Below are 144,179 nucleotides of genomic sequence, written 5' to 3'. Positions count from 1 at the left end.
CGTCATCATTCATATATATATATATATATATATATATATATATATATATATATATATATATATATATATATATATATCATTCATATCGGAGATTATATTCTCTTTGCGGGATCTCATCAGCCTCCTCTGTCCCTTTCAAAATAATTATGTTCACTGTCCTTTTGTGGATTCAATTCCATCTATCTGGTTTGACAATATCATGCAGCGCGACCTTTGATCTCTCTCACTATGACAAAAGACGTGTCTGACTCACGTCGCAGGAGACATGCTGAAAGTCCTCGACAGACATGAGGGGGGCATTGTAGAGAGGAAAGATGCCTGACAGAATAATAATATTAAAAAATAGATGTTTGAATAAATCGTGTATTTTTAAAAAATATGAAGAAAACAACTATAATTGACCAGGAGACAAATCTGTGAAACATCAGTCTTTCGCCAGGCAATAGTCGACTTGTGAAAAATAGCAATTTTAAAAAGATGCGATTATGTGAAGAGAATATTAAAAGTCCTCCAATGCGGTCACAACTATATTCCTCCGGCTGGCTTCAGACCAACCAGGTGGCCATGAATATTTAATAAATACAAGTCAGCCACAACCCCTGGTGACATTTCAATTAGCTCATTGAGCTTTTATAATAGATGGATATGGACAGCTAGACAGACTTTATTTATCCCACTGGGGACATTGCAGCATTTTCTACTTTGTGGTCTGTTTGACTCTAAATGGATCCTCATTTTTGTGATAATTTTGCATAATTTTTGCACTTTCTTTGTTATTTTTATAATTTTTGCACTTTATTTATTTTATTATAGATTTAGTCTTGCTGTTTTGTTGAGCATCTTTCATTACTGTTATTTGTGTGTTTTGCTACTGTCAGAAACAAATTTCTCCTCTAGGATGAATAAAGTATCTATCTATCTATCTATCCATCCATCCATCCATCTGTCCATCTATCTATCCATCCATCCATCAATCCATTTATCCGTTTACTAAATGAACATCATGCTGTCAGGGCGACTGTGGCTCAGTGGTGAGCAGGACTGTCTTCCAATCAGTGGATCGGCGGTTTGATCCCGGCGCCGCTAGCCAATGTCGATGTGTTCTTCAGCAAGACACTTAACCCTAAAATTGCTCCCGTAGCTGCGCCTATGGAGTATGAATGGTTGTCGATACTGATGTGGCACCTTGCATAGTGGCTCCTCCCATCAGTGTGTGAATGGGAAGCAATGGCGAATGATGTCATGTAGTGTTAAAGCGCTTTGAGTGATCGGAAGACTAGAAAAGAGCTATACAAGTACAAGTCCATTTATTGAAGAAGACTTGAAACTAGAGATTGAGACATAAACTCATGTTTAGAATGTTTACTGGGGGAATATATCAAGAGAAAAGTAGACTTGTATACAACCAGAGAAGTCACCCCCTGGTGGTCAGGAGAGAGAATGCAGCTTTAACACATGAAGCATAGACTTCTATACAACCAGAGGAGCCACCCTCAAGTGGACAGTATAGACTAGAGCGTCTTCACCCACGTGACCACAACAAGCTTTGGCGGCCATGTTGGGGTCCATGCACGGCATTGTTTTGCTGTGTTTTATGCCGCTCTTTTAAAGAAATTACCATCATATCCTGAAGGAGACACAATTTCACTTCAAAATGGTGTGCTTTGTGATTATTGTACTGTGCCTGATTGTTGGATGTGGGACTAAAATTTCAGAATATGGGTTTATCAGCTCAATAAGACAGGCTTGTACTTCAACTTGTCCAGCTTCTCAAATAATGCATTTAACTTACTTCGGTTTCACTCGTGTATGAGCGTTCTCATGTGTTTCTGTTCATACATCGGGTTGTGAGCACGTTTCCATTGACATACTCTCGTCAATAATCTCCTTTAGCTTTTTCGCCGAGTGAAAATCAATGTCTTCACTTGCACAAAGGGAACTGTGGATGGAAACTTGGGAGAAAGCCATGAACATGGCAACTCCGTCGGGCGATGTCTGCCTTTACTCTGTGATTTACTTCATGGTAAAATAAAACACTGGCGACATGGGAACAGCGCTCAGCACGGCAGACAAACAGTCACTGCTGGTCCTGAATGAGCGCTGGAAGCAGCTTCATCCAGACACTCATCCTGGACCCGGAGACAGCTGTGCGACTACTGAGAATAGTATGAACCCAGACACGGGGGGCTTAATGTTCCGACATTTGTTTTATTTGTGGTATTTACACAACAAGCATAACGCAGAAATAGTTGGTAACAGGGCTCTGAAGTGTCACGCAGTGTGCGTGACTGTCACGCATTTCGGTCTTAAATCACGGCCTCCCGCCTCCAGGCTATTTAATGTGGTGCAGCGCGCAGACATGACCTGGTCGCGCGCTGCCCTCACAACGGAGGAATCAAGCGCCAATCAGAAAAACATAACTTTTGCATGTGTTGTATCCGGGTAAGATGTAATGACAGGCGGCACTGTAGCCGTCCAGCGGTGCATATTTGTCGTCGTCACCGTCGTCACCCCCCCACCCCCCACCCCAACATCTATGATGCTTGCAGATATTAACGCGAGCTAGCTGGCTATTAGCATGTTGTTTAACTATAGCATAGAGAAACAAAATTTAATTGGATGAGCTATACTTAACAAGCTATCCGGCAAGCCGTGCTGCTGAGCTGAGGAACAGACAAGACAAGAGCTTGTGCAATAAGAAAATAAGCTAATAGGTAAAAACAATACATGTAGTTTAATTGGGAAAAACAATTAAATTATAAAATAGCTATAACTTTGTGATTCTGTTTAGGCCAGCAGAGAAGGCCTGGCAGGCCCTGACGGCCCACTACTGACGTAGGCTCACTGACCTCAGGTAATGTCCCATGGTCGATAGCGGAAAGGAAAACTGTTTTACAGGAACGTGACCGGGCTATATGATGATGGTAACTAGGGGTAACGGGACTCAAGCCGCGCCGTCTTTCCGCCGCAACTGGTTGCGAAAAAGCGAAAAAAAACGAGTTAACCACATAACGTGTCGAGCGAGTAAAATCAGGGAAACAAGCGTTACGCTTTTGGTGTGAATTCGGCATAAGCCTGCAGACTTTTGTACGCCTTAAAACTTTCCTGTGTGTAAAACTTGTCTCCAGTACGCAAAATCCATAGCAAAATCTATTGCCTCCCACTAGCAGCAGGCTATCTAGGTGGACCCCAAGATGGCGCGATTGAGATGATGACGTCACGTAAATACGCTCAATAGAGAATGGAGCTTTAGGACTTATCAGCGTTGACTCCACCTGGCAGAATGGGAGGTTACTTCCTGGTACAGATACACAATATGTATCTGTACCATAATTATGTATAATTTTATTTTTCTTCGTGGCATTTGGAACAGCTTTTATTTTCCGGACAATGTTAAGAAAAAAAGAAAGAAAGAGAGAACGTTTTGGCAACAAAACCATGACTATAAAACCCTGGTGGACTTCTGGTTTCAAGTATATTTGTTGGACCCTTTCACCTCCCGCCCTGCCCTCCTATTGGCTATTATAAGGTACGTCACTTGCCCAGTCACGTGGATGCATTTAATCCATGCTGCATCAGACCACCACCAACAAGGCTACTATTTACTTTACACTGTGTGACCTTCGTGCTGAGTAACACACACACACACACACACACACACACACACACACACACAAAACGAACAATGTGTGTCCATGAACATGAAAACAGTAGAATAATACAGGACCAGTCGAAAACCATCTGACAACTTGTTGGACCGCCCATCCCGCCACACCTGCACGAATGCGCACTAGCTGCTGGCGGTGAGAACAACCATTCACTGACACGGGACTCCTGCAGGCGACCGCCGTCAGCCAACAGCCTCCACATCCACAGACACGCGGCGATACTTCGCGCCTCTCATCCAGTTTGGCCCCTCCGGGTTTTGTGCAGCTGGAGGAGGAGAAGAAGTAGAAGAAAGGGAGGGATGCGCGCGGGCAGTCCGTGAACGCCTCCAAGAAGTTCCCGAGGCGGACCAGAGAGAGGACCCTCCTGTTGCTTAAGCCCTGCGCACATTTCCGGGGGGAATATTTTTCCGCAGCTCACCTTCTAAATGGCAAAGTTCCTGGCTGAATTACTGGGATGCACACTTCCAGACAAGGGCACCCCGCCTTTCTTCGAGGTAAGGACGCTATAAAAAACTCCCCACTTCATATTAGTATTTTTGCATGAATGTATGACGTCAAATATAATCTATTCATGGTTTTTAAAAAAAAAAAACAGGCGCTGGCTGCCGGTTTTCTCCAGGATTTCTCTATGGCAACAGGGGGCTGATGCTTTGTTCATCACTGTGATTGACAGTTTGTGTGCTGTAAAGCACTTAATTAACAGTGAGGTGCAGGTTTTTAAAGCCGCCCTGCGCGCGCACGGTGTTTAAGCAGCGGTGTGGCCGCGAGCTGCGGATTATTACATTAATCATTATAACACATAATAATCATTCTTCACGTAAAATCACTGTAATTTTCCTAAATAATCCGCTTATGCTTCATCTCTAAATGCTCATGAACAATTTCTGTTTATTATTATGATATGTATCGCTGTGACGTCGCCATGGCGGATTTAATGATATCTGAAGTGTATCCGGCCAAAAAGTGGGTTTCCTGGAAAAGGTTCAAACACTCCTCATATTTGGGTCAGTGTGCCACACAGACACACATGCGCGCACGCACGCACACACGCATGCTCACGAGCGCGCGCGTACGCGCACACACACACACACAAACACAGCCGTTGCAATGAACTGAACAAAGTGATTGGATTCAGTGATTCTCATCCTTGAACTTGAAAGCCTTGTAGCTTTTTGACCATTGGAGAAATAAGTGACTGGTACACGGTTCGATCCCCGGTCTCCCCACAGACCATGCCTGTGGAAGTGTCCTTGAGCAAGACACTGAACCCCTGTCGTTGCTCCCCGGGCACTTTTCCTGCTGAGGATTTGTTAAATGCAGAAGACCTATTTAATGTATGTAAAAAGTATGTAATATGCCAAATAAAGTTTCTTTCTAAATGATTCATGAACTAAATAGTCAACAGTTTGGTTGCAAATGAATAGCCTGAACAGCTGCAGTACTGCAGGAAGTCCAGAGGGTCCTGCATGAATATAAGTTTTATTCTTGTTGATGAAGAAGAGTAAATGTCCTGCTGTAAAACTGATGCTTTTACCTTTCAGATTCTTGTGAATCACTGAAGAGTTGAAAAAGATGCAGCTGAAGGAAGTATTGTCTTATTTTGTTGCAAAAGTTGTCACCGAATGGATGTTTCTTCACAGCAAGACGTAAAATATTTGTGTCACCAGACCAGTTTATATTACTAAGGAGGGTTTGGTTCGTAGTTTTCCGGTAAAACCTGTGGCCTCCAGCTGTAAAACCTGAGGCTTCCAGCTGTACGGGTATACAGATGAAACCTGAGGACTCCAACTGCACAGGCGTATAGATGAAACCTAAAGCCTCCGGCTGCACGAGTCTAATAAATAAAACCTGAGGCCTCCAGCTGCACAGGTCTATAGATAAAACCTGAGGCCTCCAGCTGCACGGGTGTATAGATAAAAGCTGCCGTGCCGTGATCGCTCTTTTTCAAAGTAAACCTCCGCCTTCACAAAAAACTACTAGAAACCACAAGAACTACAGTGCGAGCCATGTCCTCAACCACAGACATTGGAAGTTCCTATGAAAAGAAGCAACGATAGGGATGATGTGAGGGGGAACAGAAACATATTCGGTCTGTTGCAGGATGTTGTGTATTGACGATGAAAACATTCCTTCTACCAATTTATCTTTGTGTCTGTGATTTAGTCCTTCATTGTGACTGAGTCTAGACATGCATTGCGTAACCAGCTCCCAAATGAAAAAATGGTTTGAGATTTATTCTCACACACACGCATACACACAAGCACACACACAAGCACACACACACGCGCCCCCACCGGCTGTAATCCACAATCACCACGGGATTGTTAATCCAGCGAGCATCATCCCAATCTGCCTAACGCGTACCGAGTATTAGAATCATCTCAGGAAACGTGTCAGAGGAATGATGGAGGATCACAGTGACTTCTGTGGAGATGAAGCGTTGACCTGCTGTGTTCGGCTTTCCGCTCTCCACTCTTATATAAATAAATCTCTTACAGGCCACCTGAAACGAGTCTCGTCTATAGATGCTAATATGTCTTTAAAGATGACACCAAGAGTTTCTGTTCGGTGGCGGTTGTGATGATTATTAAATATGGACACGGTACTGAATTCAGTTGTTTTGTTGCCTAAACCTAACTTGGTTGTTTTGTTGCCTAAACCGTACTCAGTTGTTTTGTTTCCTTAACTATGTTTTTTTGTTGCTTAAACCGAACTCTGTTGTTTTGTTGTCTAAACCTAACTCAGTTGTTTTGTTGCCTAAACCTAACTTGGTTCTTTTGTAACTCGCTGTCTGCACTTCAATTCAATTCAGTTTATTTTGTACAGCCCAAAATCACAAATACAAGACTTGCCCCGAAGGGCTTTACAATCTGTACACATAACATCCCTGTCCCGGGACCTCACACCAGATCAGGAAAAACTCTCCAAATAAAGATGGTAAAACCCCTTTAACAGGAAAAAAATGGAAGAAACCCAAGGTAGAGCAACAGAGAGATCCCTCTCAGAAGCAATAGATGTCATGTGAACAGAATGAACAACGTAACAGAGTTACAGCATATTACGTGGATATGACAAAAATGATTAATATAGCTCCCAGAAAGGGGAAAGGGGAAGAGAGATGAGAGAAAGAAGAAGAGAAGAGGAGAGAGAGGAGTTCAGTGTATCCTAAGATGTCCCCCAGCAGTCTATGCTTATAGCAGCATATCTAGGGGCTGGAGCAGGGCTAGCATGAGCCAGCCCTAACTATAAGCGCTGTCAATTAAAGTCTTAAGTCTACTCTTAAATTAGGTAACTGTGTATGCCCCTCGTACTGAAGGTAGAAGCTTATTCCACAGAAAAGGAGCTTGATAACTGAAGGCTCTAGCCCTCAACCTATTTTTTAACTTTGAGTACAAGGTCCAAAGGAGTCGGAGGAAAACCAAAGGCAGCTGATGAGTTACACTACAGTAATACTAAAAGTACAGATCTTTATTTCCTCTTGTTGTCCTCTTCTGTCCTCTTCTGTCTGTAGATATAATATTTCAGTTATTGAGGCTTTTTTACTGTTTTTTATTAGTGTTTTGTATTGCTTACTTACATATTTGTAATACTTGTTTTGATCTTGTTTATTTTTTATTATGTCTCTTGTTTGCACTTTACACCATGCTGCTGTAAATACTGTATATGTCCCCGCTGCATGAAGGACTAATAAAAAATCATCTTATCTTAATTTGAATTATCAGAAAACCACAAAGAAATGTTGGAAAATACCTGATTTTGTACACTCTAAACACATTTAAAAAAGAAAAACACATCCCATTTCACTTTGCGTCATTCGACATCAACAAACTGTCAAATGTAATCATAAGAGGGATGATGTGTTACATAACTGTCTGTCTGGGTCCATAGAGGGCATTGTGTGTGTGTGTGTGTGTGTGTGTGTGTGTGTGTGTGTGTGAGAGTGAGTGAGTGAGTGAGAGTGTAAGTGTATACAGGTCTTCAAAAGACAAGGACGTTGAGCGCAACAGGGCGTTGTGTTCCCTGTAATTGAAATAGAACGCTTCATTTGTTGAGATTAATTTGCGTGAACTTGTTTACGTCGTTTATGCTGCTATACGCGTCCCTGTATTTATTTGCGACACCTTTTGGCTTGTTGGGTGTGAATCAGGTGGTTGTGGCTTGAAATTAAGGGACAGTTCCCAGAATATCAATTGGACATTAAGATTTTCTTGTCAGTCTTATTAGTTTTTTTCTGTTCCTCTATGTATTCAGAGTTGATCTCATCTACTGGGATCTTCAACCAACACCGTAATTTCTGCAAAAAAACAACAACTTTATGATAAACACAAACGCAGACAGAGAAGTGATGAAAGCTACAACTTCTTCAATTTTTTTGATCGTGTTATTTGTTTGTGGCAATATTGTTTTAAGTCTGGATTTAGTTTTTATTAAAATGACCCAAATGCTTTACACTGATATTTACTTCTTCATCGTACAGTTTTAGTGGCATCAACTGAGCGAGAGATAAGCTCATATGAAAAAAAAGATTTGTGAGTCGCACTTCCTAATGAATTCAATGCCGTCTGTCGTCATCTGAGTGGAAGCTATATCTGTGGTTTAATGGTTGTCATAGAGATGGAAACTTAGATGATGCGCTAAATCAAGTGGAGCTACGAGGGAACACTGGCACACCCTGGCTGCTGCTCCTCTTGACACTTTCTTACCGCTTTTGTGATTTATGTGACTTTTTAAAGCTATTTTATTTGGCGGACTTTGGCCATTTAGAGTCAAACAGACCATGAACAGACCATAAATGTGTGATTTAGGGCGGGGCTACCAGGTAATTAACAGGTCTACCGGAGCCTTTAATGGCGTCTCTACGTCACTCCTCCACATCTGTTTATTGGTCGCAAAAAACAACAACATGGCGACGGCCGTAATCCAAGATAGTGACAGACATATCGCTGAACTTGAGGCTCTGCAATAATTTACAAACCAACGGGTAACTAAACGATGATCACGTCCACTTCTTATTCACAGTTTATGGTGTTCTCACAAAGAATTTGCTTTGCGTTTTTGTGTGAAAATAGAAATAATTGCCTCCAGGATTCTTATTTGTCATGTTTTTACTGGAACCGTGAAAATATCCTTCCATGTGAGCCTTGTTCATTGGGACCAAAGCGTCTGGTCTGAGCGTAACCCGTTGCAGCAGAGACTAATTCAGCAGAAGGTCCCTTTTCAGAGCAAGGTGTCCGTCAAAACCCAACCGCTCATCAGGGAGTTTTTTTTCTTTCTTTTTGGCAGAGGAACAACTGTGTTGATGAAGAACGTTATCCAAGCCTCCTTTCCCTTCTCAACAAACAGCTGTGCTCCCTCTGAATGTGCCAAAGCACGAGAGCGACCAGCTTTCCCATTATCCACAGTCATTTGTGATCAAGTGTCAACCCCCTCGGCTGAATCGTGAAGCCCATCCGGAATCTTTGAAGAAGCAGTTTCACTAAACGACCGCTAAATAACCAACTCTAAGAAATTGTTCAGAAGTCAACCAAAGTGAATCTCCAAAAACGTTGCTTTTTGTGGACTTTTCATACTAGGTCTTAGAGGCCATTTAAAAATGTGTTGTTCCAGTAAGAGGAAATTAAAGACTTGAAAAGAAGTATATTGTAGGAAATGATTGACTTGATTGGGGTGAGGCATCAATTAATGGTGTGTTCACACCGAACAAGTCAAGATTTGGACGCGCGTCGAGATTACATGCAAAGTCAATGCACAGCTGCGTAGAAGCTGCGTAGATGCGTATTTTTCAGCTGGCGGCATGTCAGACGTGTTGTCTATAACTATTTCTATAACTATAGCGTAGTCTACGACGGAAAAGATCGCTTTTTTAAGCGGCTGAGATAAGCCACGCCCCCTTTGTGGCATTGCGATTAGTCATGCTGCTTTTGGTATAAACACACTTTTCTCCGCATTACATAACATGTCATTTAGCTAACACTTTTATCCAAAGCGACTTATAATAAGTTCATTCAACCGTGAGTATGAACTCAAAACAACAAGAATCTAGAGAGTACAAGTTCTTCAATAAAGTTAAACTACAAAGTGCTATCAGTAAGAGCCATCGAAGTGCTGCTAAAGTGCCACTGCTCCTGGCTTTATTCAGTGTAGTCGAAAGGGATGAGTTTTTAGTTTGTGGTGGAAGTTGTAGACACTTTCTGCTGTCCTGATATTAATGAAGAGCTCATTCCACCATCGAGGAGCCAGGACAGCAAACAGTCGTGACTTTGTTGAGTATTTAGTTCACAGTGACGGAGCGACAAGCCAATTGGCTGTAGCTGAGCGGAGCGAACAAGCTGATGTGTACGATTTTACCATGTCCTGGATGTAGGTCGGACCCGATCTGTTCGTAGCACGGTACGCAGTCTTGTCAGGGTTGATTTTCAGGTGGTGTGTGGACATCCACTGAGAGATGTCAGTCAGTCAGACAGGAAACGAGAGGATCAGTTGGGTGTCATCAGCATCGCTATGGTAGGAGAAGCCATGCGAGCGAATGACAGAGCCGAGGGAGTTGGTGTACCAAGAGAAGAAGACCCAAGACAGAGCCCTGAGGGACCCCAGTAGCGAGAGGACAAAGTTTAGACACAGATCCTTTCCAGGTTACCCGGTAAGTGTGATAGTCGAGATCGCCTTTAAAGTAAAAGCTCCCAAATTTAAAAAAAATAAAATAAAAAAATGCAGTTAACACATGATCACATAATTAACGCAGTTAATTGCTTGAAAAGTTAACAAGATATTAACGCGTTAACTTGCCCACCCCTAAAATAAACGTAATTTAGAGTAAAACACACCATAAAGTTTGATTTAGGGTGGGGATTTCTGTGATTGACAGGGTGCTACCTTGGTCACATTCGAGCTGCTGATCTTTTAATCTTTCTGTGGACACTCTCCAGTAATCAGTCCCCATGTTTGTAACCCTCGGGTGGTTTACCACAGGGGGGCGGTGTGCAACATATAACAAGCCCACTGGCTGATGATGTCAGCAGGTGGTCCGAGAGTGAGAACGTGATGGACTAGGATTTCCTCCACTGACTGCATGTTGTCACTTTTTTTTTTTTACAAATATTATCATTTCCAAATATTGTTATTGACAAAAGGACAATTTAAGATGCTTTAAGAACATCAGCTGTTGTGTGAAACATACAGCTGTGATTTTGAAAACAAAAGCAAAGGACACATTGCTCATTGCTCATGTTTCTTTAGTTCAGGGTCGCTGCTTCCAATGAAAATGCATCACCCCGATTGCAACGCTGGCTCAAAACAGATAATGTGTCAAATGTTCTGATCCTTGTTGAAAATAAAAGCCTTTTCACAGCTGGCTTTCAAAACGCCTGTCTTTATCACACCGGAGTGAATGTGACAAGGGAGTGAATAAGGAGAGAAGGAAAGGAAGGCAAGGAAGCACTGGAAGTCGGTCGTGGCGGTGTTTCTGCAGGAAACGGCGTGACGGGGAGTTTCGGGTGGCGTCAGCGGTTTCGGTAATTGTGTGTGCCGCTGGTTCAGACAATACTTTGCTCAACAGCAGAAATGTTTTATTTATTTGACCTTGCTACAAAGTATTTGATTTTAGACTGTATGCAACGATATATATATTACCATATATGTGCTCTTTCACCTCTGTCTTTGGGAGGACTTCTAGACATTCAGAGTGAGGAAATTTCCTGCCTTCTAGAAAGGGTTGAGACTTGGTAACCAACAGAGAGCCGAATGTGACATTAAATGTCTCAATTTCCACACAATCTATGTTAAAAAAAACACTTTTTAACTATACAACTTTCAATCATCAGTGTCAAATTAATGCACTGATAGAACACAACAGTTCTATTTAAATTAAAATGATTGAAAGAGGTAATTTTAAAAGAGACCTCATCAGGCAAATTACTATTTAATTGTATAAATATTGTCCAATTCCCAAAGAAATCACTGGCAGACACTTACACTGCTTTAGTCCCAGTATGGCTTTCCTCTCGACCGATTAGTCGCAGAAACTTTGAATTTACAGACTGTGCAAAACAGAAGGAAGGGCTCATTACATGAGGAATAACGGTGTAAAAACCTTGCTTTTTTTTTTAATTGCGCTCTCGGCTTTCCCGACCTAACAGCAAAATGTCCTCTGTTGTCCCACGCCTGTTTGTATCACTGTGATCAAAGGCTAAAGTAAAGTGACTTAGATTAAGATTAGGGTTGTTGTTGGACGTAGTTGTAGTGAATGCTTTATGTTAACATGCACAATGTGACCGTTTGGATCCAGACACAACTGACAACTGACAGTTTAAATCTAGTCCTGTGCCCTTTTCACCCGCCACAGAACATTTCTCATATCTGGGACACTTAAAACTCTTTGAGTACTGAGAAAAAAAACATGTTAAACATAAAAAAAAACAGGGCTACAATAATATATAATCCTCATGTACAACCTCTAAACACAACTCAAACAATAAATAGGATTAGGGTTAGGCCTTAAAGGACTACAAGGGCGGAGATTTAAGGCAAAAGACAAGTTTATTTATATTGATGATTTCACCATCAATGCATTTCAAAAGCAATTTATATAAAACATCAAGAGACAAAAGACAAAGTGCAAAATAAGGTAATTATAAAAGGTAAATTAGAAGCCAAGAGAATATAATATAAAAACAAGCTAAAATGGAGACAAGAATCAAGTTACAGTGCTGTGTGAGAAATTAATGATTGGTGGAGAGTTTAAGTTTGCTTTGATGTTTTGCATCTGTTCTATTGCTCAACGAAAAATAAAAAAAGATTGGGGAAAAAGCCATTTGCTAAAAAAAATATACCACCTAAAGACGGAGGGAACATCCCTCAACTATTTAATAGTTGCACTATAAATATTAAGCGACCTGATGCAGTAAGGCAGATCTCATTCTGGAGGACACCCCGGTGGATTTACAGCGTGCATTTTAACTCTGAGCAAATATGCTTTTAGCTGCTAATTGATTCCAGGAGACACATTCACATGAATTGCAATGAGACGCTCTGGATGCCGTCAGCATTCAGCAAGAGGAGACCCCCTGCCATTCAAATGCACAGGCTCATTGCCACACAAACACACACACATGCACACACACACACAGCTGGTACGACTGCTGCATACATACACACAGCAGCGGGTGGTCCCCTGTCAATATGTGCATGTTAATGGCTGCTCCAGTGCAGACAATGCTTTCCATATTTTCCAGTTCAGTTTAGTTTTTCTTCCTCAATGAGACAAGTCCAGTCTGTGTTGTCTTGAACAAGTGCACTGAAGTCTGGTTGAATGAGGTGGAGATGTGAAGGACAGCTGACAGGTATCAGCAGCGGCTTTGCGCATGCGCGATTAATGTTCAATCCGGAGACGCTGAGCTTGCAGCGCGAGCTTGCCGGTAGACTGACCGCCTGTGTGTTTGCGTTATTCTTTTGTAGCGTGCAAAGTAATCACTAGAGCCGAGTGCAAATTGGCCATTCCCTGTTTTTAAGAGAAAAGTATTGTGCTTTTGTAGAAGTACCACTGCAGTGTGACCTACATCTGTCTCATGACAACACTGACGTTTATCCAAGTTGTCTCATTCCATCAATACACCCATGTGACCAGACTGCATGTGCGCCGATGTTAATGCTGTTAGTCAACACTGTTAGCAGGTTGCTGAATTGATCTTAACCCTAACCCTTCCCCCACCGACGCCTCATACCTCATTACTGCAGGACGGCCAGTGGCACTCTACTCTCGTGTGACCTGCAAACACACTCTCACTCTCTCTCTCACACACATCTCTGAATCTGACCTGCCACAGTGGGCGAACACATTTCCCTGATGAGTGTGTGACCCACTGAACCAGCGAGGGGGGTTAAGCACTGAGGGGTTGCAGAGGTTGGCAGCGTCTGTCGGTCTGTCTGAGGTGAACAGTTAGCCTTTAGGCTACTGGAATAGCATTTATTGAGTCTCCTCTGAGTGAATTATAGTTATCTCTGTTAAAACAGCTATGCATTGTTCTAGGGAATTTATTGTGAAAGGTAAGAACAGAAGCATGTGATCTGGTCTGTGTCGCTCGGTTAAATGCCAATGCAGTTGTTGTCCCCGTTTGTCCGACAGTTATCTTAAAACCCTGCCAAAAAAATAAATAAACATATGTTTATATAAATGTAAATATATGACACATACATAAATATATAAATGTATTTATTAGAATGGGCTTTCGGACCATTGGGCAGCTGTTCAGCTCTCCCCCATCTGATTTACCGTGAATCTCCACCGATAGATGTGAGATGAGATGTCTGAGACTAAAAATGTCAGAACTAAAAAAGCCCTGCTGTGCTTGTGATCAGATGGAGACACAATGTGACCCCCCCGACCCCACACACACTCCCTCCATCCTCACCTGCACTCATTTTCACCAGCGTGACGTCTCCTTGCCTTGTCCCTCGGCTCCCATCAACAAATTGTTCAGTTATAGCCACTGTGACTCTCCTCGTTGCGCTGTAATATTCCTCTAAAGGTCAAAGCGACTGACGGGGGAGGAAAAAGTAGAAAAACAGAAAACAAGAATAAGTGAACCAAGGAGAGAAAACACATTTCTGTCTTTCTTTTTGTTTCTCTTCCTTCCTTTCTCTCTTCTTCTATGTCTTTATCTCTTCCTTCCTGTCTTTCTGTCCCTCTTTCTTGCTGTCTTTCTGTCTTTTCCTTCCTGTCTTCTTTTTCGGTTTGTCTCTCTTCTTTTCTTCCTTCCTTCTTCCATGTCTCTTATTGCAGAAACCAATTTGTTGTGTAAAACATCTTCTCCTGACAGAAACTCTTCCATCATGATAATACAACCTGGTGAGGAACAGAACGGCAGCAGAAAAGCATATGACCACCTGCTCAACTGTCATCTTTACCCTACCCGTCCCATCTTTCCCCTCCTGGATACCTTCCGTCACCCCAATCTCACACCTAATCCCCCCCAAAAATCTCCAAATGGTGCAGCCCGTAAAATAAAAGGTTGACTACGGCTTCCTGTTTTTTCTCAATCTGGATCACAACATATCTTTGTACGGGAAGAAGAGGTGTGTGTGTGTGTGTGTGTGTGTGTGTGTGTGTGTGTGTGTGTGTGTGTGTGTGTGTGTGTGTGTGTGTGTGCGTGTGTGTGTGTGAGTGCGTGTGCATGTGAGAGAGCGAATGTGAGTGTGTGACATGATAAGTCCTTACATCAAGTCATCTGAGGTTTGTGTGTACTTCTGTGTGTGTGTGTGTGTGTGTGTGTGTGTGTGTGTGTGTGTGTGTGTGTGTTTAAGAGAAATAATCTCTACATCAAACAATATCTTTGCCCTTGGAGGACTTGTGTGTTTGAATGTGTGCAAGGAGCTGGTGGAGGGAGTGTGTGTGGTGAGTGGGGGTAAGGAGGTCGGAGTGGGGGGGGGGGTAGGGGGGAGCAGTAGTGTGTGTGAGTGTGAGTGTGTTGAATCTTTGAATTTTGTATATATCTCTCGATCAAATAAAGTCTTTCTTGAAAGTGTGTGTGTTGGTGTCTCCATGTGGGAGTTCAGTATTTATATTTCGTTCATGTCTTTGTAAATAACTCCCATGGGTTACAGAAGCATCAGAATGTGTTGTTTTGTCGTCTCCTCCGTGAACACGTTGGCCTTTAAACACATCTGATGGCACCATTCGTCTTAAACGCAGACATTAGCATTTTACATTTTGCATTTGCAGCGTTTATATGAAGTTAAACAGCATGAAGCTCAATTGAAGCTGCTGCATTGTGGGAAAAATACAAACTTCTCAGATGTTAATTTATGTTCTTGACATTTTCTTTTACACAATCAAAGTAATTCATCCATTAGATCCCTTTTCATGAGAGTGCGGCTCCCTTATTATTATTGTTATTGTTATTCTCGTTATGTTTTCTTTCTACTATTGTTATCATCACTATCACTATTGTTATGTTATTGTTATAATTATTATCAGTAATATTTGTATTCTTATTATCATAAATACTGTTATAATTTAGTTATTACTACTACCATTATTATCATGGTATGGCAACCAACATGGATGGAAGCTGAAGCCGGAAGTTGCTGGGTCAACAATATCCTCATAAATAATATTGATAATACCAGTAATAATAATAATACTAGTAATAATACCATGTACTAGAGCTACATCATTACCACAGAGGCTCAATTCCAACGCCTGTCTCTTTGCTACATGTTGCCCTCTTTTTTTTTATCTGTCCTCTGAAATAAAGGTAACATGGCCAAAAGATATCTTTAGAAATAGTCACATTAATAATAACTATGTTTATTCATATTGCAAATTATTATTAGTGTTGTAAATATCTGATAATGACCCTCTGCTTGATATTCCACCCTAATAGTTGTATCTCCATTCCCTCCCAGCAGTGCCGGAGCCAACCCCTCCTTGGGCTGAGGCCTTCCTCCAGACAGAGGGTAGGTCAACACTCGAAACAAGACCTGAAATGCTTTCCTGTTTCTGTTATTTGTCTCTTTGTCTTCGACACTGAAGGAACAGGACGTACGAACTGCTGATAACTCCAAACATCACATGATATCTTGAGGTCGAGCAGACTGGAAGTCTTTGCCGCGGCAACGTCAGAGAGGATTCACATGCAGCATTGAACATGCTGCATGTGAACAAAGAGCCTTGTGATTACAGTTAGACCACTGCTCACCTTGACTTGGGGCCTTACAGGGGCCAAAGGAATGTTTGAAGGTGGCAGACAGTTTACACCCAAAAGACAGATTCAACTGAGAATTTAGGATCAAATTCTCCACGTCAGAATTTGATTGACAGCCTGAATGAACCAAACTTTTAGGTGTAAAAGGCCTTTAAGCAAGGTTTTCTTCCTTAAAGTTGCAACTTATATTTGCATTTAATAAGTATATTTTAAGATAGCTCTTTTTCAACCTCTTTAAGAAATGACTTAAACAGGGTGTGTGTGTGTGTGTGTGTGTGTGTGTGCGTGCGTGTATGTGTAGAAGACCTCATGAGGTCAGCAGGGACAGTGGGCAACTGCTTGGATGTCTTTGAAGATGACATAACACTCACACACACATACACCCGCACACACACACACACACACACACACACACACACACACACACACTGGACGCCACTGCTTTAATCTCTCCTATGAGTTTGATCTTGTTTAATGTCTTCCCTTCCTATCTACAGGATCATAGAACTAGATTCACAATACTTTCATTAAAGTGTTCTCACACTTTTTGGAGACCATTTCTAAAACTAATGAGTCACGTGATGGAAACAATGATAATGATAATAATCCGTCTGGCTGTCTGAGAATGCAGCCAAACACACCTTTCATCTCGCTCTCTCTGCTTATCCCCCTGTCAGCCTGGCGAGTACTTCTTAAAGAAAACGTTGTTCTCATGCCTCTGCTCCAAAGCCAGTCGGGGTCTTCACCGGATGTCTTAAAATACGTTTTTGGCCATAACTCAAGGATTTATACTCTAATTATGACAATTTCACACTATTTGATTGGATGAGGAGAATGAGGAGGCATACAACCGTGAGGTGGTAATTTCTGTTCTTTCATGTCTCCAGGATATGACAAGATAATCCTTTATCAGTTAAGACCCAAGTAAATGGGTTTGAAAAAAAAAAAAACACAAGGTGAGTCATTCATGTCCTTTTCATTCATGAAGTTCTTCAAAATTCTATATTTTTTCTCATTGTCAACGAACCCATGAAATGACTAAAGCCAAATTAATTGAGCTCATCCTCTTCCAAACCCTATTAAAGAGGCATCATTGTGTCAGCTGGCTGAGGAACCTTTTTAAAAAGAAATATAAGTATATATTTGTGACACGTTTTAAAGAGTTTCAACATTCTTCCGCGTCGAAGCTGCGTGGACGCGTATTTTCCAGCGGGCAGCGCGTAGAAGCAGCTGGAACAGCCCGCTGGTCGCGGAGCGAACTCGGGTTGACGCGCGAGTTGAAATTATCCCAACTCTGGCTGCAAAAACGCGTGAGTCACAGTTGCGTTAGCCAATCAGCGTTGAGATAGTCTGCTCGTCACCGCCGTCCTGCCAATGCTGAATCAAACTGCTGCCGGTCACCCGGATGGAGCTGATAGCGGCTTCATTCAGGCTGTTGTGAGACTACGAATACTATTATGAACCCAGACACTATGGAGTTTATGTTCACACGTTTTTGTGACTTCCACAACAAGTATCAAGCAGATCTTGTGGTCATTTCATCTATAGTCTATAACGGAAAAGATCGCTCTTTTCAAGGAAAGAAGCGGCTAAGATAAGCCACGCCCCCTTTGTGGCGCCGCGAGAGTCTTGCTGTTTTTTTCGACGCGCGTCGAGACATTTTTTGACGCGTTCGGTGTGAACGCACCAACAGCTCAGTATTTCCAGACTGGTCAGCTGTGGCAGTTGTCAAAGACATAATGGAAGCACAGATCAGAGAAGATTGTATTATCCTGGCGTATGCATGAAATTGACTCTGCATTGCTTCAATGTCTGCATTTGCATTTGTTATACTGCTGGTCTTGGGTTTAGTGCACAAGCCATTCAGCTGATAATGGTACTGAAAGCAATAAGAGCTTCAAAAGAGACAAATGTGAGCTTTAGAGATGACGCAAAAAAACTGCAGTACTTCATTAAAAGGCCTCAGGCCGAGGTAGAGTGAAATAATAACATAACAGAAACCAAACTGCTTTCAGTTAAAATTTTTCCCATTTATTTATAGAGCGTCAAATTGTAACAGAAGTTATCTGAACAGACATTTCAAAAGTAGAGCAGGTCTAAACTATGTTGACAGAAACCCGGCCCTTTTAACAGGTAAAACATCTGGGTCTGGTTGGCCGCCATCCGCCTCGACCGGTCGTCTCAACGTGAATAGATGATAGATAGGTAGGTCGGTAGATAGATTGATATATAGATTGGTAGGTAGGGAGGTAGGTAGGTAGGTTCGTATGTGTAGAGAGAGAGAGAGAGAGAGAGAGAGAGAGAGAGAGAGAGAGAGAGAGAGGTAGGTTGGAAGGCAGATAGATAGCTTGATATATAGGTTGGTAGGTAGATAGAGTGATAGGTATTTAGGTAGGTTGGTAGACAGACAGACAGACAGACAGATAGACAGATTGCTTGATAGATAGATTGCTTGATAAATAAACAGATAGATTGATAGGTTAGGAGGTAGATAGATAGGTAGGTGGGTAGGTAGGTAGATGAAGGTGGTATGAACCCGCACACGATGGCGTTTCATGTTCTGACACTTTGTTTGGTGTGAACACCCTTTTTTCACTCGCGCGAGTAAACTGAATCAGAAGACGCAACGTGAAAATTCCCGTCACGTTGGTGTGAACACAGCATTACTGTTCTGAAGACAGATGGCTTCACAACGGCTGTTCCTCAGGCAGTGGACACGAACCCGCTCATGAAGACGAACAACGAGTCACTCAAAACATCACACCAATGTTCCTTTGTCGATATCACAAGACCCCTCTGGTTCATGCTGTAGTTGTTTTTCTCAGAACTGGAACATGTGTAATATCAAAGCTGCCAACTTTTTTTGCCATGAGATATTAGTTGTGTGGCAAATGAGCGTGTGAAAACATGAAAAAACGTGTGTCTCACGGTTTTGCCATGTGACACGCTTTTTCACACGGAGAAACCATGAGAGTTGGTAGCTCTGGTAATAAAAGTCATCATCAGGACAGCTGTAGTATGTCTTCGTAGGAACTTGTTTTTTCTTCAGAAATCAACAGCTGAAGTAGTTTAAAAAGCAAGAAATTCCTTGTTGGTGTGGTTAGACAAACGCTGGACTTTCATTAAGGAGATTGCTGTTCAAGTCTTGCGTGAAACTTAGTCATGTTGATTTATTTTACAGTAGTTTTGTCATGCGACAAGCATACTTATTATACCTAATAATCACACTTATTTTATACCCGGAATACAATTTTTTGTAGGTTTGTTGCGTAAATAAACCTTCGATGGAAGTTTTTTTAAAATAAGCCTGTATGTTTGGAAAGAGCGGAACCTGTATGTTTCCATTGGAGGCATTTTTTTTTTTTAAAAGACACTATGAAAGTAATTGGAAACGGAAACGTCTAAAACTGACTCTAGAGGGGAAACCAGCATCTGTATTTTTGTGAAATATGTTGATTTATACTAGCCCTGAAAGATGTGGGAAAATAATTTAATTGCGACTTTTTTCACCCCCAATATTGCAATTGCAATGTAGTATACTGTAGCGACCATGTACAGGTATCTGTTGGGGGGCAGAGGGGATGTTCGGGCAGGGATCTCTCTCTCTCTCTCTCCGGCCAATCACAGGAAATCAACGTCCGTTTGGTGGGGTTGTGGCCTGTGAAGCAAGGGGGGAGGCAGGTGTTTTCAGGGCTAGTACGTGTGTTGTGGGTTGCTTTTAGGTGTAGTGTGGGAAAAGCTTCGTTGAGCTAGCGTTAGCGAAGAGCATCATTACCGTATCAGTTTTGTGTGAATATTGGTCTAATAAACCAACAAGTGAATGAGACCAACGTCTGCGAGTCTTCCTGCCGTGGACGTTACAATATGATTTTTTTTTTTTAATTTAGCTTCCTGATTACTAATCAACACATCTCTCTCTCTATTTTGTGTCCTAAGGCACACGTGTAAAGTGATATTATGGCCCTCAAGCTAAAAAAATACAAATACTATTTTGGAATTTCTTCATATCTCTTGTGAAAACATACCTTTACTTATGTGGTTGAACTTTTTTGGTGCGAGAAATTGTTTTACTAAATGGTCTTAGGTTCACAAAAGCAGTGGAATATATGAATAAAAAAGTAGACACGTGAATAAATGTCTGAAACTAAATTTATTATTATATGTTGGGAAGGATGAGCCGTGGCCTGCGTGTGGCCTGGTGATCTGCAGAGACGGACTGGAGCCTGCTGCAAATGCTGTATCCTGTTGTAATGCGTATCCTCTCTGTAAAATACATCGCTAATAGTTAGTATAAGTTCACTGAAAGAGAGTAACGACTAAGCACCAACATGTAACGAATGCTACGTGCTAATGTTGCTAAGCTAACAGAGAGCCATCTATGGTCAGGGCACAAGCTAAAAATGCTTCTGCTAGCTCCGATTAGCAGAAGCTAATGTAACAGTAGTTACAGTCTTAAAAACTCATAACAGAGATTTAACACTACCAGATGTACCAAGTTCACTTCAAGAAAGTTAACGGTGATCGTGACAATATTTTATTATGCACTGTTCAGGCTCATAGACACCCTGAAGCCATCTACGTCGTGTTAGCTTGCTATCACTAGCTCTGTGTTAGCAGCAGCTCTAGCTGGCTTACTGTTCCGTTACTATTAATATGCTATTGCAAAGTTCAGTAAAATAAAAGCAACACTAGATGTGGGTCGGTGCCAGTCTTCGTTGCCTTCTTCAGCGCATGTTTTACAGTCTTTATGGCTCTTTCAGCCATTCCATTTGAAGAGGAAAAACCTGGGCTGGAGTGTGTGAGTTTGAATTCCCACGATGCTGCAAATGACTTCATCTCATAGATGGCAAATGGGACATGATCACTCACTATCTCCTTAGGAATCCCGTGTCTGGCAAAAACAGACTTCATCTTTTGGATCACTGTGTAGGCTGTTTTATCAGACAGATTAAAAGTACTTCAGGATATTTGGTCAAGTAATCAACGAACAACAGATAAGATTGACCATGTAGCTCGAAGATGTCGGCTCCGACTTTCATCCATGGCAGTTCTGGAATCTCATGTGGTATGAGTGGCTCAGCCTGATGTTTGGTCTGCAGCTGCTGACACTGCACGCATTTCTCCACCATTGCCTCGATGTCTCGTGCCATGCCAGGCCAGTAGAGGGATTTTCTTGCTTTGGCTTTTGTGTGCTGCACTCCTTGGTGAGCAAGATGTAGCTTCTCCAAAATCGTGCTCCTTAAACTCTGGGGTATGATGACTTTGTGTCCGACCATGACAATGTCGTTCTCCATGCTTATATTGTCTTTGACTGACCAGTAGCCGTGTAGTTTCCTGTCCAGACTTTCCTTTTTTTATGGGCCAACCATTCTTGTGTTTCTCACACACAGCTTGTAACACGCTATCTGCTGCCGTTGCCTTTTTCAGCTGGTTGAGTGTTTCTTCGCTCAAGGAATCCGTAGCCTCCAAGGCGTACACAACTCTCTCTTCACAGGGGTTCTCTTTAATGTTTTCACCTTCTCTGCTTGCAGTGGCGCGTGAGAGTGTGTCGGCAATGTACATGTGCTTGCTTGGTGTGTATGTTACATGTAGATCATACCTCTGCAGTTGTAGAAGCATCCCTTGCAGCCGTGCAGTTGCTTTGCTCAGCTGCTTGCGCACGATGACCTCAAGAGGCTTATGATTGGATTGCACAGTTACTAGTCTGCCGTAGACATACTGGTGGAATCTCTTATCAGCAAACACTATGGTCAGCAACTCTTTCTCTATTTGAGCGTACCTCTTTTCTGTGTCGGTGATCACTCGTGAAGCATAACACACTGGGCGGCCATCCTGCAGCAGACAGGCTCCCAGTCCGTCTTTTGAGGAATCAGCTTGTAGAGTCAGCGGCTGTTTGTGATCATAGTACCTCAGCACTGGGGCTTGTGTGAGAGTGGTCTTCAGTGTCTGTAGTGCTGAGCTGTGGTGTGGGCACCACTGCCACGCGACGTCTTTCTTAAGCAGCTGTCTGAGGGGTGCTGTGAGTGGGGCTTCATTTGGTATATACTGTGCCAGGAACTTTGTCATTCCCAGCAGACGTTGTAGACTTTGTTTGTCTTCTGGGGTTGGAATATCGACAATTGCCTTGATCTTTGTGTCGTCAGCCTTCTGTCCTGCTGCTGTGATGATGTGTCCCATATACTTTACTGTGTCAACTTTGAACTGGATCTTGTCTTTGTTAAACTTCACATGTGCAGTCTTTGTTCTCTCCAACACTTTCTGAAGGATGTCATCATGTTCTCGCTCTGATGACGCTGCAATGATCATGTCGTCTGCTATGACATACACACCTGGAATGTCGCCGAAGGTCTCACAGTTCTGTTGGAACACTTCGCTGGCAGACCTGATCCCGAATGGGAGTCTGAGGAAGCGGAACCGGCCCCACGGCGTATTGAAGGTGTATAGCTTAGACGATGGCTCATCTAGCTTGATCTGCCAGTATCCATCCTTCTCATCTAGGATGGAGAAGATGTATTTTCCTGCTAATCTGCTGCGCACGTCTTCCGGTGTAGGAATGGAATAGTGCTGACGCTTAACTGCTTCATTCAGGTTGCAAGAATCCAAACAGACACCATTCTTTTTCTTTGTGGCAACAAGACTATTCACCCATTCTGTTGGTTCATTGACTGGCTTTATGCTACTTGTATAGTCACTGTTGTAGTTATACTATTCGTGGGTTATCTAAATCACTGTTAGATACAAAATGCACGGAGACGAGGATGCAGCACAAGTTAGATTCTTTTACTGGCGGGCGAATCAACTGCAGACATGAACAATCTATCACAGTACTCTGTGGTAGTGACAGTCAAACACGATCAAGCACTGAGTGCTCGATCCAATATACCACAGAGTCCGTAGGGGGCATTGGGAGTCAAAGCAGAGAGACCAGCAGCACTTTTATATAATTAGATTAGATTAGAATAAAAAATGCCAGTATGACGCTTGGGTTTGTCCAATATATTGTATTTTTGCCATTGTTTTTAGATGTTGCATCCTTCTCTGGTCGTCTGGTTGTTTTTTTCTCATCCAGTCATCCGATCTTTTGTTTTAGACAATTGCTCATATAGTTTTAAACCATTCTCTTATCTTTGTTCATTTGCATTGAGAGCATTACATGTAGAATCACTGCTGATGTTAAATCAGTTAATTTCAATAATACAATGTTGATTTCCTGAGGATAATACCTTTTATTCTTTTTTTTTTTTTTACTAACAAATCAGTAAGTAAGTAAAGTGTATTTATATTTTTCACAGACAAAGGTCACTGAGTGCTCTACAGGAGTAGGAAAATAAATGAACACAAAGTGACCATAACAAGGTAAGATTAGGTAAGAGTTATTAACTGCCATTCCAAGCCTTGACAGAAATTACACTGAATAAGATGTACGGTAGTCAATCTCTAAACCAATATCACAAATAACACAACTGGCCATAAGTACACAATTACTCAGCGGCTGTGTGGCCTGATTTACTTGTGACCTGGTTCAAGCTGAATGACTGGCCGAGTCACATGTTCCATGAGTGTTTTACTGGAGCCGAAGCAATTGTTAAAAAATGACACGAACTTTCACAGAGTCCTGCAACAACTCTCTCAGGGCTCAACATGTTGGACAGGTAGCGCCAGACAAAATGTAATTAAAATCCTGACCTCAAAATGTTTTTCTGATAATCTGAAGAGTTCAAATTCGTTCAGCGGCAGCACACATTGAGCCTTTAGAGAAACGTAGTACATTTGGGGATTTAAAAAACTGATTTTCTTCCAGCGTATCCTCTTGACCTAATCCGTGCTGGCAAGAGCGGCCTGTTTCCCTCTGAGATGGTTGTGTTTATGTAAGCTGAAGTTCCTTTGTAGTGAAAAGGTCCTCCAGATTCTTGTCTAAATCTGTACTGAACAGCTTGGCCTCCAAACATTCTTACGTAACAGCCTTTTTCTTTTGTGTGTGTGTGTGTGTGTGTGTTTGGGGTGGGGTTGGGGGTTATGTGTCATGAAGATGTTGGAGCAGCTGATCACAGTGCAGCTCAGGTTTCAACATTTGACTAATAGTTAAATCAGAGAGTCAACAAATGGAATGATCATCATTGATTTATTTTCGAAAAACCTCATATTTCAATCACAACTCAAAAGGCTGTCTGTGGAAGGTTAGAAGACCTTTTAGATGCACCAATCCAACTGCTTCAGTCCCGATACCAACACTGGTACGTGTCGCAGAGACAACCAGAACATTTACCGTTTTCAACAAATGTGGCGACTTACTGCTCAGTCATTGGCTCTCCTGCTAACAAAGCGGTTTCTCCACCTCTGCAAACAACTCAATCACTACGCTTTATTCAAATGAATGCGGAATAATGTCACCAATATGCAAAAGAGTGTATGATCCTTTTAGAAACTTTAGTAGCTCGTGCTCACTACTAGTGTCTGCAGGGTTTTGCACGTTTGTGCACATTAGGGCTGCAACAACGAATCGATAAAATCAATAAAAATCGATTATTAAAAAAGTTGGCAACGAATTTCATTATCGATTCGTTGTGTCACGCGATTATTGTGTGTACGTCTGTGTGTGTGTCCGTGAGTTTGTGAGTGTGCGTCTCTGTGAATGTGTCTGTGTGTGTAAGTGTGTGTCTGTGAGTGTGGATGTCTGTGAGTGTGTGTGTGTGTCTGTATGTGTGTGAGTGTGTGTGTGTCTGTGAGTGTGCAGGTCTGAGTGTAGAGAACAAGTTCTGTCAAACAAGTTCTGACAAACTAGGATTTGTCAGAACTTGTTTGACAGAAGTTTTCTGATTTGTATTTCTTCATTTTGTAAAAATTCCTTATTGGTAAGATTTGTTGCACTGTGAGTTCTGTTTTTGCAATAAAAGGTTGCAAATTAATGCTTTAAAATTATTATTTTTTTATCCGATTAATTGATTATTAAAATAATCGTTAGTTGCAGGTCTAGTGCACATCTAACTTGTTCTCCATGGACGCGGTTGGCCGTAGAAAACAGCGAACATTGAGGACAGTTTGTCGTGATTATAAAAATCACGCCTTTTATCTCCTGTACACAGGAGATAAAAGGAAGTGTCTTAAAGCTACCTTCCCTCTACTGACCAGCAGGGGGCAACTCCCCTGGTTGGATAGAAGTCAATGCTTCATCTGTTAAAGCTGCCTTCCTCAACTGACCACCAGGGGTCGACTCCTCTGGTTGTATAGAAGTCTATGCTTCATGTGTTGAAGTTGCATTCTATCTCCTGACCACCAGGGGGCCACTCCTCTGGTTGTATAGAAGTCTATGTTTCATATGTTAAAGGCACATTCTCATTTCTGACCACCAGGGGGCCACTCCTCTGGTTGTATAGAAGTCTATGTTTCATGTGTTAAAGGTGCATTCACCCTTCTGATCACCAGGTGGCGACTCCTCTGGTAGTATAGAAGTCTATATAAATGACTCTACTCATCTCTTGATGTATTCCCTCAGTAAACATTGTGAACATGAGTTCATGTCTCAATCTCTAGTTTCCAGTCTTCTTCAACACAGCATGCTGTTCATTTAGTAAATGATGGTCATTAAGAGTTAAACTGGTCACTGCCTCTACCGGAGATGTATACTACGTCTTTACCTCACTCCTGTTCAGTCCAAATACGTTGAGTTTCTGTTCATTGCTTGCAAAAAAGCTAAGATGCCGACACACGTAATTCAAGAAAATGACTTAACCACAAACTCAAGGCTTTAAAACGTCAGTCAATAAACCGATAGTGTCATTATTCTTGAAACATTAAATGTGCAATAAACATTTAATTCAAAATGATCAGTTAATCCAAAAAAACATCTTTATTGCCACTTTAAGAAGAGTTTATTTTTTATATGCACTCCAGAGTTAGTGCAGATTTAACTGGGAAAAACTGATTTTTACCAATAAGACAGTGTTTGTGGACAACAGGACAAATGATTTAGTTAAAAGCCCACTGACAGGAGAGGTCAGTGGGCTCAAAGGTTGTGAGGTCTCCGCCTGGTCGTAAACAAGTAAATCCAACTTTAGAGGGTTGTGTACAGTTCAGCCTCTTTCATCAAGGTAATAACCCAGGCTCCATTTGATGCGTCAGATCAGAGGTCTCCCAGTGGTCATCGTCTATCAGCTGCTTTTATGGTCGTAAAATGTCACAGGTCAGAGGTCACAGGTAGTAGTGCTGCTTTTAGGTACCCAAAGCAATTATCTTATGGCCGGCAAGAAAAGTGCTGAGTGGTCAGAAGAGTATTTATTCCTTCCTTCCTCATGTCAACGTGTTCTTTCTCATTCTCAGATTTTTCTGTCTTTCTCTCTTTAACCCTTCAACCTCTGGCAGCTTTTGAACAGCTGTCTGCAGCAGCATTTCCATTAATCTGCGAATACTTTTTTTTCTATTAACCAACATTTTATTTGTCTGTTGAACTTCAACATTTTAAACGTATTTTTTTTGTTCAACCAAAAGACAAAATACTCAAAAAATATTTTTTTTTTACAATGATGTGTGACAAAGAAAAGCAGGAAATTCTCTCATTTAGGAGGCTGGAATCAGAGAATACTGGAAATGTTTTGAAAAATTATTAAACGATTAATGGATCATCAAAATACACACCGTTATTTTTTCTCTCAATCAATTGACTCATCAGTGGAGAGGATGACGCAGCTTTTTTTTTGTAGGTCGGCAACGACACCTGATTTGGCCTCGCAAACTCAAATTTGTTTTTTAATAGGTCAAAGTCTTTGTGACCTCATGTCCGTCCAATTCTGGTCTCAGAAACGTCTTGAGGGAATTCCTTCCAATTGACCACAATCTGATGGAATATTTTCTTTTTACGTCTTCTGTCAAACTCACACAAAATACAAGGACATATTTCGTAACGGTTTAAACATTTGCTAATTACTGCATGCCGCTCACTGTGACACATTGTTGGTGCCACGAAAACGCCACACTTTCTTCTATAATCGTGTTCATGGATTTGCTCTCCAATCAGAATTATTTGGTATTTAGGCTTTTTATAGATGCCCTGCCAGTATCTGCAGTCTAAAAATAATAATAATAATAAGAGGCACACTGAACCAATGAACTGCACAATCTGTTCTTTCTTTTCAATTAGTCTCTGCACTACCACATGAATGATTCATATAACTCAGCCCGAGCCTGTAATAATAACTAATAAGGATAAGTGATATTAGGGAACAGCTAACGCTCGGGGTCAGAAAAGGTCCCAGATTACACAAGACCAAACGTCCGGGAGGCCATCTGAACCAGAGCCCAAATGGACCAGTTCTGCTGGTGATTATCCAAGTGGCTCGTAAATCATATCGGCCATTCCAGACCTTCCTTTCATGCCAGTGTGCAACGGCTTGTGCAGTAAACGGAGGCTGTCCTCGGATGAATGGAAATATGAGTTTTGTTCTCTTGATCCTCTCTATATAGATAACGGCTCACAAACCTCCAGGATGTAATCGTTTGAAACCCTCTTTTTGTTTTACCCTAATGTGGTTTAAGAGGATTTTCTCGATACGTTATTATGGAATCAGGCAAGTCATTTCCTAAGAAGAGATAATCTCCTTTTTTTTATCTCAGCATCATATGTTTATGGTACACAATCACACACACATGCAGAGAAGAATCCATTGTCGGCATGAAAGTGGCCTTTCCTATTGATTTCCCCGTTCCCGTGTCCAGAGGAACAGGTTGGCTAATAGGGCCGAGTAATGCAACCGCATGCAGGCTTTTTCCCCATAAACCCCTGCCAGGGCTTGACTTGAGGAGATTAAAGTTGAGTCAACGGCCACCCTGATGGCGGCACATAGAAGCGGACACTCGCGGGTCGGCTTTCAGTTATTCCTCACTCTGACTGACGAGGAGATTTAATAATGTATTTCATCTCTTCTCTGGGAGATACTGAGTTGACATTTTTGGTTTGCAATATACCCCCAAAAAAGAAAATTTGCTGCAATTTGTTAGGTGATTCATTTGTAAAAGAGTGGTGGGTGCTAATCACACGAGAGCTGAATCACCAGTAAAATCCCTTCCGTTTGCTCTTCATAATTCATATTTGTTTGCGGTCTCAACTCGCCGCTTCTTGAACGTTGCGACGAACACTGTTAATGACGTGCTGGGCTTACAGAACTCAAGTGTTTCAGGGATCTTTATGACGATGACCACTTCTCTAGCTTTGACTCTCTTTGTAACAGATGTGACTTGCACCGTTCAAATCTTTCCAGATACTTTCAGGTCCGCCACTTTGTAATGAAACACTTTCAGTCATACCCTGACCTCCCATGCAAAACACTTTGGGAAAGCCTACTGGACACGTATCCAACTCAGAAGGGGCTGGTCTCTAAAGATTACAACCAGATCATAACAACAATGGATACCTTTTCTACAATCAAAATCAAATGGGAAAGTGAGTTGAATATGAACTTGACAGAGAATTTGTGGGTGGGTGTACTAAGGAGGGTCTATGTCTTGTGCGTCTTAATTTTATTCAGTTTAAGGTGGTCCACAGGATGTACTTTACTAAAAGCAGACTAGCTAAAATGTTCACAGACCATGACGCTGGATGTAAACGTTGTGACTATCCTCAAGCGGATTTGTTACACGTTTTGGGCATGTCCTAAACTTGGACAGTTCTGGTGCTATATTTTTAATGTCTCATCTATAGTTTTGGGGATCAAGCTGCAGTCGTGCCCTCTTTTGGCAATCTTTGGAGTCCCCTGCCAAACTCATCCTATATAATACCAAAGAGAAGGAGAGAATTGCCTTTGCCACTCTTCTGGCTTGTCGAAGAATATTGCTTGCCTTGAAGCCTAAAAATCCAGCATTTCAGTCTGCCTGGCTTAAGGATGTAATGTTTTTCCTGAGTCTGGAAAAAATAAACTATACACTAAGAGGCTGTAAGGACCTTTTCATGAGGAAGTGGCAGCCTTTCATTTCTTATTTTCAAGACCTGTTGGTGTTGCCCGATGATTGAGGCGCGTCTGGTTCTGTCCTTCATCTGTCTGATTAAATAAAAACTAAATTTGATAACTTCAAACTCTGTGAACAAATCTAAAGGCCATATGTGTGGGTGGGTTTGTGAGTGGGCGTGTTTTGATGTATTATTTTCCCTTATTTTCACATGTTCCCTTTGTTTTTGTTTTTTTGTTGTTCTTTTTTCTTCTTTTTTACGTTGTCTGTTTGCTCAAATTTCCTGTCTTTTTTTCTCCTTTTTTCACTATTATGGCAAACAAATTACCACACAAAAGAAAAAAAATGAAAATACCTGTTTGCTGATCTCTGTTGCCATATTGTGCATATTCTTTAATAAAATATATTATTAAAAAAAGAGAGCTTGAACCCCCTGAGGTCTGGCTTTGTTGTGTGTCGGGTCGCTGTCCAACTCGCGAATGGAAGCACATTATTTTTGCTCTGTCGGCACTTTCCGTGTCTAGAAAAAACGCAACTCTAATTCTACGTGTGGCTATGATTACTCTCTGCAACAGCACCTGCTCCAACCTCACGCAATAAATTAGAATATCTTTTTATTTATTTTTATTAGCGTCATTATTTTCGCCCCGTGCCGACTGTTTGTTCTCGCCTCAAAGCCCACAGCTCAGCAGGTTTCTTCTGTGGGCGCTGCTTCTCTCGCCAGAAAGATTTATTTGTTCCACCTCCGTTATATCAGGTGAGTCTGGAGCGACTGAATATATGGCTTTGTGCTGCCGAGGAGGTGTAGCTACCACAAAGAGAGGTCACACAGAGATCAGACGGTGTTCCCATTGTCACTCGCAGAATCATGTTTGAGCGTTTATTAAATGTCTTTGATCAGTTGAGTTACAGCCCAAAGGCCGGGTACCCAGCAGCAAGGACTTTTAGAAACACAGTGGTCACGAGTTGGAATTTTTTTTCCATTAAAATCAATTTGTACGTAATGAAGTTTATGTTGAAGCGATTTGCATAATTGCAACAAGCTAAAATCAATAAGTGTTGGTGGACATTTGTAGGAGAATGCTCAGAAAAAAACGAGCGTAATATAATTCTTTCTAATATCGATGATCAAAAGTGCTAAACCTCCTGTCTGCCAAATTATTCAGCAATGTTAAGGAAAAGCCTCTTATCTGCACTTCTATTTTGTATTATGTGTTGGGTATCCTTAACAAATTACATTCTGCTAGAAAATAACAGTATTCATCAAAAAACTAAGAAGCATTTTTTAGATCGAAGGTTTTGCTCTCTGGCCATCGATGTTTGAATCCTAAAAAAACAACCATACCCTCTAATATATACTTTTTATATTGTGTTATTTACTTGAAATGACATAATTATAACGTTCAGCTGCCATGTGGCCAAGTGTGGAAGTGTTTCTGGTTGCAAAGTGAAGTAGAAATGAGGAGTTATATATATGATAACTCCTCATTTCTACTTCACAATTCGGCTGTTCCTCATCCATTTGTAGGAGTTCAAAGCGAGTCTTGGGCATGAAGTGCAAAATATTCAAATAGCTCAAGAACAATTATTTAAAATGTCCGTTCTTGCCAATTTGGACAACTGTGTCGTCTGGGGTTGGACACCTGTCAATCAAAGCCTTCAACAACCTTCAGTGACAGGGTTCCAAGACTTTCCTCCACAAAGCATCCAGTCAAATCTTGTTTGTGTAATTTAAACGAGCTTGAGGACTTGCTGTGTTTTTTTTTCCCTCTCAACGACAAAACCTCATCACTTCTATGGCCTCATGGCGGATTTTTTCAGAATGCACAGTAAGCAGAAACCGTAGCAAGTCCTTTTAATACACCTAATGTGTTGTATATCAGTTTGACATCTATTAAAATGGCTGTGTTTAGGGTTAAAATGAAGCACGCTTATCTACTTGAAGAACCAATGACTGTGTGAATTCCCGCACTCATTTCATGAGATGAGCCGGTGTACTTGATGTGTAAGGGGTTGAAAATGTTGCTGATCAATACCAACGATTCATGATTTCCTTCCATGTTTTTGTGTTTATGGAAGTAACAGAACCTTCTCTTTTCACTTTAGCCGACCATCTTTCGGACATTAACCAATGAGAGAGCTTTGTTTGACAACAGACTGGTGAGTCACCTCAATATGAACTTTTTTTTTTACTGATTGATGGTATCGGATGTTTGGTGCTCAGGTGAAGTTAGGAATAATTGAAGAAAACAGAAAGTATTTGGAATTTAATTTAACCCGAAATTTCCTGAGGATTAAAATTCCCAGAAGCAGCAACAGACGTCTGTCTGTGTGTGTGTGTGTGTGTGTGTGTGTGTGTGTGTTTTCAGAGCTGACTTTGGCCTATTGTGGAATCTAAGTTTGTGTTCATATTAGAGCATTTCTTTTAGGTATTGTCCACCATTCACACATTTCCTCGCATGACAGACGACAAAGATATGAAATCATAGTCGACGATACCACGTTTTCTAACGGAACACAAAGACTTCCTCGTCTCTGTGTTGTTGTGCGAAGTGAGTGGCGATGGCAGACGCTGCAGAACGCCAATTAACCGGCAACAAAGGGGAAATTATTAAGCTGCCTGGTTGTTTGCTTGGCCAGATCTGTAGGAGGAGGATGAGGGGAGTCTGTGGTGGGTCCGTGCCAACTGGCACATGTCTTGTTTAATTACTTAGCCCTGCAGCACCGGATAAATCCAGCAGATTTATGGATTCGTCCATTTCCAATTTATCAGAAAAACATTAAAAAAGCGCCCCTTTGTGTCTCTGAATCACCGTCAGACCCTTCAGCAGGAAGCTGTGTCTCTCGGCCTCTGTCCTCAGGTGGGTGGGATGTGGAGCCACACTCCAGTGTGGCTTCACAGGCACAATAATGTACTTGGTAAGCCTCATCACGAAAAAAACAACAACTTTGAGAGTGTGTAGAACAAAAGCTGGTCCAAAGCCAGGCCGGATTGATAATGTTTGGTGGCGTTTGTTGGAACATGTCCACGTTTTTTCAGCCACCCTGAAGGGCAAAGTCTTGCACTTCATAACCCTGTGTGGGATACCCAAGTTCACAAAATAATGATTTACCAAACATAAATTAAGTTTGATGATTCATGGAGCAGGAATTACTTTTATTGTGTCAATTTGTATCAGTATTTGAGACAGATGATTTTATATCTGCCTGTCAGTGTTTACTATGGGTATTATGGGATGATCACCAGTTTATGTATAACATATGTGGTGAGACCATGTCTGTGTGTTTATGCTCATACGCATTTAAAAATACAACTTTAATAGCAACAGAACACATTAATTATGTGTATTTAGTTGTTTGATTCATGTAGACATAGAACGATCTTTCAACAAATCCGTTTTGTCTTGTTTCACATGAAAATACCTACTGGAAAGTCTAATCCCCCAAAAAGGAATAATATTGTGGTGTGAGTTCTGGACAAGGACAATACATTTTAAAATGATTTTACCAGTCATAAGGTCATTTAAAGTTATTTGATTTAGTGCCTAATCATTTAAAGGTTATCAGCCCGACATATCTGCATCCATTTGGGGAAAGGGGCACAAAATCAGACTTTTTAGGGTTCATGGGCTGAAGCAATAGAGAACACTAGTTAATACCAGACTTTCTTTGTAGCTTGTTTAAGTCTCGCAGATAATCCACTTAAGGTTCCTTTCCCCTTTTCTTTGAAAGAACTGCAAGCTTCGGTGAGGTTTTTTTCTCCGCTTCCTCTCTGACAGAAACCCCCTCTGGATTTCTTGCATTGGCCTCAAAAGTGTGAAGGCACAGGTGGAACGGCTGCAGACTCTGGCCGAGGATTATGCTAACGTCATGCATAAAGCGAACAATGGCGCTCCCAGAGGGATACGCAGCTAGATGAGGCGGCCACCACAATGTCATCGTGGACGGCTTAGCTCCCATGAATCGTGGAGGGGGGATTAATCTAATGATGAAGCCAGAATTACGCTTTAAATCTAATTGATTTTTTTTACCCGTATGTCATTGTATCACCGGTAAATCTTCCGTTCCGCGGCATTTGACTCTGAACCTCTCTCAATGAGCTAAGAGGTTTAACTGTGATGAACACTATGTAAAGAAGAAAAATCTTTAATTTCACAAGATTTCCTCTGAGTGGTTTTTCCTCGCATAGTACCGAGTCTCGTAAACACAACATCTAACGCAGCGAAGGCTTTACTGCAATTAACTTCACAACGGCTATAATTTAATGAAGGATAATTTACTGCAGTCGTTTGTGGACAAGTCGCTCTGCTTGTTGGTTTTAATTAAAGACAAATAAACAGATAAATAAAACAGCACCGAATGGTTTATAATGGATCAGGAGTCTCTGGCCGTTAATAAGGATGGGTTTCCTATGACAACGAAAGCAGGAGGCTGTCCGAATTTTAATGAAGGTGGGGTTTTGGTATTGCGTATTGAGTGTCTCCAATTAAGCCTGATAGGGGCTGTGTTTCCAGTCCTCTGATCATAAATTGGATACATTATTCAAAAATAATTTCACTTCTCATGCGGATCTACCAGCGCCTATGAAGGCTACTAATTAACACATCGCACCTTAATCTCTACACAAATGAAGATGTGTGTTTTATCAGGCAGAGTTACGTCCTGTAAACTACTTACGTATTGTCAACGCGAGGTTTGCACATTAGCACGGTTTGACATCTGGTTGTGTTTAGATTCAACAAATGAGAAACAACAACTTAATTTGTGAGCTCGAGAAGCACTGCTCGGTCTTTTATTTGACCTTTTTTTTAAAAAGGAAAAGTATTTCTACTAGTGCTGCTGAAACAAGTTGATCGGAATGTTTTCCGTTTAACTCTTAAAATCCGGGCCGTTTGAATCAGCCTGGTGGAAGGGCCACTAGTTATGTAAATGTGCTTTTCAAAGAAAGAAAAAGGTTGAAGTGCGTTCCTTCGAAGGCCTGATCTTCTTCAAATGACAGCAACATGCCGTTGACAAAAGATTAGGGAACAAAAAGCTGCGAACGTGGACATGGGCCAAAAGCAGAGTGCTGTATTATTCCTCATTGTCTGTTTGTGTGCGTGTAAATACCAAACTAAATTTTTAATTGGGTTGTTTTATTATTATCATGACCTCGGCAGGATTTGAGTCGTTCAACTGGACCCGAGAAAATTCCCTCTATTCTCTATCAAGAAAGATTTAACTGGTTTTTGGGCCAGCGTTTTGCATTTTTAGTGGATCTGTAAGCAAAAATGGAACGTCATTTTCATAATTAAGTTTTTATTGGTGTAAAAACACCTGAGACTAAGACTTGTTGTGTTTTCGTTATCTGAAAATGAGTCCTTTGTATCTGGGAGCGGGTCCTGTGCCTGTGACTCATCTGGTTGTATAGAGGTTTATGCGTGATGTGTTAAAGCTGCATTCTCTCTCCTGACCACCAGGGGGCGACTCCTCTGGTTGTATAGAAGTCTATGCTTCATGTATTAAAGCTGCATTCTCTCTACTGACCACCAGGGGATGACTCCAGTGATTGTCTAGAAGTCAACGCTTTATGTGTTAAAGCTGCATTCTCTCTCCTGACCACTATGGGGCGACTCCTCTGGTTGTATAGAAGTCTATGAGAAAATGACTACTTCTCTCTTGATGTATTCCCCCAACAAACATTGTAAACATGAGTTTTTGTCTCAATCTGTAGTTTCAAGTCTTCTTCAATACAGCATGATGTTCATTTAGTAAATTATCGTCCATTTAGAGTCAAACAGACTATAAAGCAGGGGATGCTTTAAGGCGGGGCTACAAGGTGATTGACAGGTCGCTACCAGAGCTGTATATGGTGTCACTAAGTCACTCATCCATAGTGGTCACTTCCGTTCGTTCACAAAAAATTGGCGACGGCCGTAATTCAAGAAGGCCACGGCCAAATCGCCAAATTCAAAGCCTCAAAACATCAGTCCACAAACCAACGGGTGATGTCACCATGACTACGTCCACTTCTTATGTACAGTCGAAGGTTGATGCCACCAAATCCTCCACACTGTCCCTTTAAGGGGACGCCCCAATGTGTTTGAGCTCCTACCATATTTATTTATTATGTGTACCGTATAGCATTTAAATAAATGCTATACTGTCGCCGGGTTGTTAATGAGTTTTTCCAACAGACCAAGTCTATGTCCATACATCCTGGGCAGCACAGACAATGACAATCCATCTATAAAACACTTCAGAGCGACAATCACTTTTTTTGACACACCACTGACATTTGGGTCCAGTTGAACATGTAATCCCGTCAGAGCCCACGTGTGATGAGTGCTATTTGGAGAACGGATTATTCCAAAGCACCATACTGCACCATGAGTGCTGACATTTTCACATGGGGTGGTCTCAGTGGGAATTAAACTCCCAATCCAGGACATGCACATCACATAGTCTCGTCAAATTGATTAATGGCAGATAAAAGTAAAAAAATTGTCATTTCATCCATCCAATAAACCTTTAAACCAACCACCGAAACACATTCATCCGCAACTAACCAAATTCGATGCTTCATTAGTAACCATATTATTTTCACAATCAGCCAATCAGAGCAGACTGTTTTTTTGTGGTATGCTGCCTTAAAGAGACAGGCGCAAAAACGAAGTGTTTGAGATGAAGGTGAATACAGGTATATTCTGCAAAATGGAAAATAAAGTGCCATCAGTGAAAGTGAAGACCAACCTCGGGCTGGTTGCGCAACCTCCTGCTGCTGCTGCCTCTGAGCTGTGTGTGTGTGTGTGTGTGTGCGCGTGTGCGAGCGAGAGTGCGTGCGAGCATGCGTATGCATGTATCTGGTAACCTTCTGTTGGCATCAGACTGGCCAGTGTCACTCACACACACACACATGCATGCATCCGGGACGGTGTTACGTAACCTCATCATTGCAAAGCTGCCCGTCTCCTCACACGGATTCACACATTGATGAACACTGGCTAGCAGCGGAGGTATGTGGTGGATGTGTTTGGACGTGTTTATAACGGTTATCCATTTGCTGGTCTTGTGATTATTAGGCATGCGCCAAAACGTCGGCCTCAAGCCTAGCCTGTACTTATTTTTTTATGGGCTTTGAACTGTGCGGAGGAACTATCTGTCCTAACTTTCATAGACACAACCTCACACACGCATGCACACACAAGCGATGTTCTAAGCTTCAAGTGCTGACTGTTCCCTCTCTAAAGGGAACGATGACACTAGTAAAATAGTAGTAATAGTAAATAGTATAAGAAATAGTAATAGAAAATAGTGTCGGCTCCTCCGTGATAAGTTTAGTTTGTGCAGCTGAATGTGTCGACAGGAAATGAGGGTAAAGAGATTGGGCATGACATACAACATCAACCCCGAGGCCAGCAGCAGGCATTATGATGAACACAGCAGCCAATGGGGCGTTCACTGCTGCATGTGGTTTGTAATGTTGTATGTTTGATGTCCTGTGTTTTTGGCAAAAACTAATAGTAGAGCAAAAATCCTTGGATTGCTTTCTAGGAGGTGGTTGTGGTGGAGGTGGGGGGTGGAAGGGGGGGGGGGGGGGCATGTGAGGTCCCAAGTTGAGGAGGATGTTGTATGCGTCCTCTGAGGCAAATTCATATTTTTTTGGGGCAATACAAAATGTAATGAATTGATTTGAAATTGAATTGTTGAGTTTCCTCTGGATGATTTTATTGTGAAAGGTCATGTATGCGATCTGAGGGCTAGGGTCTTCATGCATCCTGGGTGCATCCACACCCCCACCACCCTTCACCAAGGCCAGCTTACACACCTCCCACCCTCCACCAATACTCATCCACCTCCTCTTGACTCCCTGTGTGAGGGAGAGTCCATGAATGCCACGGCTAATATTCAGATTTTCACCCCTTCTCCAAATCCAGTAATCCTGGAGGAAATTAAATTGGCTTAGTGACTTTCCGACCTGTTTGGGGAGGGAGCGCCACACAGAGCTGCAGTAAGCTGATTAACCCCAATAAGAAGGGTTATCTTATTAAAGCTAGTAGAGGCTGTACACCGTGAATATGAGCGAATACAGGGAGTTAATTTATGAATATTGGCTGAACAAAAAAAATAATGATGTAATATGTGATTTCAACTCTCAGCCAAATTCTAGAAATATCTGACAGTGGATAAGTGGTCACCATATTGACAACTCCCATCAGTTATTAAGGCTGGACAGCTGGCCCAATTTAAACACATTCCTTCATACCTTTGTACATTGTTTTTGTAAGTAATAAAACAAAAAATTGCAAAGTCGATGCATTTAAAAAATAGTTTCAGATAGGTTGTGCGGTTGCCTTGCATCCGCGATGTCATGTTGCCATCCGAGATGTCATGTTTTGCAGAAATTAGCTTTGTTTGTCCACGTGAAATGAATCTGTGCAAAAAAAACAAAAAAAATCGTTGGGTAAAACTGTCCTCAGTAAAATAAAAAAGTTTTGCTCCTTTGGTCCAATTTGAGTGGTCTTGCTCACTTTATGTGACATTCTTTGATATGTTGTAGTTCAAATACATTGATTTATCAATGCATCAGTAAGGGCATGAACCCCACAGTCAGTACTGATCAGAATCCATTTTCAGTTCATCACATATGATCAGTTGCATCCACTTGCTTTGCCAGGACGTGTGATCGGCCTTCAAGGCAGCAAATAAAAATACAGACAAGTGGCTGTGAAGGACTACAACATGCTTCCAATTGAGGTCATATTAGACCTGGATCATCTCAAGCTCAGGATATTCATCTACTTTACACACTGTGACAAAACATAGGTACACTCGAGGAGACTACTTTACGGTTCATGAAGAAGATGGCGTCTGGTGCTGTTCCTCCAAAGTTATGATCCCCTGCCCCCCAACTGCTCATGTACTTACTTACATCTCAGAAGGAGATTTATTGGAAATTAAACAAATGCATGGTGAGTCAGGAGTCATGTGCTGGTTAAACGTTGGTATCAGTGTCACAAGCAACGAGCAAAACAATATAAAGTGCAGCTAATTGGATTCATTTGGAACCAATGGGGGTTTTGGGTGCATGGGTTTTATGAACCAGGGGGTGGGATTTCACTGTTCAATTACAAAAAGAAGAAAATATATAAATCCCCATTGTGACATATTAAAAGTCTTTATAGATTTATCTCCAAACAAAAAAAATGTGTTTACAGCGATATCATACTTTTATGCTTTGATAACCATTTGAAAAGGACGCCAGCACGAGACGCCTCTAATGAGCAGCAGTCACGGCAAAGTGGTAAAAACAGTGAGTCTAATGAGTTCAGGCAGTGATCCGCGAGCCCTTTGATTATTTATCATGCGAGGAAGCGCCAAGCTCCACCTGCCGCTTTCTCTGACTCAAATAAAAAAACAATCAAAGCAGCGCTATTAAATCTTTTTGTTTTATCTGAATCCTGACCGTATGTGATATTAATGTATGCAAAAAAAAGAAGAAAAGTATTTGACAACGGTCCTCTGCCTTTAAATGTGTTTTGTTTGATGTATTTCCTGCAGCGTTCTTCGAGAAGAAACCTGGCACAGGTGATAATTACACAGTGGACGCGTGAGAATAAAGGACACTGTTTTATTTTGGTTATAAGAGACTATTACAGGGTACTGCTGCCACCTTATTGAAACAACATTTTGTACTGCACACCCTTGTCAATCAATCAGCTCCGTGCAGTGTCTCCTGTACAGTACAGAATACGTTCGGTACAGAATACGTTCGGCTTAAAACTGACGTTCACATTCTGAGGTTTAACAGATGGTTTTGTAGACACTCAATAATATCAGGTGTCTCACCAACTGTGCCCGTGGATCAATGGTTTGCAACTCTGTCTTAGAAGCAAAGGGTCAGTGGTTCAAGCCCCACCTGAGGCTGACATTAATTTAAAACTGGACACCGTGGCGGGCCGGGTCATATGTTTGACACCCCTGATTTAGATGATGCAGTTTTCCTTTCAACTTTTCCAATTATACATTTAAATTGGAATTGGTTCAATCAAAAGATAAACACTTGAGTTGGTTTGTGTGTTAAACTGATTGGCTGATATGAAGCACCTGTGTGCTCTCGTCGTTATGGTGACCAAATGAGAGCCAGCAGACTGATTAGAGGCAGATTGGCCTGTGGACTTAAGGAAATAAACCACTGAACGTCCTGAACACACACGAACGTATATGAAAGTTTTACGCTGTTAATCCTGACGTCTGTAACCAAAGTGACCTGCACACACGCGCGCACACACACACGAACGTGCATGCAACCATGATAACACGTTAACGCGGCCGTTAAGGCTTATGCGCGCCCGTTCGCGTGCGTTTACACACGCGGCCGATTCACGTTAGTGGGCGTTCACGTGTGCTGCTGTTCATGCGCACGCGCACCCGTTCGCGTGTGCCTGCAGCCTGCAGATGCACAGACCAAAGGGGTTGCTGCTGAGGACGGACTTGCTCTCACATTCAGTCGGATTTCAACACTTCTGAATCTGTTGGATTCCTATTGACCGCAGTTCACGGCAGAAGACAAGATTTCCCACGTTTTGAGCTATAAATTATGCCCAAAGTGTATACGGTTTGGAGTAGAGAGCAAGTTTAAAATATCTGTATCGCCAGGTGCCCTCGCTATGAGCTGCCCAACACACAATAATGATAACGGCAGAAAAGGTGCGGAAAAAACATAAAACATAAACGCAGACAGTTAAAACACTATAAAAGATATTAAAAAAGCTGAGTAATACAGTAATAGCTGAACGTTTTGTCAACATTTTAAAGGTGAAATGGTGTCTCTAGCTGAAGGCATGACAGAGCCTTTACTTTTTAAAGTTGAAGAGTTGAAAGCGGATTTGAAGATGTTCTTCATTGGAAACCATTCATTTTTATTTTGATAAAAAGCTGCATAAGTTTAAAATTTGAGAAAATATGAAAAATTTAAAAGCGTAGATTAATAGCTAAAGGTTTTGTCAACATTTGAATTTTCAAATATTGTCTCTAGCTGAACATATGAAGAACCTGTAAACGTTTGAAGTTGAACATGAGTTGAAGATTTCCCCATTTGGTCCCATTGTAAAAAAGATGATAAAAAAATCATAAAAAGCTCAATAATTTGAAGATTTGAAAAGTGAGAAATATGAAAAGTCATACCATGTGTGTCCTTAAGTAGCTGAATATTTGAATAATTGAACTTTTTTCTGTAGCTGAAAATAAGGAGTAGTTAAGGTCCAAAATCAGCCGCATGGGGTCTATGACCCCATGCGGCTGAAGCCACACTTAAAAATAAAGCTGATTACTTCGCGGATTTCGTCTATCGCGGGTTATTTTTGGAACGTATCCCCCGCGATAAACAAGGGACCACTGTATATGATTCGTATCACAAAATATGTTTTTTATTGTTACACATTTGACAGATTCCCAAACAACAAACACCCCTTTACAGCAGGCGGAAACTTCCGTTTCTGAGAAGTGAAACTATTGCTAAAACTCCTCTGGTTGTATAGAAGATTATGCTTCATGTGCTAAAGCTGCATTTTCTCTCTTCAACACCAGGAGGCGACTCCTCTGGTTGTATAGAAGTCTATGAGAAAATGAATCTACTTTTTTCTACATTTATTTTCAATAGAGCATGATGTTAATTTAGTTAATTCTGGTCATTTAGAGTCAAACAGACCATAAAAGAGGGTATGCTTTAGGGCGGGGCTACAAGGTGATTGACAGGTTGTTGTCTGAGAGTTATCCATGTTTTGATCTTAGAACTTTAACACTTTCATACAGTGTGCTTTCGTTTGCCGCTAAAAAAAAAATCATCAAAACAAAGGAATGAAAACCAGTCAGAAAATGGTGCTAAAAAATAAGGATAAAGATATATTCACTAAAATGTATGTTTTTCAAATGGAGTCTGTGTGAAGTACCATTGATCATGAAATTATATGAGTCACAATTTCTGTACTGGTGCCAAATCACATTGAATATTGTCTGACAAAAAGGCATGTCAATACATATGTATATGGGAATAAATGCATTTCAGCAGTCAGAATGTCATCACTTCTCTCCGTCCACATTGTCCTTTGGTATCAGAATCAGTTAAAATCCTGTCTGAACCTCCGGGGCCTCCAACCCGCTCCTCTTATCGTATTTCCAACACAAAGCCGCAGAAATAAATGTTATGCATTAAAGACGCTTCAGGCTGCACCGTGCACACATCAGCTATGAACACAAACGGTATTTCAGATCAAACACTAAGCAGTTTGTCTTTGTTTTCCATCATACTGCACAGAGACACACGTCTTAATGTCGGGCATTTCCTCTTTTAATATTAAAGAGGCTGCTTTATGTTTTATTCATGATGAATCCTGGCCTGTGGCAAGCAAAGGCTTTTTTAAATTCCGTTAAGTAAGATTACATTTGTTAAGTCTTTTGTTAAATTGTACGACAGGATAAGGATGTAAGTCTGGCACAACATGGCACGTCTGTCACGGCGCTCAGGGGGAAAGACCGGCACTAACCAACTGTTTGGTCCTACAAATGTCAGAAAATAATGAAATATGCCTGTTTGTATTTCAGCAGATTCAAACCAGTTCAGTTAACTATAATTAATTTTTTATCTTTGACTAATTAATTAGTCCTGGTCCTCTATAGATCTCAGTGTAGTCCTGGTCCTCTATAGACCTCAGTGTAGTCCTGGTAGACCTTTGTGTAGTCCTGGTCCTCTATAGTCTCAGTGTGGTCCTGGTCCTCTGTAGATCTCAGTATAGTCCTGGTCCTCTATAGTCTCAGTGTAGTCCTGGTCCTCTATAGTCTCAATGAAGTCCTGGTCCTCTATAGTCTCAATGAAGTCCTGTTCCTCTATAGACCTCCATCAGTAAACCGACCATCAAAGAGAAGATGGTCTGGTTCTATAGAGTTCTTCTTAAAGCTCCTCATCAGAGCCACCGGGTCAGATTCTGGTGAAACCAGATGACATCATGCAGGTTTAGCAGAACCTCCTTCAGCTAAGGGGCACATTGTAACGCTGCCAGGTAAGTAATGAGTGAGTCATTAGCAGCTTAATTGTTTGTGTTCATCCATGATGTCACTGCAGGTTGACTGTTCCTCTTCTTTTTTTTATACTTGTTTACAAATGTAAAACCTGATTTTGACCAAAACACAGGACTTTGAAATTGATCTCTTTGCTTGTGTGTCAATAAATAACCAGTAAAGTCTTTCTAATAGCATCTTATATAGCAACAAATGGATACCGACACAAGTGGAATGTTTTGTTTTCAATTCAACGAAATACTTCAAAACAGGACAAATTACTTATTTTATAATGATCTATGGACTGATATGTATATGTATCTTTATAGACTACATTATAGTTTTTCTCCTGGGGGTGTCTCATAAGCAGTGGTGGAGGAAGTACTGAAGTTTAGCACTTAAGTAACAGTACAAGTACCCAGGAAAATAAAAGTACTACATCAACAATCCTACTTAAGTAAAAGTAAAAAGTACGTACTTTTAAATTTACTTTAAGTATTAAACGTTAAAGTCAAGCAATGGATTGTCTCTCAATGTCTGGCTGTACCATTTTAATAAAGAATGCAGATATAGCTACCGGTAATACTTATGCCTCTACAGAAGTTACTATTAGTGATAATTATAAGCAACAACATTTGTTTATTGGAAAGGTTGGTGTACTTGTGTGCTTACCCTGTGTAATACTTTTCACACTGTATCTTACAATTCTGCGGATGACAAGTTATCTACCAGGGATTATGTGCAAAGTTAATACCATTAAGCCAAACCAATGAAGAAAACATTTCATATTTTTAAATATTTCATTTAATTTGAAATCAAACATGTTTTTAAATAGGGCCAATGGTGGCTCATATCTGAGGGCTCAGATGAGGCTGACTAGATCCATTTCAAAAAGTTGTTTGTTAGTCAGACTGTCTGTCGAATGTTTAAGCAAAACAGGCGAGGCTACCGCTAGTGCTGCTGCAAAATGCAAAGTCTGCTGTCATTGGAGCTGATAGAGCTACCTGATTGGTTTGAACTTCCAAAACAACAAAGCAATCCATATTTTGTGTAGGCAACATTTTGGCAAAACTGTGTTCATAAAATGTAACGAATAACAGCACATATTGTAGAAATTGTGAGAAAAGTGAGTAAAAGTATAGATAATAACCTTTCGTTGCGTGTCCACGGGTTCACGTCCTGCTCTCGCTCCATCTCCCTCACGCAGCGTTGCGGGCCACTGAGTTTCCCTTTGATGAGGCTGCTTCTCTGTTTTGATCACCACCGTCACCTCTTGACCGCCGCTGGGCCTTTGCAGCTGGGCTTTCAGCTCCTCCACCTGCTCCGAGAGCCTTATTTTCCAGCTCACACTCTCTCAACTTCATCGTTAACCTGATCTGGTTAACCATAAAAAAAGAGTCAGCATTAAAGTCTGTTACAACATGTTAAATGCAGATGTTTTTACGACCCTCACATAGTACATCAACATTGGGGGTTTTTTTGCTCATAAAATGACCCATTTTTTTCTTGTGATCTGAACATTATGCCTCTCGGCTGCCACACGTCTGCTGTGTAATTCTCATCCCTGGGAGGTTGCCAGGCAACAAGTGGATCCCCCACCAAAAAAGTGGTTATTGATCTCGCCTCTTAAGAGAAACCTGCACGAGTTTAGGAGCTTAACCTTCCCAAAAATATATGACATGTGTGTTTGTTCTTTATGAAGTCCCAGCCTCAAAATATAGATTATATATTTTATAATATAATAAAAAAAATATAATTAAAAGTTGTATCTATTTTATAATGAAATTGTTTTTCACAAATACACTATATGTATTATAATGTTTTTGTCAAAATGTCAAAACCTAAAAGTTAGAATCTCAGGACTTACAGATGACCCCTTTCCCACAAAGGTTTATGTGCGTCTGGTGAGTGAAATGCTGATTATTACATTTGCAGTCGTATTTAATCATAAACTGGCCACGGCGCTCTTGTTACTGCTACACCGTCTGTCAATCAAAACTCAGTGAAAGCATTACAGTCAACTTGCAATGACATCGTGGATGAACACAACGAATCAACCTGCTAATTGTTGACTTGTTAATTATCCGGCAGCCTTACAGTGACTAATGAATAAATACATTTATTTTGCTGCTTTGGAGGAAATCGGATGAGTGATATAACAGTCCGGCGGCTCAACACCAGGAACGGACAGATATTTCTCCACTCAGAGGAGTTCGATGTTCGGGAGCCAAAAGAGTGAAAGCCACAGCGATGCAGCAGTCAAACCCGTCAAAGCAGCGTGAAAACACATGAAAGACAAACTTATGAAATGTCTGCGACGATTCCCACGTGTTTCATGATCAACTAAGTCGTTCTTTAAACATACTTTTGAAAAGAAGAAAAAAAAAACATGAACAGTAGCTGCAAAATGTATATATCGAGACTTAAGACATTAAAGTAAATTGGAAAAAGCTCCAGAGTTATAAAAAACTTGCCACTCTATTTCAAAAAATGAGTTAACAGATAAAGTGTGTTTTTTACAGACATGAAAATCCCTTACCTTTTGGCGGAATTCGCCGTTTTGAATCCAAAACCTACGTGAATCGTGTAGATTCAAAGAGGTTTTTTTTGGGGATGAAGGGGGAGGGGGGTACTTATATTCAGTGAACTGTGAACAGGTGTGCGTGCCAGAATGGAGCGCTATAGCATGGTAATATAATATTGGATGGTATATCTAAGTTAAGTTACCCAGGAGCTCTGTTGACATAGACTTAGGCCACATTTACACGCAGCCGGGTATTTACAAAAACGAATATTTCTGCCCCGCCGTTTTCAAAAATAACATCGTACACACATGATCGTTTTCCAAAAAGTTTCTATTTACATGAACCCGGATAAATACGCCACCAAGCGCCGTGATCAGTAAGCAAAATGTAAACAGAGGACGCTCATATATGACGTCATGCCTTTTTAGTCGCTTACGGTGACATTTGAGGACCTAAAACTCTGTTTGACCGAGTGCACATGCAAACACGAAAACAGAGTTTTCATAGATCTCGGCTTTGGCCAGAGTTTTTAGAAATGATTGTTTTCCGTGATAAAATCTCCGTTTCGTGTAAATGAAAGGCCAAACCGCATGAATATATATGCGTTTTCCCCTCGTGTAAACGGGGCCTTAGCTAACAGCTTGATGAATTGAGTCATTGAACACAGCAGGAGAGAACGCGACATTAGCCAGCTAGCTAACGGTGGAAAGTTATTAGCTAAAGCTTCCGTTAATGAGGAAGTAGATTACTGAGAGGCCGATCGCACTGGACGCGACTTTTTAAAGCGCAGCCGCTTAAAAAAAGTCCTTGACAAAAACGGACCAGGCTTTTTTTTTCAAAAAACTTGCTGGGGTTTTAAAAAAAAGATTTTTCAAAGACACTACGGCGAATACCTATCCGCGAATTGTGTCTGGATGACGAGAGCAGATGTCGTGCTCTTGCCCTTGCTGTGTTGTGGGTTGAGGAGGAGGTAAAAGTTTTTAAAAAAGCAGAGTTTTGGGGTTTGCGATATTTATTAATTTTTTTAAAGGAAAAGACTACAACGAATACCATCTATTCTGCGATTTGTGTCTCGATGACAAGTGCTTATAGCATGTACTTTCGTCTGAGCAGGAGGAATCAACTGTGAATATTCAATACTCCCAATTAAATATCCATAACCCCCCACGGATAATATCCTTCTTACCTTTTTCACCCCTGACCCGTTTTAATGCCTGTTTTTAGCTGCATCTTCACACGGTTTTTCATCACCTTATAATAATTAACAATATAACCAAAGTAGAACAGTTATGTTGTATCTTCATCTATGCATCTAGTAACACATTTATCTTGCTGTCTCATGTAGAATTTGTGAACACTTGATTCAAACTACAAGGGACAAAAGACACCAAAAAGCTAAACAAATGATCAAACAGGTATTTTTTGCTTAAGTATTTTATGTTGTAGAACAAGAAAGAAAAAATCTCTTAAACTTCTGTTAATTACAGACTTTTTAACAATTTTTTAAAAACCCTTTGGAAACCGAAGTGCAAAAATAATAATTTCCTAGTTTTAGGTCTCATTTTCTACTCCTGTATTTGCAGCTGGAAAATGTGATGAATTGTGGGATTGTTAGCAGAATTTAGCTCACATGCCACGGACTGTGTGCAATGGATAACCATTTAATCACACAAATGGACAAATATTATGATATACTATTGTATACAATAATAATAATAATAATAATAATAATAATAATAATATTAGACTGCTTTGGTGTGTAAAACAAACAAAATGATAAAAGTGGGGACCTGAATCTTAAATTTCATTAAAAGTTATTTGCTGCTGTATTTCACCAACCTGGATCAATCCTCTATGTTTTAAACAGTTAATATGTTTTGATTAACCGTGATTTATTTTGGAATCAGCAAATTAAACTTAAGTAATAACAGCTTGAAATTTAGACTTTAACTCGGGGCCCCTCTACAATGTAAGTGTTTATCCAGCACTTTATCTTCCAACTTCTCGAATATGAACACATTGTCATTGTTATACGATGCACATAGGAAACGTTGAGAGTCTGTTGGAGACGGCTTAAAACAAAACTCCAGTAAAAAGCCAGCCTCGTCATTATCGGACAGTCAACTTGCCGTCGTATAAAGAGCGAGAGTGTCCACGTGAGGCGAGTGGGTGGCTATGTTGGATGGATGGAGCATACACAGGATCTTTACCGGGACACCGGTGTTCGTGTTTTTGTAGGAAATCAACGGTGACCTATTTGACCCAGTCTGGGCCGTTCTTGCCTTCTTTGCCCTTTTGACCCATTGATAGTGTATGTTGGTCCATCGTACAACTTTCTGCACATTTCAGTGTGTGTGTTTGGACCTAATGTAGTTTTTGAAAAGACTTGAAAAGAAGTCTGATATCCAGCGATGTCGTCATCATGTTAATGCTCAGTGCATTCACAAAGGGAATGAGAAACCGATGATGTCTTTTTGAGAACACTTGAAAAGTCTTTGAAATTCCAATTTGATCAGCAGCCGAAGGACAGCCCAAAAATATGTTATCAAAATCTTTTTCCTCAAGGAGAAGAGAATATCTTGAGGTCTGTCTTTCCAGTTGGATATTACATAAACAACAGTTTATCATTTAGAAGTATGAAAACAACATTCCTCGCCCTCGTCCACAAGAATGTCCTCAAATAGAAGATAACCAAAGCACATTCTGTCTATGTTTGAATTAAGTAACTTCTTCAAAGGATTTTGCTGGTTGATTGACCAACTTATTATTGACTTATTTTGTTGATTACGTGAAGTAATTGAGGAACAGACGGATGAAAAGTTGTTTGCAGGTTTTATTCTTAATTTTTTTCTTCTGTAGAATAGGAATATTGTCTCTCCTGTCTGGTCTTGATGGATATCAGTGTACTGTACATATGTGTGTGAGATACATTGAGGGGGTCAACACAAAAAGAGCATGAAGGATTGAGTTGTTTCCCAAACCTCTAATAACTCCCTGAGGTGCGCTGTGGTGGGTGAACCGCCTGCCTCCACAGCAGAATGAATAATGCAAAAGGGGGTTTTGTATGTGTGTACGTCTGCAACCCACCTCACAGTTAATTATAATTGACCAATTAGGTGGCGGGGCTGGCAGCGGAAACACCTGGGGCTCATCCAGAAAAGGCGTTACAGGAACAAACGAGGGAAACGGGACGAGAATCCAATCAGCTGTGTTTTCCCTTTTTGTAGAAGTAGTCTTTACAACCTGAATGCAAATACTTAACCAGCCTGCAAGGGATTCATAGCATGCCATATGGTGCATTCCATGCAAGCGAACCTGTTGGCCTCGAATTGTATCAGATTTTGCCAGAAATAAATACCAACAATCCAAGCATGGGTTTCACAGGAGCAACCAATCATTTCTCACGGCCACCACTTACCTGTTTTGACTGGATCAGTTTACAGTGAGCACCGGTGCAGCACTAGTTAATGCCAAAGAAGGTACTGGTTATGATTCACTCTCTCTCTCTCTCTCGGTCCATAGCCGGTCGGGGATTTTAAGCGGTGACCTTCCTGGTTTCAGTGGTGACTGACGGCCTCTGAGCCCCGTGCTGACACCTCTATTGTCCGACTGCGCTTTGATCCCACAGTAATACATTCATGAATAAAGCAAAAATCTGCCTTCCTAAACCAGAAAATTCTCTGGCATTTCTGTCTTTTTTTAAAATTTTTATAGTCTAGTTGTACACACCATTTTTCTTTCTTTTACTCGGGCTCTACTTTCCTAGTCGTGTCTTGTACTTTGGAGACATTCAGCTTGTACATGTTTTAAAACCACTTCTTGTTTTCTGACGGTACAGTTTAAATGTTACGAAGTGCATTTTCTTTGTCAATATCTGCCGGAAAAACAGAGAGACCAGTCTGAGAGAATATGGAATAATTGCAGTGGGGCATTCATATTTATCCGCAATTATTCTACGACAAGGACGGATAAAATCCAATAGGATTAAACTAGGGCTGGGCAAAGTTGAAAAAAATAAACTGATTAATTGCATGATTTTTCTGTGATTAATCACGATTAATCGCATTATGCGCCAAATACAATGATGAAGTAAAAACTAGTGTATTGCAGCTTTTATTTTAAAGTAATGTTATTAGAACAATATAACAGCACTCTGGAGCAACAGAAAGTTAACATACATACATACATACATACATACATATATACACATATATATATATATACACATATATATATATACACATATACATATATACACACATATACATATATATACACGTATATATACATATATACACACGTATATATACATATATACATACATGTATATACACACATACATACATGTATACACACATACACACACAGTGATGTCTTGAGAGGCCGGGATCGTGAGGTGAGGCGTTGGTACACAAATAAAGACAGGCGAGGGTTTCTTTAACTTAAAGTTTCTGTATTTAAATAGTTCTTAACAAAAAAATAAACATAACTCCCACAACAGTTGTTGTACCAAACAAACATAAGTCCTTCAGTCTTCCACCTCACACCAGCTCTCCTCAGGCTCATCAGCCTCATCCTTTTCAGCTGTGCAGCCGCCTTGCCCTGTCTGCACTGCTGAGTGGGAATTGTAGTTTGTCACTGGGATGTCATGCTGGTTGTAGTCCTTGCTGCAACCAGCGGGAAGGAATGTACCTCCCATTGATGACCATTCCTCTTATGACATCACTATATATATATATATATATATATATATATATATATATATATATATATATATATATATATATATATATATATACTGTTCAGTAGTAAGGGTCCCTGTGAGGGACAAATCACTCCTTCTTTTGTCCATGTTCAGTCTGTTGCTTACCTTAAAGATGTATGTTAAAGACCAGCAACTGATTAACTTCATACAAAAGCAATAGGTGCTTATCATATTTTTCAGTTCAGTTTTTCTTCCTCTGTGAGAAAAGTCCAGTCTGTGTTGGCTTGAACAAATGCACTGAACATCTTCTGATGTGAGGAAAGTTCTCCTCTTCGAGAGAAGAGTAAAGATCCAGAAGTAATGCTGCTTTAAAGTGTTCTGCATGGATCATGCGCGATTAACTTTCAATGTGGACGCATATATTTGTAGTGTATTTGCCCGCCTGTGAACGCGTGTGAAGCGGCTTGTGGCTCGCGGCAGCACCGCTGCTCGTTGAGAACAGAAGCTACAGAACAATATGTGCTTTCACGTCAGACTCACTTCGTCACGCTGCCTGTCGGCGAGGCTACAGAAGCGCGCGCCTTTAAAGTGAAAGCAGCGTCGCTGTAATGCATTCATGGCGTTTATCTTATTTATTCATTTTTTATGTTTAATTGACCTCACACAGGCAGGACTGGGAGAAAATATGCAGTTAACGCATGATCAAATAGTTAATGCCGTTAGAGGATTGCCAGATTAATCTTGCAATCACTGTAATTAGTGCTGTCCATCGATTGAAACATTTAATCGCGATTAATCACATTTATGTCATAGTTATCATTATTTTATTTGAATGCTCTTATCAACATGAAATAGTGGATTGGCTTGCTTTATCCAAATGTTATATTTTATTGAAAAGCAACTGCCAAACAGGGCAGTACAAAATAAAATTATGAAGTGCACATTTTAGGTAAACAAGGACTTGAGAGAGAGGGAGAGAGAGCAAGAGAGTTATAGATAGAGAGAGACAGTAATGTAACGGTGGCTCTCGAAGGTAATTCGTAGGTCCTGTCGTTGAATGTGATGTGTATTATATCAGCTAGATCCTCGTCCTCCACAACGTTAACAGGCAGTAGCATCCATTTAGCTTTGGCTGCAGTAAGTTTGTTCTTCGTTGTGGTGTCCATGTGTTTCTGTCTGAAGTCATCCATTCGTGTCTGGCTATGACAAGGGGGCGCAGAGTTAGCATCAGCTGTGTGCTTGGCCATCGAGTGGTATTTCAGACTGGATAGTTACGATGATAGCTCAGTTCACAATGACAAACTGTTCATACCACTTCGGTCTTGTCAAGGGAACCACGTCGTATCATTCATTTTGCCGTATCACGCTCACCACCATTTTAAACCGTAACGTTATCCTAGCTTCCAAGCCCAAACGGCATGCCTATTGTTTTGCTTCCGGTTGAGCTATATCCGGCGTGGTGCCCGCGAGAAATAAATTGAAAAATTAAAATGCGTTAACGCCGTTAATAAAATTAACAGCGTTAAAATTGGTTCGCGTTAACACCGTTAATAACACGCTAATAACGCACTAATATGACAGCACTAATTATAATACAACAATATGAAGTAAGAATGAAAGAATCAGCCAATATTTAGCACTAAAGAGGCTCAGATTCACATTATAATGTGATCTTGCACCATGGCAACACATATCTGATGATATGATTACAAAGTCGATTATCGATTTCCAGCCTAAGGTGTTCTAGTACCAAGTACACTTATTAACAACCTTATGCTCGAACATGGTGTTTGTTATGGCCAAACCTTGGCTAGCACAAAAGTCCAACAACAGAACACCGTTCGGGTTCAGATCGGGCAAGCCGTTCCTCCCAATCACCCCCCACCAGGTTTCTCTGTCATTATCCACAAGACCGTTGAAGTCTCCCAGGAGAACTATGGAGTCGGCAGGAGGCGCCCTCGCCAGGACCACTCCAACCAACTCCAAGAAGGCTGGATACTCCGAGCTGCTGTTCGGTGCATAAGCACAAACAACAGTCAGAGCCTTACTCCCCGCAACCCGCAGGCGCATGGAGGCAACCCTCTCGCTTACCGGAAAAAACTCCAACATAGCGGAGCTCAGCCGGGGCCTCATGAGTATCCCCACTCCCGCCCGGCGCCTCTCAATATGGGCAACTCCAGCAAAGGACAAAGTCCAACCCTTTTCCAGGAGCTTGGTTCCAGAGCCCTTCCTGTGCGTGGAGGTGAGCCCAACTATGTCTAGCTGGTACCGTTCCACTTCCTGCACCAGCACCGGCTCTTTCCGGTATATATATATATATATATATATATATATATATAAAATCCCGCACCAAGGTTTGCAGACACAAGCGACCAGACCACGCCCATTAGCTGGAGAAGGAGCTGAGGATAGTGCTAAAAAAGCTCCAGAGATTTAAAAAATTAAACACAGACATGGTTCATTTAGTTTCACATACTGCCCAATGCAATCATTTCATGTCCCTGAACTTGGTTTGAAGCTTTCCTGAAGTAAGTTCTTTAGTTCAAGCTGTTGAAGCAGGACTTTCCCCCAGGACACCGCTGTCGTGTCTCGAGTGAAAATCAAGTCAACGTCGACTGTAGTCAATTTCTACTAGTAAGTAGATGTAACGCGAGGTAAAACAGACAGCATCATTTTAACCCAAATCACAACTAACAGTGTTGTGTATGTAAACCCCTGTAGGAGGTGTATTTATAAGAGACGTTGCATTTAACAGACAGAGTCTCATCATTTAAAACACAAGACCTTAACCCAGTGTCGCTAACAGGAAGTGAGAATGTGTTGGTTGGGCGCCATCTGAGCTTACAACAGTTATTCTGTCTGTATATATAACATACAACAGTTATTGTGGATTCTGTACTGTTTTCTTTTTACTGTCTTTTTCTGTTGTAATCCTTTTGTCTTAAATTAGAAGTCCATTGCGGGTAAAGATCAAATTGTTTTGAATAACAGACATGAACTGTAAAATACTACACTGCTGAGAGTGATATCTGCCAGACAACCATCCATCATGCACTTTGACATGCAAACATGTCATCTAGCTCATTGCTGTGCAGGTTCAAGGTTTTGCTTATGTAAATGGGCCCTTTGATGGCTCTTCTTCCTCAGACCCTCTTCCTCGTCCTCCACCTCCTCCTCCTCCTCACATCTTCAGATAGCGTTTGATTTGGGTTGTGCGAATGTCAGAATATCATTTCTGGTTGTTTGGAGTGAAACAATTGGGAAGAGCTGAAGGGCCATTGAGAGCGACGAGTGAAGGTCACTTTTTATGAGAAAAAAAACAACTGAATGCTCAAAGATAACGACGTGAACAAATATGGCCGGATGATTGGAGGAGACGCGGCGACACTGACAGACCACAGCTCTACCTAATTGGCGTGCTTTAAACATTTGGACGTATTTTTTCTGCTCATATCCGCTACCTACACTTATCTCATTTCAATCAGCCAGAAATGTCCGCCCTGTGGCGGTACATTTTTTTCAACAGTAAAAAATAATAGCGCCGCAATAAAATTAAAAAAAATAAAAACAGCTTTCATCAGCGTTGTGTTTTAGTCAATCAGCAATAAAAGAAGTAGCTATAGTTTCATGTTATGTAATGATCAGGACTTATGTGAGCATATACATATGTGCTTGTTCTGCAACATCATCCCCAAATGAAACGTTTCTGACTGCACTCGCAGCTGGAATCTGCTCGGTACAATTACTAAAGCTGCAGCAGGCAAATATTTAGTACCAAGCTGAAGGGCGACTTAACAGCAGCGCTGAGGGGAGTGAAGAGGATTTCTTCATTTTCTCTCCCCATTTAGATTTTCCTGGCAGGTCCTTCCCGTCCCCAGTCCGCCTTCTCCTCTGACTTCAGGGTCCCGTCAGTGGAAGTATACAAGTGTGTTTTCCACACAGACTCACACTACATGTTCATGCTTCCTTACTGTGCTAGCTTTTTAAAAAAAAATAGTTAAGCTGCAGCCTTCGATGCCCATGGGGCGACGGCCGGCATTTGATCTGCAGAGAGCACGTTTTTAAACCTCACGCTGTCGGCTGTAAGCACAATCATTCCACGATCACAGCCGATCACAGCTGCATCCCCGTGTGATGTTTAGTATATGATGAGTCTAGTTCAGGGGAAGTGGATGTATATGTATGAGTATTCTATTGATTCAATTCAATTCAGTGTATTTTGTATAGCCCAAAATCACAAATACAAGATTTTCCTCGGAGGGCTTTATAATCTGTACACAGAACAACCCTGTCCCAGGACCTCACATCGGATCAGGCGGACAGGTCCAGCTCCAGACAGCCACGGTCCATGGAAACTTGAGGCAAGGAAGCACAAAGGCTCCCGGAAAGGAGTAGAGTTAGTCATGTGCATTGAAAGACAATAATTTATCCAGAAGGAGAGAAGAAAAAGAAGAGAAAAAAGAAGAGGAGAGGAGGAGCTCAGTGGATCCTAAGATGCCCCAGCAGTCTCGACCTATAGCAGCATATCTAAGGGGAGGGTGGGAAGGGGAGGAAGCCTTCTGACTGACTCACGGGGTGGATACCCTTGTGAATCAAGAGGAGAGTTGTCTGACCCAACCTCCGAAAGAAAGCTAAATGCTCTTCTTTTTTGGCTAAATTTACATTCTTAATCTCCAAATATCTATAATAGTCTATTGAAGCCTTAATCAGTTTCACAGTGTATTGTCATATTTTAGTCATTCAGGCTTTTACCAGAAGCATGGTTTCATGTTTTATAGGATTTGTTGGGTCCAATAGTCCCTGACCTGTGATGAACTGGCGACTTGTCCAGGGTGTACCCTGCTTTCGCCCCTTGACAGCTGGGATCAGCTCCAGCGCCCCACGACCCTAATGAGGATAAGCGGTTAAGATAATGGATGGATGGATGGGTCCAATAGTTCATTTTTTGGCAAAAGTGATTTTGAAGAAATATGAAAACTTTAAGCTTAATTTTGATAAATATCTGATGTTTTTACAGCTTTTCTTATACATATGGTGTAATTTTGGCAATTTTATTTTTTTGAAATCACGCTTTTCAGAAATTTGGTCTCCCTCACATGCTGATGGATTCTGATCAAAGCTAGGAGGGCTGAATATGTTACCTGCTACTGCGCAGACAGCGTACCGACAGACAACTGGACCAATAAAGAAGACGTAGTGGATAAGAGTCGTCAATAAAAAAAGATGATCCTTTATAGTGCTGACGGATGAAGTGAAACTCTGTCAAAAGCTTCTTTTACATTTTAAAAATGCAAAGCAATTGAAGTCAGCGGTGCTTTTGAGAGGAAGAGGCTTCAAGGTCTGAAACTGTATTTTTAATAATCTTGCAGCAGTTGAAGTGATATATTTTTTTCTGTATATATACATACGTGCATCCTGTAACCCCATTCTGTCTGTCTGTGGAGTGAGTTGGATAAGGGTCGACTGTCTGGATTTTAAACAGTAAGGACATGTTTTACATGAAACTTTGAAACATGCAATGAGGAGAAACAAGGTGACTTAATTGACTGAAGGACGGTTTATGAGAATCAAAAATATGAGATCAATTTTTGATGGTGTGTCGAAGTATGTTGGCATCAAGACAATTTGTTGTTTGAAAAAACCTTGCATGTATTTGACATCGATGGCAAATGTTGCTAAAATAATTGGGCTTGCAGTCAAAATATCACGTCAGTGCTTCATCAGTTGAACCCTCTGAACGATAAATTTAAAATATGGCACAAACGGCCTCTTGGGACTCGAGGCCGATTAGACTTTGGTGGCCTCGAGGGCGAAGTGAGTAATATTCGGTGGTCAAAGGTCACTTTTTTTTTGTGCACAAGAATCTACATAATAGTTATGACAATGTCACACAAATGATAAATGAATGAAGTGAAAACATGGATGTAAAACTGCAACAAAAAAAAAACTTACAAGAAACTTGAATATTTTTCTCCAGACTCTACCCTTTTCTGCAGTTACTATAGATTTTTGGATATTTCTTTTATGAACTCAAGGAAGAAATTGCTTCTTTCCCACCAGTTCAGTGCCAATGTTTTCCACTCTTCAGGCTCATTACAGCTGTTTGCTCAAACAACCTTCCCATAGTCCTTCACTCCAAAAATAACGTAAGTTTAGCTAAAAAATATTTAAATGTATTGATCCGTAAAAGTTAGACAATTATTTTCTATTTCAAAACAATGTTTGTGGATTTTTTTTTTCTTGTTGGATTTCCAAATGCTGCTCAAAGAACAAGAACAAAAAAAAGTTCCCCATTTCTGCAGCAGATCTTGTCAGTTCAGCTGCAGTCTCCTCTAACTTCCTGGCTACTTTTTCACCGTCTTGATGACTTCTGAGAGCTATTGGTTTTCTTTGAGGATGACATTGAGGAGAACTTGAAATCTGGGACACGTCGACGTGCGACTACTTTACAGAACACAGGAGCTGAACTCGTGCAGGCGGAGGCAAGCGCTTTTCTGGCAGAGAAACCCACTCGCATAAAGAAGGAAGCAACTCATTTACACACATCGCCACGGGCATGAGAGAGGGCACGGGGAGCGAAGGAAGATGAGGATAATTATTCTCCCTGCAGAGAGGCAGAAGCCTCCTGCGAGGAGGCTTGTCAGGACACAGTTCCCGGGCGAGTGAAGAAGAGAAGATGAGGAGCGATGGAAAAATATAACAAATACAGCAGAAAGAAAAAAAATCCAGATCTTCAGTTCGAGTTTACGGCATCTTTGGATAGTAGTGCGTGCTTCACCGTGTAAAACTGTCCATTTATTACGTCGTCTTTCCAGAGGAATATTGGTGTCTCACTATTGTGAAATGATGGGATTTTATCTTCTTTTAACAGTGTTTAATGTATAGTCCTATTTTGTTTTTTCCTGTTTGTCATGTGACCTGAATCAGAGACGTGCACGCCGTTTCTATGTCACCTAATATGGTCACTTCAGTGCGCTGGCTGCAAACAGCTAATATGGCGACAACCACATTCCAAGATGGCGACACCCGGAACAACAAACTCAAGGCTTTTGGTTTTGTACATAAGACATCTTTGTAATGACAGGAATACCTCACCTCATAAAAGCCTTTGTTCACTTTTCCATAAGATAGTTCAGCTCACTTCTCTTTAGGATCAAAACCTTTTTTCTCTTTCTTTGTTTTTATCCCTGCAGGTAGAGAAAGTCAATATATGGCTTTGTCTTATATCTTCATTATGACACATTAATATATACATATCGTATCACCATGATTCGTAACTATGATTAAAAAAAATAAATAAATCCCTCATAGAAGAGACAGATGGAGAAAAACCCATTTTGGAAGTCAATTTGCTGGCATGGAACCTTGAGCTCCTCATCGTCTGTCTGAGCAGCGCTGGGGTGAAACAGCCAGGAAGAGCAAGAACCTCATTGATGTGCACATCAGACCCTCTCACAATGTCAAGAAACTCCTCTGTTCTCTTATCCTTTTGCACCAACTCGCCCCACAAGGACGCAAGTACTGCTTTGGTTGTGATACTCTGCGTTTGTTTCTTTAAATTAAAACCGTGTCCAACGCTGACAGAGTTCTCTATGTGCAGAGGCAGATTGTGGTCTTTGAGTAATCCACAATGATCATCCTCTCTCTGTTGTTTCTTTTAAGCTCTCCGGTTGACGCTTATGTAATTTACCCGGGATTAACCTCCTGCAGAGAACATCTCCTCGTAGTCCCCTTGACCCTCTCCTACGACAAAAGCATTGTCTTTTGATGAAAGTTACATTTTAGTTTAGAAATGCTGTGAAAATAATCCACACATAGAAGCACAGTCCTGCAGCAGTCATTACTCAATTTGGCAATAATTGGTTTTGAACTGGTACTCGCCAGTTCAGATGTTGTTATTGGGATTGAAACGTCTCTTCCAAAAAGCTCACCTGATCCACAACTTGTTGTCCTTATATTGTTGTCCATTACTTATTCTTTTTAGAAAGGTGCTATTTTTGTGTGAGATTTTAATGAAAACTCTTCCGTTTTTATCAGCAAAGATGAGATGTTACAGTTTCTTTGTTCGACGATGCTGCACAGCATTAACACGACTGCATCTCAGATTAAGTGTGCTTGTGAGTTTATGCAGACACAGGAAGCGGGAGTTCACCAGAAGGTCTGTAGAGTGTGGCTGAAATACCAGAAAGAAATAATGTTTTATTGAGGGAGAGAGCGGACGCTGACACACATGTAGATACACACAGAATAGACGGCGACCTCCTGATATTTAAGCCAAACTTAAACAATGTATTTACCTCCTTTTTTCTGCTCCGATTCGTAAAGGAAATGTGTGTTTTTCGCCAACTCGAAAGCTTCTCCAGCAGCCTTGAAAATGATGCCAGTTGCTCCTAACTCATCTTTTGTACTCTTGCATTCGCGTTGTTGGTTTCTGTTTTTTAAAACTGGTTTTTGCCTCTTGCAGTTGCTTCCCACAGAGTCGCAAAAACAATAGTGCATCTGCGCTGAGCCAGTTTCGGTGGAACTTTCATGGCGGCCTTTTGCTTGTTTGTTTGGACGCGTGCCAGCGTGCAGAGTGGATATGAGGAATTCACACAAACAAAACCAAGCCATGTTCGACGAGGTGTGGGTTTTTGTTCCAAGTGAAGAAAAAAACTAAAAACTGGGCAAATTTCAGCTGGCTATTTGGGGTAAAACACTCCTCCTAAAAAAAAAGGAGGAAAAATAACAAAACTAGCTTTGTGTGAAGCACAAATACTCAACAGCTGATGCTGTTTGCAGGTGTTTGTGTGTTAGTTTACAGTTTGTTTTTCTCCCGTCTTTGTCTCCTCTCCTACGCTGTGTCATGTCACCGCATTGAGCCATAAATCAAACCTTCTCTTCTTGGAGCTGCTGCGAAGCTGACGCCGGCTCCAAACAGGCATCCATGAAGTCACCCGTACTGTTTTCTGACTCGACAGTCCGCCAGTTTGTCTGAAACGTGCACCGTTTGTGTGAAGGCTTTTGTAAAAAAGTAGACAGTTTGAAAGAAAATTACGAACGCAAAAGATGGAAAACTGTTTAGTTTGAAAAATTACTTTCTAAATGTTTGAAATACAACTTTCTGCACAAGTTCTAGAAGCAAAGGCGACCATCATTCTATTTCAGCATCACGCCGAGGCTCCAACGCTCTTTGTTCTCACAACAATTTTACTTGTATTTGTTTCCCGGGTTTTGACAAAAGGACAACACCTCTGTATGTCCTCATCCTCTAAAAACTGTAATCGGGTCTAGTTGTTGTCAGTGGTTAGCGAGCTAAGTTTCTTTTTCATGTCACAAAATCTGACATCACTGACCCACACGGGCTGGGAACACCTTGAGTGCATATGGGATACACACACACGCACACATACACACACACACACACACACACACACACACACACACACACAGAGTCCAACAGGACACGAAGGGTGAGGAGGCAGCACGTTGCGGTCCAGTCGGTACACGGTGCTACAGTACAGCCTGTTCTGCTGAGACTGACAACGCATTACACCTCAAAAACCCCAGTTCTCCGGGTTGGAGTGTGTACAGAGATGTGAAAAATACATCGAAATGTATTTTGATAGAAAAATACAAAATACCCCTCGAATAAATGTATCAAAATAAAATACAAAATACTGATGCAAGAAATTTTAACAAAATACAATACATGTATTTTGTATTTAAATTACAGGAAATACTTTTTTTTATCGCAGAGCATTCAGGTTTAGGCTATATATTTTATAATGTACACAAAGCTCTGGTGAACCCCACAAAAAAGGAAGAACAGTCACAGAATGTCAGTGTAACTAACCAAAGCTTATTAAAGACAACAGCTTGATTGATTATGCTACGCAAACCATTTTTTTATTTTTAACAAATGGACATCTACTGTCATAGTCGGGCTAACTGTGAACTATATTGTCTGTCAGTAATTGATATGGCATTATGACATTCACAAAGAGACGATACAGCATAACTTGTAATACAAAGATTAGATGTTCAGATGTCTCTTGATAAGGTTATCATGAACATACAAGCTCCCAATCTCCCTCTATACAATAATACGCTTTTTTTTTTTGAAATACGTATTTTAAATAAAAGTAACAGAAATACTGCCCATCTCTGAGTGTGTACTAGTTACGCCTCATCTGCCAGGAATACTACACTGAAGCTTCATAATTCATAGCTCATTCCACGTGGTCTACTTTGTGAAAAACCAGGATCCAGCGACCACGCGGAGTGAGAGTGATAAGTTTGAGATGTGCAACAGCCTTCAAGCCGCTGTGTGCGTCGCGTTGGAATCAGACGTCCATGCACCGGACCTCACAGCTGATGTGGCAACGCAGAGTCTTCACAGTTATGCTGTGTTTACACTGAACGCGTCAAAATTTTTCACGTTGCGTCTACCGTGTCAGTTGTGTCGCGCAACGAAAAAAGGGTGTTCACACCAAACTCTGTATCTCTGTATATGCTGTATATGCTCTGTATAGGCTTATCTCTGTAGCTTCTCCCAGGGAAAAAAACGATCTTTTACTATAAACTATGGAAGAAATAAGCACTGCTTTATACTTGTTGTGGAAGTCACAAAAACGTGGGAATTTCAAACGCCCTCCTGTTTGGGTTCATAAAAACCATTTGTAGCCGCACAGCACAGACTCCAGGAACTGTCTCTAGCTTACTACAACGGTGACCAGCCGTCACCCACCATGGAAATAACCACGAGTTCTGCTTTATACTTGTGTAAATTCCACATACGTCAGAACATCAAACTCCATCGTGTCTGGGTTCATAATATCATCCATAGTAACACAACAGCGTCTGAATGACGGCCGCTATCATCGCTATCATTGGCAGAAGTTTGATTCAACAACAGGACGGCGGTGACGAGCGGAACATCTCAACGCCGATTGGCTGACGCAACTATGACTCACACGCCGGAGTTGGGAAATTTCAACTCGCGTGACAAGCTGTCGCGTCTAACGCTCTGTTCGCCCCGCGGCAAACTCGCTGTAACAAACAAACAATATACAGGATGCTTTGTGCAAATTGGATTCCCCTAAGGGGAAAACACAAGCTGAATCCTGTAAACTACGTCTGTGCTGGACGCGGCATCAGGTCTGCTGTGTGCAGTCCCTTCACACTAAATTATGTGCTAAATGTTAGCAAAATATGTACATTTTTTAAAACAAGCCTCAAGATTAAGTAATAAACGACCCACCTTTAGGCTCTTGCGAACCCATATTTTATTGAATATTTCAATGAAGTGGGCACTTACTGGTGGAAAAGCTTCTTGACCCCCCTACACACACACGCACACACACACACACACACACACACACACACACACACACACACACACACACACACACACACAGTACTTCCTGCTTTGCTACTTAACATAAAAGTGGCTCATGTCCTATTCATTCTATCGATACATGATGATGTCGACCTTGAGCGGTGGCATCAACTTCCAAAATGTGTGTTGCATTTTTAGAACGTAAACTCAATATTGTGCAAGAGATGAGACGCTAATTGCGAGGAAAAGTGTGTATCGGAATGTGAAGTGACCCTGTGAACGGTCATGAGGGAGCTTTGGTTTTCCTCCTCCAGACGACTGGAGGGTAAAGAAACCTTTTAAACCTTGGGTCCTTTGAGGTGCCAAAGAAGGGAACACCCTCCTCCCTCTCAGCTAAGGTTAGGGTTAGTCGTCCTGCTGTGTGTCATATTCCCTTTGCATTAAAGTTATCTGGAGTCAGATGATTCTGCTTCAGACATTATGAGTGTGACTTGAGAGGTTAGTGCAGCTGGTGGGTTTCTGTGAGAGCGAAACACTAAAAGTGGGCAGATGGAAAGTTGGCTTGATTTATTTGTTTATCTTGTTGTTTTTTCACACTCCCTCTCTTACTCCAGCCCTCTATCTTTTCTTTTCCTCTTCTCACATCGTATGCAGGCTGTTGTCCCTCTGCCCCACCTCCTCACAAATGTCCCACTTAATTTCTTTACTCCTCTGTCCGCCTCAGTGTTCATCCACCATCTATTCAAAAGGCCAGAAATAAAAACCGGGAGCCTGAGTCCATCTGGACCTGTCGTGGCATGCCATTAGGTACCCTGAACGCCGGCCAGCCCTGCGCCGCCATCTGTGCTGTGCTTTGTCACGAAGGTACTACTTTGGGGCATCGCCAGTGGCACACAACCATCCATCTATCCACCCGTTCATCCATCCATCTTCTCGTGAAAGGAAATAGCGAGACAGTCGTAGAGAGAAAAGAGCTCCAAAAAAGGCTTGTTCCAGCTGACCGACTCGCCCTTGCAGTTACATAAAGCCTCCAAATTATGTAATCTGGTCCTGTCTTCCGCGTTTCTTTGTGTGGGCGGTAACGTCTCTCCGTCCAGCACAGACCGGTGGGCGCTTGTTTTCACAACCATTTCACTTGTTTTCCAGGTTTATCTAATATCTGAGCTGAAGAGTATTTCAAGTACTTTACATGTTACCAGCTCATTACACACATGCATCACATGTTGTGCGAGCGAGACATCCAGACAAGCTATCAAGCTCGTCTGGATTGCATTTACACTGCAAAAACTTAAATCTAAGTAGGATGAAATATCTTAAATCAAGGCATTATACGCTTGTTTTTTGATTGACAAGATATTTCTTCTCATCAGGCAGTTTTAATTTTAGAGCATTTCACTTGTTTCAAGAAGTCTTGGCAAGTCAAATTTTCCTGTTCTGTTGGCAGATAATTTGTCTTATTTCAAGTAATATTTCCCTCATTTTATTACTTTTTTCATGTTTTTGGAAGCTGAATTTTTGCAGTGTACTTAAAACAATGAGCATCAAGCATCAAAATGTTTGGTTGTCAGAGTCGATGTGCCAACACACGTTGTCTTTCCGTCCAGCACGGACTCAGGCAGACGGGTGGGCGCAGTGTTCCCCTCCAGATCAACACAAGAGGGCCAGTGGGGGATGTGTGTGTGGGAGTGTGATTGTGTATGAGGAGTCTAAGAGGGAGAATTAATGTATGCCTCTGTGTGTGTGTGTGTGTGTGTGTGTTTGTTTGCTGGAGAGTGTGTTTGAATTGCAACCCGCTTTGCCTGAGACTTATTAGTTGTGATGCCGATACTTGCCTGTTAGGCTACAAACCCACACACACACACAGACAAACAAACACACACAAAATGTGAATCAACGCCTCTCACACTTCCGAGTTTGTTTCTCTGAAACACCTTTTATTCTCACTTGGTTTGGACGAACAGGCCTCAAAGTACAAAGCTCTGATTCTGGGTAATGATACCGGCGCCAACACCTGCTAACTAATGGTGTGTTCACACCAAACGCATCAAGATTTCGACGTGCGTCGAGTCTACATGCAAAGTCAATGCACAGCTGCGTCAAAGTTGCGTAGACGCGTATTTTCCAGCGGGCAGCGGGCAACACAAACAGCCTGTTGGTCTCGGGGCGAACTCTGGTCAACGCGCCAGTTGTCGACGCGCCAGTTGAAATTTCCCAACTCCGGCAGCAAAAACGCGTCAGTCACAGCCGCGTTGAAGCTGCGTAGACGCGTATTTTCCAGCGGGCAGGGTGTAGAAGCAGCTGGAACAGCCCGCTGGTCGCGGAGCGAACTCGGGTTGACGCGCGAGTTGAAATTATCCCAACTCTGGCTGCAAAAACGCGTGAGTCATAGTTGCGTCAGCCAATCAGCGTTGGGATGTTCCGCTCGTCACCGCCGTCCTGCCGGTGCTGAATCAAACTGCTGCTGGTTCTCCAGCAGCGTTTTTTTTGTATGTAAAGACGCATTGTCAAGCGAGTAAACTGACACGGTAGACGCGACGCGAATATTCGCGCAGCATTCGGTGTGAAAACAGCGGCCCAATGGCCCTATGATAGGCCCTGTAGTCGCAACTGATGCTGCTAAGAGCAGAAATATAATAAACATGTTTGCTGCTGCAGTGGCCGGCAACGGTGGCGTAACCTCAGGGTCCGGGGCTTTGGCTGCGGCGGGCACAGCGGGTCCCTGTCAAGAGGAGATGTCGTCGGATAGTGAAAGTGAGGCTCCCGCTGCCATAGTGGTACAGGAGGGGGAGGAGGATATTGGTGGTGGTGGTGGCAGTATAGGAGTGTTATTAAGGGCTTGTGCGATTATATGTACAGTACATCAACAGACCGAGTTGGCACAGTATCTGCGTGCGGATTGTGGTGGGCCAGTCCGGATCAAAAAGTCCAGGGCCGAATTTCTGTTCCAGTCCAGGCCTGCATTCAGGTGCTGTTGTGGGACTACGGATAATATTATGAACCCAGACACGATGGAGTTTGATGTTCCAACTTTTTTGTGACTTCCACAACAAGTATAAAGCAGATCTAGTGGTTATTTCATCTATACTCAATGGTGCCTGGTGGATTTTTTTTGGTAGGGCCAGCCAATTCATTTCAGCAAACATCAAATATGATTCAATGCAAAAAGAGGTATCATGCATTACTTTGCAGTTAAATATTCAACATTTATTCCAACACTTGTAAATTCCATTGTGTGTATATATATATATATATATATATATTATATATATATATATATATATATATATATATATATATATATATATATATATATATATATATATATATATAGTGGCGGTCCGTGGTGTTGGCCATTGAGTAAGGTGCGTGATGCGCGTCAGGTGCCGCACCTTGCGCGCCACCTCTTGCGCAACGGGGTTTCAGATCCTTCTGACTCGCGTGTGCGTTAGACTCCTCGGTCCGTGTTTCTAGATGGGTTGGGTGGGTTGCCGACATCGCAACAGACCCCTGGCACCCTTTATGTGGACTGATCCCCGCTCTGGCGATGCAACGCAGCATTTAGGACAGCGCGCCCAGGTCAACAGTGCCAGGACCGTGCCCCTTCCCGGCAAGGAGAAAAGTATAGCAAACACATTGTCCACGGCCCAGGGCAACGGCGAGGTCCGGGCATGGACGCTCAAAAGCACGCAACCGGAGCCGGCGTGCCACAGTCGGCTCGAGCATTTCCAAGCCGACCTAGAGCCGGTCACAGCACATTACAGTGGAGGAAACGCGCCCAGCAAGAGCCAGCACAGAAAGGGGAGAGCACAACCCATAGTGTCAACAGAAATACATGTTGTCCAAATCTATCAACAAAACCACCACACTGACCCTGCACAGACATGATATTGCAGCACAGCTGCATCGGCAGCAACCTCTCCCCGCGCCAAAGCGAGGTCGTGAAGCACCAGCACCCCCAGGTGCAGCAGCAAAAACAGCACTGTGGCTTGTTTATGATTAAATACGACCGCAAATGGAAAAAAACAGTAACATAATTAGCATTTTACTCACCAGGCGCACATAAACCTCTGTTGGAAAGCGGTCATCAGTAAGTCCTGAGATGTTTTAGCTTCTAGGTTTTGACAGTCTCCATTTATGCTGAGTTCAGGCGGCTGATCTGGAATCAGTCGTTTCTCCTGGAGGTTCTCCCCCAAGTTCTTCTCTCAAACGGGTCTTTGAGGAGAGATTTGATCTTGTTAGGGTTGAGTCTTCTTGCTAGAGTAGCGCTCGTGCTGAGACGTTCCATTGTCTTCTTATTAAAATGTTGCTGTGAGAAGAGAAGCTGGCAGGAACACATGAGAAGTGAACGAGACACAAGCCCTGAGACACGGGAACGCACTCTTGGGCAAGATGAGAATAGCCCCTCCGGAAGTCTTTTTTACGGCGCTGATTGGATGAATTGTACATCACTCATTTATTTCTTTAATCGGTGATTGGCTAAACTGCGTATTAGACCCGTCTTCTTTGGGCAGAATCGATCAAGCCCCACGATGTGTACTAGCAGCAGAGACGTGCACTAGCAGCAGAGACGTGTACCAGCAGCAGAGACGTACACCCTCAGCAGAGACGTGCACTAGCAGCAGAGACGTGCACCCTTAGCAGAGACGTGCACTAGCAGCAGAGACGTGTATGTGAGCAGCTGAGAGGTGCACTAGCAGAGGAGAGAAGCAGGAAAAGCAGGTATCTGGTGCAGATGTCCCATTTTACAAATATTACTGGGTATATTCCATAGCTAAACAATAACAAAATAGTGACAATTTGTAACATATCTATCTATCTATCTATCTATCTATCTATCTGTCTATCTGTCTATCTATCTATCTATTTATCTATCTGTCTATCTATCTATCTTCATATCTATATCCATCCATCCATCCATCCATCCATCCATCTAAATGGTAAACAGTTGACTTTATGTCAGGGTTCCTGCGTCTTTAGTGGTGAACCGTGTGCATAAAGTTGAACTGCAAATTTGGTGCAGATTGTAGTTTGGTAGCAGTTCTGTGATTGGTGAAACCCAAATATTTTTTCTTTTCTAGATTTATTCTAAAACACCAAAAAGGAAAAGACTGTATGACACAGAGGTTTAACGTATCAGCTGCTTGTGAACAGATTCACATGGAGGACAAAAGTGAGGTCAAGGAACAAAGGAGGGAGGTGGGGCGGGTTGGTCTCATTGTTTCATAGTCACTTCCCCACATCATGCATCATGAAATAAACAGACACACAAACAGAGACAGGCAGGGAGTCAGATGCTCTGAGATCAGTTATGAGTAAGAAGCTGATACTTCAAGATGGAAGTTGTTTAAAAGCTGTTCTTTTGTCGACATTGTTCAGGTTTTAAATCTGGCCTCACCATGTAAAAGGGATTTATATATATATATATATATATATATATATATATATATATATATATATATATATATATATATATATATATATGCATATATATGTATATATATCTGACGCGTTTTAGGATTTTATATATATATGTGTATATATATGTATATATATATATATGTATATATATATGTATATATATACACATATATATATCTATAAAATCCATTGTTAATCTTTTTGATATTCTCATTCGGCGAGACATCAAATGCCCTATTACGTAATCATTTAAATAACAAATGGAGAAATATTTTCTTATTATATTCTTTAGTGAATCAACGCCCTCTACTCCGTCATTGTGTTGTGTCATTGTGTCAAACCAATGAAGACGTCTGTGAATGAAACTGAACGCAAATTAGTTAAAAAAATTGCAATTAGGGGGCGAGAACACACACACACACACACACACACACAGACACACACACACACGCACACACACTTCAGCCTCCCAGCTGCTCAGGCTAATCACAGCTTTCCCCCAACAGCACCCCTCCCCCCTCCAGGCGAGCTCCTCTGTGTTTTCATGCAGTTTAATGATATTGTTGTTCGGTAACACTGCCGGGTCTCCACCGCTCCTCTGAACGCACCTGCCTGCTCCCACACTGCTGACGGCAGCGTGAAAAATGAGTACGGCATTCATTTATCATTGCCGATGCAATCAGGAGCCGGAGTATGGAGTATATTTTCATTTTTGTTTCCTTCTGTCCAGACGAGGACTTTAGAATTTGTTATTTTCACATATTGAAGTCTTAAAATCCAGATTATTATTATCATTATTTTTTTTAATGTTTCTCAGATTTAGAAAGAAACTGGGCCATGCGCATGGCTTCTCACAATACATCTGCGTATCGACGTTGGGGTTCCCGACTGGAGAATAAACTAAAAAACAAAGCCTTTTCCATAAATGAAGCTTTGTGATCTGGATCCAAACTTTAATGTGATTTTGTCCCCCTGCTTCTCAAGTTCAGTGATGAAATGTATCTTTACAAAAAGAAAAGACGACAAACGGACAAACAAACCCACCAGAAACATAATCTCCTTGGCTGAGGTAACAAACACAAGCTCTGTTTTGTAACCCGCTCCATCTGGATGACTTCGTAGCTTTGTGGCGCAGGTTTCCTCCTGACCAACGAGTCTTTGGGCTCAAACTAAACGTGTTTACTCTTTTGGTTAAAGAGTGTTGAGTCTTCACTGAGGTCACTTTTTTTCCAGACAGGAAGAGATCGATGAAGTTCAAAGTGCCTGAGAAACAAGCGCCTGCTCTTGTCCATGAGGAGGAGTGCGTCTAGTTTTGGACCGTTTAGCTTCGAAACAGATTTGGTTTACAGATTTTCACTCTTTTTGCATTAAAAAAAAAAAGAAAAATCACTCAGCGTTGTCTCTCTGCAGACTACTAATGTGAAAATGTATTGCTCCCACGAGTCTCATTTACCATAAAAACACAAAAGCGTTGCACGAGCAGACAAGAGTATATTGCATGCTCAGGACTCCAGAAGGGAGATGAGGGTAAAGTACTTTCAAAGACACTTTACTCACCGCTTATAACTGTTTTTGCAGTTATAAGCGGCTGTAAACTCAAATATCCAGACATACTCACCCTGAACATGATGCGTCTTGTTTTGTGCCTTTCTCTCCTCCGGTTCACCCTCTGGAGAAAACTATGGTGTGAGTGGATGTGAGTGGATGAAGACACAACAGAGGCTTTGCTAAATATCTCTCTCTTCTCTCTCTCTCTCTCTCTCTCTCTCTCTCTCTCTCTCTCTCTCTCTCTCTCTCTCTGTAAGTGCGGTTACATGGATTCGAATAACTGGCTTAGTCCGACTAAAATCGAATTATCCAGTTCATGTAAACACCTTTATTCGAATAACTGTGGTCCGACTACGATCCGATTAACACCCCTGGATAACTCGATTCGATTCGATTGATAATTCGAATAACGCTGCATGTAAACGCTGAATCGGATCGGAACTGGACAATGCGTTTGTGCGCATGCTCAAGATCCCGCCGCCTCCTCCCTCCCTCCCTCCCAGGTCGTGACCCGGAAGTCGAAAGAGACGATAAGTTGTCACGGCCGGCAGAAACAAACAAACGTAAAAGTCGGGTTACGAGCCGATAGTACCTTCGGTGGGTGTCTCTGCTAGCTCCCTGATGTAGCCAGCTAGCGCTGCTGCTAGTTCCCTGTTTGCTCTCCGCTAGCTCCCCGACAACCACCGAAGCTAGCGGGGTTCTCTCCATTATGAAGAGTGAAGAGGTCAAGCGGAGATGGCTGTATCACCACTACATGTAATGAAAACAGCGCCACCTGTCGTATCGGATATGACATGCATTCGGCCAACGATTCGATTTATTCACTGCCATGTATATTCGGATAACAGCAGTTGACCCGAGAGAGAGCATAGTCCGACTAAAGCAAGATTCGAATTATTACCAGCATGTAAACGCACTGAGTGTAAGCTTTGTTGTAGTATTCACTTCACCAGCAGTCAAAAGGAATGATTTGTACGACTTGTTAGATTTAAAAAATATATTTTTACATTAGAACATTTTAAGGGCCCTTCGTGAGGTACAAAAGTATCAAACAGACTTGTGTAGAAGTAATGCTGGAGGTACAATCCCCTAAAATATGATGTGCATTTTCTCTTAATCCCACCTTTCAGCTCAACTATAGTGTGAGGAACATATTCAGAAGGAGGCCTGCCTCAATTTTGGGGTTTTGAGATTATTTTCATATTTTACAATCTTTATCTATAAAAAAAAGTTTGCCTCATGCTTCTAAGCAGTGATGGCGTGAAACTGGCGTAAGATAAAGACAAATATCTTCATGCAGCAGGTTAGAAGAACTGTTGCTCTGGTTTCACTTACTGCTTCATGTTACTTCAGGCCTTCACTTAACGTTTTGCTCTTTTCTTGGTCTTTGATCGACTTGACTGTCTGCTTCTCATACACTCCAAGCCGACCCACGGCCACGGAAACAAGCAGCTTTTTACTGTTATTTCAGCACATTCTTGCTTCAATTGGAACCCCCCCCCCCCCTCCCTTCACGTGGTTTCAATCAGCTGTGCTCGGAGGATTGGGTGTTGATTGACAGTAGTTGGAAGAGGAGGGGGGTGGAGGGTGTTGGATGTGGGAGAGGTGGCTGTTAGGGAGAGGGGCTCCTCTTGTGTGGTCGGGATCAGTTTACCAGAAGAAATGCGGACGCTCGTCTGCGTTGTGAAAACAGGACATTCCTCGGCCACCAAATAGGGTCACCTCGGTAACCAAGGTGGAACGCATTCCTCGCAATCCCCCAAAATGCAGTGGGGAGGTGGACGGTGCTGGTGGGGTCTGGCGCACAATTCAAGGAGTTTGACGTTCCCACAATGGAAAACCATTTGGTTATTTGCAGGTCAAAAGGTGTCGCCTGTTGAAAATGAGCCAACGTTTTCTAGACGTTGAAAATTGGAATTGCGTGACGTTAATATATATATATATATTATATATATATATATATATATATATATATATATTTATATATATATATATATATATATATATATATATATATATATATATATATATATATTATATACTTTATTAATCCCAAGGGGAAATTTTTTTGTCATATGACTTGATCCAAAAGGGATTTACACCCAAATTATACCTTCAACATCTGCTTGGCCGTAAGTTTCTGTGAAGGTGTGTGAGATCATTTTAAAGAATCATTTTAGAAAAGCTTTTTATTAAAAAAAATTTAAAAGTTTTACACCCACTTGAGCTGGTTTCTGCCTTCTGAAAAACAGCTGACACACTTAATGGATTATGGAGACACTTTTGCAGAATACATTGTGACGTAGCAAACCTTTAACTCACATGATTGATCAGCTGTTGTTCTCCTTTTGTTTTCCGAACAAGAACCGACCAGCTGTAAGTCTTCCTGGATTGAACCATTCATACGTGAATACGTGTCTTCGTCTCCAAATAACTCTCGAATACGAGCTTGATGGCTGAGGTGATTTATTTGCTCCGAACCAGCTGACGGAAACATCAGCTATATTGTCCTTTCTTTTTTCAAGAGAGCTCTTAAAATTCACTCTACAATTACATAAAATGTAATCTCCAAGTCCACGTCCAGCAATAAATGTTATTTTGTTTCACAAGTAAAAATGAAGGTAGTAATATGTATTATCAGTAGGATATACTTTCCTTTCAGAGTGTTATACTACTATATGTTTTATGTTATTGGTTATTATTGGTTACAGTGGCAGAGAGCTCATTGTGACATACAGGACACTTCAGGTATCATTAACACAGTGGATGTGCTTTCTCAGCTGCAGACCACCACGGCAGGTCGACAGTGTGACGGCACAACAAGGTAATTACTCATTTAGCTGTGTACACATGTTCGATCCCGCATCCCTGTGATGTAACCGGCTCTCCGGCTTGCGGTTGAACGAGAGCACTGGCCACTTTCAACATTCACGATAGCGATCACAGCTCTCCCTTCACTCCAGATTGCCCTTCCATTTTTTGGGGGGTCAAAACAAAACAACGTTGTGGAATTATCCATGAGCTCCACTGTGTGCCTTATATTTTTGGGAGTTGCTGTTCCACTTTTAGCTTGTCGGTTCCTGTTTAAGCCACCACCCCCACGTGAAACAAAGGGAGGTGTAATGCGAGGTGGGGAGGCCCGACGAGCCCCACAGACCTGCAGAAGACTGTGACTCAAATGAGGCGTGTACAGGACGTGAGTGTGTGTGTGTGTGTGAGTGTGTGTGTGTGTGAGTGTGTGTGTGTGGGGGGGGGGGACCGAGAATGCTTTTAGACTTACATGACAATAAACACAAAGGTGCACTGTGACCCATGTGTGGTTGCACGGGGATCCAAAGACATTTTACCCACGCAGATGATCACTTGAACTTCATTGGATGTGACGCTGCTGTTGTTTTGTTCTCATGCAGGCATCTGGAGCTCGGAGGAAGATTTTTTTGAAACGCTGTTGCTCTGCCATGAGTTCGCTGTCGGTCAAAAGTGGCCTCTGCAAATTGTTGGCTGCTATAAAAATGCACGCAAATTAAAGGGCGTCCAGGACAGGGGGGGCAAGAGTTCTTCAACTCCTTTGAAAGCCCCTTTTTATGGCTGATAATGACTTGCCGGGGTGTTTTTTTTCTTCATTTTGTGGTTTCGGCATCCCACCATGGTACGGAGGCATGTGCCCCACAGCTGCAGTTCACAGCGACGGGGGAACATTTTCTGCACAAGTTGCTGTAAAATCAGCAGTTTGGGATGCTGAGCTTATGATCACCGCCAAAAGACACGATCCTCCCCGTCTTCTGCCCATACCGCTGCTGATGAGGACTCCAAAGGTCTCAGTTCTGAAAGGGTAAGGCAAGATTAATAAAAAAAATGGGACACTGATTAGTTGCTACGGGAACTGGTGAGGAGATAGAAACCAATGATCCTCGTGTCCAGTTTGAGGGGAACCTTTCACATAAACCGTGATATCACATCCGATCCATTGTTGTCAATGTGATATCTCAAGAAGAATTTCTTCAAATTTGGCCCAAACGTCTACCTTGGTTTGAAGACCAACTTGATTTTAGGGGTCAAAGGTCACTGCAGCCCCCTGTGAACACCATTCTAGTGAGACCTCACCAACGCCTCTTGTACATTTGTTCAAATTTGTCCACCTGGAACCACGAATAAAGTGATTTTGATTTTGGTGGTCAAAGGTCACCTTGAGCGCACAAAAACTTGTTTCTGCCATAACTCATATCATCACCAACCTAAAATAATGGCCCACGTCATTTTTCCAGGTTTTTCAGAAAACACAAAAAAATGTAAGACCAAATGTAATAAAGGTGCACACAAGGTGTCTCTAGACACTGTTTTGACTTGAAAAGGGCACATTATACTGTTATACTACAGGGGTAGGTTAGCTTGTGAGGCCATGTGCTGGTAACTAGGGGTAACGTGGCTCAAGCCGCGCCTCCTTTTTGCCGCAACTGGTTGCAAAAAAGCGAAAAGTGAATTAACCACATAAATTGTTGAGCGAGTAAAATCAGGCGAAAAAGCGCTGCGAAAAAGCGCTGCGAAAAAGCGCTGCGAGAAAGCGCTGCGAGAAAGCGTTGCAAATATTCGCGGCATAAGTCTGCAGGAGGGCCTGCAGCAAGGGCTCCGGTTGACATCACTCTGATTCTAAAGGGACAAGCTGAACCCCTCCGCCAAAAAAACACAGATTCCAAGAATTGCTGCACTGCTCCCATGTCGAGTCTTTGTTATGGTCTGGTTTGAAAGTTTGCGAACCACTTATCTAAACAACACGGCGTCTGCTGGTTGTCAGGAGACGGGGCGGTAGAGCCACGCCAAAGAGCAGCACGGAGGCAGGGTCCTGAGCTCCCACAGCGGGACAACTCAGTCCTCCTGCAGCTTCCCTGACGTAAGCACTCTCCAGTATGAGCCGTCCGTACCTAACCGTGTTTCTCTGCAGTACAAACCACACCGTGAGAAGGTCTAGACTAAAGACTAAATCACAGGTTTGAACCCTGTAGCACCAACGATTTCCTGCAAAAATGAATGTCAACCAGAAATCCTGCTTATATCCTTTCCCTGCCCACACTTTGTATGTTGCTACGTAGCTAATTCTCTAAACAATATGCACAAAAAATGTATGAAAAGTAATCATGAACATTACTACGTCAGCGAGTGACATAATAAGAAAAGATGACCTTGACTGTCCAGGTGAGTTGAGAGTATTTTGTGTTTGCGTGTACATGTGTGTGTTTGTGTGTGTTTGTGTGTGTGTGTGTGTGTGTGTGTGTGTGTAGTTCTTCAGCAGGCCAGCGGGGTACAGCCTGGAGGCATGAATGAGTAATGAGATGAATATCCAGTCGACTGTCTCGGCTCCCCTCTACCTCTGTAATTACCAATGCTGTGGCGGACTCATCATTTGGACACGTGTGTGTGTGTGTGTGTGTGTGTGTGTGTGTGTGTCTGTGTGTGTGTGCTTTGCGTTGAGCAATGCAGAACAACCTTTATCTCAGGCTTCAGGGTTGGCAGAGCTTTGTGGACTAAAATCAAGAACTTAACTTCACAGTGAACACCTGGGGCGTCCGCGAGACGTGCACGTACCGTGCACGGACAATATGTTTGATATATCGCTATTTATAGTTTGAAATAATAATGAAAATACAAGTGAGGTGCTACGAAAAGCTCCGGTTCTTGTGCATCCAACCAGCCTAACCACGTCAAGCTGCGACCCCCACAGCAGCCAACACTCCTGTGGGGGTACGCCATCACCAATCTGGCAACACTGAGCACCTTGTCACCTCCACTCCCGACGAATATCCTGTTACGCTCTGAAGGAACTAGTTCTGCATAAAACATCGCCGCATTAATAATCAACTGGAATTTTAGCGACAAACGTTTTTTTGGTAGTTTAGCACGACTCGTTCTTTTTTTATGAGTTTAAGATTGCGTAGATGACTGTGGAGCGGGATGAAACAATAATGCGGTTCACCTTATGGCCTATAGTTGCATTGTTTACAACAGCACCCCAATGTGTAAATGACAATGTATATATCTGTCTTTTATCATAAGTCTTTATGTTTTTACAAAAATATACCGAGAATATCGGTAATACGTGATTAATCATGATTAATCCACAGAAACCTGTGATTAATCTTATTACAAATTTCAATCATTTCACAGCCCTAATCACATTGTAATATTGAATTGTCGTATCGGATCATCACATTGTATCAATGTATCATATTGTCGTATCATATTGTATCAATGTATCATTTCCCCGTATCGGATCGTTATATTGTATTAATGTATCATGCATCCTATCGTTGTATCCTAATGTCGTATTGGATTGTCGTATCAGATCTTTGTGTCTTGTCATTGGACCATATCATCGTATCATAAGACAAGATGACAACACAGACATTGTATTGTTGAAAGCAATTGACTAGCAATGAATCATGCAGCGATAGAGATGCAATCTGAAAGCACCAAAAAATACTCCAAATTACCAATTTGCTGCTGGTTATTATTTTTAATTATTGTGTGACTGTGTTTGACCCAATAGCAAGAAAAAAAGGTTTCACTTGTCTTTTTTCACTCTATCTCACTCTTGGAGTGCAGCAGTTGGTAATCCGTTGGGGGCAATTAGATGAAAGTAATTTCTTTGTTAAGATTAAGTACCGATACCGCTGATAAATGTTCCTGGACCATTGGAAAGCCCCCTCAACCAAAACTAAAACCTGCTTGGAGCCCATCTTCCAGTAGAACGAGAATACTTCTTCATGTGCTCCTTATGTCCTGCCCTCTCGTCATGTGCTGATGAAGTGTACAGTATATTTAAAATGTAATTTGCATAGTAAAGTTCTGCATCATATCATTTAAACAAATTTTTAAATGTAGAATTAAATTATTAACTATAAGTTGTAAGTTTGTGTAGTCCAGTAAATCATACACTATTTACTCCTGAGATGGAGTAAAGTATGAGTACAAGGTGGCATAAAATGGAAATACTCAAGTAAAGTACAACTACCTTACATCACAAGGAGGAGACACACACAGAAGGAAACGACTCTAAATGCCGCCAACATGCTCTTTTAAGGTTATTGTTAAACTCGTTCTAAGTCGCTCTGGAACAGAACAAAAGCTGAAAGCTCAAAATGCAAATGTCACGGCAGGAAAGCAGACTGAATCTGCATTTGCATTACTCCTCCTCCTCCTCCTCCTTCTCCTCCTCTTTCTCCTACTCCTCCTCCTCAACTTATAATTGCTTGGTTTGTGGATGAAAGACTGAGGAGATGAACCAGTGTAAAAGGAGGGAACACTATAGAAAACCTTAATGCTCTCAGCAGACACAGAATGCACAAGACGACCCATTAGCGCCTCGCAGTCTCTTCAGAGCTCGTTTCCTCCGGACGGACAGCTTTTTGTGCGACTTTGCCCAGAATGCAAAGGGCTTTAAGTGCTTTACCCACATTCTGTGGTTGTCAGGGACATGTGATCCGATAGCTACTTATTAGCATATTTAACACTCAGGCAACTGTTACTTCTGATGTCAAGTGTAAGCGAGTTCACGTCTCACCTGGAACGATGTGCAATTATTTTAATATAACTGCATATGAGAAACGAAAGAGAAACAAATAACTTTTTGATAGTGTTTGAATTGTGCCGTGAATTACACATGTAATTTTTGTCATCATAAAAGATAAACTTGCAAGTCATAATAGTCGCAAATAATGACTTTGAATCTGTCTAAAAAAAAACAACACAACCAAAAGTCTCTCCCCGAAGCTACGATGCCTGTGTGTTTGTAATAATTGATGTACTCGCATGCACGTACAATTGCTTTTGTTTGTTTTTTTGCGCCCTGGCTGATTAAAAAGAGTCACAGGCTAAAATACATCAGGTGAAACAAGTTAAATTTGTGAATAGATACAGCTATGTATATGTGTGTAGTATGTTGATTTACCCCAATACATTGTGTGTGTTGGTTGATTTGGGACCGTGTGTGCTCAAAAGCCGAGGCAGGTAAAACTTGAACTGCACTTTCCCACATTGCACCACAGCTTTGTCAAAGGTTGCACATTTGCCAAAAACTCATAGTGCACTTGTTTGAATAACTATTCACATAATACTATATAAAGTAACTGCATATATTTTTAAAAAAAAAAGAGTGTGTAATGTCAAACTCATAGGATTTTAGATACAATGACATAACACCTGAATGATCCCAGAGGAGATATGAATATTTACAGGATCTGTAAAGATAACAAATATTACAGGGCAAATTGGACCACTGCTGATTGAGGCAAAAATAATTTAAGAATATGTAACAGATTTTCAGTACAATACGCAAATTAGTTTTATGGGGAAGTTAATGCGCAATAAAAATAAGTTATTTGTCTTATTTGCCACGACTTTCATTGTAGTATTTTATTGTTATTATTTCTATATCAATTCATTTAGCATTCACACAAACTCTGCCACACGTAGCGCGCCAGAAGTGACGTCACTGCAAGAGAGCGGCGCCACCCGGAAAAGAGTGCCGTCGATGTGTGTGCGTGTGTTTGTAGGAGGGATTGTTTACATTTCCTGCAGCCCGGTTTAAAATGAATCCTCCGACGATCAACTCGTCCAGCTCCGTTTCGACGACCAAAAGTAAGAATGATTCACTCATTCGAGCTGTTTTATTTGTTTTTCACTGCAGCAGACAGCTGCTAACGTTAGCAGTGTTTGTAGCCTCCTACTTCCGGGTTCACACTGTTATTAAGCTGCTGAACCGTGCGCTGCGAATTGTCCTGTTTGCGCGAGGACATCCTGAATATTTACCTGTTGTATTAAGATATTACCCCTCACTTGATGTCTCTATATCTGTAGCTTCTCAGGTGGAAGCTGTCACACTGAAAGTTATGTGAGAACATGTGATCTCTGCTCGAGGTGGACATAAGCTACACTGTCTGACTCCAGCTAGACTTAATGGCACTATTTTACACTATTATTATGAATAGTGATTGATAATTGTAGTTCCTACCGTGTTACAAATGGGGATCAAGTAGCTCAAGACATCTATATTTTACTGACACACTTCTAAAAAATGAAGCTGCCAAGCTCTGAATTTCCTTTTTTCTAGGTGGTGTATCATCGTTAAAAAATATGTAGGATGTACATTTGTAGTTTGGGATAACATAGGATGTGGAGGCTGAACGTGTAGCTGCTACTCTTTAATGGGTCCATTTCACATAATAAGAGCCGATGTATTAAGCTGTCGTTCTGGAAGGTGCTTCTAATATCTCCTACCCATTAAAAAAGAGTGAGGATGGAGCAATTATTTAGAAAGTAACACCTCTCAGTATTTATTGCAATATAGTTAAATTGCACCACAAACTGCACTTGAGTGTAGGTTTTTTTGCACACTGAATGGAATCAATTTAAATGTATGGTTGGGAGGCGGGTTTGTGGGTATTACTTTTTTTGTGGAATTTGTTTTCAAATCTTACACCTTCAATCTTACACCTTCTACGTATTATTTTTTTAAATTGACGCTCTGTTCCTCTATAGTGTTGTACAAAACCTCAGATTCAGGAAGTGATCATTTTTTGTAAATTTAAATGAGGAGTTATCGGTGTAACATTCAATGTCCGCTTGCCCGCCATTAAAACATAACCATCGGCTGTCGACCGCGACGTTGTTTACTGTTTGCGGCTGTGTCTCTGTATGCGCAGGGAAGCGAGAAGCCGAGCGCTCGGTGAACTGGACGGTGGAGGAGACCCAGGTGCTGCTGTGCGCATGGAGTGACGAGCGCATTCAGAAAAGTCTGGCGGAAAACCTGCGCAACCGGCACGTCTTCAAGCACCTCTCAGCCCGCATGAGTGAAATGGGTTTCTCCCGCAGTCCGCACCAGTGTCGGCTTCGAGTCAAGACTCTGAAGGCCAACTACGTAAGGGCCCAACTGCAGAGGAGCGTCGACGGCTCGCAACCATGCACCTTCCGATATTTTGCCGACATGGACGCGGTTCTGGGCCGGAGGTCGGCGGGAGGGGACGGGGGGCAATATTTTGTGTCCCCGGAGCGGATGGCGGCGCATCGACTCGACTCCGGCGACCGGATGGAAAGTTTCCCGCCAGATATAAATTCTAACACAGAGATCGCTGAACACCCTTTTGGTTCTTCTGGGAGAGCCGGGACACGATGTTTGAGCTCCTCGGAGGAGACGGGAGGTCACCGGTCTTGGCAGCTCGACTGCGAAGTCAAGCTGGAGGACGTAGAAGATTCAACAGATGAGTATGAGTTCAGCAACTCGGGATTCCCACAGCGACACCACGACATTTATCTGGAATCATCCATCCGTCGTGAAATGACTGGTATGTACTAAGATTATTATCTATGTCACTACAGGCTAAGAAAAATAAGTTTCTTATAGTTTAATATTTGTACAAACATATTGCTGAAAGAAAATGTGGACAACCAGATTATGATCTGCCCCACACATGACCCATTGGTTTTTTTTTTAACAAGGAAAGTAGGTAAAATGGTCAAATGATGTTATTAATTAGGATTTGTTTAAATTGACCGATATTTTTATATCCACCTGTAAGAGATAAATGTTTATTATAGCATAGTCTTTATTAAATCAGCTATATATATATATATATATATATATATATATATATATATATATATATATATATATATATATATATATATAAATAAAATAACAGCAGCAACAAGTCCCACTATAGTAGCTGGAACCAAAGAAAGCTTAAATAATTTTAAAAAAAAAATACTAATATGAATCCATTAATTAATCTACAAAGATAATCCTAACATCAGTAATAATCTCGTCCTGTTTCATAGGTGCGGTCGTGGAAAACTGCTTGAGTCCTCCTTCCTCTCACGCCGTGCCGCCTCCTCCTCCGGCTGCTCCTCCCTCTCTCCCTCTCGCCCAATCCGCTGCCTCGCCTCTTCCTGTGCCCCCGGATCCGATCCCCAACACCCTCCCCACCTTGGCTCCTCATCACCCAGAGTCCTCCTGCCTCAAGCATCTATCGGAGGATTTCCAGCGGCTGTCGTCGGACACACGGAGCCTGCTGCTGCAGCTGGAGAGCCAGCGGCAGGAACAGGCCCGCTGGCACCAGGACCTCCTGGCACAGTGGCTACAAAGGGAGGAACGCCGGCAGAGGGAGGCGGCCGAGAGGGAGGAAAGGAGGGAGAAGGCTCGCATGGAGCATGAGATCAGGGTCCTGGAGCTCCTCACCGGTCTCGCCAGAGAGCATCGTTGTCAATGTGGAGGCAGCCAGACCGCTGCAGAGGCACCAACTGGTCCAAACCACACCCTGAACAAAGGAGGAAATTAGGAGGAGGAACTAACCAACGATTTCATTATTTCCCCCACAGTGTTATCCCAAAGTGTGGAATAGTGTCCAAGCTCAGGTGGAACCAAATAACAGCACTGATGACGCAGCGGTCGCTTTCAAGGTGCCTTGGATTAATCCTTAATCCGGAGTGATATTTTAATCTAAACCAAATTCAGGAAGAAAAAAACCTCAAAAATCCCAGGTGTTTGTGAGTGAGATGATTGACGGCCAAGGGATCCAATGAGAGGTTTGAGAGGTTCAAAGAAGACAAAATTACTGTTGAAGTGTGGAGATTTATTTGACGTCACTTTGATTGCACCAAATGTAACGGAAATTGTTTCATGCACTTTTATATAAATAAAAAGAAACTGATATTTTCCACTAGTTTTTTAAATTCATCCGTTTGTCAACATGGTTGCCTTTAGGCACTTATGAAAAAGTCTTTATCTCACTGATAGTTGCTAATATTAACACGTTGCTCAACCGCCCAAGTGATGGCTTCCTCACTTCTGCTCGTTTGCAAAACCGGCTTTCGTTTGCGGCCGTCAGTGCTGGGTTTGTTCTTCGGTGTCGGGGTGTCACTTTAAACGCTGGTTTCATTGACCCGTTTTATTGGAATGGCCTGACCTGTTGAACATGAAAAATAAGAAAATTGAAACAATGTGCAATAAATAAAAAAAGTATTCCAAAAATATAACTTGTTCTAAATCACATGAAGAGCTCTGCAGTTCCTTCAGCGTCAAAGCGCTGCTCATCCTTACTCAGGATGTTTGTCCACGAGCAGAGACCGTGAACTGTGACGCGGCTCAGTAAATTTCTGATTCCCGTCTTTACTGCTCCGCGTTGGGGCTGTAGGAGTGCAGCTCAGACATCAAGTCAGTGTTTGTTTATTTCCCTGCGGGAACATTTGAAATCCAGAACATCAGACTGGATGTCAAGCTAGCAAAAGAGACCTTTAGCACAGTTGTGATGCTCCAGTCTGGCTCTCTAACGCTATCGCTCTCTCTACGAGATAAAAACATCTGATGTAATGAAGCCGTGGGCATAATGTACCTTATTACACCGTGTCTGGTCTGATTTGTGATATACTTTTGCTGTTAACCCGTTGGGCCCTTTTCTTTGATGGTACTATTTTTTAAACCTCCGAGCTATTGCCGTCCCTCGCTGATTGTTACCTGGATAGACGCACTGGGAATCTTTCCATTCAACAAGGCGGCTCTGAAGGAGCGTGAATGAGCCTTTAGCTTCTGAAAGTGCTAATAAACACTGGTCAGGCCATTATTCTGTTATACGAATACGTTTGAAACCTGACACATATATACTTAAAGAATGATGATTTTCAAACCATCAATGACCGTATCCACTAAAACGTCCGTGTATCTTGAGCCATGTGTGAGCCACACTGGGTGACATATTCCGACATGACTATGAACATAAATCATGTATTTCATTTTGACTCAATCCAACACGTGCCGTAGTGTGGCTCCAAATTTTCACTAGAAAACCCAAAAGTGGATTAATCCACCGGTGAAAATAGTCCTCCAAACAATATCTGTATTTCCTCCAGGTTTGATTATTGTTGTTCAGAACAATGGTGTCCAGCAGTTTTAGGAAATCACTGAGCTTTCTCTAAAAATGTAAGTACACTATATTTCAACCCAATTGGCTTTGTACATTTCAGCAAAACAAAGAGATGCGAATGTCAACGTTCCTGATCCAGAGACACATTTCATAAATATGCTTTTATATTGGTTTAGGATTGTACAATTAAACTACTTGGGTGAGGTGATATAAAAGATTGTGGTTTGTATTCAAATAAATAACAATACTTCCTTTCAGACATTCTTACGCAACTCGTGTAAAAACAATGTTAACAATTGAGTTCACGCGTGACCCGAACATGATTGATCCTAAAAGACGATATTGGGTGAAAGAACACTTCTGAATACACACAATTTCTTGACTAGCTCTAATAATTTAAAGGTTAAAATGTCCCAAAGTCTCGACTTGAAATGAGAACCTAATTTAAGCCCCGACCACGGTTTATGTTGTCTGGAAGCATTTATATTGTTTGTGTCCAACACAAACAGTGCGATCCTTAGCTTTGTAGACAAACGTCATCTAAACCAGAGAAAAAGAGGGATTAGTGCATATGTGTAAATCTGCACTAACACCAGATTATGTAATGCCTCTGGATTGGAGACGAGATTTGAGACGTTTTGCTGTTGTTGCCCGTGGCTTATTACATCACATGAAGCATCCATATGAAGTCACGGTTCTTCGAGTTCTTCAAAAAGAGCAGGACACACAATAATGAATATTTTATTCTCCTGTCGTCGTATTGTCACGGTCGAGGGGGACGACTCTGTCGGCCCGTTGGTCCACCGTTTAGATCCAGACATTCATGCTCCCCAGAGAATGAATCCATGCTGACTTTGCTGACTTTTGAAGGATTGTTAGGATCTCTGCCAGGCGTAAAAGAAGAACAATATTTTGGGATGGCGGCATGCTCAAGGACCTCTCCTGGGTACCTTTGTGTTTTGGGTACGATTGTATAAAGTGTATTAGGTGACATTCAGGATGAAATGTTTTAACCCCCTAACGTTTAAACTGATCTTTTGTGATGTCTCTAGTAGTTTGATTTATTATCAGCCTGCGATAAGGCAAGACATTTGTGTTTATATTGCACATGTTATTATAAATAAACTGTGTATTTTACTCACAGAAGAACAAACACGCACACACACACGCACACACACACACACACCACTCAAAAATACTGAAGAACCACATATCCCACACACATAAAACAGAAACTGATCCTCAAGGTTTAAAATTAATTTGCCTGCTGTATTTTTTATTTGTAGTCTTTTTGAAGGGATTTAGATCAGCAACACTTCATCCTCCAACATTCCAGTAGGCCAAACAAATTGAAACCTGTAAGAGGAAGAGTGAAAACGATTCAGATGGAAGGAGTCTAGATTGGGAAAAGGGAAAGAGAAACGAAATTGAAATAGATAGGGGGAGGATGAGAGGTACAGGGAGGGGAGGGGGGTTCTCGCCTCTGATTGGCTGCTGCCTTTCCCTCACAATAAAGTCTTTAGGCTGGTCTTGGCTCCGCAGCTCAGACACACAGAGAAGGGCGGCGGAGCAGCAGAAGCCGGAGCTGTCGTTCACTTCATGCGGATTCTTCTTCCTCTTCCTCTCCGATATATCCCGACAATCCGGGTTATGCTGCCCTGCATTTGTTCCTGAACAATATTGCAGTGAGGGACTGCTGGGTTTCACTGCTTTGGGTTTATTCACATGTAAAAATATATAGAAGAAAGGAGAAAGTCTGTTGAAAGGCTTTTTTTCTTTTTTTGTTGCCTAATTTCTGGAAAAGAGTTTTTTTCTTCGCACCTGGATTACAACTTGCTGAGGTGAGCCGCGTGGATCTATTGTGGGAATATTGAAGGTTTTGTTGACTGAATGTTGTGCCGTTTGGACGCGCGCTGCTTCCAGCATGCGCGCAGGTGGTAAAGGAGCATGCTCCGCACACTCCAGCGTGTTTTAAAGAAGTGGCCACACATATACAAACGCTTTTCTGCTAAAACACAATGTATGTAGCTGCTCTCGTTTTTATTGTTTGAATCGAGCCATTTATTGAAGTAGTGAGTAATGAAAAATCTCCAAGATCAAAACAAATAGGTAATAACACCGTTATACACGTAGTGTGTATATATTAATTTCCCCGAATGTGATCCCTAAAGTGGGATTTTTTTTTTTAGATCAGTGTCAATGGCGGACTATTTTTAACCTCCATACACTACCTTCTGTTTAAGAGGATTCGCCTAGCCGCACCTCCTCCTGCACAGACAGCGAAAGATCAGTGAAGTTAATCCCACATCTCTCCTGAGCTCCTCAGGCCTCTTCTCCTTGGCTTTGCTATGGTACAAGCATGCACCGGGCTCTCCTTTAAGTGCTGACAAGTTAAATCCATTTATTGGTGATTTGTTGGCAAGACTCCGGCCAGCTGACTGCATGAAAAGGCCTCCCCTGAAAGCTCATGCCTGAGTTTTGTTGCTGTGGTTCTACTATACTCTCCTGTCGTGCAGAAGCGGTTGTGGTGGGCTTTGTTGGGACAAATGTAGACAAATGGATGCTTTGGGGGGAATGGGTTGTTGGCAGTCACATGTATTTCCTAAGTGGTGATGCAACTGTGGGACCAAGTGTTTATATCCCTTGAGACCGTGCAAATGTGTTGATTTTGCACACCGCACAATCTAAATTCGTAGATGGAATTGCAGATGCTGAACTTTAGTTTTCTGGAGCACTTTCTTGACTAAATTTGGTTGAAAAATGAATGCTTTGGTATATGCAACTGCTGTTTCAAAATAAGTAAAGCAGGTCACGTTCAAATACAGCCTTTTTTATTTATTTAAATGGGCCGATACAACTGATTTATGAAAGAGATGGCTAAAAATAAACTACATTTAGCACAGTTTCAACACAGATGACTGTATCTTTTAAACCAGCATATTGTGAAATCACTCCTTTATGGTCAGGAATTTCCCAGTCCAAATGCATCTTGACTGAAGCCTCAAAACACAGTTTACAGTTTTTCAGAAAGGAGTGCATCCTACCTCAAACCAGAAGCGGCCCATTTTGTTTCAGTTTTCATTTAAGATGGATTCATGGAAAGAATCAAAAGTAAAAGCCATAAAGCTGTTGTTCCTGCTGTAGCGTTACTTTGTGAAGCATGTTTTAGTGTCTGTGGCTGTCAGGGACTGATGATGATGCTAGGTGACAGAATCATGAATGGAACCTGTAATGTTTACCACTCTGTGTCACAGCTGCAAACATTATTGAGTCAAAACACTGTTGGTAGAGCGTTACGGCTGTGAAGATGGTCAAGAAGGGTTGAGAGAGATTCATCTGTGTGATGTCTAACTTCTCCGATTTGTATGTTCTCGCCACACATTGAATGTTCTTCTTATAAAGACAAGTCCCAAGTCTTTCGGTCAAGTGTCAAGGTAGTCCTAAAATACAGCAGATTAAACCGCAGCCTCTTGGGTAGTTAAAAGGACATGGCTTGACTTGACCATTAAAAAATGACGTTGGACGCCAAATTACTTGGGATTTGACCAAATTAGTTTGACTTCCTTGACCTGGACCAAATGACTTGGGACTTCTTTGAGACTTGGACCAAATGACTTGGGACTACCTTTAGACTTGTACCAAACGACTTGGGAGTTCCTTGAGACTTGGATCAAATGACGGGACTACCTTGAAACTTGGAGCAAAATGACTTGACTATTTTTAGACTTGTACCAAATGACTTGGGACTTGAGACTTGGACCAAATGACTTGGGACTACCTTGAGACTTAAACCAAATAACTTGGGACTCCCTTGAGACTTGGACCAAATGGCTTGGGCCTTCCTCGAGACTTGGACCAAATGACTTGGGACTTCCTTAAGACTTGAACCAAATGACTTGGGAATCCTTTAGACTTGGGCCAAATTGCTTGTGACTACCTTGAGACTTGGACCAAATGACTTCACTACCTTGAGACTTGGATCAAATGACTTGATCTTAGCACCCTTGGACAGATGTGTTTCATTCTACCTTAAAAGTCCTCAGCCTAGTTTGGTTATAAGTACTCCAAACACCAGCGGCACAGTCTTCTTTATTTAGACAACTTCCATTATACCACTGTGGTCTCTCCACCAACCCATGCAGCCACTTGGCTATCTCTACGCCCTCATTTCCTCAAGCCATGGATGAGTGAGATTCTTCATGCCTTTAAAGTGTAGACACAGTGGGGGGGAATGGTGAGGGGCGGGGTTGTTGATTTACTGTTCATCCCCCAAAGTGTCCCTGCCTGTTCACATTGCCTCACTCCTATAGCCTCCTCCTCCCACCCCAATGAAGCAAAAGCAAAACACCCTTTTCCTATTTTTTTAATCATTTTTTAAAATTTCTGTGAAAATCACCTTCACTTTGCGCTGATTTGCTTTAAAACATGCACTCCTGGGTGGTTGCAAGTCAATTCCTTGGGGAAAATGGCATCGGGAAAGTGTTTAAACGTCTCTTGAACCTGGGGAATGATTTTCTGTGTGTTCAGGCGTTTTCCTTTACAGCCCTTCTGAACTGCTGATTGGTGCTTAGCAGGGCCGACCGGGAAGAGCCTCCATTGGGTCTTTGATGGTTTATATTTTGAGCAACCCGGGTTTCATCATCCCTGCCCAAATGATTGCTTGTGTCATTGCTGCAGCCTGGAGGTAGTTTCACCTAAACGTCAGGGTTTTCACTCCTGACATTACGTTTACCCCGGAGGGATAAGCTGCTGCCCTTCTGTTTGAAAACTTCCCCACAGGGGCAGAAACAAAGAAAAGGGGTAATAATCTGTAACCTTTCAGTGAAGCGTGATCTGAAAACGTTTGCAACAAATGTTACAACACATGATCACATCTTTTTAGTTTCATTTCTAAGTGGCCTGTGTGTTTCAGCCGAGTGATGCTATTGCTTGTGGTGTAAATACTGAGAGGACAGGGAGAGAGTCCCAGCATCTCAAGACTACCACAAGTACCTGAATCCTAAAAGACTCGGTGCCTAGTGACGATCAGCAGTTTCACCAAAAAAAAAAAAAAAAAAAATGGGAACAGTGTTTGCTTAAAAATAGGCCAGTTTACATTTTCAAAGATCTGTGGCGTAGAAAATTGATTTCAATGTTGTAAAAAAAAGTTCTTGTTCCAAGAAATCTTTATCCAAAAGCAACACATTGTATGTCAGTTTACAGCTTTTATGCGTTTTTGGCACAGTACAAAAAAAACATCTTTTGAGCACAAACAGACAGAAATTTAAATATCCTCTGTTTTTAAATCCAATTTAAGTCAAAAACAGACTTTTTTACACATTGAGGCAGATGGCTGCATTCACACAGCCAGCAAGTCTATAATTAATACCATCCAACCTGCCCCCATGAAGGGGGGAGGCAAGCTGTGGCATTTTGTTTGTTTACATTTTGCTGCCACCCAGCCAGCAGACACGTGGAAACCAACAGCAACGCGCTAATAGTTTGTTTAGTCAGGCCAGGAGACTTTACCTTCCCCTCCACCCTACATCACAAATACCACCACCACTACTCACGACACCTGGAGGCCAATTGTAAAAACGCTTTGTTTTTGGGATTATGGTGAAAGCTGCAGCTGGCGTGTGTGGAGGACAGACACTCTGTGTGATGATCAACCAAACTAAGTGAAACATCTAATCTCATGGCGGCCTCTATCCAAGATCTTTTTTACATTTTATATTGTACCACACAAGACTTTATCTTCAACGAAACCCACCTGACCCCGGCAGCCTGAAATTAATCTGTTTGCTTTTTCAAAGACATTAGAGAGGGGCGGTGATGTCACGCAATGAACACGACTTGCAATATTAGATTTCATAAACCTGTGTGAGTGTGTATGTGTGTGAGTGAGTGAGTTAGTGAGTGTAGTTTCAGAACATAAAGGTTGGTGTCGACGGCATCAAAAGGTCAAAGGTATCTTGAAATGAAGCCCAGTCCAACTAAACTGGGTTTCATGTCAATAGATAAATGAAGGGTATAAAATGAAGAAAAGCTGCAACTCTCCAATTATTTTCTTCATTAAATAAAGCAAGAATAATTCTAAAGACTAAAATAACTTGATTGACCAAAAAACTACCACCCCACACTTTTTTTTCTTCTTTTTTTCTTAATGGTTGTAAAAGGCAAGCGTGGGATCGGGTGGTTGGTGGTTTTAGACCCCACCTGGGAACGGAGTATGGGCCCGTCCTCAGTGCTAGATCACCTGCTACTGTTGACATGCTCTTCATCTAAAACCCCAGCTTGGTTTGGAGCTGCTCGGTGAACGGCAGATGTCCGTGGTTGGAGAGGGCACTGATGTTCAACCAAATAAACCCTCGTTGGCGTAAACAAAGAAGCCTAAACCAGTTGACTTTTAGCAGGGCGTCCCTCCACCAGACCGGTCGCTCCCACTTGGTGGGGGGACGCCACATGGTGCAGCAGATGCTCCGACTGCACACGCTCGCCTTTCTCATGGAAATGGCCATGGCTGTCTGGCTGAATAATAGCGATGGTTCGTGTGTGCACGTGTGCGTTGTGCAGCGGCATGTGTGTGTGTCTGAAAGAGAAGGGGTGGGTGGTTTGCCTCGTGTGGTCGCACTTTTGAATAAACGGGTGGATTTAGGTCATTTGTATCAAACTGTCTGTTTAAAGGTTAATAAGCTAAGGCTTCTGTGTTGGAAAGTATTCTCTGTTAATTCCCTCTCTGCTCTGATCAGCAGCTGTTAATCCCCTTTTTTTTGCTTTCTGCAAGCCACGGCATGACGGAGTGAAGCCTGTCGTGTGTTAGCACTGCTGACGCAGGGCAATGTGTAGTTTAGATATCCTGCGTCCCTGTGTCCGTCCCTGGCAGCGCCGCACCTCCAAGGCTTCCTGTCAGGAAGGTGACAACCCTCCACACATACAAGAAGACGGGGGTGTATGTGTGGAGGGTTGTGATGGTGTGTGTGTGTGTGTGTGTGTTTGGAGGGCTGTAGGGGTGTGTGTGAAAAGGTCCTTTGTGTGTGCCCAACCATACGTCGTCTGCCTGGCAAGGGATAGAAGTGGCAGGTTCAGAGGTCAGAAGGCCGGCAGAGGAAAGTGTGTGTGTGAGCGCTTGTTCTCTCTTTGTGAGGACCAGCAAGCTGTTTCAGAGGACTTTACGATGGTCCTCGTTTTTTTTTTACTAGCTGTTGGAGGGTCGGAGGGGAGAGGCCCCGGGCAACATGGGGGAAATGTTGGGTGACTCGGACAGCAGGTCTCGGTCATGTTTCAGCCCACTCTTCCTTTGTGCGATCCTCTGGAGAGAAACTCCAAGTAGGAGGAAAGCTGATGGAAACCTCATGTTTGATAAATTGTTGGGATTGTGCCCGCATTAGGGACGCAGAGTATTGATGATGTACGGAGTTAACGGTTTTGCTACCGGTACATTAGAAGTTCCAGAGTCAGACGTCCTCGTCTCAAACCTCCTCTCGCTGTCTCCTTGTCTCTCTGTCTCCTTGTCTCTTTGTCCCTCTCCACCTGGTGGTGATGTCACATGTGGCCATGTGATCGAGTGTGGTGACCTGCAGGGCTGCAGTTTTGACCCTGAAGCTCTCACAAGCTCTCACTGTGCGCGTTCCTTTTTAGTTACGTCTGGGTGTTCAAGCACAGATCTGCTGGTTGAAGACCGTACAAGACCTTTTATGAAGGAATCAATTGTCCCACTATGGATTTCTAGCAAAGTGTAAAAAAAAAATAATTCCTAATCATTTTGTTATTTACATCCGTTTATTTAAAAGTTGCTGCATATGAGGTGATGCAAACATGTTGGGCTGCAGCTCTGTCTAGTTTTTGGGGAGCAAGCCACAGATGAAGCGATGGTTCAGGGTTCCACTCCCAGTGACGCTCAGTGGGGTCATAAATCAGTAGAACGTCTAATCTGGTGTTTTTTATTGTAATGCAGATGACTCACAAACCTACTGCTTTTTACATTTTTTTCTCTCTCTGAAATGCTTTTGTGTCTCACCCACAGTTTGCATTTCAACTTTTTCACTCAACCATTTGTGCAAATAAACTAAACCCAGAAACCTCAAAACGGACAGCAGGGATCCGGAGGAGAAACGGGCGCTGACTGCGTCCAAAACCTTCGCCGTCTGCGTTTGTGTCTGAGAGCTATTTTGGGATTTTCTATTTATTTTCCTTTCTACATCAGCGTCTGTGGTGAGACATCTATCTGAGTGTTGACTGACTCCCCCGTGTTTGCCCCTCTGTCTGCGTTGCAGAACAACATGCCTCAGACTCCACTGAACACCGGTGGCTACAATAAGAACCTGTACCAGACCAACGAGGAGGGCTACTCCGGCCTCTACTACCATGACAACAACCTGGTGTCCGGGTCCCTTGAGGCTCTCATTCATCACTTGGTCCCAACTGTAGACTATTATCCAGATGTGAGTATTGTTATTGTTTTAACTTCTGCAGTTTCATCAATGTAAAGAGATGAAGCCACTTTTTGTTCCTTTTCGTTCCGTCTGAGAAGCTCCAGTGCTTTCAGACCCTCTTAGTGACAAAGTATCTTTCCTTTGTTGGCCTTCTGGCTTACTTAATCTTTCCTAGAAATATCCTTTTTTATTCCCCCTACTTCCTATTCATACAGCGGGTAAAATAAGTATTGAACACGTCAAATATTCCTTACTAAACATATTCCTAAAGATGCTATTGACAAGACATTTTGGTGACGTGATAGATACTTATTTTACCCGCTCTATATTTAGTTGTTGCGGTATCCTTCCCCTCATGTGGCTTTAAAGCCCGATTCTCAAAGATAAATGATCCAGTTTGATGTCATGGGATCACTATTGTACTGAACGTGTTGTCTTTCCTCTCCACAGAGGACGTACATCTTCACCTTCCTGCTCAGCTCTCGTCTTTTTATTCGCCCGCACGAGCTCATGTCGAAGGTGTGTCACCTGTGCATGGAGCAGCAGCGACTCAGCGACCTCCAACTGGACAAGGTACCCTGGATTAAGCCCCGGTTAATCCTCGTTGGCTACAGGAAGCAGCGGCACATTGTGAACACGCGTCTTGGTAGTGGTGCTGTTCTTTCAATACTTCTGTGTTTTTATCCTGCATTTCCAGATAAGAGTCAGGAAGATCGCTCCCAAGATCCTCCAGCTGCTGACGGAGTGGACAGAAACCTTCCCGTACGACTTCAGGGACGAGAGGATGATGCGCAGCCTGAAGGAGTTGACCCACCGGCTGGCCAGCGGAGACGAGGTTGGTCTTTCTTTTTTTATCTTCTTCCATTCACACTAAATGAGTTGGTTAACAAAAAAGTGATCTGCTGATGAGATAATATGTTGTGGTGTTATTACAAGCCGTGTCCATGCGGTTTTGTAGACCGCATGTGCAGCACACTTTACACACACAGGCAGATTTTATTTGCAGATAGCAGTAGAGGAGGAGGAGGGGGCTCAAGCAACAAAGCACTTTTTGAGGCTGACTGAGTTGAGAGAACAGCCCCATTGTTTGTTAGCTAGGTGGCTTTTATTTTTTGCTCGTCTATGTTTGAATAGTTTCGCTGCTGCAGAGCTGAATGCTGCCGGCCTCCGCTTCGCCGGCCGGATCAAAGTTTACTTAGAGCGGTTTATTGTCCCGTCGCCTCTGTTATCTTTGTTGCACATGCGGACCCTCCACCGTTGCAGGCTTCATCGCAGACAAGTAGTGTTTGGACAAACAGCGGCTAGTGCTCCGCGCGCCATGAAAGGGAAACGCGAGCGTGGTGACCAAAATGTTGATTTTGAATAAATTAAGTCACATCCGTGCAGTTTGATAGAAACGCTACATTTTCAGGGGAGAAGAGGAGGAGAGCATAAAGACTACCTTCCTGAATAGTGCTACCATTTTAGAGAGGAAGTTATGTAGTGTAGCTATTTCTTGCTGAATCTTTTTTTCCTGCCTCCCAGAATATTAGAGATGTTCCGATAACATTTTCAGACACCGTAATATCATTGACTCATTCATTTTAGGCATTTCTGATACTTTAATGGGCTAAACTCTTAACAATGTGATACATGTACCACTGAAACCATCATCTTAGTGAAAGTTTTCCAGTAGTTCAGTTTATTTAGCTCTACAGTACATCACATGTTTTGTCACCAGACATGGGAGCGTTCCTTTACTTTTCTCCAGTCTGGACAAATAATCGGGTTAACCACCATGAGTCGTGCTTCTGACAGTACATGTCCCGACGGTTCACATGTCCTCACATGAATTAGTTGCACGGTTGAGTTGTGTGTGGTGGTGGTGGGACACACACACACACACACACACACACACACACATACATACACATACACACACAAATGTCCATCTGTCCCTCTTTCACTGCTCAACATAAGAAAAACCCGCCCACCTGTTTTCAATGCAGGCTTTACATGACTCATCAATAGTAGGAGCACGAGTATTGATCCTGATTAAATGTAGAAATCAATATGTCTCTCCCATGACTACTTGACACATGTACTGCTCCCCAATTAACTTCTCCCCCCTCTCACACTGGTAATACACTCTCCCTCAGCTCTTAGACACACGGAAGCTGTGTCGGACATGTTTTGATTTCAACGCTCAAAAAGATAACTTTGAGGGTTGAAATCAATTCCGGCCTCGAGGCAAGAGAGGGTCATGTAGCACAAGATTGCCTCGTTGATGACACACAAAATGTTGTTTGTTTGTTGATGTTGTATTGATCTGCAGAGATCCTTTTGTAAAAGCATCCACAGTAGTTAAGTAGTTTATTCAGGTAACGTCTTTAATTGGTTTTACCTTCTAGTTTGTTATCTAACTCATCTGTTGGTAGATACATTGAAAGCGACAGCACCTCATAATTTAGTGATGATCCCTCATCACAGAGAACTTGTGTGTGCAACAGTGATAGCGGTAGCTTTGGGAAGTAAATGTTGAAACACCAAACGAGCAGATTGTGAAATATATATTTAACTTATAAATTTCTCTCCATTTTGGTTTCTGTTATTCAAATGTGATCATAACTCCAAAACAGCAGGAGTGTTCCTCAACACATGGACTTTCCTTAAAGATCTATGTGGGGTAAAAAGCTCTTTTCCTGAAAAGATCAAAGGTTCCACGTGTGTGTACAGTGTTGACAAAAGAGTCTTTTGCAATCCTGTACAACCCCCTGCTGTGACGTCATGTTGGCCACAGATAGTGTCGGTTCAGAGCCGATTGAGTCTTACATATTTTTCAACTCGTGCATTGAAGGAAACACTTCGGTCCAACCTGAAGATCTCGAGGTCAGAGTTAACCGGCAGATTCTCCAGAGTGTCTAAACCAAAGCAGCAGCGCTTCTGGGAAAAGTTTTTTTTTTTAGTCCAGAATAGACGTCCCGAACATCTGGTCATGTCATGTCCAGACCACACTGAAAACATTCCAGGACCTTGATCCTTGTCAACGGACTGTCATTATGGATGTGGTCTGATATATAGAGAGCAGCAGTCCAGAAGAAAACAGACGCTTTGGTCTGCACTCATTTCATGCCACCGAGTTACCCTCAACACGGGCCGTTTGTGATTTTACACTTTGTTCTTTTCTTCTACTTGATTAAAGTTGATTTAGAAGGTTCCACGTTATATATACACTTCAATGCTGGATGCAAGGCAGATATTTTAAAGGAATGGTGCAGGAATAGAACCTTTTATTGACAGGTGATGGTCGTTTGTGTGGATATGTTTTCAGTTGGTTACGTTCAACATCTGGTTCAGCCCCAATGAAAAGTTATCAAAGCATGAAATACACCTTAACTGTTGAGGTGGGAGGAGTCTCTTTTGCTTCCAGAGACGCAGCATGGTCGAGGGTAGAACACATGGCGCCGCTAAAGGGCTGCATAACTCAAAGCTCTTTGAGAAACAGGTCAGTTTTAGAGTTATAATGTTGATAGCACATTGAATAAAATGCCTATGAGGCGGATTCCTCTCTTTTTGGATGATTTGAGACCCAAGTAGGACTTCGGTAATAACAAAAAGGACGAGAAACTAGACCTACGGACGTTACAATCTCATAAGATCTGCACTGACAATCATCAAGGCATTTGTTTAACTGATCAGTATTACACAGATGCAACAATAAAGAGGGTTTATGAATATAATAAAACACAAGCTCTATCTATTAATCATAAACATTGGATTGATTTCATTAACTTGAATGTACTTAATTGTCCACTTTGTGGTTGTATTATCGAGCGAAGTAGAATTTTAAACTGCTCATGACAACATTTAATGACTCTGATCGGGGCATCTCGAGAATGTGCCAGCACATCTCCGATGGTTGGGCGGTATATTTCTGCAACCATCGTGACTTGGCATCTCAGATTTTTTTTTTAGATAAAATAATCCTGAGCACTTTTCCCCCCACTCTACTCATCAGTGCTGCTCGGCTGAGCTGCTATAAACAGTGTGGGTCAGGTGGCGCTCCGCAGAAACCAACGGCACTCGGGTCCAAGAAAAACAGGACCTCCGGCGATGCGTCCATTCAGCCGTCTGCCACCTCGGGATCGCCGCCAGGGTCGAAGCCGTCGCTAACATCGTGCCCTTGCTCAGCCTCATACGTTGTCTCCAACATCTGTGACTATATTTACCCCGACTCCTGCCCCCTCCTCTTGTTTGTCGTGGGGACAGAAGCCATGGCAAATGGTGACTTTGAAGGGTCAACTGGAGCCATTTCCTCCACTGGTGGCCCCGGTGGCGAGTCTCCCCGATGTCCACAAGTGCGTGCGTGCTCGCATCGGAACGATCCGAACAATGTGTCAGTTTGTTTTCATCTCTTTGTGCTTTTTATGGATTGAAGGAAATGCCCTCACACATTCTAGGAGCCCCAAGACAAGATATTAAACCTTTTACAATGATGCCGAATGACAAAGACAGTGGTGAATCCTCACATTGGACAAGCTGGGACAATTCCATATGGATGCATTTTAATAACTTCAACAGTACATTATTAGAAGTCATTTTTTATTATTTATTCATTTATTTCAGCATAAATTCCATTCAACAAGTGCTGAATTTTAAACAGTTTTTGTTGATTTCTACATTTTGGCATCAGTCCCTCAGAATGTGTTGTGTCTTCATGTAAATATGTATTAACACATTTTGATTTGAGGTAATTGGTCAACCAAAAGCAACGTTTTTTTGACACAAATCAATCAAAGATAAATAAAAAAATTCAAATGTATCATTAATTGATTTTTTTTTTTGAAGGATGTAATCACTTGTGTGTACCTGACCGAGGAGCAGAGACTTCTTCTCTCTGATCTCCAGTCCGCTTCGACTCCTCCTTTCTTTTCTACGACTTCATTTTTCACCTCTCTGACGTGCGATCTTGCAATCACCCTTTTGCTACGGCTGCAATATTGTCTGTTCATGTGCCATCACACCCGTCACCAGCAGACAGATGCATTTGTCACGCCCGGGAAGGGAATCTTTCCAAAATGCTTCCCGCCCTAAGTCAGGGCGGTTACATGGATTCGAATTACTGGCTTAGTCCGACTAAAATCGAATTATCCCGTTCATGTAAACACCTTTATTCAAATAACTGCGGTCCAATTACGATCCGATTAACACCCTTGGATAACTCGATTCGACTCGATTGATAATTCGAATAACGCTGCATGTAAACGGTGAATCGGATCGGAACTGGACAATGCGTTTGTGCGCATGCTCAAGATCCCGCCGCCTCCTCCCTCCCTTCCTCCCAGGTCGTGACCCGGAAGTCGAAAGAGACGATAAGTTGTCACGGCCGGCAGAAACAAGCAAACGTAAAAGTCGGGTTACGAGCCGATAGTACCTTCGGTGGGTGTCTCTGCTAGCTCCCTGATGTAGCCTGCTAGCGCTGCTGCTAGTTCCCCGTTTGCGCTCCGTTTGCTTTCCGCTAGCTCCCCGACAACCACCGAAGCTAGCGGGGTTGTCTCCATTATGAAGAGTGAAGAGGTCAAGCGGAGATGCCTGTATCACCACTACATGTAATGAAAACAGCGCCACCTATCGTATCGGATATGACATGCTTTCGGCCAATGATTCGATTTATTCACTGCCATGTATATTCGGATAACAACAGTTGCCCCGAGAGAGAGCATAGTCCGACTAAAGCAAGATTTGAATTAATACCATCATGTAAATGCAGTGAGTGATGGGAGTGCGATCATTTTCTTTTCCTATCAAAACCCCTTGTCCTCGTACTTATTTGCTGTTTGGCATCAGGCCTCCACATCCGTCATAAGTCTCGCTGTGTTTTCTTCCCACCTTGTTGATCCTGGAGTCTCATTTGTAGATCTTCGATTCTAAAGGGTGTAAATTGGCAGAAGGTTCCAGGAGGAGGGTTGTAGTCATGAAATGCCGCCCTCCCCGGTAGAATCTTTGTGCAACTCCTACCGGTGGTTTGGACGGAGGTCACGAACGAGATACTGCACGTAGGAAATCAAACGCACATGTCCTTCCGCCCCTCTATGTAGATCCTTATAAAACTTTGCTGATCCGTGTTCGTGAGGGAACACTTATCTAATTGTCGCCTGTTTTGGTGTCCTGGGGAAGGTTCAAAAGAGGAAGGCCTCTCGACCTCACAACCTATTTGAGGGTCTAGAGTCCTCGGCCCGGTTGGGCTGAGAGGCCTTAATGAGGCCGGCAGGAAGAGGCTTGTGACCCTTTCCTGATTGGGTGACCAGGGGCATGCTTTTCCTCCAAGATGAATACTTCAGAGGCATCACATTTTTTAGAGGGTCCTTCTGTGGTTAGGGGCCGAGAGCTGGCATCAGTTTTCAAAAAGTGAGTTTCTGCTGACACAGAGTCAACATGTGCATGCTGTAAATTCCAGCAAGGTTGTTATCGCCCTCTGCCACAGACAAGCGGTTGGGGAATAAATAAAATGTGGCCGCACCCATGCTGCCGGAGATTCTGCTCAAATGCTACATCGCGCTCGGCTTCTCATTATCTCAGTTGCAGTGGCCTTTGTGCCCTCGGCGGTGGAGCTGTGTCCTGACGGCAGGCATCTCTATCAGGTTTGGGTGCTGGAGAAAAACAGGAAAACAGAGAAATAGCTTGTGGTAAAGAGTTGGAGGTTATTTAAATGTTCTCGGTGTTCCGAAGAGAGTTTATTTGGAACACTTTCTGACACTGGTCATGGAGGAATATGTTGGAGTCCCAAGTGAATTAAACATAACTCTAGAAAACATTGAGCTCTAACAAACTCTCTTCTTCCACCCTACCAGGTTTACAGGAAGGCGGTGGGCCAGATGAGCCAGGGTCTGATCAGGAGATTGACGGTGCTCAGCCAGTATGAGGAGGCACTGGTGAAGATCAACGCCACGGCGGCCGAGCGGCTGACGGCTCTCAAGGCGAAGCCGCAGGCATCCATCCAGAGAGACATGCTGTCCATCTGCAACGACCCGTTCACTGTCGCCCAGCAGCTCACACACATAGAACTGGTAAGAGCAATTATTTAGATCAATTATTCAGTTGCCGTTAATCTACAAGAAGCCTGTGGTTAAGTCAGACTTGGCTCAGAAGGCTAATTTTCATCAGTCACAACTAAAAAATCTGTATGTATTTGTTGTCGACACGCCAAACCAAATTAGGTTGTAAAACCTGTCTTCCTTGAAGAACAATCAGAACCGCCTCGCACTTATTTCAGCACATGAGCCGAAGAGAATGAGAGACGGAATTGATGCTGCGAGAGAGATCATGTGAGAGAGGAGAGCCGACATGATGGAGTAGAAATCGTGGCGGGCGAGGCGAAATCGACGCCACGGTTGCGCCCACGCCCGACACCGCCCCAACATTGATTTTAAACAGCCGTGTTGGACCACAGCTTTATATTCATTACATCAGTCTGCCATTGAAAAAAAAATTGTCAATCTAGTAAAAACCGGAGGTTGATTAAAGGGTTTCTTCTTGAATCCAAAAGGTCAACTTCCATTGACGTGTTTTTAATGCTTGAGTTGGGGGAGAAGAAGAGGGAATGAAGGCTGATGAAAACAGATTGGACTTCAATACAGGAAGGAGCACGGGGATCCTCCGGTAGCAACATATTCAATGTTCTACTGTAACTGTGCTCCACCAGAAACTCACAAAATGTAGTGTACGTAACTATAGTGTGAAAACACTGTGTGGATCAGAAGAAGTTCAGGTGGGAGTCAGGAATGAAATCCCATAATGTATCCACAGTTACTGGTGCATGATTAATTATGTAATCTATTCACGTCCTCTTAAATAGATTTGCCTAAAGTTAGGTGCTATGGGAGTGGGGGAGGGAAGGAAGCACATTCATTCAGGAATTTGCCTAAAAGTTTTTACTGGAAATGCAACGGTCAATCATTGAGTTGTACCTTTTAGACACAATCCAGTAAGTACCCTCAGCCCTCATTAACTCTTAAATTGATTAAAGCATGCCCGTGTTACTGCAGATGAGCTGGAGGATGAAAGTAAATGTAGCAAAAGTATGAGAAAAGAAGGCGGAAAATTGATCTGAATTTGGCTAACATCGGCTACCTGAAGCTAAAGGTGTTGCGAACTCTAGCAAAAAGTCCCTGAGCGTTCTCCACCGAGCTAAAGATGCATCCAGGGAGTTAATTTTTTCCCTGTTCCTTCCTCCTCAGGAGAGACTGAGTTACATCGGACCTGAGGAATTCGTCCAGGCCTTCGTCCAGAAAGACCCTCTGGACAACGATAAGGTAACATCTGCACGTTCTACTTTGAGTGAACCGCCAAGATAAGAGAAGCACATCCAGTAGCTCTGCATCTTCAGTTTACACAACACACACACAGACAGACAGACAGACAGACAGACAGAGGCCCGCCGCTGCTGCACGGGTCACAGTGAGGTCAGGTGACTGCTAGACTGTAGCGGCAGACCAGATATCCACCCTGCACACACACACACACACACACACACACACAAACACACGCATGCACTCAGAAACATAAACACCTCACCAACAATTTCCTCAAATCATTCCATTGTCTGGATGAGATGGACATTCATGCATCTCATTTCCTAGCAACCGCCACTGCCAAGGTTTTTTCTCTTTTTGGGGGTAATGTGTGTCTTTGGCGGTGGGCTCTCTTGTCTGGCGTTTGGCTGCTAGGCAACAGGAGTGGAGGGGATAAAGCTGCCTTTATACACGGAGCGAGCCCGCCTCGTATTCCAGCGAGTCACTTGGAAAAGACGACACTGCATGTTTTTCAAATGCGACTGGCGCGAAGCACTTGATGGACTCGTTGGGCCAAAGGAATGTGTGGAATTAGATGAAGAGGAAACAAAGGACCAGCGCGCACAATGTGAACGACATCAGCCACTATTGTGGTTCTAGAGGCAGAGTGAAGTTTATTTTGTATGTTCAGTGATGCATTAACTGGGGAGGAAAGCCAATATCATCTTGTTTGTGCTTTGCAATTAGCTCAAATGTTAATTAAAATTCTGTTGTTTTTGTTGTTGCTGCAGAGCTGCTTCAGTGACCACAAGAAGGCCAGCAACCTGGAGGCGTACGTGGAGTGGTTCAACAGACTCAGTTATCTGGTGGCGACAGAGATCTGCATGGTGAGGGATGAGTGTGAGGAGGAAAAACAGGAAGTTATGCTGCAAATACTGATGATGTTCATGTTGAAACTCGGCCGCCGCAAGATGACAAAGTCCGAAACCCAAACATGAAATCAAAAACAGAAAGAAGCGTGACATTCTCTCATGTCAGAAGCTCAAAACAACAAATAGTTTAGTCTTGCTTCAGAACTGACTAAATGATTCAGTGATTATCAATAATGTTGATTTGAAACTTTTGGGCACTTGATCCTGCTGCCACTGGACATTTATTATTATTACAAAATTATTATATTATCAAACCAAACTATATTCAATTTTAATTCCCGTTTCCCAATTTTAGCTGAATATAGGATTTAAATTGATTCATAATTATTATTTTTCAGAATCAAAAGGGTAAAAGAAAAGCAACAATCTTTTCTCAAATACTCCAATATTTCCTCAGAAAATAGTCCCATTAAGTACAAGCAAACATTGGTACTTTAAGCATTGTGCAGGCATCCCCCCATGCAGATGTTTCATGTTTTATTGTTCTTCATGTGGTTCACAGCCCGTGAAGAAGAAGCAGCGAGCTCGAGTCATGGAGTTCTTCATCGATGTGGCGCGCGAATGCTTCAACATCGGCAACTTCAACTCCCTCATGGCCATCATATGTGAGTTGTGGTTCATCACGTTATTCTATCCCTCTCCTCAAAGACTCCAGACTGCATCGACAGAAAGGGACTTCTGTTCTCGTCTGTGATCATTGAAACAAACTTTATATATATGTTGACTGGGTTTGTTTCCCCCTTACTGCTCAAAGATGAGCAGAAAGTAAGTAAGCAGTAACTTTGGTGGGATGAAATATTTTAGAAAAACAGAGTTGTGGCTTAAAAGGTTTCCGATTCAATCAAGGAATCCTGAAGGAGTTCTGACTCATTTGACCTGAACCCACTTAACCCCAAACAAAGGGTGTGTTTGTCTGTTTGTGTCTGTGTGTTTGTATGTGTGTGTGTCTCTCTCTCGCTCTCTCTCTCTCGCTCAGCAAAACTAGCCATCTTAGATTAAAGATCAGTTCAGAGACCTCGCTGGAGGGCTCTAAGAGATCTCCCAGTGTTCAGAGGAGAGGGCAGCTGGTCACCGTCCCAGGCCGGGGGGCATCTGTGAGTCCAAAGTGGTTTAGTGCGGGGGAGGCCTCAACTGGAAGAGGACGCAGAGCATCCAGGCAGATGGTCAGCACTGACCAGAGAGTGTGAGAGCTCACAAGGGAGGATAGTGAAGGGGGGGAGAGCAGAGGAGAGATGCTCAAGGGCCAGCTGTTCTCTCTCTGTCTTTCTCCCCCGAGGGCGAAATAGATCGAGGGAGAACCACAGGCTCTACCAGACTCGCCTCCAGGGATCCACCGGGGATAGACAACGTGTTAGTGATCTATTGAAGGGTTGGGCCTCCCAAACTTTGAAAGCAAATTCACCTTTTTATAGAGTCGGCCAGACAGTTTACGGTTTTTGTGTGATCCGGCCAGCTTGGAATGAAGTATTAGACGAATTGACAGCTGACCACAAAGAGCAGAACCTACCTGATGTGTAATCAGCTCTCTAGATACTAGAATTAAGTGAGAATCAGGGCGCATGACACCCTTTTGTTTCCTGTAAAAATAAAAAAAGCTAATTGCTAAAACAATTAAATAAAACACACTCTATCTGCACCCCTCCTCCTCCTTCTCCTTCCCCTCCTCTTCTTCCTACCCCTCCTCATCTTTCTCTTCCTCCTCCTCCTTCAACATGGTGTCAACGCTAAAAGGGAAAAGACATCAAAGATATAATATAATAATGTTCTCTCATAAAAGGGGAGAATGTGTAACAGTGGGGCGACGACCACGGACAACACCTGTCACACAAATACACACACACACAAAAAACACACAGACACACACACACTGGTGTCTCTGTGAGCGGATCGAGAGTCATACGGCGCCTCGCGGTCAGACTCTCGTTGGTTTGTGGCGCCTGCGGAGCCGAAGTGTCACGCTCCGAACCAAACCGTCTCCCAGGAAGAGCAGGAAATAAAAAAAACCTAGTGTGTTAAAATGTTTCCATGTGTGCATGTGACTTCCTTTTTAGTGTCAAGGGTTGTTTGTGTTGTGTTGTAGCTCTGCTCTGACGGTGACCCTCAGCCTCCTGAACACACGCGTGCGCACACACACGCACATACACACACACAGAGGATTATTATATGGGAGGCCGAGCACTGGGAGGGGAAACGAGGTGTGTGTTAATGCCATTGTTCTTGTGGCCTTTTTGCCTCGCTGCGTCAGAAGAAACAACAGCGGAGAGGAAGAAAAGGGGGAAGGGCTGTGAAAGGATGACCACGGTGGGGGCGTGAGGGGTAGTGGGTCTGTCTGAATGGGAAAGTGCTATGTGTTAACGCGGTCATGTTTGGTGCTTCATGGATGCGTGATATCTCTCTCATCGATCTTGTGTCTCTTGTCTTGCAGCCGGGATGAACATGAGTCCTGTGTCCCGGCTCAAGAAGACCTGGAACAAAGTGAAGACGGCCAAGTTCGACATCTTGGAGGTACGTTTTATCAAACACAAGTGTGCACATGTTTGGTTCTGCAGCTCTTAAAAGAAACTCTGCCCTTTTTTTAAGGGGAATTTTTTTTCTGGGATATATTAGGAGGCAAAACCTGAAAAGATGAAAAGTGGAGGCGGATGGGGAGGGAGTGAAAGAGATGGAGGGCAAGAGAGAGAGATTAATTCCTCAAACTGTTTTTAATCGAACTGTTTTAGGGCGGCGGCCAAGAACATTTTATAGATATTCTGCTTGAAAATTCTGCATATTATTTTACGTTAAAGGCCAACAGGTTTAGTTTAAAAAAGGCACAAGATAGCGTGTTACAAATCCCATGATTTCATGCCTTAAATATGTGATATGTTAACAATTCACAAAAGCACCGAAGCGTTCTCTCAGCTTTTTGGTGAGGAATACTTTTTATTAGGCAGCAGCCTCTATGCATCCTCAAAGACGTTAAAGTAAACCCTCGGCGCTGCAGGGATAAAGCTCCCGAAGCCCGGCAGGTTCAGTCGGCCTTTTTTAACAAGATCTGAGGCTCTGGAGTCGGTCGGGAAACTCTGTTCTTCAGGTTCCTTTGTCTCTCTCTCTCTCTCTGAAGAGATGAGGTGTGTGACTGATACTCTTTCCTTTTACCCTCCACGGTTTTGTCCCTGTGAGCCTCTTTTGAAGTGAACTTTCCGTCCCACTGAGTCATAGTTAGTGGGCTGCATGGAGTTCTTCCTCTTCCTCCTCCTCCTCCTCCTGCTCCTCTTCCTTCTCCTCTTCCTCCACATGTGTTTGAGGTCACAGATCCGACGGCGTCTTCCTCTTCTAATCTCCTTCATCATATAACTCACAGCACGTAGGGTTTGAATTACTAAATAGTTGTTGGAATGGAAGCGATTCATTTTAGACATTTCATTACTTTTTCTCTGCATTTATAATGCATTTAATCATTAATATCATTTACAATCTATAACTTCAACTGAATTATGTACTGAACTGTAAACATGTTCTCAGAGGAGAATCCAATCCTCACGTTGGAGAAACTTAAAATGTTTGATGAATGAATGATTTAGAAAAAACTAATAAATGGCTTTTATATTCTATCAAAGTAATTCATTATCTATCTGCTAGAAAATTAATTTGTTTCCAAATATGTATTTGATCAAATTAAACTTTTTTTTATTTTTCACAATGACTGTCAAACTAGACGTCCTAGTCGAAGCATCACAACAGGAACTAAAGTCTCATCGCTGGAACAACTAAACGTGTTTAAATCCGCTCTGCTCACCTGTTTGTTTGTTTGTTTGTGGACCCAATAAAACTGACTGTATTATTTCTCTCCGCAGCACCAGATGGATCCTTCCAGCAATTTTTACAACTACAGAACGGCCCTGCGAGGAGCGACGCAGCGGTCCATCACCGCCAACAGCAGCAGGGAGAAGGTGAGTGATGGAGGAACATAACGTCTGACCTTTATTTTCAGTTTGGTTCACCTGCAGGTCAGCCCTCACTTGAATGCACCGCACGGGGCTTTTATCACATGCACAGGTACAAACCATCACCCTCCCCTGAATGCACCGCAAAGGGCTTTAATCACATGCACAGGTATAAACCATCACCGCTGGAAAACAAGGCGGGGTTCGGTGGTGCTTCATGGAGTCCAATTTGCATCAAATGCAGTCATAAGATGTGAGCAGAGGAGGCGGAACGCTGGTGGTTGTCGTCTCCCACTTGTACATCACATGTCCGATACGCGTGTTGCCACAGAGACAGAGTGTTCTGTCAACATGCAGCCGACTCCCTGAGGCATGCAAGTGAGCCCTTTTTTTTTTTTTGGGAGCTCAGAAATGCAAACGCACTCGGACAAGAGGTCGTGTGGGGAACGGAAAGTTCCCAAGACAAGAAGTCTGGTATGTTCCGTGCCCTTGTGACCTCTCCTCTGCGTTTTTAAGGGAGGGGCTTGTTTATGACCCGTCCCAGGCGCCCACTGGGCTGTTGACGTTGTGAGGGAGGATCAACAGAGCCAACATGTGCGCTCCAGTCTTCCTGTTTTAGTTTTGTTGTTGTTGTTTGCCGAAAGGACGGAAATATTTCACGGTCCGTGACGTGTTTGATTTACTGAAGGAGCTGTGGGACTGCTGTTGTATTGATGTGGACACTAGGCAGCGGGTAGTTTGTGTTGACAAATTCATGTTAATAATAAATTAAAACAAGTAGAGCAAAGAGGTAAACGGTCAAGATTATTATCGGGAATAAAAATGAATAAAACCAAGGAAAATAAATAAAATATCAAGCATTACAGTGCAGCTAAATGATAGTTCCAGTAATGACACATCTTATTTTCATGGAACGGCTTAGATTATAAAATGTAATGAAATGTTGAATAATAATAATAATAATTATAATTTTTTATCCAGTCAAAATTAAAAAAAAAAAAAAACTTCATAGATGATCAAATTTAAAGTAATCAAACAATTGTTTCATAGCAACAAATAACAGATCAGCTGGTTAAACCTCTTTGACCCATTGATTAAACCTAAAGAAATACTAGTGAACAGTTACAGCTGTAAATAGAGAGATCTATTTGTAGACCACACACCAGACCCTTAACCCCCCGCTCCTGCAGAGCTCTTCTTCTCTTTCTTCTTAATATATTTTATTTATATAGCGCTTTTCAAAATACTCAAAGTCGCTTTATATGGTTAAAATCAACGTAAAACAAGGACATCATATAAAATCACAGCAGTATTTACACATTAAAAGCAGATCTAAAAAGGTGCGTTTTGATTAGTGATTTAAAAGTTGTCAGGTTGGAGCAGTCTCTAATGGGTTTGGGGAGTGAATTCCAGAGGGACGGAGCGGCGATGGAGAAAGCTCTGTCACCCCACTTTGGGCGCTTGGTCATGAGTGGGGTGGACAGGAGGTTGGCATCAGAGGAACAGAGGGAGCGGGAGGGAGTGTGGTGCTGGAGCAGGTCGGTGAGGTAGCCGGGGGCCTGGTTGTGAAGGGCTTTGTGAGTCAGAAGAAGGATTTTAAAGTTAATGCGTTGAGGGATGGAGAGCCAGTGGAGGTTCTGGAGGACGGGGGTGATGTGGTCACGGGAGCGGTTATGAGTGAGCAGACGTGCGGCGGAGTTTTGGATGTACTGGAGTTTATTGAGGATTTTGGATGGTGAGCCGAAAAAGGATGCTGTTGCAGTAATCGAGTCTGGAAGTGATGGCCGAGTGAATCAGAATCTCGGCAGTGGAGGAGGAGAGTGACGGACGAAGGCGTGCAATGTTTTTGAGATGAAAGAATGCAGTCCTGGTGATGTTATTGACGTGACGTTCGAAGGTGAGGTGACTATCAAAAGATGATGCCGAGGTTATGGATGTGAGGGGAGGGGGACAGAGTAGAGTTGTCAATGTTAATGGTGAGGTTGTGGGAACTTCTTGTTCTTGTTCTTGTTCTTGTTCTTGTTCTTCTTCTTCGTCTTCGTCTTCTTCTTCGTCTCACTTCGTCTCAATCGGTGCATTATATAGTGGTGTTTAAAGGTCGTATTGCTACGTGCTACTACAGGCCTGCGAGACTGGAACATACCTTTATGATCAGACGGATTGGAAGAAGGTCTCTTTTGTTCACTAGAAGTGATACTAAACGTTATAAGATATCCTCTTTGTCTGTTGTAATCCCTTTTTTCCCTTGAATTGACTTGTTTAGAGATCATACACCTGTGAGTCACACAGAACCCCCCGCCCCATCCTTGCATCGTCCTGATGAAATTAAATTCCTTTTCTCTTCTCTTGTCTTGCAGATCGTCATCCCTTTCTTCAGCCTGCTTATCAAAGACATCTACTTCCTCAACGAGGGCTGTGCCAACAGGCTGCAGAGCGGACATGTCAACTTTGAGGTAAACTTGAATTATTGAATTCCCCGGAGGGAGTTCCCCCGGCGTCACTATTGGCGACGTTTTTTATCTTCACTTCCCTAAAGAGTGTTAGAGAATGAAGAAGTGAGACCAGAATGTGTGAAGTCCAGCTGTGTTTCCATGGAACGTACGCAGAAACATTTCCATCGGTCTTTGGCCACAGCTATGCTGAATCAGGCTCTACTTTAAGGTTTCATTCCACCGGAAGCTGATTCCTTTTTCTGTCCTTTCCTCTTGTGACTTTTATACGCTACATTTGAACACATTTATACTTCAGGACAGCTGAATCACAGCATGCTGGGTCACTGTGCAGCCTCAGTGGCGCCTTACAATGATCAATGCCTTGCTCAAAGGCAGCGCCACCTGGCGTGTTATTTGTAGTGAAAAAGAAAGCCCAGTCAGTCAAAGGGTCAGAACCAGGCGGCAACTTTTGCTGAGTGAAGCCAAGCTTTCTAAAACCTGCTTTCTTTCTCCTGACCATCAGGGGACGACTCCTTTGGTTGTATAGAAGTCTATGCGTCATGTGTTAAAGCTGCATTCTCTCTCTTGACCAGGGCCGGAATGGGGCCACTTTTAAGCCCGAGAATTTCAGGCTCAAGAACGGCCCACTTTTTCCATTCTAGTGGAAATTGGATAAATGAAGCAAAAGTTCAGCTCTTACTATCCGGTAGTTTCTTTTTATTAATACCATGGTCCAACAAAAAATGTAAAGGTTAAATACAACAATAATAATCCACTTAAGATGAGAAGTTAACAAAAACTATTCCACTATTCCACAAGGATAGGTTGATAAATTAACAAAAGCAGAAATAAATAAATAAAACATTTGAAACGTATGCCACTCTTTAACAAAGAGGCATAATGAACTACAGTTCAACTCACAGTCAATATAAACTTATATGCTAACCCATTGACAGGATAAGCATCTGTGAGGAGGTTGTACTGTGAGAGTATATTTTGGCTGATGTAAAAATGCTAATATTTTAATTCAATTTAATATTTTGCTTGGGAATAGGTTGAAAACACTACAACGATATTAATCAAGGCTACAACGTCAGCCGAATAGTTACGTTGCTAATCATCAGACCTTTGTCTCTCTTTACCAGTTGCCCCTTGTGTTTGTCCTCTTGAACATGAATCGGTTAGCTTGGCACATTTGGCAGCATCCTCCTCCAACGCCTTTTTTTTTTTAACCTGGCTTTTCCAGCCCCTCCTGCTCTCTTCCTCCCGTCCATCCTCCCTGATGCGCATCGTTGCGGTCGGGCCGGCCCAGCTATCGGCAGCCTGAGAAAACCTTTTGGAAAAGACGCGTTGCGGACCGAACCAACTCTATTTGGGAGGGGAGAACTTCCTAGCGTGGTATACCAGTTGTACCACGCGAGGAAGTTCTCCCCTCCCAAATAGAGTTGTTTGGTTCCACAATGGACCGAACCAACTCTATTTGGGAGGGGTGAACTTCTTTGCTTGGTACAACTCATGCAGAGGCTGTCAGAATGCGGAACGTATGTAGCCCACTTTAAGATAAGATCCACTAACGTGACAAATGTCAACAAATAATTCTCGACCGGCCCAGAAGTGAAGCGGCTCACCGGGAACTCTCCCGATTCTCGCAATTACCCACCCCGGGCCCGCTCTTGACCATCTGGGGACGACACCTCTGGTTGTATAGAAGTATATGATTCATGTGTTAAAGCTGCATTCTCTCTTCCGGCCACCAGTGGGTGACTCCTCTGGTTGTATAGAAGTCTATGCTTTATGTGTTGAAGCTGCATTTTCTCTCCTGACCACCAGAGGGCGATTGCTCTGGTTGTATAGAAGTCTATATAAATTAATCTACTTCTCTTTTGATGTATTGTAAAGATTGTAAACATGAGTTTGTGTCTCAATCTCTGACGTCACTACATCCAGTCCATATTAGAGTCAGGACCCACCGCTGGGTGACTGGTGAATCTCTTCAATCGTCTTTCATTAAACATTTATATCTGCAGTACACTTTTGGGCCAAATGACGGAGCCTGATTTTGTCTGAAAAAATGAAGCCTACTCAAAACATTTAATCTAATATGAAACTCAAGCATTTTACTGATGAGAGGAAATGACAAGAGCTTAACTAAAATGCATTTATTTATCATGTGAAATGTTTCCAATGACACATGATCAAACAAAGTTGTGAATTATCATGAATTATCAGATATGATTTTGATATATTCTTTCAGAAATTCTGGGAACTCGCCAAACAAGTGAGCGAGTTCATGGCCTGGAAGAAAGTGGAGTGTCCGTTTGAGAAGGATCGCAGGATCTTGCAGTACCTGCTGACGGCTCCAGTATTCACTGAAGATGGTATGTTTGTGCATGAATATATGAACACCTGTTTAAATAAGACACATTATTTCTTTTCTTTCTGGCCAATAGTGAGAAGGTCAGATTACTAGCATACTTAAGATACATTATATATATATATATTAGGGCTGGGCAAAGTTGAAAAACAGTAATCGCGATTAATCGCATGATTTTTCTACAATTAATCGCATTATGCGCCAAATTCAACAATGAAGTAAAAAAACAAGTGTATTGCATGCTTTTATTTTAAAGCAATGTTATCAGAGCAATATAACAGCACTGTGGAGCAACAACAAGTTAACATACATACATATATAGTTTATAAATATATATATATATATATTTTTTGAACAGGTACTGTTCAGTAGCCAGGGACAAACCACTCCTTATTTTGTCCATGTTCAGTCTGTTGCTTACCTTAAAGATGTATGTTAAAGACCAGCAACTGATTCACAAAAGCAATAATATTTTCAGTTCAGTTTTTCTGTGATACTGACTTAAAGGTCTCTGCATAGTGGATCAGACCGCAGAACAATACGTGCTAGTGCTGCGTGTCAGTCGGCGAGGCTACGGAAGCGCACGCCTTCAAAGTAAAAGCAGTGTTGCTGTAATTGCGTTCATGGCGTTTATCTTATTTATTTATTTTTCATATTTGATTGACCTCACGCGGGCAGGACTGGGAGAGCCGTGAGACGCCAGGTCTGAACTACGCCGTCTGGAGAGATTTAAAGCAATAAGCTCCTCCAAATGCAAAAAATAAATTAAAAAAATGCAGTTAATGCATGATCAAATAGTTAACGCATGATCAAATAATAGTTAACGCCGTTAAAGGATTGTCAGATTATATTCCCTCAGATTAATCTTGGGTTAACGCGTTAATCTGCCCAGCCCTAATATATATATATATATATATATATATATATATATATATATATATATATATATATATATATATTAGGCAGATGTGTATGAATACAAAAAAAAGTTATTAATGTTGCCACCCATCCAAATGTTTCCTTTTTTTTACTAACACATTGTTTATCAGAACAAAAAGCAAAAAAAGCTTCCAGTATTCAAAAGGTGAAGCAAAGACGAGTCCTGAATATTCTGATTCCCTTGTTGCAGCGTTATACCTGGCATCGTACGAGAGCGAAGGTCCTGAGAACAACATGGAGAAGGACAGATGGAAGTCTCTGAGGTGCGTATGAACCCCTCCCTCTTCCCTCCACACACACACACACACACACACACACACACCCTCGGGGAGCTTTGGAGTCTTTCCATCCCGCCTGTCGGCTCACATCCCGTCCCGCCTCTCTGCTGACCCAGCAGACCCAGAGGAGGTCACACAGACGCTGACCTGCACGTTATTCAATAAACGCATTAAACGCACAGGTGCTCATCGCTCTTCTTCATCACTCCGTCGCTGGCAAAGGCACGCGCTGAGCACATCCGTCATGTTCACACAATGACAGCCCCCATCCCTCCTCCGTTATCACACAGCTCTCTGCACGTGTTTGAGAAGATGGATGAGAGGAAAAAAAACAGAATGACAATGAAAACCATCAATGAAAACCATCCCCCAAAGGATTTACTGTAGATGTGTGAGTCATAGGTCAGAGCAGGTTTTGGATCTGTGAGAGGGGGTGCGTTTGTGGTCACAATTTTTTATCTATAGACTCAATTTATAGTTTTGCTCAAATGTTAGAGTTGACCCAAGATGCATTGATCATTTTCGAAGTGTTTTTTTTAAATTAAAAATGTTTCTCTTGGATCCATGCAGATTATTTTTTTCTCAGGAGTGGATAGTTTAGGATCTTGTATTTTATACAGCTTTTGTTATACTTTAAGGTGCCCTGTCCCTGTGAAATAAATACTATTTTAATACTACTTTTTTATTTAATTTCTAGGGGGGTGTCTCTGCTAGCTTTGCTGCTAGTTCTACGCTACCTCCCTGCTAGCTCCCTGGAGCTCCCCGACAACCACCAAAGGTAGCGGGAGCTAGCAGCAGTGCTAGCTTGCTACCGAGTGTAGAAGCGGCTTGTGACCCGACTTTTAAGGGTTACGAGCCTTGTTCACGTTGTAAAAAAAGAGAACAAGCAGATTGTGTTGCGTAGGTAGAAGTACACACAACAAACAAACAGCCATTTCCTTCCTGTCTCCACAGATCCTCTCTGCTAAGCAGAGTCTGACCCGGAGTAAAGACAAACCCGACGTCGTCGTCTAAAAACCAAGTATCCCGTGTTGGAAGGGAACGACAATCTCTACAGATTTCTATGATCGCTTCTCTCTTCACCCTCTCGCCTCATTGTGCTGTATATTTCAGGACAGCTAATTTTCCTCTCTTTGTATGACTTTATAGTCTTTTTTAAAAAAAAGGAGAAATGCTACAAACCTTCACAGTAAAAGCTAAATGGAGCTGAGGTTTCCTTCTGAGAGCAGCTGGGGTTGTTTTGATCCCCGCTACTTTTGTTGTTGTTTTTTTCCACTGAAGCTACAAAGTTAGCCGCTGGTTGGCTAACTCGACAGAAGAAACGCTACTTGCGCTGGTTCGATAAGCCAACGTCATTTTTAAACGGACAACTCAAAAATCTGTTGTTTATTTTTTGCCGTTCTTTGTAGTTGTTTATTTTTGTCGACACCCGAGTTTCAAATTTTTCTGTGAAAGGGTTTAAGAAAATGCACTGGCTGCATTTTGAAGATTAATAAGAGGTTGTTTTTTTGTTTTGTTTTTGTTGTATAAAGTTGTGCGGTTTTCTTAAGCAGCAGGCAACACTTGTCATTTTGACTTTGACGCATCAAAGTCACCAGCACACTTTAATTGATGTGTTATTTGTCTAGTTGAACATCTGAAAAGCCAGTTATCTCTGGAATCGGGTGTTTTTTAAGATCGTGATGCTTTTGAGCAATAAGCGTAAATGGAGGATGTCATGATGGTGACAGTCTGTTTAAATGAGTCCCACTGCTGCTGAGAATATTAAGAAAACACCATTCACACTTTTTGTTCCTGCTCCAAAGTAGAAAAGATGAGTGTGCTTGTGCTGCCCCCTGTTGGTTCAGTAGGAGAAGTGCTGGACTCTGTGTAGTCGAAAAATGTGAACTGAGGATGTCTATTGAAAACCTACAGATAAATAATATTATTTTTATTATTCATGTTATTATTACAGTTTCCTGCTTTTATTTTATTTGTTTTTATTATTTATGAATCTATTTGTGTCGTCACATTATGTCCTCTTGCCAATGTTGACTATTTTGTTATTTAATTTTGTATTTGGTACACAACATGTTTTAAGTAGATATTGGCTTAACCATTATTTTTATATACAAAGTTTGTATGAGATGCTTATTTTTCGAGGTACTAGCTCAGAGTATGAAGTTGAATGACGGACGTGTGCTTTGCCTCAACTGCTCCTCAACACAGTCCTGTTGTGCGTCATTGTGTACAGAACGTGTGCGTTGGTTTGTTTTGGTTTCCTTGTGTTTATTCATTTTGTATTTTTCGACTGTTGAAATGGAAAAAAGATCTGTTTATAAATGAATTGGTAATGTTGAAAAGAGTTAATAAAAAGGATGTTTAAAAGTGTGAAGTGACTGTTTATATCTTTTTGAATAAAATACTATATATATATATATATATATATATATATATATATATATATATATATATATACATATATGTATATATATACATATACATATATATATATACATATATACATATATATATATACATATATATATATACACATATACATATATATATATGTATATATATATATATATATATATATATATATATATATATATATATATATATATATATATATATATACATCCATCCATCCATTTTCCGCCGCTTATCCGGGGTCGGGTCGCGGTGGCAGCACACCCAGCAGCCCGACCCAGGCTTCCCTCTCACCCGCAACATTTTCCAGCTCGTTCTGGGGGACCCCGAGACGTTCCCAGGCCAGCCGGGAGATATAATCCCTCCAGCGTGTCCTGGGTCTTCCCCGGGGCCTCTTCCCAGTTGGACGTGCCTGGAAAACCTCTAATGGAAGGCGTCCAGGAGGCATCCGGATTAGATGCCCGAATCACCTCAGCTGACTTCTTTCGATACAAAGGAGCAGCGGCTCGACTCCAAGCTCCCTCCTGATGTCCGAGCTCCTCACCCTATCTCTAAGGCTGAGCCCGGCCACCCTACGGAGGAAGCTCATTTCGGCCGCTTGTATCCGCGACCTCGTTCTTTCGGTCACGACCTACACACACACACACACACATATATATATATATATATATATATATATATATATATATATATATATATATATATATATATACATATATATATATATACATATATATATATATATACATATATATATATATACATGTATATATATATATATATGTATATATATATATATATATATACATATATATATATATGTATATATATATATATATATATATACATATATATATATATATATATATATATATATATATATATATATATATATATATATATATATATATATATATATATATATATATACACACACACAGACAGACAGATAGATAGATAAAACCATAACCTATAATTGAGTGCAAATTGTCTTGTAGACATTGTTGAGTGTTCATCGGAGATCTGTAAAACAAACCCAGGAAGTGGAGCAGACTTATTATAGAAGGTACGTAAACATCAGAAGCTTTGAAGTTTCGCTTTAACAATCTTTCACAGAACTTTCTTCAAGAAATATGTAAAGAGGCAACATTATAAATTGATCGGTAAGCCAAAACAACAACAAAAAAAACTGATGATGAATATTTCATGACATCAGTGAGAGGAATTGTCTGCAGAAGCACTATACTGTGAACCTATTTGGCTCTACCAAGTGGCCAAATTAAGTCATTGCAGCCGGCTTGGCTGCTGAACTATTCCATCTTAGCATTCTGCTAGCTTTTGTAGCCACATGTGCTCAAAGCAACACCTGCATGAGTCTTTTCCTCTGATTATGTGGCATCTTGCAGTCAGAAATAGAACAAAATAAAGAAATATCAGGGTCTCCCCTTTGGCATTCAACATTATTACTGAAGTGGACATCTATATTTATGATAAACTCTATAAATTTAACTGTCTGGTTGTAGCACAGCACATCTTTGGACATCAGTATTTGTGACATCGTTATTGTAATAAGTCCAATGAGGACATATTTGATCCTTTTTTTCTCGTCACATGATTTGTTGTCATTTTCTGCTTCAGGGGCATGTTTGTCTTTAAGCCTACATGGTGAGGGGAAGTTCAGGATCACAGTTTGGGTTAAATTAAACCCTGGAGGAAAATTACTAATTTTGTAAATGTGATTTATTTCATGCTGCTGCGCTGCAGCTTCATATATTTTATTTTAACACTACAAGTTACTTTACAGATATTGGACCAATGTGTTATCTGAACAGTGCATTTCACTTTAAACACCAGCATATTATACTTACTTTATTTTGAATACAATACTGCAGGATAATTCGTTCCATTGATTATCATGTTGTGTTTTATTTTTTACATTCAGAAAACACAGTCGCTAATTACATAAAAAAGCTAATATGAAAATGTCACTTAATATACATCCAAATGCAACACCCGTCCTCTCTATTTCCTTCTGCTGACATGGATCGTGGTTAGCTGGATCGTGGTCCAATGCCTATACTCATTATATGAGTAACTCTGTTACGTTATTTCATTCTGGTCACAAGGGGAGTTTTTCCGAATCTGATGTGAGGTCCTGGGACCGGGACGTTTGTGTACAAGAGTGTAAAGCCCTCAGAGGATAATTTGTGATTTTGCTAAACAAAAAAAAGAGGGAAATTAATGGAAACATGCACGCAAACGCCCGGCTGTTTTTAAGTCAGACTTTTTGTTTAAAACGCTCTGCCAGCGGGACCTCGAAGCAAGGCACCGCAGCAGAGGCTTCGGATCATTTGCTACGAGTCTTTCGGATCTGCTTTCAGGTTCGGTTTGGTGACCTGGATATCTTTTTTGTTTTTTTTACTTTGTTGTGTTTGAAGTGCTGCAGATGAGTCAACTTTGGCCACCTGCCATTATTGTTCTGTGTCCGTCGATACAAACCCTGCTGCAGGCCAGCGGCTCAGACAGAAAACACACTGGGAAAACCAATGAATCACTTTTGGTCGGGGTCTAGACTTCAGCTCGTCCATAAAATGGAATAGAAACAAGCCGAGATGATAACATTTAAAGTACACTGTTCTTACATATCTGATACTTTTAAATTAATACATGAGCAAAGACTACATGTAATAAAAAAGATGAGTTATTAGCTAAAAAGGAGTGTGAATATAGGATTTCTTGGCTTCAGGGGCCAGAAACACAACTCCAGTGTTGCTGAATGTGTCACTGTTTAAAGTTATATTTTTGATGTTGTCTCTGGTTCTTACTTCAAAAGGAATCTCTCTGGTGCAAGATATTGACTTTTTTCATCTATTCATAAGATGACAAACTAATAGGCCATTCTGACTCTTCTTTCTCTTTTTATTGTAATAGATGATCAAATAATACTAATAATGGGATTGGTCGTCATTATATATGCAAATTCTGTCTCTCTCTGTATTTATGTCTCATGTTGATTGTCTATACGATTGTTGTTGTTACTGCCTTGGCCAGATTCACCTTCTAGACTATGTGTCTCATAATGGAGGTTTTCCTGGTTAATTAAACATAATTTATTTGAAGTTGTCAAGTTGCCTTTATGTATTCAGTCTTATTATTATTATTATTATTATTATTATTATTATTATTATTATATAATGAATGCAACGTTCTTATGTTACATAAACATACATACTTCTCAATTACAAAGGGGAGGGGCGAGGTGGGTGGAAGAAGGGTGGGGGGCTCCCCTGACCTGCGCAATCACCGGTTACCGCGCGCGCGAGAACGCGCACAGCGAATACGGGGAAAGAGAGTGAGCGCGCGCGTGCGAGAGAGCGAGAGAGAGAGACGCAGAGAGAGGAAGAGAGAGAGAGCGAGAGAGAGAGAGAGAGAGAGAGAGAGAGAGAGAGAGAGAGAGAGAGAGAGAGAGAGAGAAAGAGAAGCAGAGAGAGGGAGGAAGAGAGGATGCGACCAGTATTTCAGCAGATGGACCGTCTCTCTTTACTGATGCTCAAATGTGCGGACACACCTCTTCCTCTTCGTCGTCCCGTTTGAAGGCTGAGCTGTGAAACCAGGTGAGATCTCCTCCGACCTGAAACACGCACGCATTCATCTCTCAGGAGAAGAATGACGAGGCAGCGGAAGTTGCAGGTGCACGAACCCGTCCGGAGAGGCTTTGTTTCCTAAACTTAACCGAATTAGTTTTAAAATGTGCAATGTCCAAATGCCGTGGTTATAATGGGGAATAGTATTATGATGGGACATTTTGATTTTATTTAAATTTATATGTACCTGTTAGAAAGTTGAAGGAAAAAAAAAAGTTAATTCTGCATTCTCCTTCTAAAATGATGCCAGTATAATGTATATTTGTCAGCATAGTCTTTGGGTACATCAGTGTATCGCAGCAGGAATGTCATGAATGAAGTCTACTGTGTGTGTGTGGGCAGCGGTCCCACACGACAAACACAGCATTCTTCTCAAACATTCAGATACGCTCTTAATATGTGACCAGAAACACGCTCTAAAGATCACTTTAAACCCAACGATGGAGTGAAAGTTGTCCTTCCGATTGATTGCAGCCTCCTGACCATAGTGTGTGTGTGTGTGTGTGTGTGTGTTTGTGTGTATAGAGTGTGTGAGCAGATGGGGAGTGACTGTCGATGTAATGCAATACTTCCTGCCTCCTGAATAATAAATGGTGAAGACACACTTATTGACCGTTATATACTGATTTGCTCTTTCTCCGGTTTTCTCCCCCTCCTCACAGTGTCAGCTCTTTTGTTTGCCCAGCTTCCTCAAAACAGACCTCTTCACGTCAAACATCACTGTCCACGTCTCTTTGATGCAGTTTGAGGCAAGCGTTGACTTGGAATCTCTTTCTCCTCCTCCTCAGGTGACAAGATGGGGAACGGTTCGATGAAGTCGAAGCGTTACAAACACACAGACGGCTCCGCGGCTGCGGCTGATTCAAACAGCCGAGCCCACAAAGATCCCGGGTTAAAAAATGTGTCCCTGGAGACCCTGAGGGCCCGGGTGGACGAGCTGGAGCGGGAGGGCAAGCGGAGGGACGAGGAGCTTTGTGCCAAAGAGCAGCAGGTCAAAGCCCTCCAGGAGCAGCTGGCCAAGCAGACCAGATCTCTGGCTGAGCTGAGCGAGGAGCTGCAGGAGAAGTGCGTCCAGCTCAACAAGCTGCAGAACGTGATGAAGAGCCAGAGTGGGCACCCGGCGACCTCGAGGGCCCCATCCATCAGAGCCAGGAAAAGCCCAAACCTCAGCGTTCGAGTAAAGGAAAGCCTCAACCGGAGAAAAGGGGCCAAATCCGGGGTGTCGGCCGAACCCACGTCCAGGACCTACGACTCCAGCGGCCTGCCCAAGTTCTCCTTTGAGAAGGCCCGGGTGTCCAAGGATGCGAGGTGAGATGTTCGAGTTCAGGAGGGTGATAACGGATAATAATGCCCCTCTCGGGCTCAGTCCAGCCTGCTGGAGGAGTGTTAGAAGTGGAAGCAGCAGGACTAGGTGGTAGATGGAAGGTGATCAAGAAGATACGATTTTAGTGCGAAATTTGTTGTTAAAATAAAATATTTAGTTCAATGTTTTTTTATATGGTCAACTTTATGTACAGAGTTAATCTATAAAACAAAATTAAAGTATGTAGACGATATAGACAAGTATATATACTTTTATACAACCAGAGGAGTCGCCACCTGGTGATCAGGAGAGAGAATGCAGGTTTGAAGACACTCGCGCATCTTCGTCACTCGGCAGAAAGGGAAGTTGCAGCCTGCATGAAACAAAAAGAAAAATCTTTAGCTAGTAAAAAATTTCCAAAAGTGCTGTTTTACTAATGCACACAATACTATTTCTTCCATCATTTCTAACCTAAAACAGTAAAAAAAAACAAAAAAAAACAGGCATAAATCAACATTTCGAATAAAACAGTAGCTCCACCCGTCCCATGTAAAAAACAATTACCTTTCTCCAAGCTGTTATCTTATTGATTTATATGTCTGAGTTACAGTAAGTTCCGCCTCAACAAGAAGTAGATCAAATTAAGGAAGTAAGTTGATCTCAAAATGCTGCCTTGTGGGGACGGTAATGCTTCAAGCCTCAAAAAGATTACTTGAAGGATCATTTCGACAAATAACAAAGCTCAATAATGTCAACAAAACTGAAGAAGCAGGAATTTGGACGAAACAGAATTGTTTAAATCTCCTGCCTGTAATACTGTTCATCAGACCTTCAGCAGAGAACTTCAAGGTCCTGCCCTTCTCTAAAATAAAATGTAAAAACACCATCCAGCTCTCCTACGGCGCACCAATACTCTTCAAACATTAACGACAATCTGGCCTTCATTCATTGGATTTTTCTTGGAAATCTTTTTTTCTGTTAACAGTAAATATTGTTTTTATAAAACATAAATGTCTGTCGGCTACGGTTGTTTTGTGCATCAAGTGCGTGTGATGTTTTTAGTTAAAATGACTAATTGATGCATTTCATACCTAAGAAATCATAAAGAAGTGCAGACATGACTCTGACGAGGCTGGAAACATTTGGGGGGATGACTCATGGCAGGCTAAAGAAGAGTCAAGTTTAAAACTTAGAAAACAGACAAAATCTGTAAATTGGACAGTACATTGTGAGATATTCTGTACCTGGTACTTGTCATATTCGTCTAATTATTGGCTGAGCAGTTGCCAGGCAACCAACAGTTCCAAGGTTTTACCGGTCGTGGCCAAAAAAACAAACATAGAATCTGAATCTTAAATGTGTTGTAAAACGGTTGAATGTAACACCACCATTTGTGGACGGCGGCTTTGAAGCCTTAAGTTCGCTAATTTCTATTTTTTATTTTTGCAACAAATGGAAAGAAATTACCATATCTGGACTGAGGAGGAGGGATGTAGAGAGATCTGTCAATCATCTTGTAGCCCCGTGGTGCTCAGTAGAGAGAACGCAGCTTTAAGACATGGAGCGTATAGAACCTGAGGAGTCGCTCCCTGTGGTCAGTAGAGAATGAAGCTTGAATACATGGAGCGTATACTTCTATACAACCTGAGGAGTCGCTCCCTGTGGTCAGTAGAGAATGAAGCTTGAATACATGGAGCGTATACTTCTATACATCCAGAAGAGTCGCCCCTTGGTGGTCAGGAGTGAATGAAGCTTTAAGACATGGAGCGTATACTTCTATACAACCTGAGGAGTCGCCCCTTGGTGGTCAGGAGAGAGAATGCAGCTTTAACACATGAAGCGTATACTTCTATACAACCAGGAGTCGTCACTAGAGAGAATGCAGGTTTTAAAACATTTCCACATTGGCATCACTTGGCAGAACCAGAGGTTGCGTGCATACAGACACAGCTCGACCCCGTATTTAAGCAAACCCTCCCACACAACAAACAACTAAAAAAAGGTTGTTTCACAAGAGAGTTTTGACAGCTTTAAAACATGAATGCTAAATTGCCTTTGGTCACAGTGTTCCTCATATCGAACTAACGGGAATACAGCGCCCTTCAGGGAATAAATAAGAGCATGCATCTTTCCAGCGGATCCTCATGTTTAAAGCATGCGTCGCTAATAAGCCCAGCATACATTATATAACCAAGATCGATGTAAATGAGGCAGTCTGTTGCCCTCATGCAAAACCAGCCCTTTGAAAAACCAGAAAAAAAGTGTCTTCTGTGAATGACAATGCAACGTGCTGCAGACACTGGCTGGGTAATGACACAGCGAGGTGGGAGGAGAGGATGTGGGTGGAAAAATTTAAATGAAAAAAGAAAACAGGACTGGATGTCATCAGCTCTAGCTTTATGAAGCCCAAAGTGATCATGTATTACACACGATAAGGTGGATAAACAGACCACCCACCTCCTGCACCACTCACCTCCCCGAGCATACGACCGGGTCACATAATCGACAGTTCGCGTTCAACTGTGGCTCTTAACCTTTTTGGGTTTACAAAAAGGTTCTTCGCCGCAGCTGTTCAAATGCACAACGATGAACTTTGACAGCTCATGATAATGATTTTAGATTTCTTTTTACTTAATTCAATGTCCGAAGGGAGCCCAAAGGCTGCAAATAGTCATTGTTTCACAGGAGACAAAATATTTATCACGCAGACTAAAAGACGTGGTGAGTAAGGAGAGTGTGGGCATCCTGGTGGCTCAGGACACAGCCGGAGTCAGCGGGAGAAGAAGTACTTCAAAGTATTTTTTACTTAAGGAACCAGTATCACAACTACAGTGGAAACATAATTCAGTACATGTCCGGTTTTAACCTCCATAAACGAATAAGTACTGTAAAACATACTCAAGTATCAAAAGTACAAAATGCTGTTTGGTTGCTATGTGAAAAATAGATTTGGGAATTTGTATGGTTTTTAGATGAGTAAAAAAGGACAAAAAATGGCTTGAGGAAAATTAAGATGGAAAGAATCCACGAGGAAAGGAAATAAGCAAAGAAAAGAGGGAAGGTTAGATTAAATGAGGAAGCAAAGTTGTAAAGAAAATATATACAAAAAGAAAGAAAGACAAAAGAAACAGGGTAAAAGAAGGAAGTAAAAAGAAAGACGTAAAGAGGAAGCAGGAAAGACAGAACCAAAGAATAAAGAATGAAACTACAATACTATTTAGTATTTAGAATACCAGGATGATCTATGACATTCGGTCACATTCTAAGCAGGCGTCTCTATTCTGACCCACAATCCTCTGAGCAGCAGATGTACGAGCAAGAGGTCAAAGGTAAATAAATTGATCACGGGATCTAAAGTGTTACAAAAACAAGTACACGTTGAAATATCCAACTCTAGTGATGGGATGCTGAGAGAACCGGAAAATATTAACAAGTAAAAAAAAGAGCTGCAAAAAAATAATTGTCAATTCATCTTTATGTCATTAAACTAATAAGCTAATTGTTTTGGCTCGAGAAGTAAAGAAAGAGAGCAAGTTAATATTAGTATTCAGTCTCATATTGAATGAAAAATGAAAAGCCCCAGTACTTAAATTTGATGTAAAAACTTAAAGTATGGGATCAAATGTATTTAGTTACATCCATCTCCACCTGCGGTGCCAAATCTTAAGAACTTTATTTATTTCTTCCTCACAAAACCTAAATCTAAAGTGTTGCTCACCTGTTAACTCCGCCCCTCTGACAGCGTGAAGAAGCTGCTGGCCGACGCCCTGAACAAGAACCAGTACCTGAAGAGGCTGGAGCTGCAGCAGATCAAAGACATGGTGGAGTGCATGTACGAGCGCACCTACCAGCAGGATGAGTACGTCATCAAGCAGGGAGAGCCCGGGCAACACCTGTTTGTCCTGGCAGGTACGACCACTCCTGTTTCTTCTTCTTCTTCTTCTTCTTCTTCTTCTTCTTCTTCTTCTTCTTCTTCTTCTTCTTCTTCTTCTTCTTCCTCCTTTTCCTCTTCCTCTTCCTCATCTTCCTCTAGAAGATTCAACTCTTTCTGTCTACTTCCTTCAGTGGCCGAGACACACATCATGATTACAAATGTCACACGACATATAAGCGGCCAATAGGAAGCAGTGGCAACGAAGTGGCAATGAAGTAAACCTCTACAGGTGATGTCATCACTTATGAGGGATAATTAGTGGGTGAAGTCTTCTCCTCGTGGAGAATGTCACTTTTTTTTTCTTTATAGTATTGCAGTTTGGTGGTGAATCATGACGTTGCTCTTTCCTTTTCACGCAAACAAATTTAATCGCACTCGGGCAAGTGCGATTATACATCAAAGAAAAGAGAGAAAATGGTGAATCAACCTGGGGATTTAATTTTCCTCCGCATATCCTTCCCGATACAATCTAAGTGACCAATTATTGAGTAGAAATAGTGCTGACTGCAAAGTAAGAGGGTCAAAAAGAAATTTGAATCTGGAAGGAAAACGTGAGTTGCCTGCCGTGCCGACAGATGGATTCATGATTATTTTATTCTTTGCATGTTCCTCAAACTTTTGCCCTCGCTGGCCACCGTATAGCCTCCCTGACCACAAGCCAATCAAATCACAGTGCAACAGCAGCGCTGCACATGGCACGCCTTCTGATTGGTTTTCATGGCTTTATGCAGATTTATAGCGTTTCAACTTTTAGGCCAAATCAAAAATTAAAAAATAGCCGAATGTTATTCTTTGAAAAATACATATAATGATTTTGGCCAGTGAAAAGTATACTTGGCAGATGTATGAATTCCTGTGGTTTATCAACTCTTAGATTGTACAAGTCCATTTTGGACACTAATGTATTCGTTTAGGCATTGATAAAGTACAAGTAACTTGTTTTTGATATATTTACATGCATTTTTTTCACCTATTAATCAACCTCCTTATCCATTTACTTATTTCTTTATTTACTTTAACAACTTCATTTAATGTTTGGCTGGTTGCTTTTGAGTTGACAAGGCAGCTTTCAGCTCCACTAACTGTTTGAGGCAGTCACATGGTCTCTGAACAATAACTGGTTCTCTGCCCGTGTGGTTGGTGGTGAATTATCCATTCACAGACCAAATGTCCTCGTATTTGTTCTGCTGTCTGGTGTTGAAGAGATTTCTCACCTTGCGCAGGAAACGCAGCAGACTGACGATGATATTATGTTCAAACATGATCAAACGTATCCTCAAAAGTCATAAATCACATTGTTTTAATAAAATGACTGCAAAAGTATGCCTTTTCAAGAGAAATGTTTCAACGATTTTTTTGTTTTGTTTTTCGCTCCAGAACTGAATGAGTACAGCTTTTTGTGATGTATTAGGAGAAACACTTATTGTTCACTAAAAACGCTCGTACGTCAGGAGCCAGTGATTGTAATCTCATTAATGAGGTCTCTAATTTGAATCATAATTCATGGAGAAGGTGATTTAATTTCAGGATTACTGACGGACCAACAGCCTAAAAATATCTATTATGTCCTTGTGCGGACAATAAGGATGGTATGAAGAAGAAAGGGAGGAAGGAGGACATGAAGGAGGACAGGACAAAGGAGTACAGGAGAGAGGAAGGAGAACAAGAAGGAGGAGGACAGGAAGAAGGGCAGGAGGAAAGGGACAGGAAGGAGGACGGGAAGGAGGGAGGATAGGGGTATTTTTTTTTCACAAATGTACGTGAAAAAACAGCCAATAATAGCCAATGACATGCATTTTTGCAAATATGGCCCCAAGATGAATAATAACAATAAATACATGATTATTATTTATGATACATCTCAGAATTTATTTTGGAAATAGTCTCTTAAAATGGTAAAATCACAGGAAATGTAGACAGGTCTGTACATATTTCTCTGTAACAAGTACACCTTGTTTGAAGGTGGTTTGACAGCTCTGGTCACACATGCCAGCTGGCAAAACCATGAAAGGAGTAAGAATCCAATGTAAATGTCATCAGATCCTGCCTGCAGCACGCGCCTGCCTTCCTGTGTCCTAAATGTGGGTTTAAAAACACTATTGATTGTCCTTGTTTCATATTTGCAGATGGGAAGCTGGATGTGTTTCAACAAAACAAACTGCTGGCGTCCATCACGGTGTGGACCACGTTTGGAGAACTGGCCATCCTGTACAACTGCACGCGGACCGCGTCGGTGCGAGGTAATGGCCAACACGGCCTCAGAGCTCCAGTCTCCCCAATCGGATTTTCTTTCACGTACAACATATTTGATTCTCCATTTCTGCACTTGCCGTTGCCCCCCTGCTTTTCTCAAACTGCACGATGAAGCCGTTGATCCGCCAATTAGTACAACTTGAACTTGTGACTTCACTTCGTCTTTTGACTGGAAAATACTTGATCTTTTCCTTGAAGCTTAAAGATGAAGAAGTATTTCATAAGTGTACTGTGAATCAATTCAGGCTATTCTTTTCCCTTTTCAATACTTTTGATCATACTTGTTTTGTTTTTTCAAAATAAATGCACATTGTATTATTACTCTATTGGTTAAATGGCTTTACATTATGTGAAGAGCACATTTGGTCTTGTTTACTCAAAACTCAAAGTTTCGGACGTGAGACTTTCTTGTGACTCGGTCAAAATAAAAATCTTTTTGTATTGTGTATTTTCCAATGGTGTATAGTAACGAAGTAGAAATATTTTATTACTGTACTTAAGTAGTTTTTTTTATATCTGTACTCGACTTTACTATTTATAGTTCTGTTGACTTTTTACTTTTACTTCACTACATTTTGCAAAGAAAACTGATACTTTTACTCTGATATGTTTCTCCTGAAACTTCGTTACTCGCTTCAAAATCAAATCTATCTTTAGAAGAAAGATGAATCATGAGACCGACATCGGGGACTGTGGTGGAACACTGACTCCACCAAGCAGGTTTGGAGAATCACAATATTACGCATTTGCCTCTACATCCTCTAGTCCTGCGGTCCTAAACCTCAATGCGACATGAGATGGGTCCCATCTCGGGTTGAGGGAAGATAACGACACTCGTCGTGTGTTCGGTCTGTCCAGTCCACTCCGTGACTTAAACCTTATTGTCCAGTCTACTGCTTAACTTATAACCTCCTGCATACAGACAGGATGTTGAAATGGAAGAAAGGTTTTCACGCTTTTTTGCCTTGGTTTTAATCCAGAACACCGGCAGAGTTGAAACAGAGTTTCATTTTTGTGGTACGTATACACGTAACCTGTCAATAGGTTCAGTCTGAGCTTACGCACAGACGGATGTCTCCGGTCATTTTTCAAAATAAAACATCTTTCCGGCCTTGATTTTTTTTTCTTGATTTTTTTCTATCCACTCATTCTTTCTGTGCGGCCCGGTACTGAGGGACCCACAGACCAGTACCGGTCGGAATGAGCATACTTATAAACACAGTCACAACTCCTTCCTAGTGTCATATTGCTTTTTGGAGAATTATGATGATAAGTTCATAGTAGATGCAAATATATAAGTACAATATATTATGTTGAACATTGCTGCTCCTGGATGGATCACAGCCAACACAATTATTTTATCAACACAATTCTGGTCCTTGGTGATGGTGGCCACAGCACTTAAAAGAATAAACTTTGTAGTTCTCAAAATTCTGACCCTAAGCTTTTTGATTAACAGCATGTGCTTGTACTTTTACTTTCAATATTTAAGTAAATTTTATATCAGAAAAATACTTTTGATATTTAAGTGCAGAAAATATCAAATACTTTCAGACTTTTACTCAAGTAGTATTCTAATAGGAAACTTTCACTTTTACTTGAGTCATTTACTATTAAGGTATCTTTACTTTTACTCAAGTATGGCTTTTGAGTACTTTATACACAACTGGTATTTTCATATAAAAATGAAGTATCTTCCGAAGAGAAGAACTCCAAAACTTTGTTGCGGCCATGGGGCAACCAGTGAAGACATGTTTTCACTACAGCAGCATTTGTACACCCAGGTCACGTAATAATAATAATAATAATAATAATAATAATAATAATAATAATAATAATAGCTACCATATGCAGCATTGTAACTGTACTCTTCCCTTTTTTTAAATCTTCCCAGCCATGGTGCTCAATGACATTGTGTTTCCCATCCTGCCCAGCTCCTTTATATTAACATGATACTCTCTTATATGCCCGTATAATATATACCTCTACTCCTGAATGCAATCTGACACTTCATCTGACCTTCCTCCGAGGAATCACCAGATAGCGAGAGCTGGAGAATCAGATATGCGTCTTGACACCCAAGTAAACCAGCTCTTGCATTGGGAGTGTTGACAGAGGCTTGGCGTTATATCCACGGCTTTGCGTTCTGATTGGTTTTCCACCTCTGTGGCATTTGTAAAGTGCATACCATGTAGTATGTGAGTGCTCTTTGTCTGGGTTTGTATATGTAACCGGGTAATTGACTAGTGGCCTTTGGGGGGGACGAAGGGTAAGGGGGTTACCGAGTTGGCCTCAATATTTAGGGTGAACTGGAAAAAACATGACAGTTTGACAAGTCTGTCTGAGTGGGTTTTACATGAAGAGTGGATTAGAGGAACTCTTTCTTTGCTACTAGTTCATGTCAAACCTTCACAGCTACTTCCTCTTTGCACCAACAACACCAGCCGGTCTCGGGGTTATGGAGCTTTAACGTGACTCACAGACCGAGACACAGGAAAGATTACAGTGTTTTGTCCTTCTGACATAATAAAACAGTATGTTAGTACTTTGTGGTGAAAAGACAAGAAAGTTCCCCTCTCTAAGCAAATGTACTTCTTTTTTTTTTTTAAAGTTATTAATCATCAGACAAGCTTTCCTCAGCACTGTGTTATTGAGAACAGCTGTGGCTTGTTTAGTATTAACCAATCCGGGGGCGCAGGTTAATAACTAGTTTTTCCTGGAGGGGTCAGTTTTTCTGATGGGCGTGATGTTGTTTTTACAGCGGTGAACAATGTGAGGACATGGGCTTTGGACCGGGAGGTGTTCCAGAACATCATGAGGAGGACGGCCGAGACGCGACATGAACAGTACCGCAACTTCCTCCGAAGGTTGGTTACCGATATGTAGCCAATGAGACCGCCATCAAATGTTGTGCAACCAATTTGGAACAAATACCTTTAAAAAAACAATGAAAGAAATCTGGTTTCTGAACATCTAAAGTCAAACAACTGGCAGCCAAATACTAGTTATGTCTAGTGTAAATCGATCTAAATAATTCCCAAAAATTCATATATATATATATATGTGTGTGTGTGTGTGTATATATATAAACTTAAAAATACAGCAGTTTATTTCACCATGGGAAAACAATACCTACATTTAATTAAGGAGCATAAAGCACTTTTGGACTACTAGGGGGAAGAAATATTCGAGAGAGAAAAGCCCTCACTCATAACTGCATTTCCTCGATGCACCACTGGCGCTCAAGCAGCTACGATTCATTTGTTAGCGATCAATTACTTGTACAATATTTACTCTAGTCTCTGGCTTTGGCTTAGTCGACTTTGGATCGTCTCCACCACCTCATGATCAGGATATATTTATCTTTAGATACTTCTTTCACTTGCAAGCCTCTTTTTTTAGACAGCTTAAGTATATAAATCATTGTTAATTTGTGTATCATCAAGTCTAGATCGTGTTATGTTCTTGTCCTGACAAAGGATTTATGGTTCTACATGAAAGGTCCCTGGCATCATGTGTGCAGTGATTTGTCTTCTAACGTACACACACAATGTTCATCACCTGTGTGTTTTTGTCTTTTCTGTCAGTGTTTCACTCTTGGCCTATTTACCCGAGGACAAGCTCAGCAAAATAGTGGATTGCCTCGAGGTGGTAAGTTATTCTGTCAATCTATCTCTAATTCTGCTGGTGGGACCAATTTAACTTTTCATTGTGTTGAGCAACCCCCTCCCATTCTAGCAGCTCATGGGAGCCCCGTTGTGGCAGATAGCTGCTGTCAAAATATCATTACCATTTGGGCGTATACCATTACGGCGTGTCAGCGTATTCTTTCTACCTCCAGTCGGCGAGACTTCACAAATTACCTTGTTGATGAACGGAGCCGATATTATTCCTGTCATCGGCGGGGTGCTATATATTGTTACCGTAATTATTTAACCAAGGCCCCAGAAAGTGTTTATTCAAAAATGGGGGACGAGTGATTTCTTAAAGATGTGCGAGTGACAGGTTTTTGGTGCGAGAACATGCAAAGTGTGGCAAAAGTAAACACGTGTGTGTGTGTGTGTGTGTGTGTGTGTGTGTGTGTGTGTGTGTGTGTGTGCGTGCGTGTGTGTGTATGCACATGCACTCCCTGTTCTTCTTCGTGAGCGTTATATTTCAACGGTGGAAGAGAAAACGTAGCGGAGGCTTGTCAGCAGCGGGTCAATAACCGCCTCTCTCAGCGTCTTTCCAAGGACTTTTGCAAATCGTTGGTCGTCTCACTACTTTCCACTACGGGAGAATGTCCTTATTCAGTCATCTGTGATGGAGCTGATTCTGTTGCCTAATAGTGGTGCAGATGTTAGTTGAGAATATGCCAGATAATAATGAAGTTCTTGTCAAACAGTCGGGAATGGCATTTTGTGTGTGTGTGAGATGGGTCCCTCATTTTTAAGATTCTCTAATGCTGCGTTCACACCAAAGCGTTGTGAATTTGTTGCGTGAGTAGATTACATGCAAAGTCAATGCACAGATGCGATAAGTTGCGAAAAAGCAAATTTTCCAATTGGCTGCGCAAATTACTTAATTTTAAGTCAAACAGAAAGTTTGACTAAAAATTTCCAACTCTAGCAAAAAAATTGCGTGATGGTGCGAATCAGCGTTGAGAAGCTCTGCCTGTCATCACTACTGTTCTGCCATTGCTCAATCAAACTTCTGCCGGTCACCCTGAAGTAGCACTGATAGCGGCCGTCATTGTGGTGTCTTGGGACTACGAATAATATTATGAACCCAGACCCGATGGAGTTTGATGTTCCCACTTATGTGGAATTCACACAACTAGTGTGAAGCAGAACCAGTGGTTATTTCCATGGTGGATGTTGGAAACGGTAACTGTCTTTACGGAGAGCCAGACTGCGTCTACAGGTGTGCAGAGAGAACTATCGGTTCCAGCCTGCACTCCATCCTGGACTTGTACACCTCTAGAGTCAGGAAGCGGGCTGTGAAGTTCACTGCAGACCCTTCACACCCTGGACACAAGCTGTTCCAACTCGTCCCCTCTGGTAGGCACTACAGAGCACTGTACGCCAAAACCACCAAACACAGGAGTAAACGCCGTGCAAATATTCATACTGCTTTTGGTGTGAACGTAGCATTAGTTTTTTTAGTGTTGGATCTGCCGATTGAAATTGAAATGGAAAAAACTTCTGTGGCAAAAAAAATAGCACCGCTAAAGGCTAAAATATTAAGTATGAACAAAAATAACATCTCTTTTCATTCACTCGTGCTCCTGGCATGAGATGTCTTGAAATGTTGTTGTGCAAAATCTAACAATAGCCGAGCCACGGTGGTCTGAATCCCTACCCCACCTCCCCCCTCCACCGGCGAAAAAAAAGTTTGTTTGTGCCAGTTTAAAAATTCATTAACACCAAACCAACACACATTGTACATTTGAAAGTGCAAACTTTTCTTCAGTAAACACATACATTACATTAAATAATATGTAACAAAACAAGAATAGTCAATCTTCTTAAATAAAAGAAAGATTTAGAGGACGAAATGTCCCAACAGCTAAAACACATCCATCCATCCTTCCATTTTCCGCCGCTTATCCGGGGGTCGGGTCGCGGTGGCAGCACACCCAGCAGACCGACCCAGGCTTCCCTCTCACCCGCAACATTTTCCAGCTCGTTCTGGGGGACCCTGAAACGTTCCCAGGCCAGCCGGGAGACATAATCCCTCCAGCGTGTCTTGGGTCTTCCCCGGGGCCTCTTCCCAGTTGGACATATTCCCACATTCATGTAAAGTGCAAAATCCTCTTTGACCAAATTATCAAAATAAAACAAAGACATACTTTTTGAGAGAGCCATAATGCTATTCTGTATGGATCAAGGATTTCCACCAGTTTTGGGAGGCTCTATAAAGGCACACGTCTGCATTTCTTTGCTGCAAAATCACTAATTAGGTCATCATATGAGCTTCTGAGCCACTTCACCATTCACGCTGATGACAACAAGACCACGTAGACGTACCTGCCCCATTGTAACAGGGAGAGCCAGGCCGCAGGCTCCAGGGCACATATTACACTCAACTGTTACATTTTCTCTTTTCACGGATACAAATAAAAAAGGCTGTGATTGAAATACGGGACAGCCGCCTGTCCCGTATTTCAATATGCGCCTCGCGCCGGACAGCTCCAGTCGGGTGCGAGGCGCGTATTTGTCGCGGCGCGTATTTGGCATCGTCTCTCTCTCCCCTCTTTCTTTTTCTTTTTTCTGACCCTGACACCCGTTGTCACCACGGAAGTTGAATATGTATTTGTTTTGAAGAGGGAGTGGGGGGGGCACCATCGTAACTTTTTTGAGCAATTAAATATATCTCTTGTTCTGCCTGTTTTGTGATATACACAAGCCTAAAAGGTGCCGAATATTTCTATTTAAAAAAATATCGGCATTATAATTATTATAACTATGAGGATTTTTTGTTGCATATTTTTTGGTGCCCCCCTCGGGCCTGGTGCCCTACGCACAGCGCGTAGTGTGCCTTATGGGAGCGGCGGCGCTATAAGGGGCTGATCACACCAGACACGACTCTCAAAAACGCATCGCGAGCAAAACCATTGTTTTCCTATGGTACGGTACACCTTTAATGCGCGCCTTTCAAACGCTGCACGTTGCGTTTTTCGAGCAGTTTTTCAGCTCGCTTAAAATTTTAAATATTCTCAACTTTTAAGTGCAAGGCGCGGAGTCGCACAGCTCATCACCGTCACGCTCGGCCAAGTTAGCCAATCAGATCAAGCAAGAGGCGGGCTTTATTCCTTCCTGTTTTCCTCTGGTATGAGGAATTTAAAAAAAATGGCAACCTCCAACCAAGCACTAATATTAGCGGTATTTAATTACAAAGCGCTTGACAATTCTAGATGGAAACACTACTCTACTCTACCAGATATGAGGCCTAAATGGCCTCAGCTAATGCTGATTGTTTTTCCCTAACATAAAAACGAGTAGGCAAGACGGTTAGGAGGACCACCGCCAGACGGTCTGCGAGAACTGGTGCTAATAAAGGCCATTACAAACCTTGAATACGTGGAGTGCTGTGTCATTGTGCAGGGGGAGAACTCACCAGGGTAACAGGGCTCGTCACAGAATATACAGAGAAGTCTGACTCCTTCCGGTGTCGCCCAAGGGACCTTATTTTAAAATATATGTACAGTAGTCAACAGCGAGAGAGAAATAGTTTTTTTTTCCTGTTTGACTTGTGCCGTGAACTACGCAAAGGTTGTTTGTCAGTTTCAAAGATAAAGATTAACGTGTTTCTAATTACATACTTTGAGAGTTTAACAAAAAAATTGACACTTTCTGGATGTACGAAAGGATTTCTTAAATTGACAAACATCACAAGTGTAATTCATGCCACAATTCTAGACCAAATAATGATGTATTTATTATTTTGTACATTGAGTTAATGGCGGTCAACCGGACTTCTCCACTCTCTGGGGCAAAAGTTTCATTTGGACCATGTTACCTATAAGTTGTTTAAAAACTAGTATGATGTAACTGAACATTTTAAACGTAAAAAAAACTTTGTCCATTCATACCTTCTTCTCTGTGAATTGGAGATGACAGAAAGTAATAACTAAATCATTATGTGTGCTTGTGTCATGAATGATATTTTCAACAGCTCCTTTAAAGCGGCGAGGTACTTTCAAGGGTCCGGCACAGGACAGCCGGCCCACTCGGGGGAGCAGCTGAAGACTGCGGTGGTCCTTAAAATAGGTCCGGTCCTTCCTCTGGTTTTGGTGTTTCTGTCCTGCGGGAGCAGAGAGAGAGAATTGAATATGTGCCGTGTGACGGGTCGATTGATAGTTGCCAAAAATAGGACCACTGCAGCCGGAAAAACCCAAAGCACAGACACAGCTGGGCATGAGTGTGTTTCTCTAACACTCAGACAAGCAAACCAGAGTCAGAGCAAGTTAATGCATGTGATTGTTGGGGGACAGGGTCAGGGTACTTGAAGCATTTAATGCATTTTTAGTGAAAATGTCCTCCTTCCCTCAAAAGGTAAATGTTTGGTTCAGGATGCAAGATGGTGAAACCCACAATTCAGCCGGTGTCGCTTAACTGCACGGCCGCTGCATCATCTAGACAGTCTTTATAAACTAAACCTTGGCACGTTTCTTCCGCTGTCACAGACGGTGTTAAACTCACGTAAACAAGCTTGGGGACGCTCAAAGAAAATGAATGCCACTTGTGTCAAGAGTTTTGATGGTGAACACCGGGGATGGAGGAGGGTAATGTTTACGTGCGGTTACTCTGATTTTTTTTCCTGCCAAAGTCCTCTAACGTAGTCGTTAGATTGCTCTCAGCCGTGGTCGGTTGTTTCAGCTTTATACTGAATTTGGAGCCAGTCCCAGAGAACATTTCATCCCTGGTCACCTTCGTTCTTTTGCACCCCCGCGCCCCCGTCTTCACCGAAAAAAATAAATGTAAGATTTTCCGGCAGCTCGCTGACTCAGCAGGATGAGCTTTGGTGTTGTGGTCGGTGTGTCAGGCTTCGGTGTGATGGACAGCACAGACAGAACACACTGTACCCCTGGCGTTTGATTCAAGGATATTTTCAGCATGTGACGATGCTTGAGAGATTGAAATAAACATTGAAACGAACTTTGTCGGTCGAGTGTGATCTGTGCCAACTGGAGTCTGAGCCTGTGAGCCTGTGAACAGGGATGACTACCTAGTTGCGTCTGATTGGCTGACAGGTGTCAGATATAATCAAAGTAACCCATTATGCCACACTTGGGACATTTTGAGGCTTTTTCCATTTTCTTTTTATGATCATTTGCTATGTGTGCACATGTCATGAAAGTTGGTTGAGAAGTTTAACCTCAGGTACTTTCATAAATGTATGATAAACTGTGTAATCCAAATACTGGCACTCCTTAAGAACAGCATGTCCCCATTGAAACCACAGTACAAAATCATACATTCTAATATGTCTGGTTTTCAATCTAGAACCCAAGCTTCAAAATTGTAGTTTTTACTTTTTTCCACCACATCAAGTTATTTTCTCACATCATTATTAAATATTTCTTAGGCATTTTTGTCTCTGCATGAGACCAGAGCAACTTTTTTCAAATAGATTATAATTGACCAAATGAACATCATGATGTATTAAAGAAGACTTGAAACTAGACGTTTAGACAAAACTCATGTTCACAATGTTTACTGAGGGAATACATCAAGAGAGAAGTAGAGTCATTTATTAAGGCTTCTATACAACCAGAGGAGTTGCCCCCTGGTAGTCAGGAGAGAGAATGCAGCTTTAAGACATGAAGCATTTAGCACTTCTATACAACCAGAGAAGTCACCCCCTGGTGGTGAGGAGAGAGAATGCATGTTTAAGGGCAACCACATGGTTGTGACACTATCGCTTGGAAAAATCTCTCCACACAGACAGACATATAAACACCTGACAAAACACTCAAAACTTCTTCTGTGGTAGTTCCACACTTTAATATGATGACACACACACTCACGCACATATGCACAGGTGAATATAATCCCGACCACACGCTCACGTCTGGTAAATGTCAAGAGCTGATCTCTATACTGGTGATTTGGGTGCAGATAATCAGTGACATTCATCCTTCCATGCACAAGGCGACCTGATGTAAAAACAAACAACAATCAGGAAGACTATACAGAAATATATAGACTGTACAGAAAGAATATTTCCGATGACAATAATCGTACATTTTTAAACAACTAATTGTGATAATATTTTGTAAAAAGAAATGCATCATGCGACAAAGCAGAAAATAGACTTGGCCCGGATTTAATGCACAGTTTATTTAATATTAACATAGACCACAATGTCAAACAGAGGCTCGTCTTTTAGCGATGATAATAAAAAGCCTTCATGACAGACATAAAAAAAAATCATAATCAACATACGTTATTGACCTGCACTTCATGTTTCATTAAGCCTCCAAAATCCCCCTCCTGATCAGCAGCTGAGAAGCTCTGAATCACAGAGCATCATCGATGGCTGAACTCCAGCTCTCATCCCGCAGGGGACCGGCTACCAGGAATCAGACTGGCCGGTTCAATGGTTGAATCAATGTAATGCTTCGACTCTGGCTGTTGTCCTCCTCACCCGCCTTTCCCTCTCTCCCATTAGGAATACTATGACAAGGGAGAGCACGTCATCCGGGAGGGAGAGGAGGGCAGCACCTTCTACATCATCGCACAGGGAAAGGTAACGTGAAATACACACACGCACGCACGCACACACATGCTTTAAAAATAAACTTTACTCCTGAATGCATCTGTTTCCTTAAAAATCAGCAGGTTTAACAAAAACAAAACCTTTTTGTTGGTCTCAAAAACTATTTATTATCTCAGAGTCTCCATCAAAGCCTCTTTTCTAGTAAGCATATTAATCACCCGTTTTATAGCTGTAATATATTAAATATTGTACTGCTATTTTGTAGACGCTATTGCATACAACAAAAGGCTGTACCATGGACGTCTAATAAGAACTGGATGCGGCGCCTTTATCTAGTGGCCAATTGTGGTACTGCGGAGAAAAATCCTGCTTGAAGCCCAAAACATATTTTTCCATCGACCACAATTATAAAAGACGGGAAAACTGTTGACAGGAAACGTTGAAATGCAAACAAGATCCAGATATAACTTTATGAAATTGACTACGAAGTAGTGATCCATGGAGGTTTCATTTATGTAAAACTTTCCTTAAGCCAGAGAAATGCGATTTAGTCTGACAATGAAAAGTGGAGGTGGAACTTCTGTGGAAGAATCACTGCTAGGCCAAATTCAAAGTAAATCTGTAAATTAGAAAACTTCTTTTGGTCTTTGCAAAGGGTGAAAAATTCTCATTGGACTTGCGACCATCTCGGAATAGAATGGAAAAGTTGATTGTGTGTAAAAGTTTGTGACAAATTTCACCAACAGTATTGCAGAAATAAATGGAAAAACAAATATATTGGATAACAATTAGTGAGTGGAATGAGATAAGTTATAATACATATAGGTCTTGTAGGTCGATGAGCCATCCTCAGGAACAACGTTGCTTTGAGCTAAATGCTAACGTTACCATGCTAAAATTCAGCTACCATCTTGTTTTTAACATGTTAGCATTAGCCGTTATTCCAACTGGTTATAATGACCTGCGCTGCAAATATTTTTGGGATTGGGATTGGGTTTTCTGCAACAATGGGATTCATTAGGGCCGTAATCATGTCCTTACAACAATAAATAAAGTGTCTTTTGTTGTCTTTATTACACTGATGAGGCTCTCTTTATCAGTCATTATGAAATTTGAATGGCAACAAATTAAAATGCCGTTAGTCTCCCAAGATTTCATAGGACACTGGAGGCCTTTCTTCTTCACTTTGGTTTTAATGAGTGGAAACAAAATTGTGTATGATAATGAATATAGCTGCAGTTCAATGTTTTTATTTTTTTTTAAAGAAATGGTGTATCAGACTTTAATGCCTGATATCATGCTGAAGGTGTATCATAAACAATAGAAATTAGGACCAAAGACAAGTTAAAATGCAAAAGTCAGGTTTTTCCTAAAAAAAAAAACCAGACCAGCTTTGGCAAATGCTCCAACAAAACTATATGTTAGACAAACTGTGTGTGAGTCAGGAGGTATGACTCACCCGCTCGTCTGTCTGATAAGTCTGCAACTTGACACCTGGGGAGCGAGGGGAGATAGAGAGGGGCCGAGACGTCCACGGGGAACTTTCAAAATGCCATTATGAGCCAACTCGAGACAGCAGCTCCTCAGCAGCTCCTCAGTGCTAAGCTAACCAAACCAGAGAGGAATACATGTTGTTTGGCAGAAAAGGGGACTAATACAGGAAATGGCTTTACTACCCCCTTTTGTACCTCCTGACCAGAGAGGGAATGAACTCTGAAAATGCCTGCCACCAGGAAAAACAGGGGAAGTGAAGGTCACTGAGGTCAAGCGGGACACTTAGCTAAAACACATCCCGGCCATTACGGCAGGATGGTGCCACGAGTGTGACGTTTGACCCCGCCCGGGGTGGGCCACTGTTTTTTAAAGCCTCACAAATTAAGGAGATGTTTTGTCTTTTTTGACATCCAGGCTGCCCGGACTACTTTTTTTCTGAAAAACCGCTGCAAAAAAAAAAGCAGAACAAACTTAAAGCAGCTGATTTAAACCCTCTCACAACAAACGTGCCTATTTTTGACAGCGTGTTGAGAAATATACAGTACATCTACACCACTTTATACCTCATAGCCATCATGTTCCAATTACTATAATTGAATATGTCAATTATTCTAATTTCCGAGGATACTTTTTTTACAATGCATTTCAAAAAATTTGGAGGATAATTGAAAGCACCTGTAAAAGCGGGCGAACCGGAGACGTCGGTGTGAAGCAGCAAAATGCACGTTAAAAGATCCAGCTGACTCTGTGCAGGTGAAAGTGACCCAGACCACCGAGGACCACAAGCTGCCGCAGACCATCAACACGCTGCAGAAGGGAGACTACTTTGGAGAGAAGGCGCTTATAAGGTACCGACAGACTCTAAATCTGCTACTGTCTCCTGATGTCTCGGTGGCGACACTGTTGTAATCGCTAAGTCATGTTTATTTATACTGCCCATAAAAATAACAAATTCACAACCTGAATAATTTAAAACGTCTTCTATCCTGAGGCTCTTTATTCAGATAAGGGACCCTCCCTCCCGAAAAACAATTGTACCTGCTTTCCATGTTGAACATAATGAGATGCAGAAGCAGAGCGTCTGGGATAGGCAGCCTTTCAAAAATATGATAAATAAGGGATTACTAACTGTATAAAAGGGGACATATCTTGAAATACTCACTTATTCAATGTTTGTGCAGAGACATTTGGGCAAACTCCAATACCCACCAACCAACTCCTGACCACCATGAGGAGACTCCTCTGGTTGTATAGAAGTATATATAAATGACTGCTTCTCTCTTGATGTATTCCCTCAGTAAACATTGTAAACATAAGTTTATGTCTCAATCTCTATTTTCAAGTCTTTTTCAATACAGCATGATGTTGCACTCATAAACTAATATGCTTTAGGGCGGGGCTACCTTGTGATTGACAGGTTTGCTCCTCCACTTCTCTGTGTTCACTACTGGTTGCAAAAAGCCAAGATGTCGATAACCAAAATACAGACTTCGAGGCTTGTTAACATCAGTACACTTGTTATCAACCCAACCCACAAACTGTGAAATATAACAACCTGGTCAAATACAAGTATGAACCTCATAAAGAGCATAGATGATGTCTTATTTTACATAACTGTATTCTCATTACGTGTCAATTTTTACTGTTATTTTGTATTAAATGTAGATTTATGGATCTTTTTAGATACATGTTTCCGATGTTTATACAGGCTCAGGCCCTCTTAGTTGTACAATCCTCATTAAATCAGTGAGAAATGTCCGCGTGTCTCTTTCAGTGATGACGTCCGGTCAGCTAATATCATGGCCGACGAGAACGGGGTGGAGTGCCTCGTCATCGACAGAGAGTGAGTATTCTGACATTTGAGTTGTAGTTTTTCTGGACAACTACAAGAGATTGTTCTCTCTGGAGTGAAAGGTTACAGAGGCCCTGAGAGGGAAGTTAAGAAAAAAACATTGGGGTGATCTATTTTCTAAATCTGATCAAATTGTTTTCTCTCCTGGGTTTAGGACTTAAGAATGGGTGAAAAAAAGGTTCTAACATAATTCTGTTCATTTATATTTAGAACATAGGGTGCACTTTAGCCCCCTGTGGCAAACACAAATATTACAACAACAAGAACTCCCTCACAAGTTCTTATTAAGTCATACATATTGAGATTAGATTCTATAGATAACAGATCACCATACTCGTCCTCAAGGTGTCAAATACGCTTTGTGGTATTTGTCATTATAACGCATAATGCACCCTTTAGCGTCTGTATAAGGCATTGTTAGATGCTCAGAGAAAAGGATCGGGTGCTGTGATAAAAAAAAAAGTTAGTAAGGGAACCAAACTGGACTTTCAACCGGGCCGGTGTCCATGTCCCAAAGTGTCTTTGAGTTTTTCTCAAGTTACATATCTTCTGTATGTTTTTCTTAACTCTAATTCAGTGGTTTTGTTCTCCGAACCTAAACAAGTTTGTGTTTTCACAACACAGCCTCCCAGTTAGAAAGTGAGGCCAAGGGGTCTTGATTCAAATGAGTGTTCATACTAGTTATTGGTGCAATCCCAGGTTTCCCACCCTCTGGTTTTGACTTTCCTCACCTCGCCTCATTTTGTAACAGAATAAATGTGAAAAAGTTAACAAAATATTCTGGCTATTTTGAGCGGTGACCCACGAGGGGAGGCAACAACATTATGTTGTGTTGTGGATTTTTACAGAAAGTGTTGTTGCCTAAATGATCATTATGAAGCGAACCCTCTGTGAGCTTAAGGAAAAATGCCATCAGAAAAAATGCCAGTCCCGATTTGTTCTTCCATTATCATGCAGACTCACATGATTAACTACATCATGATCAAAACAACATGTTCTGGGTGTTTTTCTCGTCAGTTAAATCAAAGTTTGGGGTTGTGAAGCCAGTGGTTGTATCGTTAACGCATGCACGTTGTATTTCCAGGACATTTAACCAGACGGTGGGCACCTTTAATGAGCTGCAGAAGTACCTCCAAGGCTACGTGGCGACGCTCGATCGTGACGACAAGAAGAGACATGCCAGGTAGCTTCCCTGCTCTCATATTTAAAGATCCACACTTATATTTGGTCCGTTAAAAAAAATGAGGCCTCTCTGCTGTTCTCCTCCCAGGAGGTCGGTGTCGCGTCACCAGAGCCAGCCGCTGTCGCCGGACGTCATCCATCTGAAGGAGATGGTGTCGGCATTTCCTCCGTCCAGGCCCTTCGACCACCTGGAGGTCGTCGCCACTCTCGGGGTTGGCGGCTTCGGACGAGTAGAACTGGTGAGTCCTGAATATACAAGTTTGTCTTAATCTAAAAATAACATTTAAACAAATGTAATTATTCATAATAAAATCATGTCCTTTTTTCAATTTAAATACTGTATTTGCCTTTTTGTTAATTTTTGTCTTAATAATATGAAAAGTGTCACATCATCATTTTAAGCATAATGCAATATATAACGTTTCTGGAAGTCAACTGCTATAAAAAGATAGCAGCTAGGTATGTGCCAGATCGTGAGCACGCATCCACGAGAAAGCTACAAAAATATATGACACAGTGCTACAAAAACACAACTGTGGCGCGACGACAAATCTTGCTAATTGTACCATTTAACATTGATAAACATCACAAACCTAACTTGTATTGTTATTAATTACAACTTTAACAAGATTTTTTTTAAAAAGTTCTATCTTGTGACATCCCACGCGTGTCATGGTCATCTGCAGGTGAAGGTGCAGGGCGAGGATGTTACCTTCGCTCTCAAGGTCATCAAGAAGAAGCACATTGTGGACAACAGGCAGGAGGAGCACATCCACTCAGAGAGGAAGATCCTTGCCGAAGCTCGCTCGCCATTCGTTGTCAAGTCAGTCCTCCATTTATCTCAAGCCCTGCTCCATTAGTCTGAGAAAACAGTGCGTTGCTTATTAGTTTTTGATGAGATCACAGTTGAGGCCTCAAGCAGATCACATCTTCTCAACAGGGGGTGAACAGCAGGGGGGTAGTGTGTATGTGTGTGTGTGTGTGTGTGTGTGTGTGTGTTTGTGTGGGGGGGTCGGGAGGGAGGGAGTTTAAGACGTCCGCTACAAAAATGTAGTTATTTGTCGTGAAATATTGCAGCAGTAACCTTTCGTGAGATTACGATGATCCGATTTAACTGCATGCATTGGCACAGACCCAGATATTAAAGCCATTCTTCACCCTCTGAAGCGACAATTTATATGTAGTTATCGGTTTACTGGTTAAACAGTTAGACATAAAAAGCGTATTTGAACGATTTAGGCAAGTGATTATTTAAAGTGAGTGCTCTCTACAACTTTTACAGATTAGCAAATCTTAAATATACCCTTAATTCTTTCCAACCAGGAAAACAGTATTGCGTTGACCGAGCTATTATTACAGTTATTGTAACAGGACCGATGTTGATCCATAAACAATACAGCATGGCTACTGTTCTGTTTGTATAAAACCTTTATCTCTAAAAATCTTAACTTGTTCTGTGCTTCTTTCATTGCAGACTGTATCGCACGTTTAAAGATAACAAGTACGTGTACATGCTGCTGGAGGCCTGTCTGGGCGGAGAGATCTGGAGTCTGCTCAGAGACAGGTACGAGAGACCAAACGCTGACTTTTGCCCAAAAAAAGAAACAAACAAAACTTGCTGTCTCCGAAGCCCCGTTTTCTATTCCACAGCATCATCATTTTATTCCTGGCCTTGCCGCCGCCGCGTAAAGTAATCGCATTACTGTCGGGTTTACCATCTAATGAGGGACTTCTCCTGGAACGGCAGTCATAAATCACAGAGAGAGGGACGGCTGTAACTGTGTTCAGCTGCATTTGTGTAATAAGAACACTTCCTCAATGGCGTATGGGGTGTGAACAGCGGCGTTTTGTCTGCACAAAGTTTACATTTTGTCTTTTTATCACCTTTTTAAGAGGAAGTTTCGATGAGCCCACCGCCAAATTTTGCGTTGGTTGCGTCACAGAGGCTTTCGATTACCTCCATCGCAAAGGTGTCCTCTACAGAGACCTGAAGCCTGAGAACCTCATGCTGGATACCGAGGGATACATCAAACTGGTGAGCGGAACGGATTCTTGATTTAAAAAGAGGAAATAACTGATGATTCTTTCCAATTGTTCTCAAGTTTGATCCCCGGTGATGACAAGTGTGTTTCTTGTGGCACTACATTCTACATTACGGAAGTCTGCAGCTTAAATTTTGGCCAAAGGCAGTTTCTGTTTTCGGGCTTTGTGTCCTTAGGGGCTTTAAGGGATTACTTCAGATTCGGCAGAAATGTCCATCTGGACTCAAGAATGAAATGATTTGATTTTGGTGTTCCAAGGTGTAGGTCAGTGTGACCACATGTCTACCCCCTTCTTATGATGTCTCAAGAACACAAAGATGTATTTCACTGCCTGTCTTTTGTATTTGTACACTGTCTGTAATACTTATTATACACTGACTGTAGTACTTTTTGTACACTGTCTGTAGTACTTAACGTACACTGACTGTGGTACTTTTTGTACACTGTCTGTAGTACTTATCATACACTGACTGAAGTACTTAATGTACACTGACTGAAGTACTTATTGTACATTGATTGTCGTACTTATTGCACACTGACTGTCGTACTTATGAAAACAACGGGGGCATCACATCAGTCCTCAGTAGAAATACAGGCCTCAAAGGTTCCTTTAAGTAAGTGGTCATCTTTAAACGTATTAAGGTATTTCTTCCCCCAATTGGACCTAACTGATCAAGCCCGCCTTCCCAGGTCGACTTTGGCTTTGCCAAGAAGATCAGATGCGGCCAAAAGACCTGGACCTTCTGCGGGACCCCGGAGTACGTGGCCCCCGAGATCATCCTCAACAAAGGCCACAACTTCAGCGTAGACTTCTGGTCTCTGGGCATCCTGGTGTTTGAACTCCTAACCGGCAGGTCGGTGTCAGAGTAACGCGCCACATGATCATCCTTCTTCTAGTTATCGCTTCAATCTGTTTCCTGATTTTCAGTAATTATCATTCACTCCACTCCACAGTCCTCCGTTCTCAGGGAGTGACCAGATGATGACGTACACTTTCATCTTGAAAGGAATCGAGAAAATGGACTTTCCCAAGAAGATCACCAAGAGACCCGAGGACCTCATACGCAAGCTGTGCAGGTACAACGCCACAAAGTTCAAACAGAAAGCTTTTAAATCCACTAGGGTTACTTACTGATTACGTGTTAAATTAGTCTGCCTAAACCTAATCCAAGTTTCACAATATTAAGTTAACATAACATGATTAATAATGCTCACAGCCCTACACGTATTTCAGTTTCGAGCTCAGTAAACAGTGTAAACATGAGTTTATGTCTCAATCTCTAGTTTCAAGTATTCTTCAATACAGCATGATGCTCATTTAGTACATTATAGTCATTTAGAGTCAAACAGACCACAAAGCAGGGGATGCCTTAGAGCAGGGCTCACTGTGATTGACAGGTCGCTGCCACATCCAGGTGTAGCTAACATTCTGACTAAGTCTTTTTCAATGTATTCCATTACTTCCCGTGTCTGATCGACCAACATGTAAGCTAGTAAATTCAATTAAAAGCCATATAGGCAACTTTATAAAGAGATCCAATGTCTAAGCATTTGTTGTTTACCTGTACAACTAAATGGTTATCAATAATACACATCCAGTCTAAATGTCCAGCATTTGAACATAGCAGACATGATTACAAATGTAATTTTAATTTAATTTTAACAATTAAGATAGCTAAATATAGTTTGGACAAAACAGTAATGTCCTACCCCGTTCCCACTTTACAGGCGAAATCCCTCTGAGCGACTGGGCAACCTCAAAAATGGCATAACTGATATCAAGAAGCACAGGTAAGAAGGGACTGATAGCTTGGAAAATTTGCCAAGCTATTAGTACTGATTGGACATTATTAATGTGGGCCGGCGGTTTATGACCTCGACAATTAGATAATCACTGAACATGAACACACTGTACAAGAGCAGTGGGATACAAAACATGTTCAAAAGGCTTATCACATTATTGGACTAAATGCAGTCTTTCATTACGTGATGAAGGAGACTCGTAGACTATGAAGCCTAAGAGAGAGATATAGGGAGATATAGGACATACAGTGAGATATACAGTTCAGCTGTAAATTACAGCTTGCGACAATTAAAGTGTTATTTATTTTGGAAATTTTAGCTTCCCCCAGGCCTGGCCTCCTTTTAGCCAAATGGGCTATATACCCCAGGGATAAGGTGTCAAGTTCTAGTCAAATGTTCTTAAAGGTTCCTCAGTATCACTGTTACATCAGAGTGAGAGAATTAGTAAGGGAAAGTACTAAAGCCAAGCTTTGATTTACGACATTAGATTTAGTTACCTGGTACGTGTTTTTATTGTGCTCCATGATGCATCTGAAGGTGGTTTAACGGCTTCAACTGGGAGGGACTGAAGGTGATGACTTTACCATCTCCTCTGAAAAGGGATGTAAGTATCAACATCTATACAGATTTTTTTCTATGTTCTAATACAAAGAAAATGTATGTAAAGATAAGCACAAATTGAGCTGAAACTTTAATGTTAATGTGATTTAAAACCGTTAAAATCTATAGCTCATAAAGTGCTTCAGGGATGGAGCTTTTTTGTAGGCCAACCCGAAAGTTATCGTTGCACAAGGGCAACTGATGCAACAGTGGACCTCTGATTGATGGTTTCTAGTGCCTCCTTAAGGCCTCTCACAAGAGGATATCAGTTGAATATAAACTACCTTGTATAAAAAGTACATCTCGAATATACTTTCTCTTCAATGATAGTCTTCCACTACTGTTGGATTCCATAACTGTTAGAAATTCATCTTAATAAATCAGTATCTCATCCTTTCCTCTTTTGTTGTCTCCTCTTCCAGCTCACCGGACCGACAGATCATGGCTATTTCGACAGCTACCCTCCAGATGAGGACAGTCCTCCTGATGAGCTGTCTGGTTGGGACACGGACTTCTGAGACCTTCAGCTCTATCTTTCTATTATTGTCCTTCCTTTGCACACCCTGACAACCAACTCTTAAAGGGCAAAATGGGTGCTCAGGTCACTTTGCATTACCGTGGTGGACGTCCTCAGGTTCTGGAAAATAGTAGCTGCAATTAGCTGGTTACTTTATATGCGTACGATTGACCTTCTCAACACAAATGAACAGATATAGGAAATATCTCCCTTGACCGTCAAGTTATTAAACAGTTTTTTATGTTATCATCACTATACCTTTGGTCAATATGTCTGACAAGCACTCGAAAAAAGTGTGCTAGTGCTAGTATTGATACATTAGTAGTAGACTGTTAGCATTAAAACTAGAATCAGTAATACTTAAATACCACTGAGGTTCTCCACAGTCTGCTGTTGGGAAACATTGCATCTGTGCAGTCAGGCGGCAACCTACGGTTTTGCAGAGTGAAGCCAATGCAGAAGTGTCTTAAAACTTGCATTTTCTCTACTGACCACCAGAGGGCAACTCCTCTGGTTGTATAGAAGTATATGCTTCATGTGTTGAAGCTGCATTCTCTCTACTGACCACCAGGGGGCGACTCCCCCGGTTGTATAGAAGTATATGCTTCATGTGTTAAAGTTGCATTCTCTCTACTGACCACGATGGGGCGACTCTTCTGGTTGTATAGAAGTATATGCTTCATGTGTTAAAGCTGCATTCTCTCTCCTTACCATTATGGAGTGACTCCTTTGGTTGTATAGAAAAATAAGAAAGTCTGTAAGAAAATGACTCTACTAATTTTTTGATTTATACAGTAAATATTGTAAACATGAGTTTATGTCTAAATCCCTAGTTTGAAGTTGTCTTCAATACAGCATGATTTATTCATTTAGTAAATTATGCTCCATTTATAGTCAAACAGACCATAAAGCAGGGGATGCTTTAGGGCCTTACTGTGATTGACAGCTCGTTACCACTACCAGAACCATATACAATGTCTCTACGTCACTCCGCATTCCAAATACGGTCATTTCATTGGTTCCAAAAAAAAACTCATGGCGACACTCTTATTCCAAGATGAGGACGGCAAAATTGTCAAACCCAAATATAAACGATGACCTCTGCATCGTTATGCAAAAAATGTTAGCAACCTTTTTCATTCAGCGATTCTGATTCCCTCATAACTTTTTAAATTGTAAACGGTTTGACTTAATGTACTTCAGTCTACAGTTCCAGTTATTAATCTGTTTAAGCTCCATCTTGGCTAAATGGACTGGAGCTGTTTCACACGACAATGGGAACAAGTCAAAAGGCCAATGTTGTCATATTTGATCACGGATAGCTTCACCACACACTATACTAACGTTCAAAAACTCAACATTGGACGCTTTGTTTGTCTTTGTTGTGGTTCCAAAGTTTGTGGAGTTATCAATGACAGCTTTAGCTTCGCTAAGCTAGCCTGCAGGCTAAGTCACATATGCTTCATCTCACAACAGCTTGGTCCTGAAAGAGATCCGTGTCGAGTGTCCCATATCACAGTATTATGTTTTCACATTCCTTAAATTGATCCACACCCATTTTACAGATACCTCTGGAATATAATTTCTTTCAGGGCCCTCATCATCGCTCCAGATGTGGTTGGTGGGGAAATGTGGGATGCAGCTGCAAAGTCTCTACTTTCTTACAGCCGAGGGAAATTTGGGATTACATGTGCAGTGTGTTTACGTTGAGGAATAGAGGTGTGTGTGCGTGCGTGCCTGCGTGCGTGCGTGCGTGTGTTGTGTTGTGTGTGTGTGTGTGTGTGTGTGTCTCTGTGTCTCTGTGTGGGGATGACACTGCAAATAATGAAAGCAACTTCAGAACAGATTCCAGAAAAGATATTTGACTTTTTTACCTTCACACCAGCATACATTCCTTTTGCCAACAGCGTTATCCTCACAGCCCAAACTAGACACCCCAAAAACTAAAACAAACACCCTCCCCCACTTAGTAGAGAATGGGAGTATCCAGCTGCTTGGTGCCCAAAGAAATATTTACCTTTTTAAGTCAATTATTATTCCCAGCTTCACAACCAAAGGAAGCGATGTTAAGAGGAACCAAGCAGAACGTCTTCAGGGACTTTACATTGAGGGGATTTTTCAGGAGCTTATGTATTTTCCTTTTTTAAAACATTTTAGGTTTACATTGAATTGACAAACTGAGCGATTGTTTTATAAAACTGTAAATCATAGGTTGTTTTATGAATTTTTGAAAATAAAAGCCCTAAACTGATGTATTTGGATGTATTGAACACCATAAGTAATATACAAGTGAAATATATGGTTTGGTACATGAATGAATTCAAATAGCATTCAAATAGCCCCAATGGGCCCAATGAGACCTCGCCCGAATGTTCTGAACTAAAACCCTCTCTAACTTTGTTCTGTTTCACTTTATCAAAGTCAAAGAAATATTGACTTTGCAGAGAGAATGTTCACATATTGTGCTACAATTTGGGAAATGTTTAGACCTTAAGCTGTAATTATTATAAAATACCTTTAAAGGAATAGTCATCCTAAAAGTGCTTTGTTTCTAGGCGGACCTGAAACTTTTTCAGTTTTGCTGTGTGTCATCTTCATTTACTCTTAATTA

General features: G+C 41.8%; 2 protein-coding genes and 1 long non-coding RNA gene across 6 annotated transcripts; 2 read left to right on the top strand and 1 right to left on the bottom strand.

The window, feature by feature from the left end:
• Positions 1-31,046: 31,046 nt before the first annotated feature.
• rasgef1ba (RasGEF domain family, member 1Ba) lies at positions 31,047-110,699 on the top strand. Of its 4 annotated transcripts, XM_068605061.1 has the most exons (15): positions 31,047-31,134; positions 31,412-31,465; positions 89,020-89,187; positions 89,629-89,751; positions 89,876-90,013; positions 96,009-96,224; positions 97,395-97,469; positions 98,240-98,335; positions 98,883-98,985; positions 100,806-100,885; positions 102,217-102,312; positions 104,664-104,759; positions 106,993-107,116; positions 108,242-108,314; positions 109,284-110,699. In XM_068605061.1, the coding sequence occupies exons 1-15, from the start codon at positions 31,102-31,104 to the stop codon at positions 109,306-109,308; spliced, it is 1,500 nt and encodes a 499-aa protein (XP_068461162.1). In that variant the 5' UTR covers positions 31,047-31,101; the 3' UTR covers positions 109,309-110,699. The 4 variants fall into 4 exon arrangements, with proteins under 4 accessions (XP_068461162.1, XP_068461164.1, XP_068461165.1 ...); XM_068605063.1 differs by lacking the exons at positions 31,047-31,134; positions 31,412-31,465 and adding an exon at positions 76,363-76,487; XM_068605064.1 differs by lacking the exons at positions 31,047-31,134; positions 31,412-31,465 and adding an exon at positions 79,181-79,304.
• On the bottom strand, positions 57,560-58,367 carry LOC137804901 (uncharacterized). The gene is made up of 2 exons (XR_011080184.1): positions 57,868-58,367; positions 57,560-57,743 (listed from the first exon to the last, which is right to left on the bottom strand). It is a non-coding gene; the product is annotated as an uncharacterized lncRNA (long non-coding RNA).
• Positions 110,700-114,241: 3,542 nt separating the features above from the next.
• On the top strand, positions 114,242-143,745 carry prkg2 (protein kinase cGMP-dependent 2). The gene is made up of 19 exons (XM_068604910.1): positions 114,242-114,355; positions 115,174-115,693; positions 119,431-119,597; positions 121,749-121,862; positions 124,637-124,742; positions 125,463-125,526; positions 132,031-132,108; positions 134,326-134,420; positions 135,347-135,415; positions 136,509-136,607; positions 136,695-136,845; positions 137,293-137,429; positions 138,081-138,170; positions 138,500-138,641; positions 139,339-139,502; positions 139,603-139,725; positions 140,377-140,439; positions 140,989-141,055; positions 141,474-143,745. Exons 2-19 carry the CDS (start codon positions 115,182-115,184, stop codon positions 141,567-141,569), a joined length of 2,337 nt encoding a protein of 778 aa, XP_068461011.1. The 5' UTR covers positions 114,242-114,355; positions 115,174-115,181; the 3' UTR covers positions 141,570-143,745.
• Positions 143,746-144,179: the final 434 nt, after the last annotated feature.

This window comes from Clinocottus analis, unplaced genomic scaffold, assembly GCF_023055335.1.
Source record: "Clinocottus analis isolate CAN_PGR_092001 unplaced genomic scaffold, fCliAna1.0.p SCAF_7, whole genome shotgun sequence".
In the NCBI taxonomy this organism is placed as follows: domain Eukaryota; kingdom Metazoa; phylum Chordata; class Actinopteri; order Perciformes; family Cottidae; genus Clinocottus; species Clinocottus analis.
Note: the sequence above shows the minus strand (reverse complement) of the source record. Positions and strands in the feature narration are given on the sequence as shown.

Excerpts from the sequence above, each read along its gene's own strand:
- rasgef1ba (XM_068605061.1), top strand. The coding sequence starts at position 31,102 with ATGGCCTCATGGCGGATTTTTTCAGAATGCACA. Across the intron at positions 96,225-97,394 it reads AGCTCACACACATAGAACTG|GAGAGACTGAGTTACATCGG; the intron begins GTAAGAGCAATT and ends CTTCCTCCTCAG. Across the intron at positions 104,760-106,992 it reads GCGGACATGTCAACTTTGAG|AAATTCTGGGAACTCGCCAA; the intron begins GTAAACTTGAAT and ends ATATTCTTTCAG.
- prkg2 (XM_068604910.1), top strand. The coding sequence starts at position 115,182 with ATGGGGAACGGTTCGATGAAGTCGAAGCGTTACAAACACACAGACGGC. Across the intron at positions 136,846-137,292 it reads GCTTCGGACGAGTAGAACTG|GTGAAGGTGCAGGGCGAGGA; the intron begins GTGAGTCCTGAA and ends GGTCATCTGCAG. Across the intron at positions 140,440-140,988 it reads ACTGATATCAAGAAGCACAG|GTGGTTTAACGGCTTCAACT; the intron begins GTAAGAAGGGAC and ends ATGCATCTGAAG.